This window comes from Pseudorasbora parva, chromosome 21 (assembly GCF_024679245.1).
Source record: "Pseudorasbora parva isolate DD20220531a chromosome 21, ASM2467924v1, whole genome shotgun sequence".
NCBI classification, from domain to species: Eukaryota; Metazoa; Chordata; class Actinopteri; order Cypriniformes; family Gobionidae; genus Pseudorasbora; species Pseudorasbora parva.
Window position 1 is genome coordinate 15510307 of NC_090192.1, and position 144179 is coordinate 15654485.

The 144179-nt window shown below is 39.7% G+C and overlaps 1 protein-coding gene and 2 long non-coding RNA genes across 4 annotated transcripts; 2 read left to right on the top strand and 1 right to left on the bottom strand.

Annotated features, from left to right (window-relative positions):
• The first annotated feature begins 529 nt into the window (after positions 1 to 529).
• LOC137055596 (large ribosomal subunit protein eL19-like) lies at positions 530 to 24351 on the top strand. The gene is made up of 6 exons (XM_067429433.1): positions 530 to 579; positions 4925 to 5031; positions 18439 to 18561; positions 18671 to 18791; positions 23895 to 24005; positions 24171 to 24351. The coding sequence occupies exons 1-6, from the start codon at positions 575 to 577 to the stop codon at positions 24292 to 24294; spliced, it is 591 nt and encodes a 196-aa protein (XP_067285534.1). The 5' UTR covers positions 530 to 574; the 3' UTR covers positions 24295 to 24351.
• Positions 24352 to 52234: 27883 nt separating this feature from the next.
• Positions 52235 to 61282, bottom strand: LOC137055785 (uncharacterized). Of its 2 annotated transcripts, XR_010900070.1 has the most exons (4): positions 60915 to 61282; positions 60468 to 60510; positions 53635 to 53742; positions 52235 to 52798 (listed from the first exon to the last, which is right to left on the bottom strand). It is a non-coding gene; the product is annotated as an uncharacterized lncRNA (long non-coding RNA). The 2 variants fall into 2 exon arrangements; XR_010900071.1 differs by lacking the exon at positions 60468 to 60510 and having other exon boundaries at positions 60915 to 61280.
• A 9857-nt stretch (positions 61283 to 71139) lies between these two features.
• Positions 71140 to 83210, top strand: LOC137055599 (uncharacterized). Its single transcript, XR_010900031.1, has 4 exons — positions 71140 to 71218; positions 82488 to 82533; positions 82795 to 82887; positions 83121 to 83210. It is a non-coding gene; the product is annotated as an uncharacterized lncRNA (long non-coding RNA).
• Positions 83211 to 144179: the final 60969 nt, after the last annotated feature.

Genomic DNA, 144179 nt, shown 5'->3' on the forward strand with positions numbered 1-144179 from the left:
TGTAGGGGGATAGAAAATACGTTTTTTACAAATCAATACTACCTAGGAATGTCCCCATAAGTCACAAAAACAAACGTGTGTGTGACTTCGTTTACATCTGTTGTAAAGACGATCAAAATTAGACTAGCTGACAGACTGCCATGAACGTGAGATGTATAACCAATCGGAGGAGAGCCCTTCTAGCCAATCATAGACGAAAAAGGCGGTACCTTCCCCTACCATCCTGGGAAAAAAATATCGCCCTCCTAACACATGTGACGTGACGCAAAACGAGTTTACGTCACGACGTAGCCTGCTGTACTTTTTTGGGACGTACCATTGTAAGTGAAAAGGGGGTCTGATATTCCCTCTAACGTCTACCTTAATTAATAACAGTTTATACTTGCGCAATAATATGCTGATTTAATGTGAAGTCATGTATATTAATACACAATTTATTATGCCATTGCACAAAAATGCATCTTTAATGAATTATAAACGCTGATGATTTGGGTGAAAAACCCTTCCTTTATAATGGTATACTATAGCGCTCACTGACTGCTACATCGCTCCTTTCTCTCAGCGATCCGCCGCAATGAGGTAAGTTTTCTAGGCCTACTGAAGCAGACATAACCAAAGCCCCCCAAAATATGTTATTCGCTGATGGTTTGACAAAATGTTGAAGCGAATGCGTTTTATCATGGCCTTCTTCCCAAGTTATTGTGTTCTAGCTTTGTAATGAGCTTTAAAACCTCCAGGCCGCATTTCGCTTAGTGTTCCACGTTGTCTCGTTCTCGGACCAAATTATCAGACTAAAATCACATTTATCAACACAACTGGCCCTTTAAACTAAATAAATTCTAAAGAAATGTTTTGACTTTTCCTAAAGTAGTAGAATTTGGTTCTGCTATAAGGAGCAAAAAATTAATATTTACAAAGGAAAGTTATTTACTGAAGTGGAAGGTTTGCAGAACATTTCAGCAACTTTCTCAGAATGTTTGCCTCTTTAACTACAATTTTTGTCAAACCTCTTTACTTCAATATAATTTAACGTGTTTTTATGTCAATAGTCATCCAGCACTTCCACCTTACAGTGCAAGCGGTAAGGTGGACGTCAATAATACACTACATACTACAGTCTTGTTTTAAGTTTTTATTAATTAATAAAAAAAAAATGTAATGTAAGCACATCAAGCGTAATATGGAGGAATACATAAGACTGAATTTGAAAATTTCTTTTTAAACTTCTGTTAAAATACAGAATCACTACCCCAATACGTTTTATCACCAGATAACAATAACAAACAATCTGGGTGTTTAGAATATAAAATTTCAATATACTAAATAATAATAATTTGACTTAAAAAAGGATAAACTTTCATTAATTTCTTACCACTGAATTGTGCAGTTTAGTGGGGCATGCTTCTCTTGTTTAGTAAAACTTCTGTTAACATCATGTTCTTCAATTAGACTTGTCAAATCTCTGAAATCATATTTACTTTTGTATTTATATTAATTACAAGTAATTATTCATTAAAACATTGATAAGCGAATGGTAATCAGTCAGCCAGTAAAATAAAACCGTTTTTTTATTTTCTTGTATAAATATATTGTTCCAGATTTTCAGTCCAAATGCATGCAAATCAGTAAAGATATATAGAAACAGACCCACACATTTATGATTCCTTTATGCTTTTCACACAACACCTAACCCTGGTTCAAATTAATAGCTATAAAATTGGCTTTATCTTATCATTGTAACACATTTAGACTGCGGCAGTAAAAATGTTCAGAGAAGAGATGTTATTGTGATTAGTTATCGACTGATATTGCTTTTTTTTTTTTTTTTACAGCCGATACCGATTATTTGTATGTTTATGTGTCGATAATATAGAACCGATATTTATGTGTGTTATTTCTGTTTTATACAATTATAGCAACAGCACTGAACTGAACAACTTAACTTTTTAAACACTGTAATTTTTGCAAGTTCACTCCCTTACTACAAAAGAAAAGACACATGTACATAAATAGTCTGAAAGTGCATTTAAAAAAATAACACAGTGCAGTCTTTTTAACATTAATGCCGTTGCATATTTTTATTTATAACATTAAAAACAGGCAAAATAAATTACAAAGTCTAATGTTTTCAAATGGAGAACATTAAATGAGAGTTGAGTATCTACTTTATAAATATAAGTATAAATAGTTCAGTTTTAAACTACAGTTTAAAAAGATTTATCTGTTGTTTAATAGACTAAAGAGTGAATATTCTCTGGAATATGCAAACTGTCAGAAAAATAAACAAAACCGTGAATACATCATCGCTATTAGAGAGCCCATCTCATCTGGCACGTTATCAGGAATATTAATGTTTTTGTCGGCCTAGATTTATGAAATGCCGATAACAGCGCTGTTTTCTATGCGTTTACACAGAGCGTCTCTCACATAGGCCTAATAATAGAGCTGTAATTATGTTGATGTTTATTATATAAATGTTATATAGCAGACGTTAATATAATTTAAGGAGTTTTAAATGAGTGGGTCTTGTTTAAAATTACATATGGTGACTAGCTTATGCTGGAGCAACAACCGGTGAGTGAACGGCTAAACGCGACTTCATGAGATGAGCATAAACAGAGAGAGAGAAATAAATGCGCCGCTTAAATTTCCAATATTCTCTTACTCGCGGCTGTTTTATTTATTTCATATAAAGTTACATCTTTATCGTGACATGACGGATTACCTGACTCCGTGAGTTTGTCTCTATTTTAAGCACCAAGTTTTAACTACATAGGAGCATCTCATTTGTGCAGTACTGGCTGTCATGTTAAATAAAGTTTATTAATTAAGGTATGTAAGTTATTTTACGTTTAAACACCGTTGTTGACTCCTTTCCACTCAGACTCAGTTCTTTAAAGGTCCACTGAAATCAAAAGTATAGAGCAGGAAGTACAGTTGCGATATCAAAAGCCCGCCCACACTCTCGCAGATGCAGAACAATTAATTATGTTGGTGTGAAATAAACAGTTATGGAAATGTAGAAATTAAAGCTAAAGCTTTAGTTTAATGCTGGCTACTATGCTCATCCATAGTATCATATATTTAGATCATAACCACAGTTAAAACCATGCATTTAGCACTTTATTACTATGGTAAAATGCAACTATATGGTTTCTATGGTATTTGTATGAAAAACACCTCCAGAGCTGCCCTGAGTCACTTCATGTGCATTGAAATATGCAATTGATTGAAATATATTAAGCTACTGTTGTACAGTAGGTTCATCTACGTCTCAATGTGCTACTACTACTAATAATTGTTTTTAGGTGTGCATAGAGTAGTGTTGTCACGATACCAAAATTATGACTTCGATACGATATCAGACTAAAATATCGATATATCGATATTAAATCGATACCACAGTAAAAAAATATATAAATAAATAAGATGCTTAATATGACAACAGAACTTGTTATTCATTGTTATTTTTTACTAAAAATTCATGTGGCCAGCATGTTCCTTAGGGTTGGGCATCATTTTGATTTGAACAATAATTGATCAATTACTATTAAAATTATCTCACAAATTTTTGCCATCTCAATGTATTTTTTACAATAGGGCAATTGTGTTGCAGTAGCTTACACACAGCACAAGAAAGCTTGATTTCGAATGGTAAATTCAATTTAAAAAGACGAGTAAACAGTAATAAAATAACAAATAAACAGATTACAAACAATAGCACAAATAAATGCAATAGAATAGAAGATACAAATTAAAAAGACTGCTTTATTTTTTCAGGTAGGTCTAACATTCAGATAAGAAACTGAATTTAAAAAATGCATAGTAATTACATTTAAAACAACATTGGATAATGTTCTTTGTAAAAAATTCAATAGCGTACAGATGAAACTATTAAAGTTACACAAGTTGATCAGTCAAGAGCAGTGTGAACGTTTGTCTTTTTGTAGTTTGAATAGCAAATGACTGCGGTCCCTTTAAGACTAACAGACGCATGGATCCACACTGTTCCTGTTACTCGTTCTTCCTGAACTGTTTGCGACTGTGTTTACGTTAATACTCTTCCAGATGTGCACTGATAATTCTTTGAGTGTATTTGACCAATAATATGCTGGAAAAGGAAGCAAATGTTTGCACTTGTATCATGTCAGAGGCGGCTTTATTACGGTAGGCTATGTGTGTGTGCGCTTCAGATGTGGAGCACGAAATCTGCGGGGATTAGTAGAATTAATTTATGTGCAATCCCGCGCGAAATTCAGACCGATCACACACTAACACGCTGTCATGAGGAAAAAGTCCAGCAGAACGCGCGTTCGCCGTGCTCAGAGGTTAACCGGGCTGAGTGAGAATATGCCGGTGTGTGTCAACTCGCTGACGGTCAGAGAGGAGAGCGCACCTGATATCGATACTGTAAAAACTGAGAATCGTATCGTTTCAGATATTCCAGTATCGATATATATCGAAATATCGATATTTCTGATGACAACACTAGCATAGAGAGTTGCTTATTTTTATAGGAAACAATGTTTACTTAAGTTATGTTTACAAGCTTTGCTGTAGTGCAGAGAACCGTAAAATTTTAATGGTATTGGTACTGTACTGACTACTGGAATTTTCATTGGAGTTTCGTTCCACTTTTGGTGCAAAAACATTACCGAACATTTATCAAACTCTTGATATTATTTTATCAAGGAGAAATTGTCACAATAATTATCATTATCATTTCATCACCCAGCCCTAATTGCATACATTATTGTTGACATTAATTTCCATAAATGGACTTAAAGTGTTGCTTTATAAAAAGTTATGTTGTGATTCCTCTTTGAGATGTTTAGATTTGTCACATGCACTTTTCGTGTTCATTTAGCTCTAAATAAAACATGAATGAACATGAGTTTGAATTGTTTTGTGTTTAATCTTTCAGCATGCTCAGACTGCAGAAGCGCTTGGCATCAAGTGTCTTGCGCTGTGGCAAGAAGAAGGTCTGGCTGGACCCTAATGAAACCAATGAGATTGCAAATGCCAATTCCCGTAAGATTTTTTTAAAAACATTTTTATTTGTTTATGTCACAAATGCATCAATAAACATTTACCATTGCTGTCTTATAATAACCCAAACTTGCCCTTTTTTATGGGGAACACAAAATATCTTAAAGGGGTGGGTGAAATGCTGTTTCATGCATACTGAGCTTTTTACACTGTTAAAGACTTGGATTCCCATCCTAAACATAGACAAATTTTCAAAAACTAATGTTGGACGTTTGATGGAGTATTTCTGTGTCAAAAATACTGTGTACAAATGGTTTTTGGAGAGTTTTTTTCGAGTATGGGTCGGCTTGACATTAATAGAGCGGAAGGTCCTTGTATGGGCCTACGGGCTCTTCTGGTAGGGTGCGTGCACGCGTGTGACTAGAGCGAGAGAGGAAATGCACGCCCATAAACACTCCGCGCTCCACTTTATTCCTATGGGTGACATCAAGCGACTTCAACGCTTCAGCACAGCATTCCGGTAAGGCAGCGCTGCATTTGAACCGATATGAACGCAGAAATGACAGGAAGCTTCACAACATCGCTTCAGTTGCGTCGCGAAGTGGATCTCCGCTGTCAGAACCAAATCATACCAGAGAAGTGTGTTTTTGACGGAGCAGTCCCAGCGATAAAGGTTCGGTCCTGCTTTGGAAGCAGCCAGTGAGTAAAACTGCTTCAAATGTCTGCTGTTGGCTATCGTCGCATGAGTAAACATCAGTGTACGACACGATCGCGTGCTTCGTCATTCAAATGTGCTAACGGACTCCATTGTTCTATGTATAACGTTACACTAGTCTGACGTGCAAAACCGTTTTGCTTGCTACTGCTAAGGTTTAGTCGCATACAATAGTCCATTAACCGAATCATGTTCTCATAAACTGCGAGTAAAGACACAAAAATGTTGACAGGCCACTAAATACAGTAGAGACCAACGTCCTGCTGTTGCTGTTTCTCCTGTTTAATTTATTTCAGCCTCTGAATGATTCTGGATCATATATCTATTAGCGGAGCTCGATGGCCATAGGTTTCTCCACGCTTGAGGACGTCACCGCTTTGCACGCTCTTCATTCTTTAGCTCCGCCCACAAGATACGCCTCCAGGCGCTCGTTTTTTTCCGGAAAGACTCGGTACAGCCCATATTTCTTTTATAAATATAATAAAACTAAAGACGTTTCGGAGATATGAAAGATGCAATACTACTCTATAGGTACACAAGATTGACATGAGATTGACTGAAACCGAGTGTTTCACGCCCCCCTTTAATTATCATTTGTGTCATTTGTGAAGTTTGTATGTGGTGTGCTGATGTGTGTAAAAGTGTTTTTAAATGTATTTAATTGTTTTAGTTTGTAAAGATATTTTTACTCCAGTGATCATGTCTTATGCTGATGCATTAATTAAAATGATGTAATCATTTTAATTCATGAGCCCTTTAAAAATAATTACCTGTAAAAGATTTTGAAACCTAATGTATTGGGATGTCCCGAGCCTATTTCAAGGATAGGTCAAATAAGGGTAATACTGTCTTGTTAGGGATGGGACTATGAAAATTTCATATCATACTTATAGTGACCCAAATTATCACGATTATCAATAGGATCACGTTTTTGTTAAAATGAGAGGGAAGTGTTGAAAAAGAACTGATGAACACTGAAAACATTTCAAGTTTTATATTTTAAAATCAACAAACAAAAAATAAAACAAGCAGCTCTGTGCACTTTTGTTTTTAAACCAGATTCTATTCTGTGGCATTTTCTTGACTGTCGTCAATAGCAACACCTTATAACCACAAACATTCATGTTTTAATGCAGACATGCACTCTTGTTTCATTCAAATGCAACTTGCGTCTTTGTTTTTGATTGTATTGAAATCAGAAGAGTGTACTATTAATACTACTATAATTATTACTATAACTTATTGTGATCATCTGGTCTGGACGATTGTTTTGTATGCTGTACAAAACAGATTTATAAACGGCTAAGATTTAAAACATTAATCTCAATTCAATATGTCCCTATAATTGTGGTAAAGAGAATTTGTGTAGTTGTGCAGTAGGGGTATGCCATATCATACAGTCCACGATAATACCGGTATACATTTTTACATGATAAAAAGTGTGTCATTTCGCAATATCAATGATATAGTGACGCAAGGACGTATGGCACATTTACTTTCCCTAGTGCGCACAACAACAAATGTCTATGCACGAAGAGCAGCATGTCAGCCTTCAATAAAGATTTAGTACCTAAAAAGGCTAGCCTGGATGCCAGCCGAACTCAGCCACAACATTTGAGGACGGGCAGTTCGGTCTGGACTCGATCCATAGAGGAGTGATTATGCCCGAACAGAAACTGTTCGGACCAATGAAATAATCAGGGCGGGCTTTAGACAATGATGGACAGATGATAAACAGTAATGTAACTAGGGATGGGTACCGAAACCTGGTATTAAACGGGCCTCGGGGGTGAATTTTGAAAGACCGTTGTATATAAGCTCGGACGTTATCGGTTCTGCTGTCTGTACTTTTGAAAATACATGTGACGTGAGAGAGATGGAGAGCGCGGCGCAAACGACAGCCGAGGACAGAACTAAACATTCAAACATAGCCTGGTTACACTTTAGATCTGTGATAGTCTGATTTTATTTTAGATTTTGGCTTCCAAAAGTTATAATAATAATATTTATGTCTAGCGCAAGATTCCATTTGCAGCAATGCTGTCATTTCTCCCTAAAACTCAAACATAATGACAGAATCAGCACGATCAGTGATTGTTGTAAAATACAGTCTAGCTACTGTTGTTAATTTTGGGACACGTTTAATAATAAAAAGAGCGATTGTAAGCAAGAGATTGTTCCCAAATTTGCGCCCGGTCCAAAACAGCCCGCAACGAGACGAGCAAATTACTCTTTCGGTTTCACATTCGCGTCTACACTATCAAATAAACTCAAACATCTATGTCAATGACGTTTACAGTTTGTGTCTAAAATGGATGTAGTTATTATGGATATAGTTGGGAGAAAATGTAGTGCATCTGCCTATTCGCCTATAGATCTGCTCATCTGTCTTAAAGGGTCATGAAACCCCCCTGCTGCAGCTGTGTTTTTTCACACCTTCGATTTGAAAAGGCTTGTTAAAAGGGGAGTGGTCGACTGAAAAGGTGGGATGGTATTGTGTGGAAAGAGGGAATGGTTTGCATAAATAGGGGAGTGTCAGTAGGTGCATTAAGATTAGAGATATAGCAGCAGTTACAGCGGTTCTGAGACATGTTCTTGGTTCACGTTGGCATAGTTTACCACAGTGAGATTAAATGAGGGATGAATACAGCGAATGAGAGAGCTATGAGTGGCGTGCAGCAGAGATCGCAAATCATTCAGCTCTTCAAACCAGCATAATTCAGTGAGAAATGAAAATAAATGTTTTTAAAACCTAACCATAGGCCTGTATTTTAAATGCTATAAAATAAAGGTGTTAGAATAAAATTGTTATAATATAAAAAATGAAAGAAAAATATATTAAAGTGATGTAAAAATGTGCGTTAAACTCACAGCTCGTGCAGTGATGGAGCGCAGTATTCTGAACAGAAACGCATGAGCTACTCGCGTCAACACTGCACTTTGCTTAATTAAATATTTTCGTTTCAAATCGTTTCATTTAAAAGTGGACATGAAGCTTTTCTATACGCATATTTCTCATGTCTGTGAGGCAAGTAGCCTGCTGCGTTTCAGTTTATTTATGAGACGCGCTCCAGTTCATAAGCAAAAAGCAAAAAAATGGATGTTAAGCCATTGTCCTCCATTTTATACCTGGAAAATTGTGGCGCGCGCGCAGGGGAGTGGGTGGGATCAGTGTGGAGTAGATGATATTATCGGATATGGCGATATTTTTGAAGGCGATTAACGCCCCCCAAAAATTAACATATCGCCCAGCCCTAGTCTATTTATCACATAATAGTCGCTTCAACCCACGGACTTGGCAACGCAGTGCGGTTGAGCTCTGGTGACATTTGATAACTAACGTAATGTGCCGCTTCGTTGCTCTGATTGGTTGTAGGTCTATCCAATTGATGTCTTTCCTGGTTTGGTTGAAACACGCCCCATAATCACAGCCCAATGGAGCAGTATCAGACTCGTATTCTGACTATAATTGAGTATGACCACGTCAGGCTATAAAAAGGCGCTACTTGGTTACAAGAGGTCAGCTCTCTTGACAACTGACAAAATATTGACAACTTGCGGCTGTTTGCAGTGCAATATTTGACCGGAAGGGTAACATTGACAGTTATTTTTGTCAGTTACGGCTCATTAGATCTAGCATTCTGCCTCCTTTGAATCAGACACCAAGATAAAGTAATATGTTTATTCAAAATAATGGATTATAGCATTTATTTTAATTAATTATAGGAAGAGAGAGCTTAGTACATGCGTGACTGGGCCTGTTCAGCATCTCTTTACAATGAAGATGTGCGTTTATTATTAAAAAATTGTGGTGTAACCCCATCATTGCTGTGAAATATAAAGTAGAAATATAGAAATTTTATTGCTAAAAGTTGTGGGGCGGCATTGATAAGTTCAATGCACCTGAATGCAGCGCGCTCTCTGCATGCTCGCTCTCCGCTTCATAATGAAAACAAAACATTAAATGTCCTGTTCTTCGCGTGTTTTCGAAGCTTTGATTATGTTTACAGTTTGCAATATAACATGAGTTCATGTTTCCCATGTGAAAAAAAAGTATTTTTTACACAATTTACGTATCTGTACAGCGCTGTTTTCTCTGTCCTAAAAACGGCCTGATGATTTCCTTGTTCTATGAAGTCCTCCTTCAGAAACGCGTAACGAGTTCTGATTGGGCCAGCGCTTCCCGTGTTGTGATTGGGCAGCAGCTTGGCGCACTTTGCCCGGAAAGGTTCCACCTCTTACCATAACGGGGAGATGCAAGCGCTGAATGCGCGCTCTTCTCCACGTGAGAGAGCAACAAGACCACGCCCCCTATTTTGCGTGTACTTGTGGGCGGAGGGTTAGTCAACTAACCGTTCTAGTGACGTCATTCATGCAAGGAAGTGCAGGGGTGTAGTCCAAACCGGCCGTTCGCTGTAGGCTTTGAAAGAGAACTTCTGTTTAATAAAATATCTCGCTTGGCATTGAACTTTGAGCTTTATAATTTTACAGGTATTATTTATGCTCCAACAGCAACATTTCACACTAACTAAAGTTTGAAAGATAGAATCGCGAAGAAAGGGACCTTTTAATATAGAACAATGATTTATCTGACTTGGAACATCCTGTGCATTAAATTATTTTATTGAACATCTTCCAGCCACTCAGAATCAAATATTTAGACAGACCGTGGCATAAATTGCTTTAATTATTGTTAGACTAAAATGTTATGTTATAGTTTTACTTAAGATTTCCAGTAAAACATGAATAGCTTGTACCAAGGTTAGTTTGCTTCAATTTGACTGATGCTGTGTGTGACTATAAGGCCGGGGACACACTTCAAGTGTGCCGTGAGCGTCTCGGCTGCGTGGCGTGTTTTTATTTCTCCCATATTAACAGGTTGGAGCTTGCACACTGCCTGCGTGACACGCGCGGCTCGAGCCATGCATGCTTGAAATAGACCGGAAACTGCGTGCATGCTTAAAATAGAAGAGACGCCTATTTTTATATATCACGATTATTCTTTCAAAAACTGATAATGTAGTTATGGCCATTTTACATGTTCTTTACCAAACTACACTTCACCCAAAAGGCCTGTAGGTGGCACACCGACTTCATTTAACCAACTATGAGAACTTTGTTAGATGGTAAATCAATACAAAACCCATGGTTTTGATGAATGCTTTGTAAAGATTTTTAAAGCAACACAATTCGGTTGAAAATGAGACAAACCACAGAACCACATTTTTCTTAAAAAATAAAAATAAAAACACATTTAAAAAAAATGTCTGGCTCTAGACATTCTAAAAAACTTTGAACGTGAAAAATGCTTAATTTGGCTTAATGCACTGACAGTGATATTAACCTGATAACCGTCACGAGGACGGTGACGCACTGAAACTCTCTTTGCTTAAATTAGATCAAAATTACTATCAGATGTAAGTAATTACCTTGACAAACTATACATCATTAAAAAGATCTAAGACTAAAGTTTAATTTTGTTACCTCTGTTTTATTCTCAAAGTCTTATAATGACCGTAATGTGTTAATATGTGCCAGGAGTTATGAATATGATCTTGGGCGTCGCTACCTTTTGATTGTAATATGCGCGTCATTTGCTCCCATTCATAAAAAACTCCTCTCTGGTCGTCATGAAGACACTCGACAAAACAACTTCCCTCAGGGTTTTTACTTCAAATGTGTGCAGATGTGGAGAAATATTGATAGATTCTCACATGTTTGAGTCAAATTTCTATACAGAGAAGTATTATTTATTCAATCTTTATCCAAAATCCGCGGATGTGTGATTATGAGCGCAGTAGACTGTGTTATGCTGTGTTTTCAATTCATTCTGGCAGCCGGAGGGCGCTGGAAAGCTGTACTACTGAAAATTCACTCCCCTATGCATAGATGAAGAACAGACACACCATGTGACATTCAGGAAGTATCTGACATTACCAAAACAACTTCCTGAGTTCTTTAGATCGCTATTTTATGCAGATAGACACGTTTTAAGACAATAAACACACAATCGCGGCAATATATGGTTGGTCTGTGTTCTTTATGCCATGTTGGGTGGTTTCATAATAGATGATATTTATAATGCAATGCTATTCCACATAGCTTTTAGCATTGTATATTTTCTGTCAGATTTTTTGACCCGAAGCTACATGAGATCACATATTGTTATATAAAACACTCGACTTATAAATTATAAAGTGATATGAAGCAAGTTTTGAATAAAACATGATTTTAATCGTATAAATTGTTGTTTTGCTGGTGTGCTAAGCTAACATGCTAGCTTGCCCTAGATGCACCTGCCACTGAGTAAATACTTTATTTTTATGAACATTTTCTAAATGTAAAACTACTGAAATGCTTATTTGGACGAAATGCATTCAATAGAGTCTCAGTGAGGGTAAAGTGAGAGGTTTGATTTAGAAATGAGGTTTGAATAGAACAGTTTGAATAGAGAATCGTTAGTAATTATAATGCAAACAAAAGAATAATAATTGGAGCCATAACCAGTCCGCAGAAGTGTGAATGTGTGCCTGGGAGACAAACTGAATGGGGCAGTTTGCACCTCTAAACAATAGAGGCAAAATAGAGAATGAAAGCTGAGAAGACATGGCAATAAACATCAGTTGATATTTTAGAGATATCTCAAAATAAAATCACATGAAACGATCTTGTAAAACGTTTAATAAAATTCAGAGTTTTAGACTGATCATCTTCAGATCTGAAATATAACATGGTCAGACTTGTGGCTTTAGCTGTAGTGCATTTCTAGATTTCTCCAAGGCCCACTTCAATTTTATTTTCATAAAGATATTTCATACAAATAAATTTCTAATAACTTTACAAAACTTTGAAGCTTATTATAGCTTTTTTTTATTATAAAAAATATTATCATTTTGACTTTACAGTAAACTGCCAGGTGTCTGCTTTCAAATGAGACCATAATTATGCTTTTAGTGCAAAGGATTCACAAACTGTATTTGTTTTAGTCTGAGTATACATTTCTTAGGATTTTTTCAAAATTTAGAAATCAGCTTAACAGGTTAACCCCTTGCCTGTCACCCCCTCCATTTGGCAAATTGAGCATTTAGACAAACTCATAGTAAAAAGACAGCTGCTCACAAATGATTCTGAATATACGCATAACCAGAAAGCCAACACTTGAGTTTACAGCTGAATTACTCAGACCGTTATTAATATAGAGATATATAGGCTAAAACATAAAAAATGTAAATATTTAAAATATTTTTCTTCATGTATAAATGTAGTTATGTGAATGTAGTATAACGACTTATAACTACAACTAAAGGGAAGCCACAAGTGTGGTCATCCTTTATTTAAAATCTGAAGCTATTATGTCCAAAACTTAGCCTGACAAGCCAGACCCACATCAAGATGTTTGGTCTGGAAACTCACCATAGACAGTGCTCAATCCGAGGGGCGGGTTAAACGGTTGTCTTTCAAACTCCCTCTGCACGCGATAGGATACAGTACACAAACCAACCAGAGCAACGAAGGTGAAGCAGAGCTTGTTGATAGATTAAACATTCGCTGTATCCGGTCGGCAAAACTCCGAACACATCTTCCCTTTTTAAGAATGACTTCAGTACCGTTCTTTTCTCAGAGAAAAGCTTAACTCCAAGTCTTCCAGAGTCACAGTCAAAGCTGATTCGAAAGACCTCCGTTCGACTGTTTCTCTGTTTACTAGAAGCACGCAAACGCAACTCGGCCATTGTCATTATGGCCCCGCCCACCGACTCTATACACGATGTGATTGGCCCGGCAAGAGTTAGGGGAATACAGCTCAGAAGGGTATTGAGAGTTGCTAGACGACACTCGCGGGCAGATTTAATTTGCTGCCGCTAGGGTGCGTCTAGATTTCTAGGCTATCCAAAACTATGAATTTTATGAAACATTTTCTAAGACCATGTTTAGATTTTTTTTTAAAGATGCTTTTATCAAATAAGTTTGTTGGCATTTTGCAGTCTTTTGTCTAATGTCTGGCAAGGGGAACAGCTCAATTGAAGGGTGACTCACCCTAATGTCGTTCCACACCCGTAAGACCTCCGTTCATCTTCAGAACACAGTTTGAGATATATTTGTTTTATACTTGTTTTATATTTTAGTCCCAGAGCAAATGCAGTCTATGCACACTGTACTGTCCATGTCCAGAAAGCCAATAAAAACCTCATCAAAGTAGTCCATATTAGGGCTGGGCGATAATCGCCTTCAAAAATATCGCGAAATCCGATATCATCTACTCCGCACTGATTCCGCCCACTCCCCTGCATGCGGCACAAAATTTTCCAGGCATAAAATGGAGGACAATGGCTTAATATCCAAGAAAAGATGTACATCAGTAATTTAGCAGTATTATGGATTTAAACCAAATGCAAATGTGAACCAGCGGATCCAACAGAGGCTATCTGCAGGCTGTGCAAAAAAAAAAAGAAAGAAAGAAAGTAAAGGTTAAAGATGCGCAGACCACTAATCTCCGCAGCCATATCCACGTACACTACCCAGCAGTAGCGGCCTCATTTGAGCCCCGCTCTGCAGCCTTCTCAAAGACGATGGAGCAGCAATGACACCTTAAATGTCAATTAGAGCTTAGATCGTGCTCAAAAAAATCAAGCCCGACCCTACCCGAGCCTGTGCATGTTGTGTCCGAGCCTTCTCCAGCCCGGCCTGACACAATTATTTGAAATCAATTGGGATAGGCAGATATCGTTATCACGCTTAAAATAGGATTAATCGTGCAGCCCTAATAGATTTACGCTTTGAATTAAATATTCTCTTCTCAGCGACAGGAGCACGTTGGAAAAGAATGGACAATGTCCTTTATTTTGTTTGCACTAATAAATGATACTGCCTTCCAGCTGCAATAACCAATAAAACTTTGTTTCATATATTTGTTTCTATATTGTCATAAAGATCATTATCACAAATATTCTTGAAATATCGTGGGATAATTTGGAGGCTATATTGCCCACCCCTAGTAATATGTTTTCAATGAATACACATTATCCCTTAAATGTCACCCTTAATAGTCGTGTTTGAACTAGGGATGTCAAATAAAAAATGTGAATCTCATATTTGTTGAATTTACAAAAAAATCTACATATTTATGGTAAGGTGAGCTATATCTATATTTTTGTTAAGGTGAGCGAGCCATGATGATGCAACTGACACGGTTTGTTTATCCACTACAGTGCAGTGCGGCTGTGTTTTTAATTTGAAAAAGTGGAAAAAAGAGTGAGGAGTCGGAGAGAAAATGGGCAACCTGTTTGACGGCATAAACAGTCAGACACAGAGCAGTGCAGAAGAAGGCAACAAGGTTATTATAGTTTTGCATGTTTAATTTTTATTTTATTATAGTTTTGAATATTGCTACAAATTTGAGTTTATTTTAATTAACTTTTATAAATGGTTTTGCTAGTTTTAGTTTAGTTTTAGTTAAGTTCTTTGCAACGCATTCTTTGTGAACTGTCATTTAGGACTAGCGATGTGTTCACTGCCCGCATCGTGTCACAGGACAACGGTTAATCACCTCAACTCACGCGCAGTAGCGCCATATAAAGACAGGTGAATTATGGGGTTACGATTCTGCTACAATTCTGTGCGTGCAAGATATTTTGATCACGCAAAAGGGCATTTCGAACGCACATGAACTGAGTTTTGCGGAGGAATGTTTGCCTAGCAAATAAGGTATTTTGAGTGAACAAAATAAATTTTGCATTTAAAATAAGTTTATTTGGATGTGTGCCGACATTCTCTTTCGCATGTGCAACATCTCGGTTGCTTGTGCTCTGATACCCGCTCTAGACTGCTCGAGCTCGCTTGCTCAACACAAAACTCAGTTACAATATGACAAAATTCCAGCCAATCAGAGATGAGATTGTTAAATACTGATTGGCTGGCTTAACAACCAATCACAAGACTCCCTGCATTACTACCTACAGCAGACAAGTAAATATACATATATACAAAATCTAATTTAACATTGTTATAAAAAGTCTTTGACATTCATTTTCAAGTTCAAATGTCTACCATTTGATGACTGCACATACGTCTTATTTATATATCTTATTTTTACTAAATTAAAGGACAACTTTGGTGAAAAATTAACCTAGGGGTAATTAACACATGGTTACTGAGTAGTTCGTTCTCTGGGATAAGTTTTCATGAAAATCGATGTAAAGACTTTTATCACTGGGAGAAGAAAAGAGTGATATATAGTTACTATATACTGTGTAGCTATCTGATATAAAGACACCCAAGTTAGTCAAAGTATAATTGAAAGGATTGTTATTGTTGCTTCCATAGACATCAGTGTGCATTTTTTTGCTTGTCCATATGTGCATTTAAATCTGGAACCTAAAATAAACATGATGTGGATGAAAACATGGAATAGTTGTGATATGTGAAGAACAATAAGTGCTGTCTCTGGCTCGGCACCAGTAAAAGCACATTTGAATTTAAGTTGCACTGAAATGAGGCCCTGAAATCTGCGTTCTGATTCGATACAATTACATACGTTTCGGAAGCCAAACCTACTAATAACAGTTGTTAATGCAAGATGGGCTTGGTCTGAGTATTGTGATTTACACATGCAAACCGAACCATTGAGAACTTTTTAAGTGTACAAACAGTTTAATAAGAAGATACTTTATAAAGACAGTCCATTACACGTATACGGACAGCAGCCATCTTGGAAAATAGTCTCTCAACGAGTCGAGCCACGAACACTGTGCTAAGTGATGAACTGTGACTTGGAATCTCAAATGGTCTGTTGTTTTCAGAAGAAAGCACTGAACACAACAGAGAAAATAAATAAATAAAAATAAATTGTCCATGCAATTAGATTTCACAAACTAAATTCCTATCGACCAGCTCACTTAGCCCAGCGTTTCTGGCTCGACTCATTCGAGGAACCGAGTGTGTCAACTTGGGTGTCTTTATATCAGATAGCTATATCACTCTATTCTTCTCCCAGTTCACCATCCACTTACTTTCATGCATTTCATGAGACGTGGATGAAGTTACGTGATGAAAATCCAAATGATGAGTCTAAAACTGAATTTTATTAAATGTTTTACAAGATCGTTTCATGCGATTTTTATTTTGAGATTTCTCTAAAATATCAACTGATGTTTATTGCCATGTCTTCTGAGCTTTCATTCAGTGTATTGCCTCTATTGTGTAGAGGTGCAAATTGCCCCATTCAGTTTGTCTCCCCGGCACACATTCACACTTCTGTGGACTGGTTATGGCTCTAATTATTGTTCTTTTGTCTGCATTATAATTACTAAAGATTCTCTATTGAAACTGTTCTTTTCAAATCTCATTTCTAAATCAAACCTCTCACTTTACCTTCCCTGACTCTATCAAATGCATTTCATCCAAATAAGCATTTCAGTAGTCTTACATTTAGAAAATGTTCATAAAAATAAAGTATTTGCTCAGTGGCAGGTGCATCTAGGGCAAGCTAGCATGTTAGCTTAGCACACCAGCAAAACAACAATTTATAAGATTAATGTTTTATTGATGTTTTATTCAAAACTTACTTCACATCACATTATACTTTATAAGTCGGGTGTTTTATATAACAATCTGTGATCTCCTGTAGCTTCGGGTCAAACACTCTGACAGAAAATACACAATGCTAAAAGCTATGTGCAATAGCATTGCATTATAAATATAATCTATTATGAAACCACCCAACATGGCATAAAGAACACAGACCAACCATATATTGTCACATTTGTGTGCTTATGGTCTTCAAACGTGTCTATCTGCATGCTATAGCGATCTGACGATTTCTGGAAGCTGTTTTGTTTATGTCAAATACTTCCTGAATGTCACATAGTGTGTCTTCTTCATGTGTTCCATATTAGGACTGAATTTTCAGTAGTACAGCTTGTCAGCACCCTCCGGCTGCCAGAATGAATTGAAAACACAGCACATCACAGTCTACTGCGCTCATAATGACCTTCTTCATTTATCTGCAGCCTGACAACTGAATAAACCATGTATTAATATAATTTCAATATGTATGTATAGATAACCCTTTCATCATAATCTGTGCAAAAAATGTATGAACTATTCAAAAATTTACTTTAAAAATGTTCCTGTCATTTCTGAGCTTTCACGTTGTCATTAAGATGGCAGTACCAAGAAATAAATGTGTGTGGCCACATGACCAAATTGCCCAACAATGTTAAACCTGCCCAGAACTCATATAGACATCTTAAATGTATATTATAAATTAAGATTTGCTTCATAATAGAAGTTGCTTTTTAATACCACACTAAAATATGTGACGAAAATTTGCGGTCACAGTTGTGACTGGTGGGATTAAATGTGTTAATAAGAATCAAAGCTATTTGAATTCTTATAGTGAAGACTATGCTGTTTTTATTTAATTGTTAATTCTCACTTTTACATTTTTACAGCACAGTGCTGGTAAGAAATTGTTACCGAACGGTCAATTTAGCAACAGTCAGTAATTTACATAAAAAAAAATAAGAAATTAGATGTATAATAATATTATTATTATTATTATTATTATTATTATTATTAATCACAAATGTTATTATTCCAGAGTTCATTAAAGGCAAGGTCTTTAGCATCCAAAACAAGCCTGATGATGGCAGATAGGTTGATCTCTTAGCTTGCTCAGTACATTAGCAGAGGAATCAATGTGCATTATTTAACCGTCTTAATTCTTTTTTTTTTAGGCCAACAAATTCGTAAGTTGGTAAAGGATGGTCTGATCATTAAGAAGCCTGTAACTGTTCACTCTCGTGCCCGATGCCGTAAGAACACCCTGGCACGTCGTAAGGGCCGGCACATGGGTATCGGTACGTTTGAATGTTATTGTTTCTATGTATTTTTTTCTTTGTTTTAAAATAAAACCAGTGAGATGTCATTTTCAGTTGTTGATTGCCTTGTTTCAATCTTAAATCTCAGGTAAGAGGAAGGGTACAGCTAATGCCCGTATGCCAGAGAAGCTTTGCTGGATGCGTCGCATGAGAATTCTACGGCGTCTCTTGCGTCGTTACAGGGAGTCCAAGAAGATTGACAGGCACATGTAAGTCATGTATTTGCTGTCTTTATGGTTTACTCGTAATTAGGGATGCACCAATACCAGTATCAGTATTGGCTCCGATACCAATACCACACAAGCATGTACAGTACTTGTGACAAAGAAACGCAGACAATAGCACAAACAGAGAACAGAATGGGTGTATCAGAAAAGAATATCTATGAAATGTTAAACACCTTAAATATTTACTCCTATGCAGGATTCCCGCTGGGTCTTGAAAAGCATTAAAAGTGCCCTAGAATGATTTGAAACTAGACTACTAGACTAGACATGGGAAACATTATTGGATAATTCTTATAACTGACATTTCTCTGGGCCAATCGGAATCTAAGCTCACTTGTGTCAGATTCTTGAAGCACACGGCGTCAACTGAGCTCGCCATTGAATGAGACGCCTGGCTACCATGTGAGTCTGACGGATGGAAGGAAGCAAGCTTAGTGTTCAATTCAAGCATGGCCGTAGATTACGGGGGGGGGACCCTGCCCATTTAATAAAGTGTATTTTCATCCACCAGACTTTAACTGGGTCTCCCCGATCCTAGTTGACCCGCTCCAAGCGGGATCCATCCTGGCGTTCCCTGCTCGAGGACGGGCAAGTTAACGGGGATGCTGAAGACAGCTTTCTCTACCTCAGTTAATGCGCGCTTCTTGAGATCACGGGCAAGTGTATTTATACATAGAAACCAATGTGAATACAACAAGATTTAAAATCAGAGTTCAGAGACAAGCATTCAAGCATGGCCGTAGATTACGGGGGGGACCCCGCCCATTTAATAAAGTGTATTTTCATCCACCAGACTTTAACTGGGTCTCCCCGATCCTAGTTGACCCGCTCCAAGCGGGATTCGAACTGGCGTTCCCTGCTCGAGGACGGCGTTCCCTGCTCGCCGTTCCCTGCTCGATTTTTTAAAAGCACAAAAAATAATCTATGCATGACCTGTCATTTTATTCGTATCTAAATATGAGGAGGGCGCTCTCACAGAAAGTCCAAAAGCGGATTTGTAGAAACTTTGTCACGCTGGAGCTGCAGCTGAAGGAAAACAATCGTTATGAGCTGAAACGTGACGACGACAATTAGACGATTGCGACAATATATGCTTTATCTATGTTTTTTAAGCCATCTCAATGTAGGCTATTTATTGACAATAAAGTGGGCCTATATCATATGAATAATGCAGTTCTAACTGACAGCTTATTAAATGTTTGTCTTCTGCTCACCAAAGCTGCATTTATTTAATCAAAAAATACAGTTAAAAAAGTAATGTTGTGAAATACCATTACACATGAAAACATCCTTTTTCTATGTTAATATAGTTACGTGCGATTTATTCCTGTGATCAAAGCTGAATTTATCATCATTAATCCAGTCTTCAGTGTCACATGATCCTTCACTAATCATTCTCATATGAGAATTTTATAATCAAGAAACAATTTTGATTATTATTTGTGTTGAAAACAGTTGTGCTGCCTGAAAAATGTTGTGGAAACCATGATACATTTTATTTTTCAGGATTCTTTGATGAGAGTTCAATGGACAGCATTTATTAAATAAATTATCTTTTAAATATCACTTGTGATCAATTTAATGTCTGATCAACAAAAGTATTAATTTCTCTCTTTTTTAATTTTACCACAAAGGTTTGAATGTTATGGTGGTTTCCGCAAAATGAAGCAGAACCATGAGCAGCAAAACTATTTTCAACACTGTAATAATCATAAATGTTTGTTGAGCATCAAATCCTAATATGAGAATGATTAGTGACACTGAAGACTAGAGAAATGATGATAAAACCAGCTTTGATCACAGAAATAAATGACACACATATATATATATATATATATATATATATATATATATATATATATATATATATATATATATATATATACATATATACATATATATATATATATATATATATATATATATATATATATATATATATATATATATATATATATATATATATATATATACATATACATATATATATATATATGGTCACGTATATCCCCCCCCAATAAATCCCATTATATCGCGATAGGAAACTAATAAAAACACTCAATGGTGGTCTAAAGGGAAATATAGATTGAAGGTGTAATTTTAATGTTTTAATTTGTTTTGTAGCTTGATGCTAACTGAAGCTCTAAAGCACCTGTTGCAACAAGAGCTTTGTCTATTTATGTTACAATAATTCACATAATGTGCTTTTATTTTTTATTTATTTTTATATGTTTGGTCTGGAAACTCACCATAGACAGGGCTCATTCCGAGGGGCGGGATAAACGGTTGTCTTTCAAACTCCCTCTGCACGGCGCTACAACCAACCAGAGCAACAAAGGTGAAGCAGAGCTAGTTAAACTTTCGCCGTATCCGGTCGGCAAAACTCAGAACACATCTCCCCTTCTTAAGAATGACTTCAGTGCCGTTGTTTATTTTCTCAGAGAAAAGCTTAACTCCAAGTCTTCCAGAGAAGCTTCCAGAGAAGTCAAAGCTGCTTCGAAAGACCGCCGTTCGCCAGTTTCTGTGTTTACTAGTCGCACGCAAGCGCAACTCGGCCGTCATTATGTTAAGCCCCGCCCACTAACTCTATACACGATGTGATTGGCCCGACCAGAGTTTGGCGTTTACAGCTCAGAAGCATATTGAGAGTTGCTAGACGACACTCGTTGACAGATTAGATTTGCTGCCGCTAGGGTGTGTCTAGATTTCTAGGCTAAGTTTTAGACATAACAGCCTCAGATTTTAAATAAAGCATGACCACACTTGTGCCTTCAATTTAGTTGTAGTCATGATAAACGGCTGAAACGGCTAATCAATGCCTATAAATGCATTTATTAGCATCAACTGTTTTAGGTGTTTGATTGGGGTTGGAGCTAAACTCTGCAGGGCAGTGGCCCTTCCAGGACCAAGATTGGGGACCCCTGTTATAAGTCGTTATGTAACATTCACATAATAATTTTTATACATAATGGAAAATATTTAAAATATTACATTTTTTAATTGTTTTGTTTTAGCCTGTATATCGCTATATTTATAACTGTCTGAGTAATCCTGAGTATTCAGCTGTAAACTCAAGTGTTGGCTTTCTAAATATGTATTGGTTATGTGTATATTCAGAATACCGTACGAGCAGCTGTCTTTATACTATGAGTATGTCTAAAGGCTCCATTTGCCAAATTGGGAGATGACAGGTAAGGGATTAAGGTCAAAAATTGTCCAGATACAGTTTTACAGGTTTTATTTACAACCCTAGAAATTGTCCCTTGGATGTAATGCTCTGTTTTTGCCTTATTTGAAAGGGTCGTGAATATTAATGTAGAGTTCTGCTCTGATTGGCTAACACATCTATACCATCTGTCATGGCAATGATTTTATAATAATAGCTGCTTAACTTTGAATCACGAACTGAACGTTTGTACAGTAACGTTACAATTTGACAGTAGAGTACTGATTTAAAAGTCGATTTATTTAACCAAACAAAGAATGTAGAAGCCACTCAAAATAGTCAATGTCATGTTTACTACTCACCTGCTGCAAAATAATCATACTTCAGTTCTCAAAATGTTATATTTATTTAACAAATTGACTAGAAGCCTTGTCAAATATCGTTTCAACTTAGATGGTGAAGGTGACGTTAGCTACAAGGATCGAGTGAGCGACCTGTAAGCAACTAAACAGTAGTAGTAAACGTAGTTAATAGGGGTGTGCGAAATATATCGTCTGCGACAATCTCGTAATTGTCGTTTTGGCGATGTGCAAACTGACATTATCGAGTATTTCCCTCACACACACAAACCCAGCGTCTGTGTGTGTGCGCGTACACTACGTGATGTAGTCTTGAAGATTAGTCCATGTGCACTCTTTCACTGCATGTATTTTTAATAAATATCACAGGAGGAATCCAGATATCAGTATGATGATAAATGTGATATTGATTTTATAAAAGTTTACTAAACAAGAATTTAATAAGTGACATACATTTTAGACACACTATTGCCCATTTTTACTCTATTTCGCCAACAAGAACAAAGTCACAGCACTGAAATCGAGTCTTTGAGCAACACATGCAGTGTTTTCTTTACTGAATGAATCAGCTTTTTGAACAAATCATTTGAATCATCAGTTGTTTTAACCAGTCGTTAAAATTATTTGGGTCAAATTAGTCATTAGGTCGCGAATTGGACATTAGCAGACCCAAAAACATTAGTCGGACATTAGTGTGCAAATCACATCTGTTAGAACATCGTAGAAGATTTGTCAACACAGAAAATACTTCATAACTGTATATACTTTTTCAACCGTTTTTTGAAAATATGGCTTATGCCAGCTGATCAGAGAAGAGTCAACATTTTTTGAGCGCCATTCACACCCAGCGGTAATTCAAGGAAAAAATTGTCCGAATGCGCCACGTGCAACATGGATTCGGACTTCCGACCTTTTGGTTTTGATTAATATATGAAATATGAGAGAGCTAAGACTGCTTATTTTGAAGACAGATAGAGTGCGTGCGGGGGAGGAGCTCACTGCTCGTTCTCTCTGTCACTTAGGTAACATGCACCCTGTCACAAGCGCAGCAGTAATCTATTCTGAATCACTCAAAATCACAATAACTCATCAAATAAGGCTTTGGTGGGACAAAAATTTGTTTTGGCGACCGCCAAAAAATATTCATTGCAGGAACAACCCTGATGTGCAGCAACAACACAAAAAAATTCAGGCTACATAAAATATATCAAACAGCAATGCACACGAATAACCATTATTGGGACTGTCATATGCATAACATTATATTGAGAACACACAAAAAAAAATGTTGGGAATTATCTGGGTTTAGTTGCTGTGTTTCAATGTGTTGTAGCAGGAAGAGCGCATCCACATTTCTACATTTTGACCAGCACACTCAAGTTCACTTGTGTGTTTGCTTCATTTTGTGCAGATATAAGTTGTAATATTAAGTTTATATAGTATAAATATCTGGAAAATACCTGTATTGTATTGGCACATATTAAAAAGTATCAAAGTTGTATTGATGCATACATCAGCTGACATCAACCCTTCTGTTTTCTTCATATTTGTCTTGATCAGGTACCACAGCCTGTACCTCAGAGCTAAGGGAAATGTGTTCAAGAACAAGCGCATCCTCATGGAGCATATCCACAAGCTGAAGGCTGATAAGGCTCGCAAGAAGCTGCTGTCGTAAGTAAAATTGCCCTGGCAGCAAATAAAACAATATCAGGTTGTTTTTTTGGGGGGTCCTTCTCACTGCTCTAAAACTAAGTCAATAGTATTTGAATACTTTAATAATTGAAAATTAAATAATTCAGTTAAGTGAAGATGGGCTATATTTTTGCTCTCTTCTAGTGACCAGGCGGAGGCTCGTCGCTCTAGGACAAGGGAAGCCCGTAAGCGCCGTGAAGAGCGCCTGCAGGCCAAGAAAGAGGAGATCATCAAGACTCTGTCAAAAGAGGAGGAGACCAAAAAATGAGCATTCATCTTATGTCAAACCCTGCTTAAGTTGTAATAAACAGCCACAAAACTCAAACCTGACTCTCTATGTGCTATTTATGGATCAAAGCAGTTAAGGTTACATGCATATCATTGCACGAGTAAAAAGAACGTGTATCATTACATGCTAAATGTTTGTGGAAAACATTATTTGGAATGAATAAGCAAAAATAGTCAATCAGATTTTAGCTGTTAATAAAAATGGCTGACCATTTTAAAATTGTAGAGATGAGGAAGTGAATCATGCCACAAGGTGGTGCTATAATAAACCTAATCAACCATCTTTCTTGCCTCCTCTGGAAATGTTAGGCCCAGCACAATTGTCAGGAGTACTAGATCTGGCCATGCTAATCCTCTCACTACTACAGTGTGTTATCAAAAGGTAAACAAAGTAAATCTGGTAAGAGCAAGAAGCTAGAGATGACGTGATGTTAAAAATGAGCAGCATAGTTTGTTACTTAGTGCGCAGTCAGGCTTTGTCTGGCCAGCACAAAGTCGACAAGGGTTATTATACCAAAGCAAAAGCACTTCATGGTTACATTTGTTTTTGTTAGCCTTCAATATGAACATTGTTTGTAGGACAATATTGGTCAGGATAAGAAATTCCTTTTTTTTTTTAAATTAAACATAGATTTTTCAAATGGAAAAAAATGTGAAAATACTGAGATTATACTGTAAATTGTCATTCAGCCTAAAAATACAAAGAAATTATTTTTGTGGACATTACGTCAAGCATGCTTTAAATGCTGATTTTATCCCCCATGTTTTAATGTACATTATCGTTGTTAAATGGTTATTTAACAATTAACCTACTTTCAGTCTTGCATTACTATTTGTTTGTTTGCTGTTTACTTGATGCTAATTTAAATTTATTGTCTATTACCACCCATTACTACTTAGACCAATGGCAAAAATAAGCTCAGAATTCCAAAATATGTTGCAGAGCATTGCTGTAGTGTGACTATTGCAATGGATCAAAACTAGTTGGCATTAATTTGATAATTGAAAGGGTTTAATAGCACTATTTGGTTGAGCCTGTTACACTCAAATCGGTTACAAATTACACGTATAAGATGATAAAACATACAGTTAATTGAGCCCAGCATGTTTGTAGAATATTACCTGAAAGATGCCATTGCAGTGTCTGGCTAATGGCATTTAAAGCTGGGGACAAAACTAGCGGCTACGAAACCTAAATGTGTTTTCACTTCTTGTCATCTCAGAAAGCTGCGCTTGAACCTGAACACACCAAAAGGACTGCTGGTGACTAAACTAGCATGTGGTGTTACTGTGTACAAGGAAATAACTGTATATCAATTGGAACCAATAGTCTATTTTCATCATTCAAAAAGGAAACCGAAACTAGGACTGCAAATGTACAAATCATAAATTAAAGCAGTGCTTCCTTACCATTTTGAATCAATTATGCAAATTAAAATGATCAGTTTCTTCATTCCACTTGGCTCATGTTATAAATATTCATGCATTGGAATGGCCTATATGTACTATCTTGACTTCTTTGCTTGCTTCAATGACTCGTTTGCTAAGCTGAAATGCCAATTAGAGTTCTCTCTCACCGACAATTCAATATGCTGTATTGACCGAAAAGACACAGCTTCCAACTAGAGCCATCCGTGCAGAACACAGAAAAAACCACGCCAAACGACACTAAAAATTGCCCCGACGTTGACCACCAATAACCGCTCGTCAGCTTGGTGTGTCCCAGGGCTTTTTATTTTTTATTTTATTTTTTTAAATCCTTTCCTTGACCATGTGACTGAAACCAAATGTGAGAAATTGAAACTGACTAATTAGCTTTCCCCACGTACTGAAAGTGTGACAGTTAGCAGACCCCATCTTGGCCTGCAGTCCTTGATCACTATCAGCACCTCTTGTTCTTTATGAATTACAAATTTCCCCTTTGGTGAGAACAGGAAAGCTAATACCTTTGTTTATTTTGAAATCCTAGCCTACAAATGCACTGTTAGCCAGACCCATAAAGAACAAAGTTGGCACAATCAATTTAAATGCTTTCTGCTACATGTAGATGTCATCATCAGACTTCTGGTCCAAACGTGTTGCAGTAGCAGATGGTCAGTCTTCAGTTTTTGTTATTCTTTGAGCTCTGCATGAGAGGGCTTTATCGATTGGGGTTGCTCCGAGGCTACTGGATATGCAAAACATTATTCAATACTTAACACTTCCATAAAAACAGGCAATGAAGATGAAAGTAAATGCTTGTCCCTCTTTTGAAGCAGGACACAGGATTTTCACTTGGGCGCAGATATCATTGATATGGTTGACTTAAAAGGATTAATTCATTAATCAGATTAATTTTAGAGGATCAGTATGGTCAGATTAAATCAATGTACAATCAATGGCCATGGCTTTTTCTGGAAATGTTAAAATAAACTGCATTATAGCAAAAACAGCTGGTCCGGACAATATAAGTAGTCATGTCCTTATTTCTTGTGCAGAGAGGCTGGGCCCTATATTTTTTGTTATATTTTCCAGTTGTCCCTTAATCTTCAGAGAGAGCTGGACATATGGAATCAGTCTAAAATTATTCCAGTGGACAAACAAAGACATCTTAAAGTGTTAAATGATTTTAGGCCAGTTGCTTTGACCTCTAGTAATGAAGTGTTTTGACATGAATGAAAAAAGAGATCACATCAACAGGTAATCTTCTTGACCCCTTACAGTTTGCATACAGGGCTAGGTGAGGGGTATAATATGCTACTGCTACTCTGCTTAACCTGATATTTAAAAAATAAGGTAGTAAAACATGCCAAAAAATAAAAAATCATGGATTTTTCCTTTGCTTTTAATACAATTCAACCCCATATTTTAGTTGACAAACCTAACTTTTGACCTTGATTGTAATAGAGTTGGCTGGATTCTGGATTTCTTAATGGATAGAACACAGAGAATAAGAGTGAATTGGGTGTTTGTTTGAGATGATGTCATCATCCACAGGGTCTCCTAAGGGGTGGTCTCTCTCCACTTTACAGTCTTAATACCAACTGTAATGAAACCTGGTTTGTTTATGGTTCGTTATTTGTGGTCTTTATTATTATTAAGGGTTTAAAGTAACATGCACCCATTTAATCGGGGCTTCGCAATTAACTGAAGTTGAATCGCAAATTGGCTCAGTATTGAGATCTTTGAAGTGAATTAAATATGCTAATATGCTTTGAGTAGTTCTTGAAAGTACAGCACCGACATCAGTGCATTGATGTCTCATTAAAAGTATGCAATTTTGCCACACTTGGCAACCTGAGACAAATATCACAATCCTGAAAATTCTTTTGACCATAGGCTAACATATCTTTGAAATTTAGTTTGATGTTCTCACCGATAGCTGTGATAAAATTTTAACCTGAGATAAATTCACTAAATGTGAATGGGTTGATGTAAAGCGGACAAGTTCTTGTGTGCGTCTAATTATCATACACCCTGACATTAATGCAGCAGAGATCCCACAGTGTGACAAAAGGATCATTTTGCACATCTGAAAAGCAACAAATCACAATGAACATGAGCCGCACTGTGTGTGTCTGCTTTAGTGAAGAGAAAAAGCTCACTGAGAGAGAGCCCTTATCATTTGGGGTATGGGCCAGGAATCAATAAGCATGTTCAGAATGTCAAATTGTCAACGCGATTTGCTCTCCGCAAAGTGTTTTGACTTCCCTGCTATTGTGTTAGTCTCTAAAGACTGTTCGATTTTGCAGTGTTGAGCAGAGCCAATCACAGATATGTATGTAGAGTGCTTGAATAATGACCAATTGGAGAAATTTAGACAACACAGAATATATGCAGATTGTGTGTTTCGTCGCTTGTTCACTGCTAATTATGCCTGCTAGGGAACACATTCGACCAATGAAGAGTAGAACATAGAATTGATTCATGGTGCAGTGTAGTCAGATTAGACAATAACGGTTTACGCTAGAGTAGGATTTTGGCTGAAATTAAGCATTTGACAGTTTCATGCATTTAAAAAAGGGAGCTTACTCTCACTTACTGTATTCATAAAAGATTTGAATAATTATGTTCCTGTGTTGCGATTTAGTTGCTATAAATAGGCGGCCACATATATGGAAAACAACACCTAACCCTAACCAAAAAATTTCTAACAAAATGTTTTTCAGCTGGTTTTTTTTTTAGTATTAGGTGTCCTTAATAACATAATAAAAATGTACCAAAGTTTGGCCACTAGAAAGGTGTAATTTTCAAGATGGCATCCAAGATGGGCAGGGAGGCCTTAAAATATCCTAACTCCTTCATTATTTGACCTAGCCAAGTAATCTTGGTGCCTAACCCCATGTTTTCTGGGTCTATGAATCCACTGGACTTATCTGAATTGCACTGACATAATTACATACTTATGGAATACATGTTTTTGTGAGATTACTGTAAGGTTTTATCTTTGTTTGGGGTGAACTATAGATGTAAACATTTAGCCTATGTCATGTAACTCCTACTCCAGTACGTGTTTTTGGACACATACCCTTTTTTGTGCTAAAACACAGACTTGGCATTCAATATAAAAGCTATTGCACCCAAAAGTAACTTAAATTTGAGTTGTATAACTTTGATCATAAACAACTCTGAATTAGCCCGAACAGAGGCCTGTGTGTGAACCCTCTAAAATGGTCACTCATTTCAATTTGAATAAGGTAATTGTAACCCAGGTTACCAAAAATACATGATGAAATTTAATAAATGAGTCAGGACATTTTTTCTTTTCAAATAAGAATTTATTTTCATGAGTATTAGGACATCCAATCGAATTATTTCGTGTTTGTAAGAACCGACCAATGAGGATCGAGGATATTCTCTAACGCATTTTTTGTTTTCCGGATTTCGCACGCGGTTGGAGCTCGTGCTCTCTCTCTCTCTCATCGGCTGATCAGAAGTGCAGACGTGAATCGAGTCTCTCCAAAGAGATGTAACGCATTTGAAAAATCAAAGACAAATATGTGATTTTAATTGAAGTTATACATGTCCAGAGACTATTTAGACTGTGAAGAAGTGAAGTTATGTGAGAAAAAAAAAGAGATTTGAGATTTCAAATACGTGACGCAGCTACTGAGAAGAAGCCTCGTAACGCATAGTGCGTTGAAAAAAAGACGTTTTATGAGGAAACTGAGAGTTCATTTATTTCTGAGAGCTAGATGAGCAGAAAAAGTCAAGTTGTAAGAAATCTACAGACCTAAAAGAGATTGAGTGTTCAAGTTCATCGTGTTTTGGTGAGTTAAAATTTTCATACTAGTGAAATGTAAAGAAAATGTGAACGATGTATTGTAGTGTCCTTTCATTTTGATCCGTGTGATATAAGACCACATGTGGTGAACGAATGTTGCACGTTCATATGTAAATATGCGATCGCCATTTTGGTGCTGTGTTGGACCGTGGTAATGGATGTGAGATCTGTGTAACGGGAAAAAAATGATTTTCTAAATGACTAATGATTTTGTGACCTTGTATTCAAGATCAGGTTTTTTTTCCCTCTCTTTTCTGTTTTCTTGTCTATTCTTCTGGATTTGAGCGAATTTTAATCCTGTCGAGTGCACTGCTGAGTTGCTGACACATGATCGATGTTTAACGGAGTGGAGTTTCTGGATTCCTGGATTTCGTTCTAACTCCCGTGTTCACGGAGGGAGTGGGGACTGGCGAGCCACACGGACCTAACAGCGAGCGTGATTTTTGTGACACTGAACTTGTCATTGCCGATTTGGACGGTAGGATTGACCTAACAGCACTTGCATCTGATTCAAATTGCTCTTCCAAAAGGATTCAATCGCAGAGGATAGACTGAGAAAAGCAAAAAATCGTCGTTCATTTCACATTCACAAAGTTGTGAATCAATTGAGATACTGAGCAATTGAACAACATTTTGAAAACAGGTTTAAATTTCAGTGAAGGGAATTAAATGTGATTTTATAGTTTTTTGTTTGTTTTTTTTGCTTGATCAATGTAACTTCTTTTATTTATTTATTTTTCTTACTTACTTTCATTTCTCTGGTGTTTTATTAATTTGAAGCCAGAAAGACACGTTTCAAAAGGGATTTAAATTTCACATATTATTTTTCTGATTTTTTTTCAATATTTCAATTTACATTCCTAAAGTGAAATCCTCAATAATTAGGTTCAATTGATTAATTCAGAAAAAAGAAAAACTGAAAGAGACTAGTGAAACCTAGAAGGAAAAAAGAATTTGAAGTTACTTTTATTGGTTTATGGAACTTAGTATTTATTTATTTTTATTTTGGTGATTACACTTACCTTTTGAGTTCTTTGAGCTCCATTAAGTCTTGAATCATGTAAAGGAAATAAGAGAGAACAGAGTTTAGGATCACACAGAATTCATTTGAGGTCTTAAAGAAATTGTTTTAATTTTATTTATTTGGGAAATATACCTTGTATTTTATTTCACTTACTTTGTTTTGTTACACTTTTATTTTTTTTTATTTTTTCCATGTCATACATACCAATTGTCACATTTAAAACCTGAAACGTGGAAAGCAATACAACGAGTTAAACCTTACCTGTTTGATGAGTGGTTCATTATTGTTGTGACATTCTTATTCTCTGCAGACGAATCTAGCCTTCTGATTAAACTGGTCCATACGCAGACTTTGTGTCTGTACTAGATTGAGTGAAGTGTTACATTATACATATGTAATGCATCATCTATTGATGTTTTGAGTATAAAGGTGGAATTATATTAAACCCAACCAAACTAAATTCACAATTTTCAGCAATTCAGAAGATGCTGGAAGAGAATACTAACTTTTGATATTGCATGCCTCATTGAAATGTTGTTTCAGCACAGTGTATACCATTTTGCGCAAACAAAATTAATCCGTGACTACTTTAAAGGGGTCATGAACTGAGAAATCAAATTTTCCTTGAGCATTTGACATTTTAGAGATCATTATACTATAAGAATATCCAGTAATTTTCAGAACTGAAAACTTCCTTGTTAGTCCAATAAAAGCTTTTATTGATGCCAGGCCCAGCAGACGACAGGTTTTTCAATTACGTCAAAGGGAGGCAAGCACTGCCTCTCAGAATAATTGAGAGAACAATACCAGGAAAGGTACATTTCACTGAACGGGAAGGCCTTCATGACAGTGACAATGAGAGAGAAGACATCACAAATTATACAATCTTATTTCAGAGAACAAAAAAAGGATGAGGAATCCCAGAAACAAGCAATCATTCAAACAGCTGCACGATTGATCCAAAGTGATATCAAGTCCAAGCCCATCCATTATGGAACAGTATCTGAGCACAAAGTCCCTTGAGCTTGACTCTGCCCTTTTGTTTGTTCCTGAGACTCTCTGTACACTTTTGAATGGTATTTTTGTGGGTAAGGAGACAAGCCGAAAGGTTGCAGGAATTGGACAGGCAATTGTCCAGGGAGCACGACCATGTGCTGTTGTAGCTCCATTACAACTTGGCCTTGAAGTGCAGGCACGTCATATGGATCGATCACAATTCCTGACGGATACCCTTCATGGAATGGGATTTGCTTCATCAGGAAATGTTGCGTTTAAAAAAGAATGTAGCAGATTCAGTTGCTCCAGATATGTTACCGGATGACATAGATGTCCTGGACATTGCACTTCTTTTTGCTGGGGACAATGTTGACCACAGAATCCTTACTATTGATCAGAGGTCTTCAACCCTGCTCCTGGGGACCCACTGTCCTGCAAAGTTTATTTGTCTCTGCCTGTGTATTTTCAACAAGTGATCCTGAACAGCTTGATTAGCTTTACCTGTCTTTGATTAGGGTTGGAGCTAAACTCTGCAGAACAGTGGGTCCCCAGAAGCAGGGTTGAAGACCTCTGCTATTTATGGTAAGGGGACCTTCCACTGAATAGGAATCACAGTAGCAATCAATCCAGGGTGAAAAAAGGACCGTGACAAACGGGTTTCTGCTCCCACATCAAGCTAAGAATGTCATAGAGGACCATGGGACAAGGAAATTGCAGTGTTGTTTGGCAAAAGGAGTACCAATTAACTTGCCTCTTTGTGCTACAACCTTTTTAGCAATAAAATAGTTACCACTAAATAATTTGTTACCCTAGAATGTCTGCCTCCATTTGAGTCTTAAACCAAATACCACTGCCAAAGAGTTTACTTCAAGATCATGGTATGGATTGGAAAGGAAGGTGACATGAACACAGTGGATTGGGGATGGAAAATGGTGGACAACCAGTTCCTGCCAGGTGTAACCAGGAAGACTGCTGCTCCAGAAAGCCTCCTACAGATAAATTAATGAGGCATTAATATAGCGCTTTCATATGTACTACTGCACACCCAAAGCACTTTACACTCATGTCAGGGGTCTCTCCTCAACCACCACCAGTGGGCAGCTCCACTTGGATGATGTGACGGAAGCCACAGTACAACAGCGCCAGTGCACTCACCGGATGGGTTTTTTCAGGAGTCCATGATTGGTAAGGGCCAATGGAGGACATTTGGCCTGGACACCAGGGTTACTTATCTTTACGAGAAGTGTCATGGGAGATTTAATGACCACAGAGAGTCAGGACCTTAGTTTAACATCTCATCCAAAGGACGATGCTTGTTACAGTACAGTGTCTCCATCACTATACTGGGGTGTTAGGACCCACACAGACCACAGGGTGAGCACCCCCTGCTGGCCTCACCTCTACCAGCAGCTACCTAGTTTTTCCCAGTTGGTCTCCCATCCAGGTACTGACCAGGCTCAACCCTGCTTAGCTTCAGTGGGAAACCAGTCTTGGGCTACAGTGTGATATGGGTGCTAGCAAATGATCCACTGTAATTGCACAACTGTCTGCTGAACACAACGGTGCAGTTGGAGGGCATATGGACTACCATGTATGAACCACAGAAACCATCAATACTAACATCAAAAACCCCAGTGTTAAATTAACATTCCTCTGAGTTTGAGTCCACACCCAGGAGTGTTAAAAGTAACACTGGAACAGTGTTAAAGGGTCATGAAACCCCAAAACACTTTTTTTTTAGATGTAGAAAGATATGTATAGGCTGCACATCATTGAAAACACTAAGGGTACTCATTAATGGTATTCATATGTGAAAATAGTTATTTTTGCATTTTTCAGAGCGATTTCTGTCTTCCGGTTTGAAAAGCTTAGCTCACAAATGCTGACGTCGGCGCGGCCTTTTCGGCCCAAGTATGGGCTGCTGGGCACATGCTGACGTCGACCGCTCCGAGCGATTCTCGATATATATTCATGACATGAAGCTCATTCAGTCCAATCCCTGCGCTGTAGTATGCATACAAGATAATTTAGTTAATATACATGAGACAGTCACTTCTGTCAGGCTCGTCTTCCATCATTATTGTAGAGACATGGTGGGGAAGTTTTGGAAGCAGCATGCGGAAAAATGACGGAGGAAAGCTAGGCGTTGGGCTGATACGAAGTAATGTAAAGGGCGCCGAGCGAGCTGTAACCGGCGCCGTCTGTGGAAGCCTTTGCTACAAAGGCTCGGTAAAGTAAAATTCACCTGAGGAATCCCACGCCGAACCTGCAAGTGTTGACTATCTAATTTATGTCAGGAGTGCAAAATAACCGATCTGTAGGCCAATGAACAAAAGCCACGTCCTCTCCGTTTTATTTGTGGTCACAGCCATGCACTAAACCGCATGTGTTCGGGCTCTTAGTGAAACAGTGTGCTGCATATTTGGACAAATATAGATTTAGCTGCCGAGTGATAGACAGCGCGGATCGTCACGGCAACCCAGCGCGTGTCGCTCTGCTTCAGATGCGCGGTCGAGACTATGAAACCTCAAACCCCTTCGCTTTTACCCCGATCAAGAATTACACATCTCTGTCACATCGCATGTTGGGTGGTTCACGTTCTCTTATCACGTCGGCGCGTTGTTCATCTTGCCAAACAGCGTGCATATTTGGACAAATATAGTTTTATCACGTTTGCAAAATATTTCGTCAAGCAGAATAACATTTATTTTAATTTCTCACTGAATTATGCTGGTTTGAAGAGCTGAATGATTAGCGATCTCTGCTGCACACCACTCATAGCTCTCTCATTCGCTGTACTCATCGCTCATTTAATCTCACTGTGGTAAACAATGCCAACGGGAACCAGGAACATGTCTCAGAACCGCTGTAACTGCTGCTGTTGGGATCTCTAATCTTAATGCACCTACTGACACTCCCCTATTTATGCAAACCATTCCCTCTTTTCACACAATACCCATCCCACCTTTTCACAGTCGACCACTCCCCTTTTAAGAAGCCTTTTCAAATCGAAGGTGTGAAAAAACACAGCTGCAGCAGGGGGGTTTCATGACCCTTTAAAGTTAGAGATAAGTGATTAATTGAGAAATTATTGGCCATTGGTGATGAACACCTGCTGTTAACAAGCAGAATCACCGAAGGTAAGAGTCACCTTTTTAGGTCGGTGTTCAGTGTTTGCTTTAGTTTCTGTGAGAAACCAAGAGAAAATCCAAACCAGGTGTTTTTTGTTTTGTTGTGACAAATATAATCAAAGATTCGGCTAAGAATAGTCCCTGTTAACTACATGATGATAATGCCACTATCAAAATATTTATCTCTCTGCTTGCTTTGCCAACAACAAGTTTGTTTTTCTAAACACAGTTGAAGCATTCAGGAAAAAAATAATGTTTTGAAAGTAAAAATCAAAAGCTCAACTACAGCAAACACTATTTACCATAATTTGTGAATCTACTTGTTAACAGCAGGTGTCCATCACTAATTGTCAATCACCACTCAATCATTTAATTATCTCATTTACTTTAACACTGCTTCATATTTATTTTAACACACTTGAGTGTGGAGTTTGCTGTGTAGGCAAAATGATATGAGAGAGGATAAATATGCAATTACTTAATGGGAATTGAACTTATTTTTTACATAAATATGCTTGTAACCAATTGCCTTAATATATAATTGTACTTGTAATCACTTATCTATCAACCATATCAAACCATATTTGCAGCTGACTAAAAGGATGCAATCATTATGAAGGTAGTTGATTGAGTACAAAATAAAATTAGTGCTGCTATCAAATAATCTAACCTTGTTTTTAATGCAAACCTTGGCAACACAGTGCAGTTGAGCTCTGTTGAGATTTGACAACTAGAGTAATGCGTCACTTTGTTGCTCTGATAGGTTGTAGCTCTATCCAATTGAGGGCTTTCCTGGTTCGGTTGAAACACGCCCCATAATCACAGCCCAGTGGAGCAGAATCAGACTCATATTCTGAATAGAATTGAGTATGACCAGGTCAGGCTAGCTCAAGCGCTTATACTTCAAGTAATAATTTTCATGCAAACATGGGGTTAGTATGATTTTTTATTTACTACTGCTAATTGATCCTGTTTTCATTAGTTTCTATAGCTTTCATGAATTTGTCTGTGGCCTAACGTGGTCTCTGTACATATCATTGCCTTCATCTCAATTTTGCCTCTTTCTCCATGTGGCCTACTGCTGCTTTGCCTGTGTGGCTTTGTCTCTGTAAAAGGAAATATCTCTAAGCACATCATCCCTAATCATTCTGCACATTTCATACTCTCCAACGGGTCTCCCATATTAAGAGGGTGGTTTAAAACTCACCTAATGACAGACCTACAGAACTGCAGTATCCCATCAGTATACCAGACATTCTTCAGGGTACAGCAACTGAACGCAGGATTTTATGATGGTCAACATGGTCTTCTTCAGCACTCTAATACTAAAGGATGCTCAAACATTCAGGTAATACTAAGATCACCAGTGTTTTAACAAGCATCAGGTACATTTACAGTTTATCAATTAACTCATTTTAATTAAATCTTATACATTAAGTATTCTACCTTCACTTCCATGATCAAATATCTTAATGTTTGGCCTAAGACTTATAACCACTCTCCCCTATTTATTTTACCCAACAGAGCACCTCAAAGGCCAGGTTTCAGACCCACCTGTTGTCTGTCCTTAAAAGCTGCAGTCTATCCTCATCCTTTTATACCGGACATTCCTTTAGGATTGAGGCAGCTGCTACAGCTGCGAACGTGGAATCCCTACGCCAACAGTCAAGTTACTGGGGAGATGGTCATCTTCAGCATTCGAGACCTATATAAGAACAAATACCAAAAACATCTTCGATGCCCAGCAGGCTTTTTCTAGCAACAATTAAGGTAACCCTATGCAACTACTGGTGGTGGTGTCACGTTCTAATTCAGCTCTGAAGCGGAAAACAGAGACTTCATGGTGCTGTAGGATTTTGGGCTTCTCGTGAGCTTCCTATTGTTGTGTGGGCAGATCTCAAACGTTTTGCATTTGGTTGTGTGTTTGTGTTTGTTCTAATAAAGCTCTTTCTTTGAATAAACTGCACGTCCCTGGCATATTTTCCTTTCCTCAATAATTGAATGTCCTTGATGGTTATAATAGCGTAGTCCATAGGATAACAATGACATGAATATAAAACATAATAGCATATTACATGAATATATACAATTAAAAATTAATATGCAAATCATAATTTTATATATATATAATGTGTAAAATTATTATAATTTGGGGGTTTAAATTTATTAATTTATTACCCAGGTTGACCAATAGTAACAGATCTGCCAACCAATCACGAGTGATATTTCTTGTTTCAATGTAGTAGTTTCAACCAATACTGAGTGAGGAAATTCAAGCCATTCCGGCAAGGTGCCGCCCAGAGCTGCTATTCATATGCTAATTAGAGCCATTAGCGCCGGCGCCAGCATGCCTCCGCAAGCTCCACATACGTCATGGTTCGTTTCCGTCAATATGTGGCACAGACGAACGCGACGTTCACAGGCTGTAAACTGAAGTTAATTGTCGAAAATCAGGGAGATTTCCGGCCGTTTACGGGGACGAAAATCCCACTTTTCATGCAGTGAGAATGACTGTACATGTCTTTGGCAACAGTCCTTCGCCAGCAGTCGCTATATACGCTCTAAGACGAGCGGCAGAGCTTGGTGAATCGGAGTGCGGAACGGACGCCAAGGATTTTGTACTCTGCAATTTCTAAGTTGATGATGGCTTCATATCTGTCCCTACTGAAAGAGAAGCTGTTGATCTCTTCAGGCGCACACAGACAATATTGGTGAGGTCAAGTCTGTATCTGCATAAAGTAGCCTCCAACAGTGCTTCAGTTATGGAAGATTTTCCATCTAGTGAGAGAGCCAAAGATCTCAAAGACTTAGATTTTGATAAAGATCCGATACCCCTCCAACGCAGCCTTGGCATAAGTTGGAACCTCAAAGCGGACTGCTTTACATTCAGAATTTCTCAGGATCCCAAACCTTTCACTAGAAGAGGTATCCTTTCAACGGTCAATAGTTTGTATGATCCTCTCGGGTTTGTCTGCCCAATCACCATGCAAGGCAAAGCTCTAGTAAGAGAACTTTCAGCCATGCAACAGGATTGGGACACCATTCTTCCATTAGAAAAAGGATACCAATGGAAAGCATGGACTTCATCTCTGGCCGAGCTTGATCAACTGCAAATACCCAGAGCTTACGTTCCAACCTCAGTATTTGGGGCTCAGCACAGAGCGCTGTGCGTTTTCTCAGACGCCTCTACTTTAGCTATTGCTGCAGTAGCATACTTACGAGTAATAGACTCAAATGGGAAGCCTCATTGAGGGTTTATAATGGGAAGATCCAAATTGGCCCCTTTCCCTGCTCACACTGTTCCATGACTCGAGCTATGTGCAGCAGTGCTTGCTGTTGAGTTGATGGAGCTCGTAAAGGAAGAACTTGACACAGAGCTTCACAACATCCATTTCTACACTGACAGTCGTATAGTGCCCGGTTACATTCACAATGTGATACGAAGATTCTCCATGTATGTGGCTAATAGGGTTGCACGCATAAGAAAAGACACGGAACCTAGCCAATGGCATTTCGTCTGTTCTGAACAGAACCCAGCAGATCATGCTACTAGGTTTGTGGCAGTAGCCCACTTACCCCTTACCAACAGGTTCTCAGGTCCAGGGTTTCTTAAGGAAAGTGGTCCTATAGCATGTAGTGTAGATTCGTCGTATAGACTAGTCAGAGCAGAAGAGGATGTTGAAATTGACCCTCAGGTGAACACACAAATGACTAACATTACAGAGCAGTCACTTGGCTCGAGCAGATTTGAACGTTTCTCAAGCTGGAGATCTTTAAGTGAGGGCTGTCACTACCCATACTCACATTGCAAGATCGTTCTCGCAATCTCTATCTAACAATCTATGCAGAAAGTGGCATCAATGTGCTGAAACCTCAGATGTGGAGATTTCACAACTATAATCAAAACTGTACAGCGGGAAGTGTACAGAGAGAAATTTGAGAGTCTAACCAAGCATAGTAAAGTCTCGCAGCGTAGCACACTCCAAAGACTTGACCCTTTTGTGGACGATATTGGGCTGTTAAGAGTAGGGGGTCGCATTCACTGTGCTGATGTATCAGAACCAGAGAAGCATCCCTTGATAATCCCACCTAACCATTACGTGGTTGATCTCTTAATTCAGTATTACCACGATCAAGTGGCTCCTCAATGCCGTCATTTTACAGAGGGTGCAATACACAGTGCTGGTTTGTGGATCGTCAATGGCAAAAGACTAATCTCAAGTGTTATCCACAAATATGTGTTATGCAAGAAGCTAAGGGGTAGAATGGAGAGTCAAAAGATGTCTGCCTTGCCTTTGGACAGAGTTTCTATGGATCCACCTTTTACACACACAGGTCTTGATGTATTTGGTCCATTCACTGTGGTGACATGCAAGACAAGAGGAAACAGTACTGAGAACAAGCGTTGGACTGTCATATTCAGTTGCCTGAGTACCAGGGCAGTTCACATGGAGGTCATGGAGTCTCTATCAGCATCCAGTTTCATTTGCGCTTTGCGACGCTTCTTGGCTGTCAGAGGACCCGTTAAGCATTTTCGTTCAGACAGAGGGACGAATTTTGTCGGAGCAGTTAAAGAACTCCAAATTGACAGTTCCGATTCATCCCCAACCGAGTTGAAATGTTTCTTAAAGAATCAACGATGACATCACTCAGCCTCCCGACCTGCTCCAAATTCACCCAAAATAGTCTCAATCGTTTGTGCTCCGTTTGTGCTGGTTTGTGCCGGTAAAAGTTTCGTTTGTGCTGCCTCCGTTTTTTAAATATTAAAAAAATATTAAGGTTGTCATTCTGAGGTCACTCAGCCCCCCAACCTGCTCCAAGTTGACCGCAAATAGTCTCAATCGTTTGTGCTCCGTTTGTGCTGGTAATATTTTCGTATGTGCTGCTTCCGTTTTTAAAATATCATACATTTAATTATAGACGATGACGTCACTCAGTCCCCTCACAAGCTCCAAATTCCCCCCAAATAGTCTCAATCATTTGTGATGGTTTGTGCTGGTAATATTTTCGTTTGTGCTGCTTCCGTTTTTAAATTATAAGATTTTGAATTAAGCTCCAAATTCACCCAAAATAATCTTGTTTGTTTGGGCTTCGTTTGTGCTGGTTTGTGCCATTAAACATTTTGTTTGTGCTGCTTCAATTTTTAAAATATTGAAATAGCTAATATTTATTGGTCATTCTGAGTAGAGCCCTGCATTTATGCCCGAGCCCGACGTGCCCCAACTTTTTTATGCCCACAGGGTCTTACCTAAAACTTCCAGGCTTCTCCTTCGTTTGATATTTATTGTATTAATTATAAGGAACAATGAGATGTGCTGCGCTGGTGGAAACAACATGAGACCCTGATAGCTTACGCGACTGTCAAGACATGACTCGCACAGGGTTATAGAGTTGCATCAGCAGCAGCGCACGTTTCTTCAGCAGCTACTAGAGTTAGGCTATGGCATTTTTACAACTGGTTCCTTCATTCGTTTTCTCTGACCAGGCATCTATCTGATTGCGAAATGACCAGGACCAAATGCCTTCTGAGATTCGTAGCATATTTAATTCCGATCACTCAAACAAACCAATTCAGAAGGTGGCATGAAAGCATTTCAGACGAAACCGGACAAATTTAAATGTATCTGGTTGTTTAAACCACAGGTGTAAATTTTACTCCTGGCAAACGGTTAAAAAATAAACGTGTGAGAGCGTGTTATGTTGTAGTCAGATAGATATCATGGTGCTATTGCAACACACATCGCAAATGAGTAAAACATGCCAACGCATATGGCCGTAAATTAAACTTAAAATAAGTCTTAGCTGCTTAAAAACACAATCATCTTCAATAAAAATGAATGAGATTAAATGATCTTACCATTGCTTAGGTCGCTCTCTCTCATATTGCGGTCTTTGAATGTGAAATGAGCTGCTGAATAAAATGCATGAATCTTTTCCTTTCGTTGATGTGAACTCCTCCAAAATTCCTTTTACTGTGGTGGTAGCCTAATATTATAGTCTGCTAAATTAACTAACATTGTGATGCTTGAAGTGTTCTATGGATTTTATCGGCAAGACAAGTCAAGAGTTGATTTGAGAGGCTAAATTGATTAAACATGCGTTTAACTCACTATCGGCCGCTGTCCGCTTGGTCGTCAAATTAACAATTAATTTAACAAAAATTTAATTTTTTAAATTTAATTTAACCTTTAATTTAACAAACAAAAAAATGCTCTAAACATTTTTCTAAATTAACTAAATAAAGAAATGAAACGAAATATAACAACTTTGACATTAAAAACAAAACTGAACTATTTTAATGGCTGCAACAATGTAAAAAAGAAAAACGGGCTCAAGTCAAATTTCAATAAGCTGTCGGACACGGGCCGGGCTATAGGTCTAGATTTGAGGCCCGTGCAGGGCTCTAATTCTAGGTCACTCAGCCGGTATTTTATTTATTTATTTATTTATTTATTTTGTGCTGCTTCCGTTTTTTAAAATAGCCTACATTATAGGCCTACACAGAATTATAGAGGATGACAAGCTTTCTTATTAGAAGAATCAGAAATCATAGGCTATAATATTTTAAGTCTTTAAGATAGGCTAGATCTTTTGGTTATAAAATAAATAAAAATTAATAAAATTTTCCTCAGTGTTGTTTTAGATCACAAAGCTAAAAGGAGCGTTCCAGGGCCACCCACACATTCGAAACAAATAATAGGCTGGCTAGGCCTAAAAGCATATTTAAAAATAAAAAATAAAACCCAACAACAATCCATTTCTCATTTGTCTTGTTTTGTTTTTTTGTTTTTTTAAGCAGAAAACCATAGAATTGTTTTAAATTATTTTTTAATTTATTTATGTTTTTTTTTTTGTGGTTTTGTTTAATTAATTGAATGAATGAGAATTGAGATGCTGCACAACTTTCCATTTCTAACACGCGCTTGCCACTAAAAAGGAGGAAAACAGAGTTTGTTCAAACAGAGAGTAGGCCTAGGCGTTATTTTAAATAACATATCCACTGCTCTTACTATTTCTGCTAAATGTTTAGGCTAGCCCATATGCTCTTAATCCTATGTGATTCCGCTGGTGAATTCATCGTCTGTAATTCAATAAATAAATAATTAAAAAATGGAAGCAGCACAAAAGGAAATTTTACCGGCTGAGTGACCTCAGAATAACCATCAAATGGCCTATTATTTTAATATTTTAAAAACAGAAGCAGCACAAATAAAATGTTTTATGGCACAAACGAAGCACAAACAAACAAGATTATTTTGAATGAATTTGGAGCTTAATTCAAAATCTAATATTTTAAAAACGGAAGCAGCACAAACGAAAATATTACCAGCACAAACCAGCACTAACGGAGCACAAACGATTGAGACTATTTTGGGTGAATTTGGAGCAGGTCGGGGGGCTGAGTGACGTCATCGTCTAAAATTCAAAGTCTAATATTTTAAAAATGGAAGCAGCACAAAAGAAAATATTTCCATTTGCCATAGCTTGATGGGGTCTGTATCGTTTTTAATCGTACTTTTAAACTTCGGGTTTCGTCTAGTAACCCGAGAACAAAAAGAACTACAAAATCCGACTGCTTTACGGCATTACGTCACTTCCACCAACACCCACACTTCCTTAAATTCGGACGTCCGAGACCAACTTTGTTCGTCGGATAATATAGTCATGTCCGAAGCAGCACAGACAAATAAGACAGAAAAGGTTTTGCTGGAGGAAAGCAATAAGAGGAAACGAAAAAGTGATCGGATTAAAGGCAGGACGAGGATCAACATTGGTCCAGCGTTTGCTCGTTGGCGTGAGCTGAAGGAGGCGTGCCCGACCGATGCTGTCCTGCTTGTTATGGTGATTACCTACCACTCAAACATTGAATTGAAGTATCATATAGATTCTGTAAAACGGTAACCAATAGACTACTATAATGACGCTGGCTTGAAAACGTGAGCATCGCCATTATTTGGCGTTTGAAAAAAATAAAACCCATGAAATTATATTCATATGATATGCTGAAACATATGCCACTGACTGTACCTGGGATGAAGACATTTCACACGCGCCGCCAGAAGAACACCTGCATGTGAACTCCTCAGTGTTCAGGGTAACTGTTAGTGCTGCACCAACCCGCGGGCCGCTTTTATGAAGTTATTTGGCCCGCCCCGCACCACTGTATATATTTTTACAACCCGCCCCGCACCCGTGACCATTAAATAGACATACAGGGTCCGCGGGTTATGAGACGACCGGCGCATCACTAGTTCAGGGCTATCAGGGTTGTCATGTCAACAAATGCACGCGCGATGGCATCCCCTGTTGTAGGATGACAGAGCTTACGACAGTAGTTGAGGACATTATTTTTTCCCAACTGTAGGGGGACCCAGAGAGCAAAAGTTGCCAAGTGCTGCTTTAATTCACAAACACTCTTAATTAAATGAAACTTTTAAAAGTCCACAGCTCCATTTTTCCACAGGAAAAAATAACCAAGGGGTAATTAACACATGCTTACCGAGTAGATCGTTCTCTGGGATGCGTTTCCATTAAAATGTAAAGAGTTTTATCTCTAAAAACAGATTAGCTTATAACGCTTTTACATGGGGCACAGAGAAAGTGTTGGAGCTATTTTCTTGTTTTGTAATTAAGCTAATCATTAAATTACTTTGTTTTACTTTAACTGATTTGCATGATTATTTTATTGATGTAGATACAGAATGTTAATGTTATTATTTTCATTAATTTGAGCCCTTTTTGGGGACTTTTATTTTGAAAGTACTGAGCACTTGTTTGTATTTATATACTGGTGATTACACTTAGGACGAGCAGGCACTGGGAAAGGTTGTTGGTTTTTTACCAGGGAAAGAGAGGCTGCAGACATCCTTTGTTTGTATGCTTGCTCAAATGGAAATAAACCACATGAACAATATGATAGCCTGGACATTTATTTATTGATTTATTGTATCCTGTGTAAGATACGATCTTTAGGTGCCTCAGTGGCCGTTTGATTTCTTGTTTGATTTAAGTTAAGGACAAATTGCCACAACATGTTGATGAACTACGTGGAAAGAGGATTGAGGAGTATGTTGTTGAAAACACAATGCCTGAACAGTGAAATGTACGTCATTTATTCATAGGAAAGCTAAGTAATTGATGCAACTTAATGCATCAAATTGTGTTTAAATTGAGCTGGACTTCAATAGGAATTTGAGAAAAAAACATATCGCAGCAATCTGGCACATCAAGAGCTAAGAGTGACGTTGCGTCCACGCACTCTGTGAAAAGAGGTTTCAAGTTCACAGAAAAAGGATTGGCATTTTTTGCAAAAACGTGTTAAGAAAAGAGGTCTTTGAAATGCAAGCAGGCTAAGAGGTACATGGAACAAATTCATGCCTTGACGGAGTCCACCAACAATGTGAACTTGGTGCAATCTCAGTTGGGAAAATATATTAAGTGTTATGAGGAAGCTAATGACACGCATGAATCCTTCTTGAATTTGAAAATGCCTGAGAGTGAAGTTCAAAGACAAAATTAGTATTTTCATACAAAAATGACCATGTTCCGTGGTTTCACTGAGGAAGTAGAGAGCTGGTTGTCTAAGGCTACCCATCCATACGAACAATCAGTGGATACTGAGGCCAAACATCCTCATAAACAAAGTGTAACTTCTGATAGGATTAGACCTGAAGATAGTGCATCTAACATCTCATTGGTGAAGGAGAATAATTCCAGATTACACTCTCAAGTATCAAGAGCATCCTCAACTTCATCTGCAAGGATAAAAGCAGAAGTTGATAAAGCAGCTCTTATGTAATGCATGACTGCATTAAAAAGAAAACACTTGTTAGAAGCCAAAGAAGAGGAATCAAGGAAGGAAAAGGATCAGTTTTCTCTGGAAACTGACCTGGCTGCAGCCAATGCTAAACTCTGTGTGGGAAATTAATTCAAAATGTGGCTCAAAAGGATCTGACGGAATGAACTCCTATATTGAAAGGATCAAGCAAAGTAAAGGCTGCCTGAATCCGCACGCTGGACATTTATTTCCAGAACAAATTGACATGAAGAATATTCACAGTGAATTTCAGTCTGAGTCACAGGCTCAGATTGTCAGGCCTAAAAAGGTGGACATTAAACAATCAGACACCAGACTTGTAACAGGTAATATACAAACCCAAAGAACACAAATGGTTCATGATGCTCAACAAATAGGACGTCTGTCCTATCTTAACTCAGCATGCAATGATAACCTTCAGAATGATATTGTGAACATTATGCAACGACAGAACAATAGTACCACACTGTTGGTTCAGCAAAATTTTGCATCTGCTCTGCCAATGAGAAGTATTCCTGTGTTTGATGGTGACCCTCTTCAGTTTCTAACCTTTATTAGAGCTTTTGAAAACTGTAGAAGAAAAGACTGATATTTCAAAGGATTGCTTTAATTTTTTGGAACAGTACACCAGGGGTCAGACAGGAGACCTGATGAAAAGTTGTCAGAACTTGCCTCCTCAGCAGGGATACCAAAGAGCTAAATCCCTTCTTGCAGAACACTTTGGCAATGAGCACAAAGTTGCCTCTGCCTATATGGACAAAATTCTTACATGGCCTCTCATTAAGCCAGAGGATGTGAATGCATTGCAATCATTTTCTCTGTTTCTTAGAGGTTGTTCCACTCTAACAGCAAGTCATGTATATGAAGGAGTTGGACATGCCATCCAACCTCAGAAGCCTAGTAAGGAAATTTCCTTATAAACTAAAAGAAAAATGGCAAAATGTTGCATGTGATTTGCAGGAGTAAAGTGGAACCAGGGCTGTATTTACTGACCTTTGACCTTTGTTGAAAAACAAGTAAGAATTATCTCTGACCCTCTGTTTGGTAATATACAAGATTGTCAACCTACCAGCTATACCAAAGCCTCCAATGCTGGCCATGCAAAGCAAATAAGAACTGGAAGCACTTTTGCAACCAATGTCAGTTCAATAAAGGAAGGAGATAAGGTCTACAGTGATGATAAGATCCTAGTCCTCATTTGCCCAAATTAATCTTAAATGTCTACTTTGCCAAGAGAAACAATCACGTTTTGGATAGATGTTCACGGTAAAGTTAAAGATGCACCGGGACAAGATACATTTCATAAAGGAAAATGGAATTTGTTTTGGTTGATTAAAGATTGGTCACATGAGCAAAGACTGTAGGAGTCGTTTGGATTGTAGTGTGTGTCACCAGAAGCACCCATCAGTCCTTCACATTAAAACAAAGGGTACATCAGTCAAAGAAGCACAGGAATCTGTGAGCCTTCCACTAAAAGTGTATAGGGGCTGGTGAAGAGGATGATGCCGTCTTCTCAATTTATGTAGTTCAGGTTAAAAGCCAGATGAGTAATACAGTTGTGCAGACCTACGCGTTTCTGGATCCTGGGAGTTCAGGTACTTTATGCACTGTTGTTGGCAAGGAGACTAGGTGTAAGAGGAAAGCCAGCAAGCATTTTATTAAGGACAATGGGTCAGAAGAAGATTGTGAGTACTAATGTTTTGACTTGCTTGGAAGTGTCTGGCATGGATACTAATGATTTTATCAAGTTGCATAATGTTTTAACTCAAAAGATTATGCCAGTGTCAAAGTCGAACATTCCACGACAAGAGGATGTGGCTAAATGGTCTTACTTGGGGAACATAAAGCTTCATGATGTGGATTGAAATGTTGATTTGCTCATTGGAACTTATGCAGCAAAAGTGATGGAACCATGGGAGGTGATCAACAGCAAAAGGTGAATGCATAAAGTACCTGAACTACCAGGATCCAGAAACGCGTAGGTCTGCACAACTGTATTACTCATCTGGCTTTTAAGTTCGAACAAAAGTTGGCTGGATAATTAATGGACCACTCTGAGGTGGAAGTGGAAAAGGAGTAAGGACTGGCTGCTCTGTTGTTACAACCAATCGTATTTTGGTTAAATATATGGAGGAAACACTGACCTCTCCAGTGCCAGCTGTTCTGACCGTCCGAATGGATAGAATGCTTTAGAAAGAGTTACAGTTGGTGCTGGAGAGGTCAGTGTTTTGGGCAGTGTGAGGGACCGAACAGTCAAAGAGAGGCAAATCATAAAAAATAGTTTCCAAAAGAATATTTAATCAATCCAAGCTGTTACACAAAGATTCAAAACAAAAGAAACTAAAGTCAAAATAATCAAATCAAATATTTCGGCCTATAAAGGAGGTCAACAGAACAAAACTAAAGTCAAATAACTTAATATGCTTAAAACCAACCTGAACTGACCTACAAAGAGAACATTTGGGCCACATTTATACCAGTGGACTAATCCATATTAAACACACAGGGGGGAGGGGAGACAAACCACAAACTTAAATCTAAATACAATCCAAATTCACAGGCCAGGCCAATAATCAAAATAAACCTAAACTCTTCTTACATCAATATAGAACCAAAGGAAAGAAACAAGACATTAACTTAATAAACCTAATATCAAACATCCCATTCCCCCCCACAGTCTATCTGTTGATTGGTAGTGGCAAGCGGAACCAAAACGGCAGACGAAGCAGCAGGCCTTTGCCTGCACGGACAGCGTACCGGAAGTCCCTGCTCACCACCAGCAGCGCCGACTCACCGCAGCTCAATGGTAACTTAAACTAAAAAAAATCAATATTAATGCGTGTACAACCCCCAAATGATGTACTACAACCACAAATAAATATCTAACTGAAACATTAAGTGTCAGTGTTTTATTATCGAGCTGAAAATTATAAATACTGAATCATTAAGTGAAAGAACAGAAATACTACCCTATAAACTAACTAAGCAGTGCAAGTGTGAGGGTGAGTGCGACACATTACCGCTCATTGATGTGTGGCTGCATCGTGGGCCATCACAGGCAGATAGCACAACTGTATTAACTGTATAACTGTATATGCTCAAGTATATCGCCGATTAAACTAGATGTTTCAATACCTTTGTTGCAAACAGGGTTGCGGTTATTAGAGAAATCACAGAAGTTGACCAGTGAAAATATGTGGGCTCTGGTTTCTCCAGCTTAAAAGAGTTCTTTTGCTCCTGAGCCAAAGAGTTCAAATCTACTGTAAGTGACAGAGACACAGGAGTCAAAGGGATTGTTGAACATAAACTTCAGAGCTTTAAAGTGTCATGAAACCCTAAACCATTTTTTTTTTTTAGATTTTAACAGAAGTATGTGTGTTGAACATCATGGAAGACAATGTTCTCATCTGTTAGTTTTGAATGTGGGAGACAACTAGTTCATTTTAAGCCTTTTTGCTCTATTTTCAACTTTCCTGGTTTAAAGTCATCTTTATGTCAACATCATAGGCTGTGATGTTTTCTTGTACTACAGTACGGCAATCGCTGTCTCATAATTATTCATGAGACTGCGTGTCTTTATCCTATAAGAAGGCGCGTTGCTTAATTTATGACAGCACGTGTTTAACAGGCATTTTCCTCTGACTGATGCAGCGGCGCTTCTAACAGTGAGATCGCATACTGTAAGATGCATTGATGGATCAAAAACGAGTGTTTTTTCTACTTTGTATGAGTATCTGCGTTGCCTGCGTTCTCTTCAATAGATCCTGAGTCTTCACACAAACGCGATTTGTCCGTGCTGTGAGTCTAACCACTCTTTACAACTATTTAACCAACCAAACGGCACATATAACTCCACAAAATAAAACTCCACAAGATAATCAGAAGTTGTCAAAGTTATACAACAGCGTGTTTACATATGTTTTCAAACCAGAGAACAAATTGCGAATGGCTGTGCATTAAATTGTGCATTGAATTATAGTTGTCACAGGATATATACTTGTGTAATGGTGAGCTTACAATTCCTTGTGTTGCATGTACCTTAATGGTCATTTGCAGCATGCATTCGTGGGAAGCTTTGATGCTTTTAATGAGAGCGAAATAAAACAGTTTGAATCAGAAAAGGCCATTGCTGTGCTGTCACCTGTCAGTCTCCCCTCACCCCCCTCCACCCCGCTATTAAACCACGCCCACTTTTATAGCATTTTTTAAAACTGTGGTGAGAACTGACTGCTGCTGAAACAGGGGGGTTCATGACCCTTTAAAGTCACTCTTGGAAGGACATCTTTAACTCCAGAAAGTTATGATTAAGCAGAAAAGGCAATACTTTGCTCAAAATCTTAAGTTTAAGAGTGAATTTCCATCCTGAAAAAAGGTTTGATTAATGTCCCTAAGGACAGTTCATTTTAAAGTTGGATCCTATATTGGAAGGCGACATTCTCAGAGTCGGGGGTCGCTTACACAAGTCTGCACTACCATCAGAGATTAAACATCCTGTTATCCTTTCCAAAGATTTGCATGTTTTCCAACTGATTTTGCATCACCTCCATCAACAGCTAGGACATGCAGGTAGAAACCACATGTTGAATAAGCTCTGACAGAAATATTAGATAATTAATGGCAACTCTGCTGCAAGAAGAATAATTGCAAAATGTACAACATGTAGACGTTACAGAGAAAAGCTTGGAAAGCAGAAGATGGCAGACTTACCTGAAGAGAGCGTTATGCCAGATAAGGCTCCCTTTACAGATGTGGGAGTTGTTATATTATTTTGGCCCCATAGAAGTTAAAAGAGGAAGAAGCACTCTAAAAAGGTATGGAGTGCTTTTCACTTGTTTGACCAGTCGGGCAATACACCTGGAAGTGGCATACTCTTTGGATACGGATTCCTGTATGAATGCTTTGCGGAGATTAATTTGTAGAAGAGGTACGGTGTTCAGCCTAAGGTCAGACAATGGCACGAATTTCATTGGAGCATAAAAAGAGATAAATCAAAGTCTTGCTGCTTTGAATAATGCAAAGATCCAAGGTGCTTTGATTCAAGATGGGATTAAGTGGAGCTTTAATACACCTACAGCTTCACATTAAGAAGCATACTCACCTCGTTTCTTGGGCAGCAGGTTTTGGGTGATAAAGGCCTGCAGACCTGTTTTGTGAGGTAGAGGCAACAATACTAAACAACAGACCCATTACTAAGGTCTCTAATGACCCTAATAACCTTGAGGCCCTCACACCAAATCATATTCTTTCTGCTAAAAGGAAAGCCCATCGTTCCACCAGGACTCTTTGCACCGAGTGACATGTATATCAGGAGAAGATGGAAACAAGTACATTGCCAAACTTTTCTGGAAAAGATGGAAGTTTGAATACTTACTTCTAATACAGGAAAGACAAAAATGGGCTGTACCAAGAAGTTTCTCTCCTGGGGATAACGTCATCATTGCTGTAGCCACTAGTGATGTCCGGTTCGCGAACAAATCATTCTTTTTAACCGGATCTTTTTAGTGAACCGGTCGAACCAGTTCACCATATCGGACTGAATCGTTCTAAACGGTTCGCGTCTCAAATCAGCGCTGATCCCACAAGTTACTATAGTTACTAACTTTCTGACATGAGTGACAGTCCCTCCGACTAGAAATAAACTAATATCTTGAATAGGGATGCACCGAATCCAGATTTTTGAGGTTCGGCCGAATACCGAATCCACTGGTTAAGATTCTGCCGAATCCGAAACCGAAAACCGAATCCAACTCCCATCCTCAGTCCATTATCACAGTAAACACATTAATGACATAAACAACGTCCACAGCAGTGTATTTTTAATTTAATTTTAATTTTAAAAAAAGGCACCACTGTAATACGGTTCGTAGATGGGAAGGAAAGAGGCGGGAACCGGCGAACGTTCAAACACTTTTTAATTCAAAATAAATAAACAAAACGAAAGTAAAACCGCGGGCAGCCCCTCACGGACGACTGCCCGCAAACACACAAAATAAATCGTGGGCAGCCCCTCACGGACGACTGCCCACAAACTCATAATAACACGTAAAACAAAACTCAACATAAACTCCAGGCCTGGTCCTCTCTCATCTTCCGCAACCCTTGCTCCTCCTTTTATGCTCCCGTCACATGGCCGCGAGACGAGACCGGTGTGCCATGCAGCTGGCACTCGTCAACACTAATCACCGGCCCGCTCTCGCGGTCCCTCGCCCCGCTGCCTGTCACACCACAACCATTATGCCAGGATGACTGTGCCGTATTGCTGTCTGTAGATTCCTTCATGCACAAAAAAACGGATCACCGCTTCTTTTACGTCCTTACGTAATGACGTCATTTCTATCATACCGGTGGATGAAAATACATTCAAACACATTCATATAAAGTATTTGTAATCAAAACTTAGTATAGTAATAATTATTATTGTAATCATCATCGTCTTGGATATGTTTTTTAATTAATGTTTTGCAAAAGCACTCAATACAGCCACTGTCGTGCAAACACTGATGTTATTAAATAAACTTACATTGACATAACATAAACTTACACAAATCCTTGGTTCACCTGTGCTCATATATTATCAGCATCCGTTTTCCAAGAGAAACAGCAGCCGTCCCACTCCAAGAGAAACAGTTCTGTTCAAGACGACGCTATCACGCATGCAGTATCTCAGCTCACCGGTTCTCACAGCAAAACGTCTCAGTTCAGTGAACTGTTGGAGTTATACCATATACTCCAAGATATTGGTTTATTGCTAGTCTGAGGGACTGTCACTCATGGCAGAAAGTGAGTAACTAACTTTATAGTAACTTGTAAGATCAGCGCTGATTTGAACCGCGAACCGTTTAGAACGATTCAGTCTGATTTGGAGAAGGGGTTCAGCGAAAAATCGGCAGCTGGCAGCAGGAAGTTGCTGCCAATGGCAGCTGACAGTACCTGCCACTAAAACCGGACGTCGGCTGCCGTTTACTACCAGAAGTAGGCGGTACCTGTCGCTTTTAGCCACCGGAAGCAAGGCAAATATAGAACGAGTGATTTAATGAATAACAGCCTTATCATAATTGTGATATTAAATGATTAAATCTTACTAAAGTAGATAGGCTAGCTGACTTTTTATAAACAAAATATATGTATATCATATATGTATATATGTTGAATTTGGTAGGTTGTTAGAAAAAAAACAAAGTGTGATGAGTTTCAAACACATCCCACAAATTGATTCATGATGTAATTCAGAAACACTGAGCTGGTCACAAAATGTTAACTATGTTTTATTGAGAGTGAATTTAAGAGTGGAACTATAAAGACAGAATAAATAAAGAATCACTTCTCCAGCAACTGGCACACGTCACTTCAGAAACCTGGTTGTGAGTGTTTTTCAGATCTAATCACTTTTATTGTCACATTAGCAACAGCACATGCACTGTGGTAAGCGAAAGTCTGAGAGCAGTGCAGAATACAATTGGACATACTTAACAGGTAACAATACACATTATACACAATAAATAATGTACATATTATACACACAATGCATAATAAGATGAATGAATGAATGAATGAGGCACATAGTGGTTTCATATGAACTGATGTACACCCAAAGTGCTTTACAACCATGTCAGGGGTCTCTCCTCAACCACCACTAGTGTTCAGCATCCAATTATACACATTATACAGTTACAGAGGTACAGCATAGCATAGAGTGGGGTTGTAAGGCACATCAGTTTGGGTTGTTTAGCAGCCTGATAGCCTAAAAGAAACCATTCCTCAGTCAGCTTGTGTGGGACTGGTGCTGCAGAGAGAGCAGTCCGTGGCTCGGGTGGCAGGAGTCACTGATGATCCTCTGGGCTTTATACACCGTCTGGACGGAGGGAAGCTCAACTCCTACAATGTGGTTTGAAGGTCACCTGCAGTGCAGTTTATCTACCAAGTGTTCTTGATGCGCTCCACAGTGCAGATGCAGAATGGTCTAAGGATGCTGGGGTTCATTCCAAACTTCCTCAGGCACCTGAGGTATAAGAGAGGTGCTGATGTGCTTATGTGTGCGGCTGTGCGCAAACCATGTGAGATCTTTAGTTATGTGAACTTAAAGCTGTTGACCTGCTCCCTACAGGCGTAAAAGGTGACGGGGTGTGTTCTCTGTCCTTTCCCTTGAAATCCACCACCAGCTGATTATGTTGTTGATGTTGAGTTAGAGATGGTTCTCCTGGCACCAGTGTGTTTCTTGAAGCATCTCTCTCCATTTTCCTCTTCCAGTGTAGCCTAGAGGATTCATAAGAAAACTGTGTCACGAGATTCATATGACCTTATTAACAGTAGTATACATACATGCACATCCATGTGAATACTATTCTTATTGCATTTTGCAATCAAATACCTATTAAACCGTTATCGCCAGATAAGCCGTGTTTAAAGGCTGCATCCTCCGGCGGTCGCATCTGAAGCCTGCATACGTCATAAGGCCGTCTCATTTAAAATAAAAGTGAGTAGGACACTCCAAATGCGACCTTCGAACGAGTCCTTCTTTCACAGGAATTTGGAGTGTGCATGAGCTCTATCCTTCACAGCTGGAATAACCCACAATTCTTTGCGTCGCCGTTAACAACCGTCATTTTTTTTTTTTTTTATGAAAAGACGGCACCTCGCCAGATATACATGCAAGTGTTGATGTGGTGTTTAAATGCAATTAGTTCAAGCTTGTTTTTGTTTTTTAAGCTCGATTACCTCAAACAGATAGTTGTGGTAAACAGGATTACAACTGTTTAGTGCTTGTTTAAACGTTTAGAACAGTACATTGCTGACAAGATAGGAAACATTTCATAGTCATTTCAAGTTATAAATAATTTTTCATTCATATAACTGGCGTGAGAGCGCAAAGAGGCTGAACGTGTTGACATAGCAGCGTGATACTTCCTGCCTGTGTGTCCTACGAAGGACATCTCAATTCTGATTGAGGACACTCCGTATACTGCATCCTACACAGGACGGAGCCTTCGAAATTAAACGAAATGAGACACAGCTACTGTCTACAGGTCTCTGATTCTTTTTGGTCGACAAATGTAGCCTCGGAAATGAGACAGCTCCTGATAAAAACTCACCTGCCTGTACTTGCTATCCCTGAAGACGCTGGTTCAGGTGTAGTTGATCAGGGTTGGAGCTGAACTCTGCAGGACTGTGACCGAAACTGCACATCTCTGCTCCAAGGCCTGAAATGGAGAGGTCATATAAGGGAGTGTTACGTCCCTCAGCTCTGGTGTTTGTTGCTACACGTGTTTGAGTGAGTTCATGCAGTGTGTGTCTCTTGATTGCAGATGAGCCACACCTGAGCGGAGCCTGTAGTGGCGCTATAAAAGATTTCCTGGAGCATTTCAGGGGGCGCACACAGATCCTTGAGAGTCTCTACAACCGTGCTCACCTGCTGGCTTTGGTTGCCGTTCAGCCGTCCACCCAGCATAAAACGTTCCGTACTGATTGTTGTTTTTCTTTGTTTGTTTTTTTGTTAAACTACCTTTAAGGACCATTTTGTTAAATAAAATACCCCTACATTATTTTTGACACGAGCTGGTTTGTGTGCGTCTCTCCTTCATGTTAAGGGTGGTGTCCGACCGCCCGTAACATATTGGAGGCTCGTCCGGGATATAGTTGATATAATCGGACTTTAGTGTTAAATTGCGGAACTTCTGAAAGCTGCAACATTTTGGGTGAGTATTCTGGTGGGCAATTATGTTTGTCTGTTCATTTGTTTAGTCGAGGTTTATTTTATTTTTGGTGGATATCTCAGGAGGGGGCACTCGGATGTCTCGAGCTGAGTAAGCCACTGAAGATACGAAGGTATTTAGGATTTTTTTTTGGTTTTGTGTGTAGGTAGTAAGAGTAGTGGGACAACATTTTGCCTATCAGAATACCTTTTGTTTAGTTGTATAGCCTGTGATATACTGTGGCATATTGCCTAATTTAGTGAGCGCCCGTCTTCGGATTATACGACGGTATTGAATACAATTTGTGGGTGGACATTAAAGTTTGTGGTCGTTTGTAGCCTATATTGTGCTTTTTGTTTGACCACTTTAGATATTCGCTACCTTGTACTGTAGCTTTGTAGCAGTTAAACTGCTTTGGTAAGTGTTCTCTTATTTTATATATATATATCTATATATAATTTTTTTTTCTCCTTGACTTTGGGGCGCTCTTAAGCGTCCTTTTGCGGTTTAATTTGGTACTTTAATTCGGTATGCGTTTTAACCATCGTTTCGTGTTAAAATGGCAACAGAGGAAGCTTTTATTAAAGAACCCTCTAATGAGTTACTTTTTAAATTGTCGAAAGAGCAGTTGCTGAATTTGGCAGTAACTTATAAAGTTGAGCTCACTTCTGCTGAAAAGCGCACCAAAGACTCAATTAAAGCCGTCTTACAAGCTGCTTTGGTTAGTCAGGGCATTTTGCCTATTGAGAAACAATCTCCCGTGTCTACAGAGGCATTAGAGCTGCAGATTCGATTGAGAGAGTTAAATATCAAAGAGAAGCAAATTGAGTTAGAGCGGGAGCGTATGCAAGCACATGCCCGTGAGACTGAACTTGAAAACCGACTGGCTTTAAGGAAGTTAGAAATCGAGGCCCAGAGGGAAGGCGTTGTTCCTTCTGACCCTAATTCCTTTGACGTCACTCGCCACATTCGACTTGTGCCACCTTTTGTGGAAAGAGAGGTGGAAAAATATTTTCCACACTTTGAGCGTGTCGCAACCAATTTAAATTGGCCAAAAACTGCATGGGCATTCCTCCTGCAATGCGTTTTAGTGGGAAGAGCGCAGGAGGTTTACTCGTCGCTAACAGTAGAGCAGAGCGGTGACTACGATGTGGTGAAAGCGTCAGTTCTGAGATGCTATCAGCTGATCCCTGAAGCATATCGACAGAAGTTTAGGAACTTAAAGAAAACTGAGCGGCAAACTTTTGTTGAATTCGGTCGAGATAAAGCTGCTCTATTTGATCGCTGGTGTTCATCACAGCAGGTTGATAGTCAGGAGAAATTGCGTGAGCTAATTCTCTTAGAGGAATTTAAGAACTGTCTTCCGACCGCTGTGGCAACCTATTTAGCTGAGCAGAGGGCCGAATCTATTTCTGAAGCTGCTATACTTGCGGACGAATATGTTTTAACGCATAACATTGCCAAAGAACGTTTTCGCTTAAGAGTTAATCCCTCCACGACCTCTGATGTAGACGTGAAAAAGAATGCAGTAAAACAAGAAGACAGACACTGTTTTTATTGTAAAAAACCTGGGCATGTTGTGGCAGACTGCTTAATATTGAAGAAAAAACAGTCCTCGAAACCAATGGGTCTTGTTAGTTCTTCGACGAAAATGTCGCCTGTCCTTCATGCAGAGATAAAGTCAGAGAAAACCGAGTCCATGTACGAGCCCTTTCTGACGAATGGGACCGTATCTGTGCTTGGTGAAGATGCCGTGGCTGTGCGCATCTTGCGCGATACGGGCGCTGCACAGTCTTTCCTCCTCCGTGGCTTGTTTCCCTTGTCTGAAAAGACTGCAACCGGTAGCAGTGTCCTTGTTCGAGGAATCGAGATGGGTTTTCTCAATGTTCCCTTACATAAGGTACATCTTGAGTCAGACTTAGTGTCTGGTAATGTAGTTGTTGGCGTTCAAGACTCTTTACCAATCCCTGGTGTGACGTTTCTCCTTGGTAATGACCTAGCCGGTGGAAATGTGTGGAGCCGTGGCGACGTTCCACCTGAGGTTGTTTCTGTGCCGCTCACCCAAGAGTGCCCTGATGAGTGCGCACAAAAATTCCCTGAGGTATTTCCTACTAGTGTTGTCACTAGGTCGCAGACTCAGAGGTTGAGGGATGCAGTACCTCCCAATAACGTGGACCTGAGCGACAGTTTCATTGCTCATCCTACAGAATGTGAGAGGCTCTTTGAACCTCCTTTCACTCAATGCCACAGTAGTCCTAGGCCTGTAGTGAATGAGGAAAAAGAAAAACACTTAGATCTCTCATTGTCATTAGAGAAACTTATTGCTGCTCAACAAAAAGACCCCACTCTTGTTTCATGTTTTAATGCTGTTCAATCTGTTTCAGACCGTGCAAGCGAGAGTCCGACCTACTTCATCAGAGATGGCCTACTTATGCGAAGGTGGAGACCTCAGAGAAGTAATGAGTGGAATGACATTGACCAAATTGTTTTGCCATCTGAAAGCAGACGAGTCATTTTGAGTGTTGCACATGATGGCGTTTCTGGTCATTTAGGTGTGACTAAAACATTCAACCGTATTCTCCGTCACTTTTTCTGGCCTGGGCTGAAGCGTGATGTGCGCTGGTTTTGTAAAACGTGCCATGTCTGCCAGGTTAGTGGGAAACCAAACCAGACAATTCCATCTGCACCTTTGTACCCCATACCTGCCATGGGTGAGCCTTTTGAAAAGGTAATCATTGACTGCGTTGGTCCTCTTCCACGGTCCAAAAGTGGCTATCAGTATCTGTTAACCATTATGTGTACTGCTACTCGCTTCCCAGAGGCGGTGCCTCTGAGGAAGATCACTGCTAAAATTGTGTGCAGGGCTTTGTTAAAGTTCTTTTCTTTTGTTGGGTTACCAAGAATTGTTCAAAGTGACCAAGGAACAAACTTTACGTCGCGGGTCTTTTCTCAAGTCCTTAAGTCGCTACAAGTTAAGCACCGCATTTCAAGTGCATTTCATCCGGAAAGTCAAGGCGCTCTTGAACGTTACCATCAGACGCTAAAATCTATGCTGCGTGCATATTGTTTGGAGGTGGGTGCAGACTGGGAAGATGCGATTCCTTGGATGCTTATGGCCTCTAGAGAAGTCGTGCAAGAGTCAATCGGTTTCAGCCCTGCAGAGCTAGTGTTTGCCCACAACGTTCGTACGCCATTGAGCGTTATTAAAGATCAGTGGCTGAGCAAACCTACTTCTCGTAGCGCATTACAGTTTATATGTCACGTTCGTAGCAGACTTCACAGAGCGCGTGAACTTGCGAGAGCGAACTTGGAAAAGACCCAGTTTAACATGAAAACGTGGTATGATCGTAAAGCTAAAGCCCGTTCGTTTAAACCAGGAGACCAAGTATTGGTTCTCTTTCCTGTGCCCGGCTCGGTATTCCAGGCACGATTCAGAGGGCCATATACTGTGGAAAAGAAAATATCTGATCTGGATTATGTAATTTTAACCCCAGATAAGCGTCGGCATTCTCGTGTCTGTCATGTAAACATGCTCAAGCCATATCATAAGCGTGAATGTGTTCAAAATGACTTGAGTAATCTTAACTTACCCAGTCCTGTTGAGTCGCCCGTGTTGCTCTCTTCACTGGTAGAGGATGATGACGCTGTGACTCCTCCGTCGCGGTGCGTGATTGAAGGTCGACTCAATAACTCTGCTATGCTATCGGTCATTGCAAAACATTTGCCTCATTTAACTTCCGCTCAAACAGCTGACATATTGTCTGTGATAGATGACTTCCCTGAGTTATTCGGCGACGTTCCAACCGTAACTACAGTCCTGGAACATGATATAGATGTGGGTGATAAGGGACCGATTAAACAGCACCCATATAGGGTAAATCCAGAGAAACGCGCTATCCTGCAACGGGAGGTTGAGTACATGTTAGAGAATAATATTGCTGAGCCTAGCTTTAGCCCTTGGAGCTCCCCGTGCCTGTTAGTTGGCAAACCTGATGGCACTCACAGGTTTTGTACGGACTACAGGCGTGTTAATGCCATCACTCTGCCAGACTGTTATCCGTTACCGCGGATGGATGACTGTGTGGACCGTGTTGGCTCTGCCACATTTGTAACTAAGGTCGACCTCCTAAAGGGTTACTGGCAAGTGCCCCTTACACCTAGGGCTAAACAGATATCAGCTTTTGTGACCCCAGATGCATTTATGAATTATAAAGTTCTGGCTTTCGGAATGCGAAACGCTCCAGCCTCGTTCCAGCGTTTAGTGAACATTGTTTTAACTGGAATGTCAAACTGCGAGGCGTATTTGGATGACATAGTCCTATATAGTACACACTGGTCCGAACACATCACACAACTTCGAGAGCTTTTTCGTAGGCTGTCTAATGCCAATCTCACAATTAACCTTGCAAAATGTGAGTTTGGAAAAGCCACTGTCACTTACTTGGGGCGAATAGTTGGCAGAGGACATGTTTTGCCAGTAATGGCTAAAGTAGCCGCTATTCAAGAGTTTCCAGTGCCTTGTGATCGCCGTGCGTTACGCCGATTCTTAGGAATGGTAGGCTACTATCGGAGTTTTTGTAAGAACTTTTCGACTGTGGTTTGTCCCCTCACTAATCTTCTGAGCCCCAAAACTAAATTTGACTGGACTGAGTCCTGTAGTAGAGCGTTTGAAAATGTCAAAGCACTCTTGTTGACTGCTCCCGTGCTCGCTGCGCCGGACTTCAACAAACCGTTTCAGCTTGCTGTAGACGCCAGCAATGTAGGGGCCGGTGCTGTACTTTTACAATCGGGTGCAGACAACATAAACCATCCAGTGAGTTTCTTCTCCAGGAAGTTTAATTCTGCCCAGAGAAATTACTCCACTATTGAACAAGAGACTTTGGCCTTAGTCCTAGCCATTCAGCACTTTGAAGTGTATTTAGGCTCTACAGTACATCCAGTTAAGGTCTATACTGATCATGACCCACTCAAATTCCTCAGTCGCATGTACAATTCAAATCGTAGGTTAATGCGTTGGAGTCTATTGCTTCAACCGTTTAACCTCCAGATTGTGCATGTCCGGGGGATAGACAATGTTATTGCCGACGCGTTGTCTAGGGTGGATGCTTAATGTTAAGATGTAGATAGAGTTTTGCTGTTTGTAAAAATAAAAATTAAAAAGTTTTGTAAAGCTTTGCATTTGCCCTTTGTAATTGGAAAGTCCTAAAATGTTCTGGCCTGTGTGGCCTAAAACTAGCTTGTAATTAATTTAAAAAAAATAAATAGATAGTTTGGCGTAATTAGTTATCTTCATAAGCAGGTACTTCTACCATCGGTGGTAATGTTTTTTTTGTATTTGGAACTCTATTGTCTGGGTTGGTTCAAACAGTGAGCTGAACACAGAAAAAAAGAGTTTACAGTGTATGGCGACAGGTCACCATTTTGGGGTGAGGGTGTTACGTCCCTCAGCTCTGGTGTTTGTTGCTACACGTGTTTGAGTGAGTTCATGCAGTGTGTGTCTCTTGATTGCAGATGAGCCACACCTGAGCGGAGCCTGTAGTGGCGCTATAAAAGATTTCCTGGAGCATTTCAGGGGGCGCACACAGATCCTTGAGAGTCTCTACAACCGTGCTCACCTGCTGGCTTTGGTTGCCGTTCAGCCGTCCACCCAGCATAAAACGTTCCGTACTGATTGTTGTTTTTCTTTGTTTGTTTTTTTGTTAAACTACCTTTAAGGACCATTTTGTTAAATAAAATACCCCTACATTATTTTTGACACGAGCTGGTTTGTGTGCGTCTCTCCTTCATGTTAAGGGTGGTGTCCGACCGCCCGTAACAGGGAGACATTCAAAATGTTTACCTGTTGGTTTGCCTCCAGGAACAGAGTTGGGAAACACTGGTCTAACCAGCAAATGTGTGCTTTCACAAGAATGAGTTCCCACCAGATTTTGTAATGCAAACATACAAGACCCAAGTTTACAAAAGCAGGATCACAGCACCTCAATGAGCACATCAAGTAGCATTTCTCTGGCAACAATGAGGCATACAAAACTAACAAAAATGAATGACATTGTCATTAAACACTATTATTTTCTAAACATCACTACTTACAGTTACTTTCCTTAATACAGAATGCACATCCTATGGGTGCAGTTAGTACTTAAGAAAAACATTTATTCTGTATTTTATTCAGAAAGATACTGTATACGGGGGAAACACTTGAAATTAGCCCGTCACACTGAATGTGCTGTTACCTTGTCTGTTGTTTCATCTGCATCAAATATGCCCTGTGTCTTCCTAGAAAATATTATTTGGTTATTACTAATATTCCAAAATTGAAGTCAAAAATATCTTGAACTCACATAATCTATTCCTTTACTTCTTTATTACAGACACCAGCAGATTCACTGGTAGGAGTCATGCTGAAGCACAGTAGATACATTCAAAATGACATTTAAAACGTCCCAAAATACTTTTGATAAATAATTACAAAATGTATTATGCTTAGTAAAGTCAAACCCCCAGTCCAGCGCAATATTCAGTGTAGTAGTGTTTTTTCCCCCACATTCTTATAACAATTATGAATATAAATCAAACTAAAGATTTGAAAACACCTAAATAAGGAATATCCCATTGTTTTACAAATGATTAAACATGTCCATCATTAATGTTGTGTTAGAAAAGCCTGCTCTTTTACTTACATTTCTTACCATAAACATACATATTCCACAGTCTCCAGTGTTGACTCTTCTGTTTTGACAAGTTAATGTTTGAAAGACAATACTGCGGCCGGTGATGCTAATTAAATGTAAAATACAAGACGCAGCTCTTTAAACAATTAACTCAGGTATGTCGTTCTCTGATTTTAAAGTTAACTAACCTAACGATTTTTCGCGAATGCCAGGTGTTATTTATTTATGATGCCTATCAATTTACTCATTCGAGCTCTGCCGACATCATCGCTGTTTACATTACACGCTGCAGTCACCGGTCATCATCTGATTGGTTGTTGTCACTCTATGGGGGCTAGTGATTGGAGATCGAGAAGTGGCAGGTGCCGCCTACTTTGGCAGGTTGCCTGGCTGCCAACGACTGTCTTCCGGCTGCCATCGGCAGGTACTTCCTGCTGCCAGCTGTCGATTTTTTTTCTGAACCCCTGCTGCTGATTTGGTGAACTGGTTCGACCGGATGACTAAAAAGATCCGGTTAAAAAGAACGATTCGTTCGTGAACCGGACATCCAGCGGCTATTGTTTAGGGTTCTTGCCACCACGAGACAAATCGGCATTGCAAATTGAACATGTAGCTCGACTTGAATTGCCTTCTTGTGACTGAAAGTACTGCCAAATAACACATTTTCTGTTCACAAGTTCCATTTTCACTCTCTCACAGCCTACTGCATTCGAACGGTCCACCTAGTAAACACGTTGCCATAATCAACCGCGGCATCATGTTCGACCAGTATTGCGTAGTGCAAGCGGGTTCGGTTTGGTGAAAAAAAATTCTAAGGTTCGGCAGAAACCGAACCCAGTCAAAAAGCCCAATATTCGGCCGAATCCGAACCCGAATCCTTAATTCGGTGCATCCCTAATCTTGAATTATATGGTGTAACTTCTACAGTTCACTCAACTGAGACACGTTTTGTTGAGAACTGATGAGAGCTGATACTGAGCATGCGCGTGTAACCGAACGTGCTGCAGCTCTCGGATCCTCGGATCAGCAGTACAGAATCAAAAACCGTTTCTTTCGGACATGTTCGATACTGAGAACCGATGAGCCGATGAGGTGCGCATTCGTGTTATTTGTTCAGAGGAATGAAATGCAGGTTAAGTGTATAAAACGAATCACGTTTGGAAACTTCATCACATAAAGCTGTCTTATCACTGTATTATTTTAAAGTTTGGAAACACAATGGATTGTAAAACAGTCAAACTAAACATTTATTTGTTTTATCAATAATGCACAATATTTTCAGGAACAGCTTTTTTCTTATTTCATTTAAATAGATGAATTAAAGTCGATGCACATTTTAAAATGTAATCAAAACAGTAGGTTCGATATCAGACATATTCAGCTTGCAGCAGTTCGCAGCTCAGCACACACACTGATACAGCGGTTCTCGACTCGAGTCAGGACTGGGTTGCAGTGGTTATCGGATCTCCAGTACAGAATCGAGAACCGTTTCTATCGGACACATTCGATACTGATACTGATACTGAGCATGCGTGATAGCGTCATCTTAAACCGAACTGTTTCTTGAACCGAGTTGTTTCGGACAGCTGTTTCTCTCGGTCAACTAATGCTGATAATATGAGCACGGGTGAAACGAGGATATGTGTAAGTTTATGTTATGTCAATGTAAGTTTATTTAATCTCTGTAAAACATCAGTGTTTGCACAACAGTGGCTGTATTGAGTGCTTTTGCAAAACATGAATGAAAAAATGTATCCAAGATGTTGATGACAATAATAATTATTACTATACTAAGTTTTGATTACAAATACTTTATATAAATGTGTTTGAATGTATTTTCATCCAGCGGTATGATAAAAATTACGTCATTATGTAAGGACGTAAAAGAACCGATGATCCGTTTTTTTTAACCGGTTCATTGAAACGAACTATCCAAAAGATCTGCTTCTAGAGGACACAGTGTAGCATCATGGACATATATTCTTTCTTTTCTTTCTTTCTTCTCTTCTTCTTCTGTTTCATTTATTTTCTAGATAGCCACGGGAAGAAGATAATACGAATTTATGTATTATAGTTAGAGCCTACACTGTCAGAAAAAAAGGTACAGTGCTGTAACTGATGCGGTACCCTAAGGTACAAAACCGAAAAGGTACTAATACACACTCTTAAAGTACTGATATGTACCTTTGAAGTTACTAATATGTACCATTTAGGGGTGAGTAAGGTACAAAGTACCTTTACAATGTACCTTTATATTTTTGTACCTCAGGGTACCACCCCAGTGACAGTACTGTAGCTTTTTTTTCTGAGAGTGTAGCTAATAGCTCCGTTACAGGAAGAAAAGTAATTGTGGGTTTACACATTTCACAATTAGGGGCTTGAATGTTGGAGCTATTTTCTTGTTTTGTAATTAAGTTAATAATTAAATTACTTTATTTTGTTTTACTTTAACTTTGATTATTTTATTGATGTAGATAAAGAACGTTAATGTTATTGTTTTCATTAATTTGAGCCATTTTTGGGGACTTTTATTTTGATAGTACTGAGCACCTGTTTGTATGTATATACTGGTGATTACACTTAGGACGAGTAGGGGCCCGTTTCAATAAGGAAGTTCAAACACCTCTGAGTTTAAACTTGAACTCTGAGTTTACCTACCTGTTGTGTATTGATGTGACGTTATCAACGTCATCACGTATGGAGGTGAAGACTAAAGGAGGACAAAAGTTAAAGCTGGGATCCGAAATAACTAGTAAAGTTATAACATTGGCGACGAGGATGTTGCAACAAGAACTCACTCGTTAGTTAAATCCAAAAGTCAGTTAGAGGACCGTCACTCAGAGTAACTTCAGTTTATTGAAAAGTTTAGCTGAGATAGGAGGCATGCGTTAATGGTGGACGGGACTGTTCCCAATTTCACCTGCTACAGTGATCCAGCCACATTGGGCCCACGGTGGACAAGATGGCTAAATGCATTTGAACTTTTTGCAGACGGAAAGGGTTTGTGCCTCAGGTAAACACGGTGTTTGCAAGACAGACGTTTTATCAGCTAAAGGAGAAAACGAGACAGACCGTGCAGCAATTTGCCACATGTTTAAGGCAAGCAGCAAAAGATTGTGATTTTAGAGCTGATAAAGACAATCAAATAAGGGATTCTGTTTTGAGTCGGCGCAACTCCGAATATGTGCGTAGAAAATTGCTGGAGCAAGGAACAGATTTGACACTTGCTCAAACACTAGAAATCCTAGCGCATTGCGAACGTGTTGAACAGCAGATGGCGGTATTGCACATTTCTCCAGAGGCTGAAGTAAAAGAGACAGTGAGTGTTGTATCCAGAAAAGGAGTGAGAGATCAGAAAAAAACTAATTCAATATAGCAAAGGAAGTGCAGATTTAAACAAAACGTGCTACAGATGAGGCCAGATGGGTCATTTTGCAAAAGATTATAAATGTCCCTCACGTGGAAAATCATACAGAAAGTGCAATGGAAGAGATAATTTTGCAAAAATGTGTAAAACAAAGGAAAGCTTAAAACAGACAGTAAAAAGAGTTGAATCAGATGAGAGAAATCAAGGATTTGCATTTGTCATAAGAGAAGAGAGCAACATGGACAAAATAACATTCTAAGTTGGAGTTGTCAGAAGGCTACCCATGTTAGTTGACTCAGGAGCAACGAGCAACAGAGTGGATGAAGGAACGTGGGAAATGCTGAAAGAAAAAAAGATCAAATGCAGTTCTGCAGTCAAGCAGATCTCAGCAAATGACGTGGAATTAGTGAGACTGAGAACGGCCATTCAAATGGGTTGTTTCGATGACTGTCCTGCATACGGCCATATTGGTATATTGGACATACAGGTATGTGATATAGGTCAAATAATACCCAGAGGAACAATAATTGTTTTGCCACAGTTGCTGCGAGGAAGAGCATTACAGTTGGCTCATGAGGGTCATCTTGGTGTTGTTGGAACAAAGTAACACCTGAGAACAAAGGTTTGGTGGCCCGGAATGGACAAGGCTGCAGAAAGATTTGTGAGGACGTGTCACGGCTGCCAGCTGGTAGAAACCAGATGTTCCTGAGCCACTGTCGCCCACAGTAATGCCTGAAGGGCCATGGCAAAACTTAGCCACAGACTTGCTTGGCCCTTTACCTGATGGACATTCGATTCTGGTTGCGGTTGCTACTACAGCAGGTACTACAAATATGCAATCCCCAAGTCCACAACGGCAGAACAAGTGATTGACAGATTGGAAGACGTTTTCAGTCGGCACGGACTTCCCTTAACCCTCAGGTCAGATTGTGGACCACAATTCAAGTCCAGTCAGTTTCTGACATTTTGTCAGTAGATTGGAATCCACCAAAGCAAAACGACTCCAAAGTGGTCGCAAGCAAATGGATAAGTGGAAAGACAAAATGCATCACTGATGAAACGAGTTTGGATTGCCCAAGCTGAGGGCCAGGATTGGAAAAGAGAGCTGCGCAAATATGTGACTGTATACAGATCCATACAACATGCCACAATGGGCAAAAGCCCAGCAGAACTTCTCTTTCAGAGGAAGATGAGAGGAAAGTTACCAGACATCCCAACCCCACACAGTGATCTTGAAGCTCGATACAAAGACGCAGAGCAGAAAGGATATTTACAAAATATTCCAAGATATTTACAGACTAAAGACGAGGTGCCAAAACATCAGACATAGAGGTTGGAGATCAAGTGCTTGTGAAGCAGGATAAAACAGACAAATTCACAACAACATTTCACAGCACATCTCACAAGGTCATACACAGAGAAGGTAAAGTACCGCGTTTAAATAGTTTCAAATCTCGCGCACATGATATGAGCGCACAGAACAGTATCCGCGCTCGGAAAACAATACTCGTGAGGGAGAATTTATGCACCGCAAGTGCACAGAACAGTATTTGCGTGCAAAAATGCGTTCTCACGAGAACGGCGGTGAGTAGAGCTCGCTCGACCCTCTCTCTCTATGCTTTCTCAACTGCTCAACCTGCTCGCTCGTCAAGTTGACTTTAGAGGCGGGGATTCAAATATCAGATGTCTCCGCTCATGTGATTGGTCAACACTGACCATGACATTTGTTTGACTGGCTTCATCACTTACATGTATCATACCTTGTTTCCACCGGTTTCCACACTATTAATCAGTGTTGTTTATAGTATAGTGAATATACTATAAACAACACTGTTCTCACCTGAATAGGCTATTTAGTTTGATAAAGCGATCTTACGAACCTGTGAGGGCCTGAGTGGTGGCCACAAAAGAGTGGTAACACACACACACACAACCTCACAAACACACACAATACAAACCACATTTATTCATTTAAGATTAATCTTTTGCAATCATTTACTTCAGTATAAAAATAATCACACAAGACAGACAATAGTCATTAATCTTTTTATTAAGTTTGCATTTGTTTATATTTTACAACACATTGACATACATAGTTACTGATTTGTAGTGCACACAAATTAGTTACGTTGTATTTGTTATTTATATTTATTTCTATTTTGAGTTTAAGTTTACCCGTGGTGTGGTGACTTCCAAACGTGGTCCGCTCCAGCAGCATCCTGGCGCAACAGAAATTAGTAGTGATGTTACTTCTGACACCGATGCTCCGAAGCTTGCTTCAAACTCGAACGGTCCTTGCAATGAACCACTGCTTCGGAGCTTGTATCATTACGTCACTAGTCACGTGAAAATGCCTTCTGAAGCAAACACACTGCTTCACTCCTGTAGTGAACCACCTGACTGCTTTGACAGCCCAGTCATTGTTGACAAGTTTGAAACCTGCCGGCTGTATTTCTTATGCGCTTTCACACATGATAGGCTACTGACATGCTAAAAAAAATAAGTAAATAAAATAAATAAATAAAAAACACGATAGAAACCATTACTGAAATTCTATTGCATTTAATGGTTTTCATGGGAATTTTATTGGTTGTAATATGTGTTGGGTTCTATTGGTGGTGGCATCACATCCTAATGGAATATGTCCCACACACGAAAAAAAAAACCTGTAGTGGTTTAAATGGTAAAAGCCAACGGTTCCTATTGTTCCTATTTTAATAGAAATTATTAGCATTTCTGTGATGGTTTCCAACTTTTTAAAGCTGCTCTGGTCTTCTGTCCTTGTCTAAAGAAATAATTACACACACACATTATCCTTAATGTTTTACTATCAAGGTGAACACATGAAATTCATCAGTATCTGTAAAATGCACCTACATAAATGAGTTTCACAGCACTAACACTGTATCAGCTTTGATCCCCTCCGTAAACACGTAACAAACGGGGCGTGAACATAAGATTTATGTAGTTGTATATTTATGATATTTGATTGAATGTTGCTTTCCTTAATCTTGATTTAACATTTCTTTCTTTGAGTTCAATTTTGATTCATTTGATGTTTAATGTTAAATGTAAAGTTTATTGGTTTTCCTCTTAATTTGTAATGGGCCCATCCTTTCCTTAATAAGCAGTTTCGTTGTTCAGTTGAGTGGGGTTGTTTTAGTTTGTTTCTTTCTCATCTGTATGGTTTGTCTTTTCTTTTTGTTTGTTGGTTTGTTTTGTTATATGGAAATTATGAGTTTGTAAAGTTATTCTTTTGGGGGTTAAAATAAAGACCCGCTTTCTCATCCAATGCTGGTGCTCCTTGTGCTTGGCTTGGTTGGTCCCTTACATATGGTGGCAGTGGTGGGATGGCTGATAACCTGTCTTTTCCTGTGATTCTGGGTCGAGATATACCAGTGCTGCTGGAGTTGTTGCACCCAATGCGACCATGTCACATGGTGACAACCAGAGCAAAGGCAAATCATTCAAAGGAGATTGAACACACATTAAGTACCTTACCTTTCTTCGAAGCAGAGATTGAGGCCGGGGTGCCGAAGAGGAAAAAGTCTAGAAGTGAAAAGAGACGAGAGGGTAAAGTATGCTTGTCATACGGTGTCTGAAAATATGACCTCTAACTTACCTGTGAACTTGCAGATGCCCACCAATATTAGGCAGAGACAGCAGGAAGATTCCAGTCTCTCGGAGTGCTTTGCTAAAGCTGCAGAGGTGAAAGAGAAGCCTCAAGATGACAATACAGCCAGATATGTGATTACGAATGGTCTACTCTATTGAGAAATTGGGGCCCAGAAACAACTGGTGGTTCCGCAGTGTGTTCGGGAGATGGTGTCACATCTGAGTCACTCAATTCCTTGGGCTGGCCACCTAGGGAAAACCAAGACCACTGCAAGAATCAAAAAGTATTTTTTCTGGCCCGGTTTGAAAGTAGATGTGGCCCAATTTTGTAAAAGCTGTCCTGTTTGTCAAAAGGTTTCCCTGCAGTGTCCATTAAAAGCACCGCTACAACCGCTTCCTATTATTGGTACTCCATTTGAGAGGCTTGGAATGGACGTCGTTGGTCCTGTGGAGAGGAGTCGCTCTGGGAACTGCTTCATGCTGGTGATAACAGACTATGCCACCAGATACCCAGAGGTATTTCCATTACGATCTGTGAAAGCGAAACCTGTAGCTACTTCCTTGATTCAGTTATTCTCCAGGGTTGGGTTTCCTGCAGAAATTCTTACTGACCAGGGCACTAACTTCATGTCTACCTTGTTGAAACAGGTCTACCAGCTCTTAGGAATTAAGAGTCTCCGTACTACTCCCTACCATCCTCAAACGGATGGCCTGACTGAGCGATTCAACCAGACTTTGAAGCAGATGTTAAGAGAGTTGGTAGCTGAGACGGGTCGAGACTGGGATCAGTGGTTGCCCTATCTCCTGTTTGCATATCGGGAGGTCCCTCAGGCTTCCACAGGTTTCTCACCTTTCGAGCTATTGTATGGCCGTGATGTCAGGGGCCCATTGGGTCTGCTCCGGGAGATCTGGGAAGGAAGTCCTGAGAGGAAAGAGCCTACAAGTGTTGTCTCCTATGTTTTAGAAATGAGGGAGCGGTTGCAGAAGATGACCACATTGGCTCAGAATCATTTGGCAGAAGCCAGGGAACAGCAGAAGAACTGGTATGATCCTCGGGCTCGAGAGAGAAATCTAGAGGTTGGGAAAAAGGTACTTGTCATGTTGCCCAGTCGGGAGAGTAAACTGCTAGCTAAATGGGAGGGTCCTTATGAAATCAAGAAACGCCTGGGTCCTACAACCTATGAAGTCTGTATGCCTGGTCAAGATCATTCAAGTCGAGTCTTGCATGTTAACCTATTGAAGGAGTGGGTACCCCATCCTGAAAAGGCACAAGCACTGATGATACGCTGCGTTGAAGAGGACGAATCGGATGAGCAGTATCTGCCACAGCCAGTTCCGGGAAACATTGGGCTTGACCATCTAACAGAGTCCCAGCGGTCACAGGTACAAGCTCTTTTTACATCAAAAGTATTTTCCGAATATCCTGGATTTACCAACTTGATTGAGCATGATGTAATCTTGAAACCAGATGCTGTTGTGAAAAGACAGAGCTATAGGATACCTGAGCGATTCCAGGTGATTTTGCAGGAAGAGGTAGACCTTATGCTCCGTTTGGGCATTATTGAGCCTTCAAATAGTGAGTGGTGTCATCCCATAGTCCTTGTGCCAAAGAAAGATGTGACTATTAGGTTCTGCATTGATTTTCGATACCTGAACTCAGTATCTCAATTTGACTCCTATCCAACTCCTCGCATAAGTGACTTAATTGATCGGTTGGGCCAATCCAAATACCTGACAACAATGGACCTATCTAAAGGGTACTGGCAAATTCTGTTGACTCGGTCCTCACGACCCTTGACTGCATTCAGAACTCCAAGAGGGCTATTCCATTTTAAGGTGTTACCGTTTGGCCTGCATGGGGCCGTGGCAACTTTTCAGAGGTTAATAGACCAAGTATTACGTGGTTTACCCTTTGCTGCTGCCTATCTTGACGATATTGTTGTTTACAGTAATACCTGGCAGGAACATGTCCAGCATCTTCAGGAAGTCTTGCAGCGTCTTCAGAAGGCTGGCCTCACCATCAACCCCAGAAAGTGTGCTGTGGCAAAACAAGAGACTGACTACCTGGGTTATGTCATTTGCACGTTGTCCAAATAAACTGCAGTGGACGGAGGAGAGACTGAGTGCCTTCAAGGACATCCAGGGAGCTTTGACAGCTGACAGTGTGCTTCACAATCCTGACTTCAGTAGACCTTTCATTGTACAGACTGATGCCTCTGAGAGGGGACTAGGAGCTTTCCTATTGCAAGGACCATCAGAGAACAGAAGACCAGTTGCTTACATCAGCCGTAAACTGTTTCCAAAAGAGGTACGCTATTCAACAGTAGAAAAGGAGTGTCTAGCCATAAAGTGGACCTTGGATTCCTTGCGATTATCTACTGGGCCGTGAGTTTACTTTGGAGACTGACAATAAAGCATTGCAGTGGTTGGAGAGGATGAAGGATTCTAATGGATGAATTACGAGATGGTATCTTGCCATGCAGCCATTCCGATTCAAGATTCAACACGTGCCTGGTAAAGTCAATGTTACTGCTGACTATCTATCTCGCTCTACGGGCGAGATTCTTGAAGAGGGGGGAAATGTGAGGGCCTGAGTGGTGGCCACAAAAGAGTGGTAACACACACACACACACACACACAACCTCACAAACACACACAATACAAACCACATTTATTCATTTAAGATTAATCTTTTGCAATCATTTACTTCAGTATAAAAATAATCACACAAGACAGACAATAGTCATTAATCTTTTTATTAAGTTTGCATTTGTTTATATTTTACAACACATTGACATACATAGTTACTGATTTGTAGTGCACACAAATTAGTTACGTTGTATTTGTTATTTATATTTATTTCTATTTTGAGTTTAAGTTTACCCGTGGTGTGGTGACTTCCAAACATGGTCCGCTCCAGCAGCATCCTGGTGCAACAGAAATTAGAGGTCTGGTTGAAACAGAATTTAAGCCATTTGGTTCTGCCCGGATCTACCATTTGCCGAGGTTGCCCGGGGGAGAAAGCAAAGTTGATTTCTTTATGTATTGATTTATGTAGTTGTATATTTATGATATTTGATTGAATGTTGCTTTCCTTAATCTTGATTTAACATTTCTTTCTTTGAGTTCAATTTTGATTCATTTGATGTTTAATGTTAAATGTAAAGTTTATTGGTTTTCCTCTTAATTTGTAATGGGCCCATCCTTTCCTTTATAAGCAGTTTCTTTGTTCAGTTGAGTGGGGTGGTGCTGCTTGAAGTGAACGTCTTCGCATATCGGACTTGGAGAGTCGGTGGATTGCAATCAAACTGTACCGTGAGTGGAGCAATGGGTAATAGTTCAGATGGTGATGATGATTGGCCTTTAGATATGGAGGTTAGCCAAACTAAAAAGGCAAGGAAAAAATCATGGTCTGAAGCGAGTAGTGGAGACGAAAGCACTACAAGACAAATAAACAAAAAGATTAGAGCCAAACCTACTGGGGGCAGTAGATATGATGATGACAAGCAGGATGAGTGGAAAATTATTATTACTCTCAGTAATGATAAAGGCCATTTTCACCCAGTTCAGGTAACTAAAGCAATTGAGAAGGAAATAGGGAAAATCAAATATGCTAAATTAATGAGTAACAGAAGAATCCTAATTTCAACATTAAGTAAGAAGCAACAGGAGATGGTTCTGAAAATGAGTAGTCTTGGTGGTGGAAAGATTAAAGTGCATGTACCAGGGATGGCAGCAAAGTTAAGAGGAGTGATTTCAAATGTACCACTAGAAATGTCCATAGAGGATGTGAAGAAAGAAATACAAGGTGGGAAAGTAATAGAGGCAAAAAGACTTCAAACTAATAAAAGTGGTGTTAAACTTGACAGTCTGTCTATACTGCTTGTTTTTGAAAAGACAATGCCTTCTGAAGTCCAAATGGGCTGGATCAATTACAAAGTGAGGGAATACATCCCACAACCGTTAAGATGTTTCAAATGTCAGAGAATGGGCCATACAGCACAACAGTGTAAATGGAAACAAAGATGTGCAAAATGCGGAGGAGAACATGACTATGGCAAATGTAAAAACGATGCTAAGTTAAAATGTTGTAATTGTGGAGGTGAACATAGCGCTGCATATGCTGGATGTGCAGTCCAGAAACAAGCTAAAGAAGTACAGAGATACAAATTTGTGAATAAGGTGACATATGCAGAAGCATTAAAGAGTATTGGTAATTATGAAATCAAGCAAAACAACAGACCAATAGAATATCAAGAAAATCTGAGTGACAATGAGAGGCGTGCAGTACCCAAGAGTTCAGGTATATGGAGATCCCAGTCAGGAAGGCCAGCACCTCCACAGCAGCCATGCAATCATAAATGTAAAGTTGAGGAGAACACCTTGATTGTAGAAAAAAAGAGCTTTATAGCTTTTATATGTAAAGTTGTTAATGTTGCTACGCGACAAGAAAGAAAAAGCGATAGAATCAAGACAGTAGTGGAAGCTGCAGAGGAGTTTCTAGGCATAAAAGATCTAAAAGCTGAAAATATACATAGTATGTTGACTGCTAAAAATGATGGGGGGTCTCAAAGTGTTATTTGATCTTGTAATGGTATTCCATCTCTTGCAATGGAATGCTAGAAGTCTGATTGCAAATGGACAAGAATTAAAAAAGTTTGTTGAAGATTTTGAAATTAATCCAGATATTGTTTGCATTCAAGAAACATGGCTTCGCCCTCACCTAGACTTTATTTTACCTGGGTATGAGTCTGTCAGGTTTGATAGAAGTGGAAATCAAGGTGGAGGTTGTGCAACATTTGTAAGGGATGGGATATCATTTAAAAGAATAATAACTCCTGTAGAAATAGAATGTGTGGTGATTGAAGTATACAAATCAGATGGGAATTTGATAGTAATCAATTTTTATAACCCTTGTAAATTATTAAGCCTAGACATCTTAAACAACATAATTAGGAGACAAGGAACAAAGAAAGAAATATGGTGCGGAGACTTCAATGCACATAGTAGTCTTTGGGGAAGTAGATATACTGATAATAATGGAGAAGTAGTGGAAGAATTAATGGATGCTAGACAGCTAGTTTGTCTAAATAATGGAAATGGTACAAGAATTGATATACGTTCCAACAAATTATCTTGTATTGATCTTACCTTAGTTTCTAATAATCTGGTAAATTCTTGTGAGTGGAAAATTATAGACAGTACAAGTATTGGTAGTGACCACTTTCCAATAATATGTTCTATAAATGTTGAAATGGATATCCAAGAAAGACCTAGACATAAAAAGTGGGACTTTGAAAAAGCTAATTGGCAAAGATTTAAAGAAATATGTTGTGAATCAGCAGAATTAATCTCAATGGAGGGTGATGTTGAGGAATGTATATCAGAAGTTTCACATTTAATATTAAATTCCACTCAAGACAGTTGGGGGGAAAAGGAAAAGGGTTCCATGGTGGAATGATAAATGTACAGAAGCCATAAAAGTACGAAATAGTGCTCTGAGAACATTAAGGAATAATTTGAACCAAGAAAACCTAACTGATTATCAGAGGAAAAAGGCTCACGCTCGAAGAATAATTAAGGAAAGTAAACGGAACGCATGGAGGAGTTACTGTTCTACTATAGGGATGGAAGTTAAAATAGGAGAAATATGGTCAATGCTGAAGAAAATGAGTGGAAATAAAGGGTATGTTAAAATACCAGTATTAGAGAATGACGGAATAATAGCAATAACAGATAAAGAAAAGGCAGATATGTTAGGGAAGAAGTTTGCCAGTGTGCATAGTGGAGACCATTTAGATGATATCCACAGACAAAATAAAGAAAAAATTCTAAGTGAAAATAGGAATGTGTTTATTAAAAAAGATAATGAGGAGAATTCCATGGATATAGAAATTAATATGAATGAACTAGTAATAGTACTAAATGGTGCCAGAAATACAGCTACAGGAGAAGATCAATTGAGTTATATCATGTTCCAGAAATTACCTGAAAAAATATTAGAAATAATATTATATGTATTCAATAAGATATGGGAAGAAGGTAAAATGCCAAAAAGTTGGAAGAGTGCACTAATACTGCCTTTTAAAAAACCTGGAAAGGATGCAAATAATGCTGGTAATTACAGACCCATTGCCCTAACATCCCACCTGTGCAAGTGGATGGAGAAGATACTAGTTAGAAGATTAAATTATTTCCTTGAACGTGAAGGATTATTTGCATCATACCAAAGTGGCTTCAGAAAAGGACGTTCTACGATGGATGCGGTTATAAAAGTAAGCAATGAGATAGAGAAAACATTTAAAATGAAACAAATAATGAATATTATATTCTTTGATATTGAAAAAGCGTATGACTCCATGTGGAAAGAAGGATTATTAATTAAATTCAATAGGAATTAAAGGTAAGTTTTATAACTGGGTTTTAGAGTTTCTATCAGAAAGAAGATTTAGAGTTAAAGTGGGATCAGAAATGTCTGAGGATTTTGAAATAACCAATGGAATTCCACAAGGAAGTGTTATAAGTCCAGTTTTATTTAATATTATGATTAATGATATTTTTATGAATCTGGACAGAAGGATTGGATCAGCTTTGTATGCAGATGATGGTGCCATCTGGGCAAGAGGACGAGATCCCATAGGTGTGAGATGTAAAATCGAGGAAGCAATAAAGAAAGTAGAACAATGGTCATACAATTGGGGCTTTAAGCTTTCTCCAAGTAAATCCTGTCATATGTTATTTACCAGGAAGAAAGGGATAGACAAACAAAACTTGAAATTATATGGACACAATTTGGAAACCGTAGATCAATTTAAATATCTAGGTTTATGGTTAGATCAAAAGGGTACATGGAAAGTACATATAGAAAAGATAGAAACAAAATGTAAAAAAGTTATAAATTTAATGAGAGCATTAGTTGGGAAAGACTGGGGAGCAGATAAACAATCACTGATGTATATTTATAGGGCTTTAATGAGGTCAACAATAGATTACGGATGCTTTGTATATGGAGCAGCAGCTAAATCACATTTAATAAAAATAGACAGAGTTTTAAATAAAGCTTTGAGGCTTTGTACTGGTGCAATGAGATCAACACCAACTAACGCAATCCAGGTAGAGTTAGGAGAAGTGCCCTCTGACTTAAGAAGAGATAAACTCATGCTTACATATTGGTGTCGCCTACGTGGATGCGGTAAGGAAAATCCTTCCAATAGTGTTATTCAAGAATGCTGGGAATATAATTCTTTTCAAGGTAATGGCTTTGGATGGGTAATTAAGGCTAAATCAGAGGAATATATATTAGAGAATACTTGGTTTAACTCACCTACACCTATAAGTAATATCCCTATATGGCTGTTTCCAAAAACTGAGGTAGATTTAAATATAATGAAACTAAAGGAAAAATGGGAAGAGAGTGAGAAAGGACACTTGACAAGTCAATACATAAGAAGTGTATATTACAGTTACCTAGACATCTATACAGATGGGTCCAAAGATGAAAAAGATAGGGTAGGCATAGGAATATACATTCCGACATGGGATTTAAGTATTGGGAAAAAATTACCTGATCAGCTATCAGTTTACACGGCAGAGATGATGGCAATTATTGTAGGGTTGCAGTGGGTGGAGGAAGTAAAACCAGACAGAGTGGTATGTTGTGTTGACTCTGTAGCTGCCCTTTACAGTATTCAAAATATGAAATCTAATAGAGAAGATTTAATGTTAGAAATCCATCAAAGTTTATTTAGACTAAGAAAGCTTCGGATAGATGTGAGATTCTGCTGGGTACCTGCTCATGCTAATATAAAAGGGAATGAGAGGGCAGATAAAATAGCAAAAAAATCAACTAGGACGAGCGATATTATAAATATCCCCTTTGGTAAAGGAGAAGCTAAGGCAATGATTAAAAAAGAAATGATGAAGAAATGGCAATATAGGTGGAATACTGATAATAATGGAAGGAAATATTATAGTATACAGAAATCTGTCAATGCACAGGGTGTAATCAGAAGAAACAGAAGGGAGGAGGTAGTTTTAACCAGAATGAGGTTTGACCACACGGGGTTAAATAAAACAATGTTTATGTTAGGTAAAAATCAATCAAATGAATGCTTGGAATGTAAAATTACAGAATGTGTGGAACACATAATGTTGCATTGTAGGAAATATGTAGAACAAAGGAATAGTCTAAAGCAAAAAATAAGGCAGGCAGGAAGAACATGGAACCTTGAAGGTATACTGGGAACGACAGGAGAAGGTATAGAGGACACACAGAAAGCAGTTGTGGAATACCTGAAAAATATAGGGGTATATTATAGAATATGATGTATTTTTTTTTTTTTTTTTTTTTTTTTTTTTTTTAATGCCATGATGTAAGGTAGTTTCATTGGCCCTCATTTATCAAAAGTGCGTACACCAAATTTCCAGCGTACACCTTGCGTATACCCAAACCCACGGTGACTTTGAGATTTATCAATATGGACGTTGGCGTACGGCACGCTCAAATCCTACGCCAGCTCAGGAGGTGGTGTACGCACGTTTGAGTTAGTGGGAAAATGCGCAGAAAAACAATTCCTAACACCACAAAACGCACTGACAAGATATGTTATATGACCCACTGTTAAAAACCACAACAACAACATTTAGTGTTTATTTTTGTGTAACATGAACGTCAATGTTTAATTTGTGTGACTTTACCAAAGTGTTTGATCTGTAGGCATATGTATTCCTCCAGTCGCGAGCCTGTGCGCTTTATCTGACGTTTCAGGCCCGCGCCTGGCCCAGCAGCTGCGCACGGACTGGGACTAAAATAATTCAGACTGACAAAATAATAAAAATGGCCTTCTTCTTTTAAATAATAATAAAATCAATAAAAACGGCATTTTCTTCTAAATAACAAGCGTCATTAAGAATAATAATCATAATAATAATAAGAAGAATCTTACAAATTGTCATGTAATTATTAATGTGAATGAATCTTACTCCACATCACATCATCATCACTATTGTACACCCCAATACATGTGCCGTGATACGAAATTAAATGCTAATTGTTTCAAAACGTGCTGTAAAATAATGCATTGTGATGGTAATTTATCATCCAAACAGCTATTTAAACTGCTGGAGTGCGCTTCTCAACCCCCACACTAACAGTAGCTACTCGTAATTTGGGTCCATATTTTGTTTTTGTAAGCGCCTTTAATCCCACTCTTTAAACTCCCAAATAAAACAATTTTTTCCACTTCCCTGGTGATGGTCTCGATGGGCGCATCTCAATCATCTCAATAGTTCAGTAGTCAGAGCACTGATCAGGGAGTCAGCCCGTTGACTCATGTCCTAATCAGTGCCCTGACTAAGTGGACTAAAGAGATGATTGAGCACGCCCGATCTCCACGTCGGAGAAGTTTCGTTTCTTTGCCGTCTTCTGTTTGTCCATGACGTAAAATGAGGGCGTGCGGGAGGCAGAAACTTGAATATATAGGGGCGTGTTATTCTAATGACGATCGTTTTCAGCCGCGGGATTTATCAAGGGCAAGTATTGCGTACACCTGAATTGCAGAGGTGCGCACAGTTTCATAAATCAGGCGGTGAGAGGAGTGTAAGCATAATCTTACGCCAACATATACACCCGTTTCTACGCAAGATTGATAAATGAGGGCCATTGAATCCATGCTTCATACTCTGGTACAGTAGGTGGCGGTATGCACCTAATAAGATATGGTTGCAATCCGCCATTAAATCAAAAGAAGAAGAAGAAGAAGAAGAAGAAGTTGAGTGGGGTTGTTTTAGTTTGTTTCTTTCTCATCTGTATGGTTTGTCTTTTCTTTTTGTTTGTTGTTTTGTTATATGGAAATTATGAGTTTGTAAAGATATTCTTTTGGGGTTAAAATAAAGACCCGCTTTCTCGCCCAATGCTGGTGTTCCTTGTGCTTGGCTTGCTTGGTCCCTCACAGAACCCTTAAAACACGGGTTCTTAAAGTGTCCGCATAAATGTTTTAAAGTCCTATGAAATCGGCAATGCTGATAAAGCGGACACAATCCTAGAAACTTGTCATTAAAACAATTTACTGTTTGTCATGACAATTTCTGTGTGTAAAAGAATAGGGCTGCACGCCTAATCAAATCGTGTATTTGTGAATAGTAATTTTTAATATATATTTAATGTCACGTGCTTCTTAAATTATTCAAAAATCATTCTATTTTATCTCTGAATATTTCCACAAAATATAGCTCTGCAGTTACTGTGTATAGCATTAATAATAAGGAGAACCATTATTAATAACTGATCACTAATAATTGAGATAACTGATAATAATGAGAACCATTAATAATAACTGATCACCAATAATAATTGAGCAGCAAATCCTCATATGAGAATGATTAGTGAAGGATCATGTGACACTGAAGACTGGAGAATGATAAATGTAGCTTTGATCACAGGAATAAATTACGTTTTACAATGAATTACAATAGAAAAGTTATTTTAAGTTGTAATACTATAGAACAATATAATTTTTTTTTAATGCATTTAATACTATTTTAACTATATTTTGTTTTGTCAACAGCTGAGATATTACCTTATAGAAAGGCTTTTGCATAAATTACAATTGGGCTCAAGCACAACACAACTAAATTTGGATTACCTGGAGTTTTGTTGTGGTCAGGAGCTGTATCTTCTGCAGGCCCTGTCCAATCATGTAGAAGTACCGCTTGCTATCACCCAGGCTTTGCAAGAGCTTTTTGAACTTGCAAAGTGACAACTGAAACTGCCAGCTCCTTCTGTCACAGTGGAAGCTGCAGGCACCACAGGACACCCCAAAATATTGATTGAAGAACAGTGCTTGAAAGAAATGTCCCATACTCAACTTCCTGTGCCTTGCATAGCTATGATGGGTGTTTCAAGAAGCACAGTCTTTAGACGAATGAAAGAGTATGATCTCTTTGTTAGAAGCATGTACAGTACAATCAATGATAATGAAATGACAGTTTGGTTGCTTCCATCAAGAATGATTTACCAAACGCAGGCTACAGGATGGTGAGAGGGAGACTGGAGTCAATGGGCCACACTGTGGCGGATCTAGAAAATTTTACATTGGGGGGCAAAGGGGTGGCAAGAGGTCTTGGCAGGGTGGCAGGTGTAGACGGTACATGGAAATCCCTATATGTGAATTGCTTTAACAAAACAAACACAAAACCACTTTTAAACTACAGTACTTATTGTTTAATCATGCCCTTACACACTACAAAGGTTTTTAATTCACAACAGTAATAAGCCCAGCGTTCAAACAAAACAAAACGGTATAAAAAGCAAAATGAAAATATAAAAAAGTACAAGAATTCTGGGAATTGAAGGTCTACTCTCTTCCTCTCTGTCATCTTCCTCCTCCTGAACACTCTCTACCTCTGTCCCTCTCTCTGAATCTGGAGCCTCCTCTTCATCTCTCACTGATTCTTCTTTTTCCTCGTCTCCTTCACTTGTTTCCTTGTCTCCTTCACTATTTCCTCTTCTCTGTCACACCTTTGTTTCCCTCACCTTCTTCCTCCTGTGTACTTCTTTGGATTTTTTTTTTTTTTAGCAAAAAAGCTAGTAATATCCCCACTTTTAGCCTTCCTTTTCATGGTTAGGCTCCAGCTACTTTCTGCAACTACTCTTGCCTGCAAAAGTCAATATGTGAAAACCTCTATTATCCTGGTATTACATTACACTGTAGGGCCATGTAGCTAATAAGTAGCCTATTTAACAAATATAAAAACAGAAAGATTTATCACATGCACACTATTGTATTTATTTCCCCAGTTCTAAACTGGTTTCATTGCTGTGATATCTGAGAAGAATTGGATTTAATAGGACTGCTTAGCTAAATCAAATGTAAAAAATAATAATAATAATAACTGCATCACAATAAGTGCATTGTGATTGTCACTAACATTTTAGTAACAACTGAATTTTATTAGGTTTAGTGACAACATGTTACAGTGTTTACATGGTACAATTTCTGGTAAGCAGCTTTGTTATTTCAATTAAATTATATGATTGTGATTTGATTTAATATTGACTCATTTGGATAAATATTAGGCACACAAAATGTACCTAATCTCAAGAAAAAACAACTCACCTAATGCTGTAAACATACAGAGAGCCCTATCAGCTGGCAGTGTTATTTAAGGTAAAAAATAACTCAAATAAAAAAAAAATATTTTTATTATAACTTTATTTAATGATATAAATACAAATATAATAAATATGTAAAATGGTACACTACACATATTTAGCAAAATACTCTCTAGCTCTTATGATCATTTAATGGCTTTCCTGAGGTAAATGTTATGTGACAATTGTTCTCCAGTTGTTTTATTGAGCTTTGTTAGATTGATTGGTCGATATTATATATGAGGAATATACATTTAGGTAAGTTGTAGTCTACTGTTTCTTTCAACATTGTTCATTCGTGTTTACTAGCTAGTAAGTTAGAAATGATCGGCTGTGTAGTGCAGCTAGGGATCTGTCACGTAACATTTACAAGCGCCAAAACGGCATTTATTGTTTGAATTTCGTAATAAAAGTGACAGAATCTGAGAGCTGAGATTTTTTTTAAATATCAAAATTCAAAAGTAAGTTAACCTGCTCTGTCTATTCGGTCTCCTGCGCTGATTTTGGCTAAGGTAGACTCGCTGTTTTTGCTGATGCTGAATCGTCTTAAGCACACAATACATTCATTACAAATTTAATTTTAAGTTAAACGTTTGTTTAAACTACACCTGGGGAAACTTACTTCACCTTCAGGGGCTCTGGGGCAGCTCAGTCTCTCCAGTGGGTTTGTTGCAGACTTGCTGTGTGTGTGTGTGTGTGTGTGAGCCAGACTGAGCGAACGCCGCTCTGCACGTTTGAATCAGGGACGTATTTGAGGGGCGGGGCCGCGGGGGAGGGGTATTTTATGTATTTTAATGTTAATACATTTAAAATTAAAAATTAAATGGTTTACCTTTGGTAAATGCATAGGACATACTGGCAGTTTGGTTTGTTTTTACAAGTAGGACTACAGTTTTTGGAACATCAAAGTTAGGGGGGCAGCTGGGGGGGCAAGGCTCCCCTGTAGATCCCATGCATAAGGTTGATTCCTCAAGGCTGTCAGGGCTGTGTTGTACGCAGAGTGTACTCCATACCAGGGCCCTTGTCTCTGGTACATGTACACAAATCACAAGTCAATCAGGTTTGTGATAATTTAGTGGCTTAAGCCCCGTTTCCACCAAAATTACCCGAAACAATTTGTACCAGGAACTTTTTTACGGGAACTTTTCTCCCCTCCAGACCTGCAGCTGTCTGCGTTTCGACCGCGATAAGTTCCAAGAAGATTAGGCAAATTAGTCCGGTGATGTAGGACTGCTGCACGCGACTGCTCCTCCAAATCAGTGAAGGACAGTAATCATTTTTGTGTGTACCGATTGAAAGGTTTAGTGGACTATTTACATGAGACGTTATCTAAACCTATCTGGTGTTTACATGACTTTCAATCGCAATCATTTTGTCATATGCAGTTTGTCTGCCGCATCAAAAATGTCAACGCTGTTTTCTTCACCAGCTGGAATGTGTTACTGTAGCCATAGCAACTTTTAACAGCCACCAGGACTAATACAGTATTATTTATAGCTATTTATTTGTTGTAAAGTGTAATAATCATCTCAGAAAAAAAAATCTTCTGTCAGGCGCAGTTAAAGTAAAAACTGCCTGGGGCAATATACACGTGTCATTACTCCAACATTATCTTCATAACTTACGAAATAAAAAGTTTACCCCTCAGAAAAATTAACTTTCCTCTCTTGTCAACATGAGCGCGGCACGCGCTGTCACATCATGTAAGGACGCACACTTATAGTAATCGGTCAGGTCGTTTACATGGTGAAAAAAAATTAATAACGAGTATGGAAGAGATTCAAGCTGTGCTGCTTTTGCTGGTTATGTATAGGTTTACTAGGTAATTAACAACGACAGAAAAGACCACGAATATGCAGATTCAGCAGCATATTCAGAAAGCTTGTAAAGCTAGATTTAAAATGACAATGTATATTATTATCAGCTATTACGGACATTGCACGTGAGATGGCTGAGACAAACGCGGCGCGCGCCATCAGACAGAGAGCAAGACTGATATTTACTGAACGAGACCGAACCTCGCAAAAGACTTTTAAAAATGCCCGTTGAAATAAAATGCCGCGTGAGCTAAACCAATCAGCATGTTCAGCGCCCAAGTCCCGCCCTCGAAAGTTCCTGAACTTTAAAAAAGTACTACCTCGCGAGCAGGGCCGTTTGGAGGGGGAAATATTTACCCGGAACTTCATTTAGACCCTGGTTCCTGTGGTCTAAACACACGAAGTACCACCCAAAGTTCCTGGTTCCTGGGTAAAGTTCCTGTGGTGGAAACGGGGCTTTACTTTGATTGGTCAGGGAGTGCATTTGAAAAGTAGCCAATTAAGACATTTTTATAAATGCCAAAAGTAATACTTTCGATAAAAAGGGTATCGCTTTGTAATGTCCTTAAATGCATATACACATTGATTTAATTTTATATAAAATACTTTTTATATTTACTTTTACTTCCTAGATACAACAATGTGATATTTGGAGGAGTGGATGGTTTCTCCAGAAAGGTAACTGACTGCTGCTGTACACCTATGCCTTTGGTAAAACAAAAAAACAATGTAGTATGTAAACAGATCAACAGTAGATGCTCAAATAATTTTTTGTCTTACTGTTCCTTGATTTAATATTTAATTTTGTTGTATAATAGTGTTTTTACTTCAGTGCCACCCAAGTAATTTGCTGAACATACTCATGCTTCCTCAGAATTATCCCTGTCAGACTTAACTTCAATGCCTTTTAATTTCTTTACATTTTGCTTAATGTTGTAGATATTGTACTTGAATGCAGCCACAAATAACCGTGCTTCAACGGCATGCCATGCCACTTTTTCATGGAGGCAGTTCAACAGCATGGACACCTAGGTAGTGTATTTGAGATTGTTACAAAACGGCCCTCTTTGTAAGTGGATAGACTAGGAACATTTTAAAATGTTCTTTATCACCTTGCCTTAAAAAAAAAAAAAAGATTTGATTTCCTCAATTCAAAATTTTATCAATAAATAATTATTCTGGTAAAAACTATTTTTCATCATCCTTGCTTGTTGAAGTGTTATTTAAAAGTTAAAGTCCATTATTAAAAACTATTATGATTCCAGGGTAAGAGCTGATCAAGGCGTTCAGAACGTGGACATTGCCAGGTTTATGTTTACTGTCCGTGGCAATAATCGGGGAAGCTTCATCTCTGGAAAAAGCGTGCACAACCAAAGGTACAATTCGTAGTTTTGTTGTTTGAGTAACAACACAAAATACACAGCAAAAATAAATAAATAAAATGATTTAAACCCACAATACATTTTGATCCAGAAACATCACCATAAACAATTTTTTTTTTACATATAGATGGTGCTATTTTTTTCCCATTAGAAGGTGTGACATTACAACACACAATTATATCACTTCAACCCTTCAAACTTATCGTTTCAACCCTTCATAGGATAGAACATTTATGGAGAGATGTGTGGATCTCAGTCTCATCAAAGTACTACAACCTTCTACACTTTCTTGAAGAGAATGAGCTTCTGGCTTTTTCAATTACCACACCAAAACTAAGGGCTGAAAAGAAGTGATTTCTTCATATGACATTCCTTTAATTGTCTACTTAAACGTGCAGTATGCAACTTTTGGCCACTAGGGGTCACTCATTCAAAATAATAACAACTGACGTACTTTGATGACGTCGGGAAAGTGCGTGGGCTCATGGGAGTTGTTGTCATTATTGCCACTGTCAACCAGCGAATCTGGCATCTCCAGCAGAAAACATGTTCACTGACAAGGTAATTGATTGTTATATTACATCTCTATTATTGTTAAGTTTAGTTACGGCTTTTCACTTTATGTAATGTCAATCTAATGAAATAGCAGCAAGCTACCGTTACTTAACAAACTTATCAGTAACGTTAGATAATGTGCGAGACAGAATGTTGTGCGGGCGGTCGCTATGTCAACATACCTATAAGTTGGTAGGCTATGTTGACATATTAACCACGCATCATAATTTGAGTCACTCAAATTATAGATATATTGACATGGCATCCGTGATTGTCGAACATTCTGTATATCAACTGTTCAATAAGGAAATAAATTTCAATTTAGTTTATCATTACCAACATAAAACATAGTAAATGAGAGAACCAGCACCAGCAATACTTTGTTTATTGGAACACGCGCTGTCGCTCCCCACGTTCATCAATCATTCTAATAAACATTTATTTTGGAACTCAGAGATATATGAATAAGTAGATCATTATTAAATCAATATTATATGTAGCTAGTATTAACATATGATAAAAGTGACGGTCACCTTATATTAATTGACCAAGATAGTGGCATATTACCTTATGAAGCTAACGTTACTTTCTCCAGCTACATATAAAACCAATAATAGCTAGTCCATCTGCGTTTTACACATGACATCATCGTGTCACCAAATATACGGATAGAAATATACTTTTGAATCAGTTTTAAAAAGTCTCAGTTTCAGTCTCCAAAAACACAGAATCCGCCTGTTTGAAAAGCCGATACATATACATACATGTATACGTATTCAGCTAAACGCGTCTCAATGTGGTCAAGATCGCTATGCAATATGCAAACATACAGCATGTTATGATTATATGATTATTATGTTAGCTGAATGGTTACTTAAATGATCTGTTTATTAAAACGCAAGCGAGATCAGCATCTCTCTGCAGTCCGAGCTTGTCACGAAGATTTCGCCATCTTTCAAAGGCTTCTCCAAGGTTTACACGTCTCTTGCTTCTTCTACTGTCCCAAAATCTTCTCGGGTCATTTTTTTCACCCCTTACGTTTGCGCTTTGTTGAGCTGGCAGAACGTACAGGCAAAGAGTAGTCATGATCCATTATCATACAGACTTTTTTATACGGGTGTTCCCCTTATACTGTCTGTCAGTGTTCCTCTTTGAGTTTGGCGGTTCCGCCCATAGATATCTATGGTTCCGCCGAGTTCCGCAGGAAGCAAGACGCAAACGTGGATATGACGTGAAAGACTGGCGACATAACGGAAATAAAGACACGGTCCGTGTCTTCGAATTAAAATATTAATTTCTCTGAATTTAGAAGTTAATTGGAACTGTCGGGATAATGTAAACACACAACTTTAAAAATATATATAACATAGATATAGTGATCTTTTATATTTTTAATGCTGAAACATTACATATTGTGCCTTTAAATATTAATAATTATTAATATCCATAAGTAGGTCATATTTGCCACAATTAGCTCATAAACACAAGCAGCTTTTTCGTTCCAACTGTACCCATGTCGGGTACAGTTGAAACAGTACCCGAGTACAGTTGAGACACCCATCCGTAATGCAGTAAAACTGCCTAACCAATTCATTGTAAAATACCTTTAAAAATGAGAATTCAACAGTTTTTATTTCCATTCAGTATTTTATTTGATTATTTGTTTAGTTAAAAGTAGTTAATTAGTAAAACATTGAACAGTATTTAACAATAGTATTCAACAATATTTAATTTCAGTTTAGCATTTAATAGCAGGCTAACAGTTTGTTTGAGTGACAGTAAAACACATTGAACAATTGCAAACAATCAAATGCAAACAATAACATATTAAACATAATAACAATAAACATAATAAATAAAAGATAATAAAGATAGCCCAATAAACCAAAACCAAAACAAAGGTTCTTTCAGTCACCTAGGCTATGCAATCACTCATGGTCACCTGTCACTTACAGTGGTGGCAAATGTAATGTTGGTTGTCATCAATGCATTCAACATGCGACCACATGCCACAGATGGAGCAAGATATCCAATGCTCCCCTGGCCGGGATTTGGAAAACCATTCCCCACAGACAAGACATTGAGTGTCCTCTGTGTTTTGCTTTTTTTGCTTTTTCCCACCCTCTTTTTGCTGCAATACAATTTTTCTTTTGACTGCTTGGGCACACTTTTTTTTCCCTCTTCAAGGAGATTCTTTATGGGTGTGTCAGTGAGTATGTCACTGGCCCTTGTCCTCCACCGTTGGCCACTGGCCTTTCGGGGACCAGCTTTGGGGAATGGCCTTACAGTCTCAGGCAAGAATTCTGGAACTTGCTCTTGCTGAACATCAAACAGACATACATGTATGAATATTTTATTTTCTAAATTTGTTTGGCATAAACTAGAAGTTAAATAAATTCATTTATCTTACTTCAGTGGTGATTTCCTCCTCTTGTAAAGAAAGAGAAACTAAAGTGAGAGTAAATTCCTCAAAACCCTCTGAGTTAAGGGTCACTATTGGCATAGGAATATCCAGGGAGGGGACATGATACTGTGTAGCAGTGGATGGCCCAGGGAGAGATGGAGGTGCAGAAGTGGATGGCCCAGGGAGAGATGGAGGTGCAGCAGTGGATGGCCCAGGAAGAGATGGAGGTGCAGCAGTGGATGGCCCAGGGAGAGATGGAACCGGAGGGGGTCTGTCAGTCACTGATGCTGGGAGAAAGTTGACTTCACTGAAGATGTTCTTGTTGTATGGCCAGATCCCAGTGCACTGAAATCCTTTCTTGACATTCTGAGGTGATGCTGCCAGGAGCAAGATTTTTTCGACCATCTCTGGTAGGTCATAGATGGTGATTGTTGTTCCAGGATGCCTCCGGTGCCACTTGTCCATCTCACTGTTTAGGTGTTTCTTTAGTGGCCCATAAACAGTTCTATCCAGTGGTTGCAGTTGGTGGGTGCAGTGTGGAGGGAAAGACAATAGAACCACGCCATTTGCTCGACAGAAATTGACAGCTGCAATTGATACGTGAGAGGAGTGGTTGTCCAACAGGAGCAAAACTTTGTTGTCTTCTGTTGCCCTGGTATACTGAACAAAATGCTGGAGGAAGACAACAAAGTCTTGCTCCTGCATCCAGCCACTACCATTGGCTGTGCCAATTGAGCCCTCTGGACCACCTCTGATGAAATGTGGGAGATACTTGGGGGGGGGGGGAGAATGTTACCCAGGGCATTTCCTGCCAAGGCCATGGTAACAAGGACCCCCCTCTCTGCAGATGTTACACTCCCAACTCTTCTCTCTCCCTTAGTTGCAACAATTCGTGCAGGATTCTGGACTGTTGTTAGGCCGGTTTCATCCATATTCTAAATGTCTTTGGCTGTGAATCCATCACTCTACAGAACTGTGGCTAGCTTATCGAAGAATGTTGCCACATTTGTGGGATTGAAACTGGTGGCCCTGCTTAAACTTGTGGCCTGAGGCCTCCTAATGGAAAGGTGTTGGTGCCTTCTCATGAAATTTGAGAACCAGCTCTCACTTGCCATGCCATTTTTAGCCCACATTGCTGGAAAGGACAACCCATAAAAACTGGCTAATTCAAAAGCCAATTTGTGTATCTGAAATAATAAAAATAAATGAAAAATCAGTTGCACTAGTATAATTAAAGTAGTTTCATTTTATGATTTAATAATTTCATATTTGACCTAGAAGTTTAAGACAGTAATAGTTTATTTAACAGTGCATTTAAATGCATAATTTCTCTTTGTGTCTTTGTATGTGTATGTTATGTGTCTTGCTGGCTCATTTCAGTATTAACATTGTGCTTAACCTGAACTTTTCCTATTGATGGTTTAACTTTTACTCTCCAGTGTATTCCTACCTCTTTTGGGGGGAGCCCAAAGTATAAAGCTGCTGCTTTCCTCACGTAAGAAACTAGTTTGATTTCTTGATCAGCAGTAAAAACTGCATTGCAGCCCTTAAACCCTACTGAGGGCATCAAACTTGAGCCCTGCTCAATAAGATGTCTTCTTTTCTTCACATATCGGGCCAGGGAAGCAACAGGAATGCTTAACTCCTGTGCTGCACTCCTAATTGACCTCCCTTCCTCGACACTTTTTGAGGCCCTCTCTAAAAGATCTGCAGCAACTCCCCTATCCGTACTCCTAACTCTGAAGCGGGGCATCTTGCAACAGGCATAGCACACACATAAACAAAACTCTACAGATATATTTTGTCTTGTTTCTAGTCCAAAAATCTAGCAGTTCTTAAATCAAGAAATATTTACTAGACAAGTACAAATTGTCTTGTTTATGGAAAAAAATAATTAAGATAATTGGCAGATTATTTTGCTTATTTTAAGCAAAAACTAATAAAATAAATAAATAACAAAAAAATCCCAAATCAAGACAATGATTTTTACTTTTTACTTCTTACTTTAATTATTAATATTATTTTTATCTTTTTATGTTTGGACTTGAAACAAGACAAAAATAATAAGAAAAGCATTTTTTTGCAGTGTATCAACTGTACCCATTTACTGCCTTGCATATCTTACATCATGCCCTTATATTCTTATGTCCTTCATGTCAGAAAATATGTCAATTAGGACTACACAGTTCAAATATCACAAACATCAAAATCTGTTTTAATTTGCTTTGTACATTGTCTAAATATGACTATTATGAATGCGATCTTACATCGTGCAACTAAACTGCATGTGCCGCAAAAGGATTCTAGTGCGGTTACAATTGATACGCTGCGTCTCAACTGTACCCCGCTGACCACCGCGCGCAGTTCTCCTGATTTTACGATGGCCTTGCATGACACACAGTCATGCAATATGCCAGTTTTCAGAGCACAGATTAAGATTTACGAAAATGTAAGTTAACTTTAACAGTCATGTAAGGATGAGAAGCTATTCAATGTGGAAGGGATGTGGTGAAATGAAAATCTTACCTTAGAAAAAAAAACTTTCACAGATATCTTCGGACTGGAGAAGCGCACGGACTTCAAATTTCCCACGATCAAAGAGGATGCTAATACGCATGTGCGAAGCAAATATGACAGATCAGACTTGTTGCGCATGCAAGTTATATGAGGTGTCTCAAATGTACCCCTGTACCAACTGCATAGGCGCCGATACTGTGGGTGCTCCGGGGCTCGAGCACCCACGGAAAATATCGAGCACCCACGGAAAATATCGAGCACCCACGTGTGCCAGACTGCCAGTCAGGGACGGATTGGCAATCTGTGCGTTCTGGAAAAGTCCAGAACGGCCGTCCAACCGAGGGCCATCGGCCAAAAAACCCCAAAAAGTATAATAACTGTCGCGATAGTCAATGATAATAAAATAATGAGCTCGATAATTTTTCCGGCCACGATAATTTCCATTTGCATGCTTGTTTGTTTTCGATGTTTCTCTCGCTGACGGAGCGCGCGCCTCGTCCGTTTGGGGAGATGTTTAAACTCGACGCGCAGACTGGGTGTGTGCCGTGATGAGACGTCAGGCTCGGCCAGATTCGTCTGGATCTCGTGCTTCTTCGGTTGCGGAGCCGCAGGCAAAGTTAAAAGATTTGACGGACACACCGCCAAGCGAAACGGGGTCTCGCGCACTCCGCGTTTTTGCAGCGTGCGTCCTCGCGCTCGTGCGGACGCGTATAACAGGACGCGAGTATAACAAGGCAAACCTACACTGATGTTGGCAGTTTGATAAATGCAAGTTAATTCTTCAGTTCAATGTTTGTGTGCTAAAAAGGGCAATAAGTTCCTGTAGAGATACGTATTCTCCTTTTTTGACAAATAAAGGCATGTCATCAATGTCTTCTCTCTAGCTGTATCAAAATCTCACCTAGCTTTCCTCAGAGATGGTCAAGTTTTGTGCATGATTACATGATATATTTGTCTGTATTTGTGAGAATTGGCGCTGTCTTGATTTGAAAGAGATGCTACTTTACGGCTTTATTATCAACTAAATAGGTGTGTGTGTTCGTGTCGGCCGCTGTCCATTTCCTAAGGTTCTGAAATGCAAAGAATGTTTGACCAATTTTTTTAGGTCTTTCTTTAAAGGCCGCGTGCGCCAATGAGCACCCACGGAGGAAAACATAAATCGGCGCCTATGACCAACTGTACTCGGTCTACCCTACAGATGACATTTCTGTGTGCATTACGCTATTCTTCCACGACTTAAAAGGGACTTGGAGACATTCACTGAAGGCTGGAATCACCATCCACTTCACACTGAGGGAAACTGGAGTCCGACACAGATCTGGGAGATTGCACAAATGCTTGACATCAATGTACATTCTGAGAACCTTGCGGTAAGTTTTTACTTTAAAGATGGGCGTTTCTACAGTAACAGTATCAATGCACAAATACTAAATGTTTCAGAAGTAAAGACCTATAAAGACTTTCTATCTGAAAATATTAATATGACCGTATCATTACCCAGATAGCAGACCGTATCATTACCCAGCGTTTAATCAATGTTAATGCATCAACTAAAATATCATTGAATCAATGTTGAGATTTAACATTGATTTTTCATCAGGTTTGCACCCTGAAATAATGTTATTTCAACGATGAAAAATAGATCAAGATGGGCTTAAAATCAATAGTTTTTCAACTAAAATTAAACCACTTATTTAAGTGAATCAATGTTGAATCAATGCTAATGCATCAATCAAAATATAATTTTATCAATATTGAAATATAACATTGATTTTTCATCAGGTTTGCACCGTGAAATAATGTTATTTCAACAATGAAAAATAGATCAATCTTGCTTTATGTACAGCAGGATTCTATGCCAGTTAATTTGTCTCTATTTTATTCATTTTAATCAGAGACCATGTGTGGCTGCAATCGATATGATTTTGCATCAAAAAGTCACTCAAAATAAACAACATCCTTCAGTTTACATGCAAATGTATTTATTTATGCCCCCACAGTTACAACAGGAAATCTCACATTGACTTAAAACAATTACATCTGAATTTATAACACAAATGAGAAGAGCCTGGAAAAACATGACAACTTGCATTTGCAAAATGGAAGTAAATACAAATGTAAACTTGCCAATAAATACAGAAATGACACAGTACTACTGAAAGAAAGAAGGTAGAAGAAAGAATGAAATACACCAAACTCAGGGGGTTCCACCATGAGCAATGCCCGAAGCCTTTCAGGTTGTAATGGAGCCAGTTCTGCACCGTCCCAGCAAAGATAAACTCTGATGCCTCTTTTTATCAGCATTCACGGCATCTAAAACAACAAGTAGTTAGTAAATATTTGGAAATGTGATTAATTATACATTACAAATATAGCCTACTACAAAATTAACTGAAACTTGAAATTTTATCAAAATCTTGATATCCCAGTTAAAACGGTAACATTAAATTCAGGACTATTAATGCATTTTAGTGTAGACTTTAAAGGACCTGCAGACACACAAATGAAAAAGCAAAGTGAATATATCCGGTGTTTTATCTAATAATATTATTGTATTTAATAGTAAATAAATAAAGTGTGAAAATGAAAAGTAAATGACCAAATAGCTAAATTAAGAAAATAAAAGAGGAGCTGTTTAGGCTACATGGTGGTTTGGAAGAGATTTTTTTCCCATTTACAGCTGGAGGCACAACTGTTCACCAAATTTCTGTAGTTTGATATAGCTGCCTATAGTACTTAAAGATCTCACTCTTTTCTTTTTTCTTGCTGCATTAAAGATTAAACTGTAACGATGTCATCGTGATCTGCTCTCGTGATGATATCTCACAGCTGAAGCAGAGCTATGAGCTGATTGTATTTCCCCTCACCATGCTAACAGGTCAATCAGTTCTAGCTCTGCTTCAGCTGTGAGATACTCTCACGAATGCCGAACACAATTACTGACAAGCCAGAAATTCATCTAACCTTCCGATCGCCTCTCGTTTATACACTGGACGAATATGGGATGATTCAAAATGATTAATCGGTGCGTGCAACGAGTAAGATACATTTGTGGATCCGCGCCGCGCATGCATTCATTGACTCGATCCTATGGTCTCAAAATCCAAATGAATCAAATAGGATCGACTCACAAGTCAATGAATGCATGTGCAGCACCGTTTCCACAAATGCACATTTTACTCGTTGCACGCACAGATGAATCATCTTAATACTAAAATTATCACATAAAATAGATGAACACCTCACAACAAATGCACAAAAAAAAAAACAAAAAAAAAACAACAAAAAAAAGTTGCACGAGTCAGAATTCGGACGCAATTCAGTGTATATGCCAATCTTAAAAAGATGAATACAAATATGATATGGTTTGGTGAAAAACAAACTGAAACTCAATGTATTAAAATTATCCTGGCCTTTGGTTGTTTACGAGGGCGTTCATGTGACTATTATTAACATCGCAGTTCACTCTGACTCGCTCAGGAGAAGCACACAAGTTGTAAAACATATAGATGAATAAAAACACTAAATTAAAATTGAGATGAATTTTATAAATATATTTTTGTAGGCCTACTTACCTCTAAAAAACACGGTCGTTGTCCGGTCTCTTTCGCGTTTGATGTCTGTTCGGTTCAGCTGCACTTGCTTTGATCTGATTGGTGGTTGTCTTGAAGGTGCATTACCGCCACCTACTGGATTGGATTGTGGCGCATTCGATAGGTAGGGACACATATTCTAAATTCTTTATTAACTCTGTATTCTTTAGATAAATAATGAAATGCATGTACATTCTACAAGATTTAAATAATAATAATAATAGCCTACAATTTTATTTATTTAAAACTGAGACTAAATTTATGGTAGAAGTTCTTTGTTTAAAAAATAAATACATAAAAATATTATAATAACATGAAACACAGAATGACAACCTTACATGCCAGGCGGCAGGAAAATAATATACCTTTTAAAAAGATTCATAGTTTTGAATAATGTGACAGATAGATTGACCGTAAGCCTCACCAGTGGAGAAATAAGCTGACCAAACATCAGCATTGATTCAATGTTTGTCTTTTCAACACTGAAAAGCATGGAATTATCAACATTGATCCAATATTATTTAGCATTGAAATTTCAACCTCAACCAAAATGATGATTCTGATGGAATTTCAACATTGATTCAATGTCATAATGCTATCTGGGATGCTACTCTATAGGTACTCAAGATTGACATGACACTGACTGAAACTGAGTGTTTCACCCCCCCTTTAAGAAAAAAAAATGAATACAAATATGATATGGTTTGGTGAAAAACAAACTGAAACTCAATGTATTAAGATTATCCTGGCCGTTGGTTGTGTAGGCTAATTTACGAAGGCGTTCGTGTGACTATTATTAACATTGCAGTTCACTCTGACTCGCTCAGGAGAAGCACACAAGTTGTAAAACATAAAGATGAATAAAAACACTAAATTAAAATTTAGATGAATTTTATAAGTATATTTTTGTAGGCCACTTAGCTCTAAAAAAACACGGTCTTTGTCCTGTGTCTCTTTTTCGCACTTGAAGTCTGTTCAGCTGCGCTTGCTTTGATCTGAGTGGTGGTTGTCTTGAAGGTGCATTACCGCCACCTACTGGATTGGATTGTGGCGCATTCGATAGGTAGGGACACATATTCTAAATTCTTTATTAACCCTGTATTAATAAAGAAGTTCTTTGTTTTTTTTAAATTATTTTTTTAACATTTTTTTATTATAATAACATGAAACACATGACAACATGACAACATTACATAACAGTAAGCAGAAAAATAATATACCTTTTAAAAAGATTCACCGTTTTTTACAGCTTTCTTATTGGAAGAGTCAGAAATCAAACACGCATACAATTTTAACTCTTCCAGAAAAAGGTTAAAGAAAGGCTTACAATTACAAAATTTACATTTATGTATTCTTTGTTAATCCACACACTCGTTGGTGTACTCATCATCGTATCCTTTGAGGATAATAAATATGCTCACATTCACACAAATGTACCCAATTGATTTGGACTTGCCTTAATATGTTGAATAATGTGACAGATAGATTGACCGTAAGCCTCAACAGTGGAGAATTAAGATGACCAAACATCAGCATTGATTTAATGTTTGTCTTTTCAACACTGAAAAGCATGGAATTATTAACATTTATCCAATATTATTTAGCAGTGAATTTTCAACATTGGTCCAGTATGGTTTTAGCATTGAATTTTCAACATTGATCCAATATTACTTAGCATTGAAATTTAAACCTCAACCAAAATGATGATTCTGATGGAATTTCAACATTGAATCAATGTCACAATGCTATCTGGGTATAGATGACCCTGCAAAACAAATTGAAATAATGTTACCATGTAAAATCTATGATTTTCGATACATTTACAGGACATACAAGAGCCAGACATTGACTGGGAGATTGCTGGTGACTGTGATGGCCTTGACACAGAGACAGGAATAATAGTGCCTGAATATGAGTGTCCTCTGGCTGAGGAGATGATGACTGAGCTTAACGCTGTGGTTGATCCAACTGACACAAACATTACAACTTAACAGCTGTACATTGCCTGCTATGAACATATAAAACGACTGCAGACACACTGTTAAACATGTCTTTTTGTTGCCTTGCTTAATTTTTTTGCACTGTTAATCCAAAACATAAAAAGTGTGCAAAAAATTCTGAATCCTTCAAAGTTTGATAAAATACTGTAAATACATTGAATCTACATTGTGTACTAAGTACTACTAAAAGCTAAAAGAATTGTTCAGGAATGCAAACAAATTTCAATTCATATTGTAATAAAATTTGGTAACACTTTAGATTATGGCCCAGAAAGTATTGCATAATTAAAGTGAATTTGCAGCATAAGTTTCAGTAATTATAATGTAACTATAACGTAAGTATATGGGACCAATATGTAATATTGGGGGAACAAAGAAAATTATCTGTGTAGTTACGGGGTAAGTATGAATGTGTGGGCTTTAATTTAAAGTGTCTCTTGTTCCCCTCTTGTTTAATGTAGTTACGGGGTAAGTATGGATGTGCAGGCTTTAATTTAAAGTGTCTCTTGTTCCCCTCTTATTTCATGTGGTTACGGGGTAAGTATGGATGTGCGGGCTTTAAATTAAAGTGGCTCTTGTTCCCCTCTTGTTTCATGTAGTTACTGTAGTGTTAAGGGATTTTATAGGACGCATGATGCGATGTTGCCCCCTTGAGGTGAGAATAGGGGAGTGGTAAAAGAGGCTCTGTAATAGTCATGCTTTGAGAGCACACGTCAGAAATCTCTCGCGTGCTTATTTGTTAAGTTACAACCACTTAACTCTACATGGTGTCAGAAGGCTTCAATTACTCACGCAGGGTAAACATGAGAGGTGGTTTTTCCAATTTAATCGGAGAGATCTTGTGAAAGTTTTAGTTAGTAAGTCGGAAGTTTAGCTTGCTGGCAATGCTAACGTGATTCTTAGTAAACGATCGCAGCGGACGAGAAGGAAAGAAAATGGAGCGATTCCAGATCCCCCCACCATCAAAGTTTGACTTCACCAAGCCAGAAGAGTGTACCAAGTGGATCCGAAGGTTTGAGAGATTTCGGATCGCATCGGGTCTAGAGCTACATCCGGATGAATACCAGGTGAACACTCTAATCTATACTATGGGGGACGAGGCGGAAGATATTGTGACCTCACTTCGTATGACAGAGGAGGAGGCAAGCGTGTACAACACTGTCAAAGAGAAGCTAGAGGGACATTTTGTGGTGAGGAGAAATGTTATTTTTGAGCGAGCCGAATTCAATCAGAGACAGCAGGAAAAAGGAGAGACTGTGGATAGTTTTATCACTGCACTCCATTGTTTGTCAGACATCTGCATGATGAAATGGTCCATGACAGACTTGTTGTAGGTTTGCACGATAAAAAGCTGTCGGAGCAACTGCAGCTGGACTCCGAGCTAACACTGGAGAGAGCGCACGTCAGAGCGAAAGCGTGAAAAAAACAGTAGGACCTGTTGAAGAAAAAACAGTAGGACCTTTAAGGCAGAGGCCACAGACGTGGACAGCATTCAAACAAAAAAAAAGTTTGACAAAGGGAAAGGAAGACAACAGAAAATGCAGGTTAGAACACACGATAAAAGCAGTTATCAGACACGATGCATGTGGTGTGGTAGAATCCCAGCACACAGCAAAAACCAGTGCACAGCTAGAGAAGTAGCATGTAACCAGTGTCAGAGAAAGGGTCACTATTCAAGAGCGTGCAGGTCAGGGGCTCTTAGCGAAGTTAACACAGCAGAGTCAGATGAGGAGGGAATAGCTTTCCTAGGCACAGTCGGTTCAGATGGTGAACCCTGGCTAATCAATCTTAAAGTGAATGAGCACACAGCTGTTTCAAAATAGATAATGGAGCAGACGTAACAGTGCTATCTGAAGATGTATTTCAGAAAGGGCAGTTTCCGAGCTAGAGAGAGCAAAGAAAGTGCTGCAGGGTCCAGGTTTGACACCCATCACGGTGAAGGGGAAGTTCACAGCTACCATAGGAACCGACAGTAAAAGCACCACACAGGAAGTGTATGTAGTCCCGGGTCTGAAGTTCAGCCTACTGGGTCGTCCAGCTATCCAGGCATCAGGGCTAGTGGCTAGAGTAGACACAGTGGCACTGTATTCAGTCGAGAGAGTCAAGGAACAATTCCCCACACTGTTTAAAGGGCTAGGCAAAATGGAGGGAGAATACAAGATAGAGCTTAAAGCAGATGCCAAACCATTCTCCATATCAACCCCACGACGGATTCCACTGCCTCTCATGTCTAAAGTAAAAAAAAGAACTCACGCGTATGGAAGAGATGGGGGTGATCTCAAGGGTTGAACAACCCACAGATTGGTGCGCCGGAATGGTCACTGTACCAAAGCCAGGGAAAGAGGAGGTGTGCATTTGCGTGGATCTGACCAAATTGAACGAGTCAGTCAAGAGGGAGAGACACATGCTCTCATCAGTCGAACACAATCTTGGGGCCCTATCTTGCACCCAGCGCAATTGACTTTGTACACCGACGCATGTGTCATTCCTATTTTGCACCCACGCAAAGCGTGCTTTTCCCTCCACAGAAGCACGTCACTAAACTAGTGAATGAACTTGCGCTCCCTGGGCGGTTCAGCGCAAAAAAGGAGGCGTGTTCCGGCGCAAACAATCCCTGGTGCTATTTTGCTGTTCCATTAAACAGTTGCGCCACTGACCAGAAAAAACCTAGTCTAAAGTCAGTGGCGTGTTGCGCGTTGATCATTATGCTATTTTAAGGGCGCATGCTTGACCATAATGTATAGCGTGCACAACACGCATACACTTTGCTCATGTAATCTACACAGATGCAACAGTTATTTTTGCAAATCATAAATTGTTACACTAAAAAAAATATTAACAAATAGGCATAAATCTAGCTTACAAATTATTCAGGCTAATTAAGGATCAGATCTGTTTGCCCAATAGTGGCAAGACATATATTTATATAAGGACATCTGACAAATTGGTTTTCCGTCAAGAACCAGGAAAAAAAAATCGACTGAAAAAACTGTTTAACCGACGCTATTTTGCGTGGGTTTCTCCCATCCCCATACAACACAACTTCTCTGTCTTTCACTCCCTTACAAAAGGAAAATATATTTACCAATATATTACTTGAAATATATTTTAATATATTGTAAATATATGGAATAATATATTGATGGTATTATAAAATATATAATATATTCATGTAATATATTGCAAAATATACAAATGATTGCCGCTTTCAATATATTGCAATATTGTAGCGTTAGACATCTCTGCAGCAGTCTATCGTGTATCACAGTCACCAAAATGATTAACTTATTCACGGGAGAAAAATCAGATAGACCACCATCATCTGTTGAACTCACAGCAGCGCACTGCTCTCTTTATTTTTTTCTTGTACGCATGCTCACAACATACACAGCGCACGAGGCACGCACGTTTTAATGACGTCAATGCGTAGACTATAACATGGCTTTGCCACTTATACTTATTCAAGTATGCTTAACACTCCCACTCAAAGACATGTTTATAGCATTCTATAGTAGCAAACAAAAAACTTCAAAAAATAAATAAAACATTTTGTATACTGGCAGTAATCTCAAAACTTCTTAAAAATAAAATAAAAACACATCTGCCAGTTCGCATTTTTCTCCAAACAAAAACCTTTTGAAGTTCTCAAATTTAACCTTGGTCATCGGCTTGGTAAGGACGTCAGCTACCATGTTAGCAGTAGGACAATATTCTATAGATATTTTCCCTTCTGTGTGTGCAGACCGTACAAAGTGATATTTTATATCAATGTGTTTACTTCTCTGTCTGCATACTGGGTTCTTAGACAAAGCTATCACCCCCTGGTTGTCCTCATATATCTTGACTGGCGCATGCTGGTTACTATCAATTCCTTTAAGTAGTTGTACAAGATACATACTCTCTTGAGTAGTGGCAGATAGTGCCATATACTCGGCTTCACATGTGGATAAAGCCACCGTTGGCTGTTTCTTACTCTTCCACGATATGACTGGACCATTTTCAGTTAAGCTGAAACAATATCAAGTTGTACTTCTCCTATCATTTTTATCTGCTGCCCAATCAGCATCACTGTATCCCTCAAGTTGTAGGCTTTTCTCACATTTTCGGAAGTGTAGTTCTTGATCTACAGTACCTTTTAAGTACCTCAGTAGGTGTTGGTTTTGGTTCCGCTAGGTGTTGTGAAAGTTTACTAACAACCCAGCTCAGGTCTGGTCGGGTACATGTCATAATGTATATCAAACTTCCTACTATCTCTCTATATCCTGTTGAGTCAATGACTTCACCCTCATTGTCAAAATTTAACTTTTGTTCACATGGGGTGGATCTTGGTTTACACTCAGACATTTCAAATTTTGCTAACATCTTCTTTATGTGTCTCTTTTGAGTCATTTTGATCTCTTCATCACTCTGTACGAAATCAATACCCAGGAAGTGTTTAAGTGGACCCATATCTTTCATCTTAAACCTTCTCTTCAAGATTTCTTTCACATCACTGAGTAAGGTGTTGTTACTCGCTGCTATGATTAAGTCATCTACCCATACTAACAAAATCACTTTCTCGTTCTCAAATTCTCTGCTGTAGACACAATGATCAGCATCATTTTGTACAAAACCATTCTCTGTAAGGTGATCATGCAGCAGGGGCGGAGCCAGACGATGTAAACATTCGGGGCTTAGCCCAAACCTAGGGGGGTCCGGGGGTGTACTCCCCCGGGGAGATTTTTTTCCATTTACATCAGCTAAATGCACTATTTTTCAGGCTGTTTGAGATAATAGAATGCCTAAAAATCTATATACTATCTGGGAAAATAAGTTAGTAAAAAAAACAAAAACAAAAAAAATTCACCCAGTAGAGCCTACAACCTGTTTGGTATTTAACTGTTCTCCAGCTGTAGTGAATCCAAAACACCAAACATGTTAAGGATGACTCATTTTAACCCCTGGCAAATAAAAAGGCAACTATTATCTGACTATGTTTAAGTTAGCCTGCATAGGTGAAATTGGAATTTGGTGTAAACATCATTACTAATCTTTAGAGTTCAGTTTGGTTTACTTTGTGCTTAGCTGACAGATTTGATACATCAGAATCCATGACCAATCAGATGTTGTTTTCGGCTGCAAACTTTCGCGGTTGGTTAGTTCTACAAAGGAAATGCCCATATTTGGATTAGACAGCGCTGTGTGTGAGACAGAGCTTTATAATGATACCAGACATGACATGTTTCTGTGAATGGAGACGGCACGGGAGCTCGCGTTAGAATAACTTTGGATGATTTCAGGTAGAAATCTAAAGGCGCACGGTGACAAAATATAATGAAATAACACCCTTAAATGTGAAATGTTGCCTTTTTTTATTGTGACATGAAAGCTTACATGTTAAGGGAGTAAACTGGCCCAAAATCTCAAAATTGACTTTGTTTTCACCTGTCGTGTCTCGCCTTAATAAGTAAAACCTAACGTTAATCTTCAACGTAACTCTAGCTAGCCAGCAGTACAGTCATTTAACTCAAGTGTTACAACAGCGGATTCACAAACCTGTAACACTTTCGTCTGACGCAGAATCTCTCTCTGGCCGGTGAGGTTTAGTGTTCCTTTTTAAAAAAAAATGTGTAGTGTCCATGTTAACTATAGTTCACTACGACGCCGGTGAAATACAAAAGCCCGCCAATCCCTGATGACAACGACGAAGAAGAAGATGTATATTCTTCTTCGTTAGTTTTTATTGGCAGTTGGCATTGGCAAACAAGCTGGGGATTTTGCAACAGTCTATGTGTGCGACGCATTGCCGACCGCCACACACAGGAGCTTTTGTTTCATTTTTTGCCGCTCCAGTCTGAAAGACTGAGAGGAAAAGAAACAAAATGAATTTTTTTTTTTTTTTTTTTTTTTTTTTTTAACTAAAAGATTCGGGGCTTTTGACAAAACATTCGGGGCTTAAGCCCCATTAGCCACCCCCCCGCTCCGCCCCTGTCATGCAGTAACATGTTCCAGTTACGTCCGGACTGTTTTAAGCCATATAATGACTTATTAAGTCGACACACTAAGTGTTCTCCTGTTTTGGATTTTATCTCAAAACCTTCCGGTTGCTCCATATACACCTCACAGTCCATCGGAGCATGGAGGTAAGCAGTCTTTACATCCATTTGATGTAGGGTAAGATCCTCCTTCACAGCCACTTGCATTAAAGCTCGGACAGAAGTCATGTTGGCTGTCGGTGAAAAAGTCTCTTTACAGTCAATTCCTTCTACTTGACCATACCCTCTTGCAACATATCTGGCTTTACAAGTCTCAGTTCCATCTGGGCTTTCTTTTACTGTGTATACCCAGCGACCACCCACTGCTTGTTTTCCTTTTGGCAGTGGTGTCAGAGTGAAAGTCTCATTCTCTGTCAAAGAGTTCATCTCCTCTTTCGTTGCATCAGTCCACATTTTTGCCTGTGTAGAGTCCCTAGCCTCTCTAAACGTTTTAGGTACATCGTAAGCCACTCTGTAGAAGTAATCTACATTTTCATCATTACTACACTCAGCTTTACATTGGTAATCATTAAGGTATTCTAGAGCTTTTCTCTGTCTTGTAGGATACCTTCTTCCTTCTTGTTCATGCTTAGTACTATCTGTCTGCATCGGACCCTCTTCAGTACTGGATTCTTTACTCTCTTTAGGTTGTTCCTGACCTTGCCTGACTATTTTCGGTAATGTATCTCCATAACTCTCTATTTTTTCCTCCATGTCACAATTTGTCTGAGTCTGGTTATCTGTACTACTTTTTGTGATGAATTTTACCAGCCTATGTTTTATAACCTTTCTTGTCTCAGGATAGTACACATTATACGCTGGACTATATTTGTCATATCCTACGAAAATCCCCTTTTCGCATCTAGAATCCAGCTTCTTCTTGTCCTGCTTATACACGTAGCATTCAGAACCAAAAATCCTCATGTTAGACAGATTAGGTGTTTTTCCTGTGAAAACACGGAAAGGTGTCTGCTCTAATCGCTTACTGTAACATCTGTTACGGATTTGAGCTGCTGTCTGTACAGCATATGTCCATAATTGCTTTGGGAGGTTACTCTCCAATAGCATGCATCGTGACATCTCAAATAAGGTTCTCCAACCTCTTTCGGCAGTTCCGGTCTGATGGGGTGAGTAGGGTGCACTGGTCTCGTGCCTTATCCCGTTACTCCTAATCAGAGACTGGAATTGCTGCCCGGTAAATTCTGTACCGTTATCAGACCTTATACACTTTATTTTTCCATATGGAGCTACGTCTGCTATGAATTTTTCTGTAGCTTTTGTCGTGTCGCTCTTTGCTTTAATAAAGTATGGAAAAATCATTCCAGTGTAATCATCGGTAAATGCTATTGCATACTTGTACCCGTCCTTATCTGCTGGTTCTATAGGGCCCCACAGGTCTGTGTGTACTAGCTCTAGTACGGTTGTAGCTTTAGCGTCTGCCTGTCTGTTTCTACTTTGTGTAAATTTGCCCTGTGTGCATATTTCACTGTTCTGATTGGACCTGTCATATTTCCCTCTTATCGTCATTCCTTCCCTCAACTACTTGTTCTAATTTTGCGACGTCATCAAAATTATAGTGACCAAGTATCCTATGCCACGTTTGAATGTCATAGCTACCATACGCTTCATCAACATTTTTATTTTCTACTGTGTTAAGGTAATAAAGCTTACCATACATGTCCATTTTAAATTTTGTACCGTCTTTGTGAATTAGCCAGTTATCGCCATCTTTGAAGTGCATCTCGGCTCCGTTAGCTGTAGCTGATTTCACTGAAAAGATGTTCTGTGGAAACGATGGGATGTATAGTGCTTGCTTTAGCCTCGTTTTCACTTGTCGTCCTTCTCTGTCCAGTAAGTAGACTTCGGCTTCTCCCCTCATCTTCGCCATTCCATTCACCTTGGTTCCATCGGCAAGCTCGATCATGTGATCCTCGGGCCTGAAGCTCTTGCCTACTGTTATGAACTTTGTGGCGTCGTTAATCATGTGTGATGTAGCTCCGCAGTCGACCATAAGACCCTTCTTATTTCCTCTTTGAATAGGACAGTCACTCATCTTGAAAAAACAAAAAGATGTAGACTCATCTGTCTCTTCATCTGCTTTCTTCACGTGATCATGGCCTCGTCCTCGGTCGCGTCCTTTTCCTCGCTGTGGCGTGTCCCATTTTCGATCATCTCTTCTCGCCTGGGATCCGTCTGGACATGTCCTGGCCATATGCCCCTTTTTACCACAGGTGTAACACTCAATATCAGTCAAAACCATTTTCTTTCCTCTCCCTCTACCACGTGATCTCGTTGTCCCGCTTGTCTTCATCACGTTGTCTTCTTCTACATTCACGTCACTTTTCCCGTATTTTTCAGTACTCTCGTAACTTCGTAGTTTTGTTTTAAACTTGCCGAACGTTACAGCATCATTAGTCTGGGTAATGTGCACAACAAACGGTTTGTACGTATCGGGCAGTCCCTTTACTACCATCGCTATCTGAAGTCCATCACTAATATGCTCGTTTGCTCTTCTCAATGACGTAAATATAGTCTCTGCTCGAATAATGTACTCAGTGACCATTTCATACAAACTCACAACGCGGGGTTTGTCTTTTCCGGCGTAATGCTCGCGAAGAATCTCCAGTGCTTTTCTTCCATCACGTCTTGCGTCCCTCATTATCAACGACAAACTTTTGTTGTCTAGGCATTGCACCAGCTCTGCATATGCCTCTCCGTTCTTTGCCTCATCATCTGCGAAAGCTTCTTCATCTCCTTCGTCTGTCTGCGGATCCTCTAAAATAACTTCTCTGAGGCCACGCAACTCCATGTGCGCGAGAAATCTCGTTTCCTAGAGCTCGTAATTTTTCTCATCACCGTCGAATAAAAGTCTGAACCACCTTTGGCCTGATTGACTGGGCCCATAACCTGTAGCGTTAGACATCTCTGCAGCAGTCTATCGCGTATCACAGTCACCAAAATGATTAACTTATTCACGGGAGAAAAATCAGATAGACCACCATCATCTGTTGAACTCACAGCAGTGCACTGCTCTCTTTATTTTTTTCTTGTACGCATGCTCACAACATACACAGCGCACGAGGCACGCACGTTTTAATGACGTCAATACGTAGACTATAACATGGCCAGTGTTGGGAGTAACGCATTACAAAAGTAATACATTACAGTAACTTATTACTTTTTGCTGTAACGCAGTAGTGTAAGGCATTACTAATCAATTTTCAGTAATATTTTACTCGGTACATTTGCAGTAACGCTTGCGTTACCCCCCCCCCCCCAATACAATAAAACAAAAAAGGAAAAGGAAAAAAAGGCGTGATACATTAACGCATGAAAAATGCAAGTTATTACCTATTCGTGGTCATTTAATAGCCACGTGTGGTGTCCAGGTTAGTAATTAAATACTAAATGACAGCTTCTGATATATTTTTGTATATCGATTTACTTCATTTTCCTTCAATTCAGTACTTCAATTCATCTCCCTCTTGCTGGTGTACATTTGTATATTGTGTGATATAGTCCAGTGAAGGCGTAAGTGTTTATTGCGGATTTTACAGAAGTGCCGAAGGCATGATTTCAGCCTCTGTGCTCTCGCTGGCCAGTGGAAAAGTGGCTAAAGAAGGTTTAAAGGCTCTGTCGTTTAAAAGAATAGCACAACGACAAGCGCGTCGAAGAACGGACGAGAGACAAGGCGCGCGCTGCTGAGCCAAAGGCCTAATGCTATAAACAACACTTGGGTTAAGATGACAGAATAAGACTACTGCACACCGTGACACCGTAGTTTAGATTTTTTATAGTAATAAAGTAATTTAGTTCAGTTAGAGAACAGGCCGTTCAAATAAAAACGAAAGGTGTCTAAGCATGAGCCGAACATCTAATCTTTAGCTGACAGATGATCGCGGAAGATTTGGTTTCAAAGTGAAATGTAAAAGCGCCTATTAAAGGGGGTTTGTCATTGTGTTGTGTATTTCATTAAGAATAATAGGCTAATTTTAAACCGAAACTAAAATCTGCTTGGCCGCACAGAGCGCGCATTTACTACTGAGCTGTCATTCATGGTGTGCGCGCACTGGCGCGTTTTCAGTTCATATGGACACTTAACTTTTATAGGAATTCATTGAAAGCACTCGCTTTGCATCCGCTCCCGTTAATGCCCGAGCGGCAGTGCGCATGTTCCTTTCGGTTAGATAGAATAGTGATTTAAAAGCCCAGATACCGGTGATGTCATCACACTTTGATTAACCGGTGGGAAAATGTCCCCACCGTCTCATCCCTACTGTACATTTGCGAGATGAATGCGTATTGCTTATTTTATCAGAGATAAGGACAAGAATGTATAGGCTAGTCAAATGAAAATGCAGTCAAATACAACCTTTGTCTAAAACCAAAATAACTATCTCGCAAATGTCGCAACAATAAGAAAAGAACAAATGCGCATATTGTCATAACTTAGAGTTTACACAGTTCTGTTGTGTCTATGAACAGAAGCTATTCCCAGATATTGCCAGATAATCACTTTACCTCAAAAATAATACTTATAACAGAGTTGGATCGTCATGATTTCTTGCATTGTCTTGAGCATTCACTTTTTTTGCCAATTCTCTATTGTTAGCCTGGATGGCCCATGTCATTATGCTTCATCATATCGCCTTCTACTGGATGTAAAATGCTCTCTGCCTACATTTTAGAATGTTAAGAGCTACTTCTGTAGTTATTTTGGTGAAAGTAACTCAAAAGTAATACAGGAGTAATGTAACGCATTACAATTCTGAGACAGTAATATTGTAATGTAATGAATTACTTTTAAATAGCAGTAATAAGTAATCTATAATATATTACAGTTTGGAAGTAACTTGCACAACACTGAACATGGCTTTGCCACTTATAATTATTCAAGTATGCTTAACAAATATATTGAAAAATATAAATATTAATTCCCATATAGCCTATGTGAATATATTGCCTAATGTATTGCATGAAATTTTCCAATATACTGCAATATATTTTTGTTTCATAAGGGCTGCTCTTACAAGAACATCAGGCTCCTCGGCTGTGAACCGCTCCTGGCGTGCGCCTGGTAAATACGCCATAATAATAGCAATCCATAATGGATCTTGCGCACCTGCTTTTAAAGGGAATGTTGGATGCCGCTCTGATTGGTTTATTCACGTTACGCCCAAACCACACCTATGAATAATGAATTTACTTCAGACCAACCCATTTTAGATTTGCGCCGGGCGCAAGAGCCATTTATCCCGCCGGGAAAATAGCAACAGCGCCGAGACCCGCCCACAAAGTTACTTGCGCTTCGCGCTTTGACACATGCGTTTCAGATCGTTAAAATAGGGCCCTTGGACAGCTAGAAGGCGCCAAAGTATTCTCAAAAAATTGACGCAAACTCAGGGTTTTTGCAAATTCCACTTGCCAAGGAGTCTGCTCTCCTCCCAACATTCCTCACTCCCTTTGGGAGGTTTTGCTTTAACCACCTCTGCTTCGGCATATCCTCAGCACCCGAACACTACCAGAAGAGGATGTCTCAGATACTGGAGGGACTCGATGGCGCCCTGCACTCTAAAAAGTCTAATTGTGATTTACTCAATTTTTTGGGTGAAACATTTTTACACTAAAAAAATTGAGTAAATTTCAAAGCTGTGAAATCAAGTAAATGTATTGTTTAAATTGAGTAAATGTATTTTAAAAATGAAGTAAATCTAAAAAACTCAATTATCTTATATGACAAATTAAATTGAGTAGATATAATCAAACATATTAAATACCACAACAGTAATTCTATGTAAAAAAAAAAATGAAAAAATTGAGTAGATATAATCAAAATTATTAAACACCACAACAGTAATTATATGTCAAAAAAAATGAAAAAATGGAGTAGATATAATCAAAATTATAAAACACCACAACAGTAATTATATGTCAAAAAAATGAAAAAATTGAGTAGATATAATCAAAATTATAAAACAACGCGACAGTAATTTTATGTCAAAGATTGTGAAAAAAAAATGTAGTATATATAATTTAAATATTAGATGAAATTTAACCAAACGAATGTGCTATATTTACTAAATGTAAAAGTGAATTTAAAGTAATATTGGACTGGCAATTATAAAAAAAATATTGCATTTACTTGTTTACACTGTATTTACCCTTTACTCCAGGAGAACTTTACAATGAATATAAAACCAAATTATAAAGAAAGCAACTGTACATATATTATTCGGATTAAACATTTATTTGTCAATTAAATATTAGACAAAAGCAGACATTAACCTATTAAACATTTCATTCATTTTAATATTCAAGTAGACTGCATGTAAAATAGCATTTCAATTAAACAAAGTCTAAAATTAACACATTAAACATTTCATTAATTTTAATATTCAAGTAGATTGCATGTAAACAAACGTCAGTTAAACATTAGACAAAGTCTGGAATTAATACATTAAACTTTTCATTAATTTTAATCTTTTAAGTAGATTGCATGTAAAATAGCCATATTAAAAACTACTAAGCCTTATTTGACTTACTTTCTTCCCAGTGCATAACACCCTTTTGCAGTCACACAACACTAAAGCAATAAAAAATAAATACAAAATTAACTGCAACACTTACATCAACATTAAATGGATAGTTCACCCAAAAATGAAAATGTTGTTATAATTTACTCACCCTAGAGTTGTTCCAAACCTGTGAGTTTCTTTCTTCTGTTGAACATAAAAGAAGATATTCTGAAGAATGTTGGTAACTACTGACTTCCATGGTAAGAAAATATATTATGGAAGTCAATATGGACCATCAACTGTCTGGTTACCAACATTCTTCAAAATATCTTCTTTTGTGTTTAACAGAAGAAAGAAACTCATACAGGTTTGGAACAATTTGAGAGTGGGTAAATGATGACAACATTTTCACTTTTGGGTGAACTATCCCTTTAAGACAATTAATCAAAAAACTTTCCAACAGGAAACATCTTGACCAGATCTATGATAGCAGGTCATTTTTTAGTCATTGAACTTTAATCGAAAGTCTTGCCCGATCCAGCTCAAGAAAAAGTTTTTGGAACACTTCAAAGGAATATTTATGTGGCTTTGGATATCTCAGATCCAAGGCGTACGTCACACCTAAAAGATAGCAGCAGGCTCTGCTAATACATCCAAGTTTGTTGAGGACAGTAATGCCCTAAACCACAACTCCTGCATCACTGACTGCCCCATCACTTTTCAAAATGAAGATTTTGCGAGCCTCCTCTGCCAACTCATCTTCAATATAGATGGGTTGATCAGCAGAAACCTGCAGACATATTGTAAAGATAACAGGTTAGAGCTAACAGTCTGAATGTACAAGACAATGACAAATACACAAAATAGTACCTGGGGGAAGTGTTCAAAGAGGACAGATTCATTTTCTCCAGACCAACTGAGACTTTCAATGCTATTTGCTTTTATTAAAGGGAAATTAAATTTATGTCATTAACACCTCACCCTAATGTCGTTCCACACCCGTAAGACCTCCGTTCATCTTCAGAACACAGATTAAGATATTTTATATTTAGTCTGAGAGCGTATGCAAGTGTATGCACACTATACTGTCCATGTCCAGAAAGGGAATAAAAACATCATCACAGTAGTCCATATGAGACATCAGTGGGCTAATTAGAATCTCTTGAAGCATAGAAAATACATTTTGGTCCAAAGATAAAAAAAAACGACGACTTTATACAGCATTGTCTTCTCTTCAGGGTTTGTGCTCAAACCTCAAATAAAGATTGGAACGGTTATGAATCACGTATTGATTCATGATTTGGATCGCCAATGTCACGTGATTTCAGCAGTTTGGCAGTTTGACACGCGATCCAAATCATGAATCAACACGCTGATTCATGACCATTTGGATCTTTATTTGAGGTTTGAAAACAAACGCGGACAATAAGCCAATGCTGAATAAAGTCGTAGTTTTTGTTATTTTTGGACCAAAATGTATTTTCGATGCTTCAAGAGATTCTAATTAACCCACTGATGTCCCATATGGACTACTGTGATGATGTTTTTATTCCCTTTCTGGACATGGACAGTATAGTGTGCATACACTTGCATACGCTCTCGGACTAAATATAAAATATCTTAAAGGGATACTTCCCCGGTTTTTCATATTAAACTATGTTATTCCCTTAACTAAAACGAGTTGATACATACCTCTCTCATCTGAGTGCGTGCACTTAATCTCTCTGACGCGCGGTGACGATCTGATAGCATTTAGCTTAGCACACTAAGCCCAGTTCAGTTAGAAGCGACCAAACACCTCCACGTTTCCCCTATTTAAATACAGTTACACGAATAGCTGAACGACCTAGTATGGTGACATAAAATAAAACGTGGCGCTTTTCTAAACGGATTAAAAAGGAGAACTATAATGTATGGCGGAATAGCACTTCGGAGAGTACTTCACCTCAGCGTAGTAAAAAGTCCCGGCTGAAGAATCCTTCCTCACGTCTCCCCCTCACTCTCTGATTTCTGTCAATAGGGGGGAGGGGGAGATGTGAGGGAAGATGTTTCAGGCAGGACTTTTTACTACGCTGAGTCGAAGTACTCTCAGATATATACATTTTTTTGTTTACTCGCAGACTGATGTACTATTTTATTTATATTAGTTCTGTCAAATCGATTAATCACGATTAACCGCATCCAAAATTAAAGTTTGTATTTACAAAAATGTGTACATACTTTTTGACAGGAAAATACAACAAATAATATGGTTTACATACTGTAAAGCATGTTGATTCTGCGTGGTATGCAAGACTCTCTCTTTGCGTGTGTGTGAGAAACACAGCTAACGCTCTCAGCAATGCAACGGCGAGTTGTGCACCTTCACACTAGAGTTTACGGTACGTCAAATACAGGTAATTTTTGCGCATCCAGTGATCTGAACTGAAATAGACCCATCACTTGACAGAGAACGAAACTCTGGTTCTCTGAGTGTTCAGTGAGTGAAAATATATCTATGCTAAACGGCTCGGGTTATGTGTATAACCCTTGTTCCCTGAGAGGGAACGAGCACTGCGTCGGAACGACGAATTGGGGATACTCCCTAACCATGAACGCGTCTGAAGTATGAATGAAACTAGTCCAATCCTTATTGGTCCTATGTCATGACGTAGATGTGACGGCATACCCAGAAGCTATAAAGGGGAGCCCGGCGCATTGTAGCGTCAATTATCGCGATGAAGCATAACGCTCTCAGGCGATACGCGGTGTGGCGACGAGACGCGAGACTGCGTCGGAACGACAAATTGGGGAACGAGTGCCCACTAGGCCACACCAAGGATACGCCTGCCCTATTGTGAGCTGGAGACCAGGCACAATCAGGACTGGAGTACCCTGCCACCGGGGGTCGCAGGGAGGTGTAGGCTGTAAAACCTTATGAATGTGTGCTGAGTAGCCCAGCCAGCCGCTTCACAGATGTCTTGCATAGGGACTCCGGACAGAAGGGCCACCGAAGAGGCCATGCCTCTAGTCGAGTGGGCTCTCAAGGCAATAGGTGAAGGCAGATTGCGCACCTGATATGCCAAGGCTATTGCCTGCACAATCCAATTACTAATAGTAGGGGTTGATGCAGGCAGCCCTTTCTTGGGTGAGCCAAAACACACTAACAGCTGGTCTGATTTCCTCCACTGAGCTGACCTTTCCAGATAAATCCTTAGGGCCCGAACTGGACACAAAAGGAACAATCTCCCTTCTTCCGCCGCCACGTGGGGCGGAGGATGAAATGCCTGAAGAACCAAAGACCTGACCGTACTGGACGGAACCTTCGGCACGTACCCTGGCCTAGGGTGCAGTACGGCCTTTACTCCTCCCGGGGCAAACTCCAAGCAGGTTGGCGTGATGGCCAAGGCTTGAAGATCTCCCACTGGAGATCCAAGGCTTGAAGATCTCCCTTGATGGCCAAGGCTTGAAGTTCTCCCACTCTCCTGAGAGAGGTAATAGCTAGGAGGAACGCCACTTTAAGCATGAGATTCTTAGGTTCTGCTGCCTCCAGTGGTTCGAAGGGGGCCTCAGCCAGGCCTTCGAGAACCACTGCCAGATCCCAGGTTGGAACTCTGGTAAGCACTACAGGTCTTAACCTCCACGAAGGAAACGTACAACCAAATGATGCCTACCCAAAGGCCCATCACCTAACGCAGCGTGGAAAGCTCCAATAGCTGCCACATACACCTTAAGCATGGACGGGGTAAGCCCTGCAGAGAAACGATCTTGGAGGAACTCCAATACTGAAGCCACTGGGCAGTTAACTGGGTCTACCTCACGTTCTCTACACCAAGTGACGAAGACATTCCACTTGAGGCTGTACAATCTCCTAGTAGACGGGGCCCTAGAGCTAAGCAAGGTCTCTATAACGTCTGCCGGCAAACCCTCCTCTCGGTACCTGGCCCCCTCAGGGGCCAGACCCAGAGGTTCCAAATTTCGGGGCGGGGGTGAAATATTGTGCCCCCTGCCTACGATAGGAGGTCCCTCCTCAGAGGGACCTGCCACGGGTGATCCGCCAGCAGCACTATTATGTCCGAGAACCATACTCGAGTTGGCCAACAAGGAGCTACCAGAAGGAGACTGACTCCCTGTTGCCGAACCCTCTCCAGGACCCCTGGGAGCAGAGCGACAGGGGGAAATGCATACAGACGCCGCCTCGGCCACGTCTGTACCATGGCGTCCAACCCCAGTGGGGCTGGGTGCGTGAGGGAGAACCACAGTGGACAGTGGGATGTCTCTCGAGACGCAAACAGATCCACTTCCACTGGGCCGAACCTCCTGACAATCGCCTCCACTACCTCTGGGTGGAGCCACCATTCCCCGGGCCTCAGCCCCTGCCTCGATAGTAGATCTGCCCCCTGATTCTGTATCCCCGGGATATACATTGCCCTGAGGGATAACAGTTTGTCTTGAGACCAGCGAAGAATGAGATGCGCCAGTTTGCATAGCGGGCGCGACCTCAACCCCCCCTGGTGGTTCAAATATGCCATGACTGCCGTATTGTCTGTACGGACTAGAACGTGGTACCCGCGAAGCTCCAGGAGGAAACTCCTGAGAGCCCTGTAAACCGCCATCATTTCCAGGCAGTTTATGTGCCAGGTCGAATGATGGTCCTCCCATGGACCCCTCGCAAAGCAGCCTTCCATGACCGCGCCCCAGCCAGTAAGGGAAGCATCTGTTGAAACGGTTTTCCGGCAACATGATGCTCCCAAGACTGGCCCTTGGGACAAAAACCAAGCTTTCTTCCATATACCTAGAGCCCGAAGGCATTTGCGCGTGACTCTGATCATACGGAATGGGTTCCCTCTGGGGGAAAACCCCTTGGTCTTCAGCCACCACTGTAGAGCTCTCATGTGTAGCAAGCCGAACGGAATAATGTTGGACGCTGCTGCTAGATCCCCTGACACTATCTGAAAGTGTTTCACAGATACTTTGGCCTAGCTTTATTCTTGAGACTATTGCCAGAACGGTCTTGATTCGTGCGGGGGAGAGTTGTGCCCGCCTCGAAACCGAATCCCATATTACCCCCAGAAAACTCGTTTTCTTAGCTGGCGCCAACACGCTCTTTTTCATGTTGAGCCTCAACCCCAAGCGTTGGATATGTGCTAGAATAACATCTCGATGTTGAACTGCCATCTCGAACGACTGGGCCAGTATAAGCCAGTCGTCGATGTAATTTAGTACCCGGATGCCCTGAAGTCTCAATGGAGCCAGAGCTGCATCCATACATTTGGTAAACGTGCGAGGGGAAAGAGCTAGACCGAAGGGAAGCACTCGATATTGGTACGCTTCGCCCCCCGAAAGCGAACCTCAGAAACTTCCTGTGGCATGGAAGGATGGAGACATGAACATAGGCGTCTTTTAAATCTATCGTGACGAACCAGTCCTCGGGCTGGATCTGACTCACGATTGTGGGAATGCTCAACATCTTGAACCTGAATCTCCTCAGAGACCGGTTCAGATACCTCAGATCTAAAATCGGCCGAAGCCCTCCATCCTTTTTTGGAACTATAAAGTACCGGCTGTAGAACCCGGCCTCCCTCTCCGACGGCTGACTCTATGGCCCCCTTTGCCAGCAAGGATTTTACATCTTGTTCCATTACCCGAACCCGCTCTGGCACCACTGCAGTCCATGTCACCCCATTGAACTTTGGCGGGGGGTGATCGAACTGCAGTCTGTACCCTATTTCTACAGTACGCAGGACCCATGTGGATATATTCGGAAGGCATTTCCATGCGCCGAGATAATCCACTAAGGGAATCAGCCTCTCGAGGCTGGTCTCGGGTGTTACTTGAGTCTCGCTTTTCGTCCCCTGAAGCGGATGCCCGGCAGGGGACGAAATACGATTTTCGATATTTGGACACTTGTCCCGCCCAGTCACAGGTCTAACGTGTCCGAGGGAAAACGATGTGGCCCGAAGCGTCTGTGATGGCGGGATTACCACATCGTTTTCCCCTCGAGAGCGTTGCGCGAGAGACAACCTCGGTTGTTCCCGCGCGAAGGGGACCGCTCTCAGAAGCCCTACCGCAGCTAGGACTTCTTCCCAGCAGCCTTCTTAGCGAGAAGGACGTTCCTTAGATCGCCCTTCTGCACGGAAGCCTGCTGGTGAGAGCGCTGCCTCTGTTGCCAGGCTCCCGGAGGAGGGGCTCTAGAGGCAACGCTCTCCTTTTGCACCTAGCGGTGCGAGGAGCTGGCTGACGGCTGAGGCCTTCACTGCGTTTGGCCGACGAGGGAGAAACTGTCGGAAGGCCGCTGACTGTTTTCTCGTCTCCTGAAACCTGTCGACGACCGAATTAACGGCGTCGCCGAACAGGCCAGAAAGCGAGATCGGGGAGTCCAGGAGAAACGATTTGTCTTTCTCCTTCATCCCCGACAGGTTTAGCCACAAATGCCTCTCCACCGTCACCATAGAGGCCATGGAGCGGCCGATGGCACGGGCCGTCTCCTTGGTGACGCGGAGAGACAGATCAGCGGCCTTCCTCAGTTCTAATATATCCTCCGGGGAGGGACCTTCTCCCTCGTCCAGCTCTTTCAGAAGGTCGGCCTGGTACGCCTGCAAGATAGAAAGCGTGTGCAGACGCTACCAGCCCGACCCGCCGCCATATATGCCCTGCCCACCAAAGCCGATGTGTCCCTGCATGGTTTGGTGGGCAGTACCGGGGCTTTTAGGGACGATGCCGATTCGGGTGACAGATAGCTCGCGAGAGCATCTTCCACCCGCGGCATCGTCCCGTAGCCGGCCTCGCGCGCACCCATAATATTGGCATAATCTAATACTGGGGGGTTGGAAATGCGCGTGTAGTATGGTCTGTTCCAGGACCTACACAACTCGTTGTGCAGGTCCGGAAAAAACGGCAAGCCCCGGCGAGGCGACTGAGCACGGCGCGAGAGAAACCGATCGTCCAGCCTGCTGGATGGCTGGACTTCCTGTCTCTCTTGTGGCCACTCGATTTGTAATTTGGCCACGGCACGAGTCAGCACCTCGATAAGCTCCTCTTGGGCGGGTGGGTGCGGTGGTGACATATATGCGGCCCCACCCTCCTTGATGTTGATATCTTCCGGATCCTCGGATCCGGAAAGAATCAACATCTGGTTCTCCACCCTGGGGGAAGAAGCCGCTTCGCGGGCTTCCGCGCGAGGTGGGAGAACCTCTGAACTATCAGAGGAAGATTGAGAAAGTGCCTCGGCAGTCTCAATCTCTGCTGATACGTCCAGCTGCGAGCCCCATGATCTGCGACGCCGCGCCGCCTCGGCGGACGCAGGCCCAGAACCACGGGGCTCGTGTGGTTGGCCGGCCTCATCAAAGACCGCCAACCGAGACCTTAGTACCCTGAGCGTCAGCAGCTCGCAGTGGCTGCAGGCGGCTCCCTCGAGAGCCGCCTGAGCATGCTGACCGCCCAGGCACTGAACACATAGAGAGTGCGTGTCCATTCCCGAGATGTAGCGGGGACACGGATGCACGCACCTCTTAAACTCTGTATTCGACATTTTGCACGAATACTAGGTCTCTTTACTGATATATAATATATATTCTTGGGACAGACAACAATAAATAGACAGACAATGTTCAAACACACACAGAGCATTATGCTGAAGAGCGATAACTGACGCTACAATGCGCCGGGCTCGCCTTTATAGCTTCCGGGTATGCCGTCACATCTACGTCATGACGTAGGACCAATAAGGATTGGACTAGTTTCATTCATACTTCAGATGAGTTCATGCTTAGGGAGTATCCCCAATTCGTCGTTCCGACGCAGTGCGAAGTTCCCTCGATATAGGGAACTTATTTTTAGCCTCTAACACACACTGGCGAGTAAAATTTAAGCATTTATTAGCCATTTGCTAATTATAAATATTTAGTTGCCCAAGGTGAATATTGACTTGCATATGCAAGTGATTTACTCGCATTGTAGAGGGTTGTAAACGTAAATTAAATTATTGAATTTGAATTAGCATTTTGCTCCAAACATGGCACATTGGGGATGGAAAATGTAAACTTAAATACAAAAATACATTGCCATTTTACATATTTCAATTTGAATATTGCTACCCATGAGCTTCCATATCTTTGCTCACTGCCTATGCATGTTTGAATATGGTCTCACAGTGATTACAGAATTTAAACTTCAAAACTTACACTGTGAAAATTACTAAAAACTTCTGAACTTGAACTAACCTCAAATTCCTTGATCAAGTCACATGCATCTTCTCCCAGATAGTCAATGAGACATCGAATGACAACTTCACGTTTCCGCTGAATGGATATTCCACTCTGTAAAACAAGGTCTTACAACAACTACTAAAACACATTACTTTGCACATTTAGGCAAAGATTTGCTGTACTTTCATTTTAATGTTTCAGTTAAATTAAAGTGACAGTTTCCCCCAAAATGAAAAAGTCATGCACCCTCATGTTTTTCCAAACCTGTATAGATTTTTTTATTTACTTGTAGAGGTCTGCACAGGACTGTTTTTTTCACCTAAAAACAAGTTCTATTCCACACCCACCATGTCCCAAAAAAAATTCCCGTTTAGAATGCTTTTCGACTGATCCCGCAAAATTGACATCTTGTTTACAGAATCTAATGTGAATCTCCTCTAAGAAAAAGGGATTGGGGATAAATATAAAATGCTGCTATACAAGAATTTTATTTATCTTACGATATGGTCAACAATGTAAAAATGCCACAGAGAAAAATAAGCTCGAATAAAAATGTCACTAAAAATTTGGATGTTTCAAATTTTCAGAACTGTTGCATTTTCTTTCATTAGTTTGATGTTGCAAGGTACCATTTACAATGAAGCTGATTTTTTTTTTAAAGCTTACATTTTTTGGGTTTTAGGCTGCAAGACAAAATAACTATTTCAAAAGGGACGATGATTTTCTATAGGCACTGTATAAGCCAAATGTATGAATAAATGAAACAGTTGGCTTGCTTGCCATTATGGAAAAAGGAATCTTGAGCGTGCATGGAAAAACAGATTGTCAATTACTGAAGAAAGTTTATCTAAAGTCCGACTATAAAGGCTGAAAGCAGACCTGCCAACATGTACGCATTTTTTGTACTCTGCACGCATTTGTAAGATTTGCTGCCCTCTACTACGCATTTTGTTGCACTTCGCCGGTTTCAGTGCAGTCTCTGACGTTGATTCTGTGCCACAGCGTGTAAGTGAAGTAAAAAGCTTTCGGCCAATCAGAGCGCTACATTTTAACCCTCCGCCCACCTGCCCCTCCTAGCCAAATGCTTTGCGCCCGCGTCGCGCACGTTTAAAGGAAGTGTATGTAAGATTGTGGCCAAAATTGGTACTGCAATCACTACCCCCCCCCCCCCCCCCTGACTCGAGGTTTACATATCAGGGCCATTTTATGATTAATTAAAATACATTTCTTACATACAGTTCTTTTAATTCAATCCGATCGAGTAGGGGTGTAACGATTCAGTCGTTTTCTCGATGCATCGATTACAAATCCTAAAGATGCATATGCATCGATCTTGAAACATGTATTTTGAATCGTGAATCGTACATTTTGGTCGATACTTTATTTAAAATGCTAAGAATCGGATGAATTGCAATTCAATAACGATTCAGTGCTTTAGAAACATTTGATTATATCTACTACATGCGTGAATTAATAGAGACGTTGTGCCGCGTCATCCGCGCCCTCACAGCTCTCCTTCACAAACAAGTGCAGCGCTCTTTACCGCCCTCACTGGATTGCGCTCGCAATTGTCCGTAGCTCAACAGAAATGGGTTATACCTGAGCATCTGAAGTAAAACCCTGCTTATTCAAGGATGCACATTTATTGCATGGACAGAGCAAACACATTTGTAAGTGTCTGAAATGCATACGCACAGTTGGCAGTGCGCGGCAAAAAGAGTTTTTTTGTCTTGTTTCCAGTCAAAATATATAAAAAATTCCATTAACATTTCCATTTTATGATGGATTACTCTTATCTGTGAGTGATTGCACCAACACCTCTTGTCATGCAGTAAAGCGCGCTGATACTTTAACTGATACTTTAACTTCCATGCAACGCTCAAACACACAGATATATATATATATAAAAAATAAAATAAAAAATATCACTCTCCCACAGCACCCTTCTTCACTTGGAACAATGACAGCAGTTTGGGGGAATAGAGGTCCAGCATTGACATGAACTTTGGCTCAAGATTCATTGTAGTGATCCTCTGAAACTCTGCACTGATCTTTAAATAAGATGAGGAGAGAAACAATAACCCTGTAAAAGCTAGTCATTTAATTACAGCAAAAACTGTAGTCCATATTGAGATAAACAGGATTGAAGACTGTTGCATAAGACTTTCAATTGGATTTAACACTGACAAAAAATGAGGGTTTTAATTGCTAAAATCATTGAAGTTACTTACTTGCGAGACATCAAACAAGGCAGGCCGTCTGTCCCAGATAGCATGGTGACATTGATTCAATGTTGAAATTCCATCAGAATCATCATTTTGGTTGAGGTTGAAATTTCAATGCTAAGTAATATTGGATCAATGTTGAAAATTCAATGCTAACACCATACTGGACCAATGTTGAAAATTCACTGCTAAATAATATTGGATCAATGTTGATAATTCCATGCTTTTCAGTGTTGAAAAGACAAACATTGAATCAATGCTGATGTTTGGTCATCTTAATTCGCCACCGGTGAGGCTTACGGTCAATCTATCTGTCACATTATTCAACATGTTAAGGCAAGTCCAAATCAATGGGGTACATTTGTGTGAATGTGAGCACATTTGTTATCCTTAAAGGATACGATGAGTACACCAACGAGTGTGTGGATTAACAAAGAATACATAAATGTAAATTTTGTAATTGTAAGCCTTTCTTTAAATTTTTCTGGAAGAGTTAAAATTGTATGCGTGTTTGATTTCTGACTCTTCCAATTAGAAAGCTGTAAAAACTATGTAAAAACTATGAATCTTTTTAAAAGGTATATTAATTTCCTGCTTACTGGCATGTAATATTGTCATTCTGTGTTTCATGTTATTATAATAAAAAATGTAAAAAACAAATAAAACAAAAAGAAAGAACTTCTACCATAAATTTAGTCTATCAGTTTTAAATAAATAAAAATGTAGCCTATTATTATTATTTAAATCATGTAGAATGTGCATGCATTTCATTATTTATCTAAAGAATACAGAGTTAATAAAGAGTTTAAAATATGTGCCCCTATCGAATGCGCCACAATCCAATCCAGCAGGTGGCGGTAATGCACCTTCAAGACATCCACCAATCAACCAAAGCAAGCGCAGCTGAACAGACTTCAATCGCGAAAAAGAGACACAGGACAACGACCATGTTTTTTAGAGGTAAGTGGCCTACAAAAATATAATTATAAAATGCATCTCGATTTTAATTTAGTGTTTTTATTCATCTTTATGTTTTACAACTTGTGTGCTTCTCCTGAGCTAGAGTGAACTGCAGTGTTAATAATAGTCACATGAACGCCCTCGTAAGTTACACAACCAACGGCCAGGATAATCTTAATACATTGAGTTTCAGTTTGTTTTTCACCAAACCATATCATTTGTATTCATTTTTTTCTTAAGATTGGCATATACACTGTGAATTGCGTCCGAATTCTGACTCGTGCAACTTTTTTTTTTTTTGTTGTGCGTCGTTTGTTGTGAGGTGTTCATCTATTTTATGTGATGATTTTAGTATTAAGATGATTAATCTGTGCGTGCAACGAGTAAAATGTGCATTTGTGGAAACGGTGCTGCACATGCATTCATTGACTTGTGAGTCGATCCTATTTGATTCATTTGGATTTTGAGACCATATAGGATCGACTCACAAGTCAATGAATGCGCGGCACAGATCCACAAACGTATCTTACTCGTTGCACACACAGATGAATCATTTAGAATCATCCTATATTCGTCCAGTGTATAAACGAGAGGCGATCGGAAGGTTAGATGAATTTCTGGCTTGTCAGTAATTGTGTTCGCCACTCGTGAGAGTATCTCACAGCTGAAGCAGAACTAGAACTGATTGACCTGTTAGCGCGGTGAGGGGAAATACAATCAGCTCATAGCTCTGCTTCAGCTGTGAGATATCGTCACCAGAGCAGATCACAATTACTTCATTACAGTTTAATCTTTAATGCAGCAAGAAAAAAGAAAAGAGTGAGATCTTTAAGTTCTGTAGGCAGCTATATCAAACTACAGAAATTTAGTAAACAGTTGTGCCTCCAGTTCGTATTGTAAATGGAAAAAAAATCTCTTCCAAACCACCATGTAGCCTATACAGCTCCGCTATTTGGTCATTCATTTACTTGTTTCATTTTCACACTTTATTTATTTATTATTAAATACAATAATTTTATTAGATAAAACACCGGATATAGTCACTTTGCTTTTTCATTCATTGTGTGTCTGCAGGTCCTTTAAAGTCTATACTAAAATGCATTAAATAGTCCTGAATTTAATGTTACCGTTTTAACTGGGATATCAAGATTTTGATAAAATTTCAAGTTTCACTTCATTTTGTAGTAGGCTATATTTGTAATTTATAATTAATCACATTTCCAAATATTTACTAACTTCTTGTTGTTTTAGATACTGTGAATGCTGATAAAAAGAGGCATCAGAGTTTATCTTTGCTGGGACGGTACAAAACTGTCTCCATTACAACCTGAAAGGCTTTAGGGCATTGCTCATGGTGGAACCCCCTGAGTTTGGAGTATTTTATTCTTTCTTCTACCTTCTTTCTTTCAGTAGTACTGTGTCATTTCCATATTTATTGGCAAGTTTACATTTGTATTTACTTCCATTTTGCAGATGCACGTTGTCGTGTTTTTCCAGGCTCTTCTCATATGTGTCATAAATTCAGATGTAATTGTTTTAAGTCAATGTGAGATTTCCTGTTGTAACTGTGGGGGCATAAATAAATACATTTGCATGTGTAAGGCTGGAAAAAGCTAGTAGATGCTGGAAATGTCTAATCGCTCTGAGAAAACAAAGGAAATTAGCATCTGAACTCTTTCATACAGTTAGCGTCTCTGTCCGAGACGACATCACACTGAGTGACACACATCTATGAATGACTCTAATTTACATGCCTTTCCTTTCACATGAAACTTCCCCCAAACTACTGCTCCCCCAAACTTGAGATCACCTGAAATGCACCAGAAATCTCTTTGTTACAATATCAATCCTCACGATACAGTATTATATGTGTTTGATATCATTTGAAATGTCTCAGTGCGACTGGTACAAATATCTCTACTCCACAGAAGTAAACTAGAACATCATAAACGTTTTAAGAGTTTAAAGATATCTTTCCTTGGTGTATGGTGGGTGTGGCTTTCAGCCATTTGGCCTTTGCATCAATACAAGTCTTGATCAATGCAAATTCCCATTGTGAACTTGTGTTTACATTTGAAAGAGTTTCTACATTTGTTTCTGGTTATTTAAGGAAATGTTGCAAAGAGCTCAGGGCTTGACACTTTAAACCGGTCAGCCCGTAATGTTGGATGTCTCAAGATAGCCAGCATTATGTAGTTTTCAGAAGTCAGGTATACATTTCATTCTTTACTTCAGAGTATTTGATGTTATATATGGATTACCTTTGAATTGACTATGTAATTGGCTTTATACATTTACCTGACTGTAAAATAAATTGTTACACTTTGATTGATTCTGACTTGCTCTGGAATTATTCAGGTTGGGTATAATTTCAACAAAGGGTTAAACGGAATAATTAAATGTGTACGTAAACTATTAAAAATGAATGACCAAATAACCAATTGGCATTCTAACCTAAATTCTAAATTATCATTAAATGGAGTCAGATAACGAGGAATTGGAATAAAATCCCCTTTGCCCCGCTGAAAAGACGAACGCGCAGCGACCTTCACCCGCCGATCGTTAGCCTCCATTGGGACGATTTGGGCGGCCTTACAAAATGGAGACCAGCCTCCGTGATGTTGCGACTCTCTTACGAGCAACGTCTTTTCAGCGAAGTATTCGATTTTAAAATCAACAAGAGGTTTGCACTTCTCTTTCTTCAGCTGTTCTGGTAAGTAAAATTCTTTTTGCCTTTTTAGAAATGTTTAGGGAAAAACAGACGCATCCCATATAGACACATTAAAAGAATGGGTCGGAATACCCAATGTTAGACCGGAACCGCAATCCGGTGGGGTTTAAGAATTTAGATACAATCACATACCAGGGACATGATAGCGACAGCGCAGTAGAGGAATTAAAACTCTTTGTCGGCGTAGACCTACAACAACTAAACCTAAATTGGAAAAACATCTTCCAAACTATTTCCTGAGACTCGATAAACATTTGTACATTAGAGCGTTTTTAAAATCAGCTAAATGCTTTCTCCATTGTTTTATTAGCTGCAGCAACGCATGATGAGAACGAGCAAACAATAGAATTAAAAATCTAAGTTTGTAAACAATTGGAAGGCATTTGTGATTTGATAAATACGCATGTTGATGCATTTGTTTATGAAAAACAAAGTTGGGAAAAACAGGCTGATGCATATGCAACATGTAAAAATGAAGAGAACTTTTTGTTTGATCAAAATTGGCTACAGCTATTATTGCTACACAGCTAAATTACTCGTGGCTACAAATGATTAAGAGGTGGTACGAATCAAATCTAAGATTGATACACAGAATGATAGTGATGTTGTTACTGTATTTTTGTTAAGAAACCTCATGATGTTTCTGAGTGGCTCAGCGAGCCCACAGGGCGTACCACGCCCACTCGGAGAACAAAGATTTAGGTGTTACTTATTTGGCTAAATGCTCCCATTGAACATAGAGAGAAAGTCTATCACATTTTGTAAATTCAGTTAAAATTGCCACTGTGCTGCCAAGCAGATTAGTCTATAAATAGACTAAATCAAGCAAATAGGCATTTGTAATCTAAAAAGAGATACAACGAATGTGCTTGCATCAGTCTTGAACCAGTCTTTCATATTCAAATGTATTGGCATGAAAATAAAATCCGAAACCTCACTCAAAACAGAATTCGAGCAGGAATTTGACTGCACTCAGCATGTGCTGCTAGTTCATTGGATGTTAACAGCAACAGAGTCGCTCATTGGCCTTAAGCCTGACTGTTGTCGTGCAATCAATATACATGCCAGCCAGTTGTGACTGCAGGGCCGAATCAAAATCATTATCTTTAAGACACTTTGATAAATATGTTGTTGCGTTCGATTTAATTTTGATTTACTCTGAAATTATTGATTTTAGTGCATTAGGATGTATTGTTACCGCAAATCTGTCAGGTTAGTAACGGACTGGAGTTCAGTTTTTGGGTGGAGCTTTGAGGCACGCCGACTGAGATTTTAGAGTTCCGCCTAACGCTTGGTATTAGTTCATTTTCATTAGTGCATTTTCAAATTTGTAATTGTACTAAACACGTGCGCATTGAACACACGATAGTTGTTTGTGTTTGTGGGGATCTACACAGACAGGCACACAACACAGCTGCATCACATTCACCAAATACCTGGGATCACATGATGTTTTTGGGAGGTCACATGACTAATCAGGAAGTGATAAGTGTTTGCTGGCTGCAAGTCAGACTCTTTTGTGTTGATGCTAGGCACGGTTGTGTGAGTTGGGCTCCCTTTTCATGCAGGTATAATTTGTAATGGTAGAGCTTGTTTAATCACTGCCATTTCATTTTAATACTTATTTATTTAATTTTTTATTAGTGTGATTCTAGAAGCACCTGTCTACTCTCTTCACGGAGGACACAGGCTTCTGAATGAAGGATTAACATTTGTGATCACCCCCAGTGTGACCCGAGCTGCTAGGCTGCACTGGTAAATGCCTCAATATGTATATTTTCCATTGAATGTTTTATACCTGTTTTGGGACATGTTTTAATGCTTTTTTTCTGTCTGTAGCAACGGAACATTCACCTTTTTTTGTGCTGTATCAATGTGCTGTTGGGACAGTTGAGCATACTGAGAAGTAGGCCTATATTTTCTAGTTATGTTTGAGTTGGCTATGCTATGTTGTTTAATGAGGTTGGCAACTAACATGCTTGGTTTCTATTGAAAAGGGGACCAGGCCAGCCACTGTTTGTTTTCTTTATTGTACCTTGTTGTTGTTGTTGTTTTTGTTTGATTGTATGTTTGGTTATTCGTGATTTTACCCTTGGGCCCATCACTCATCTGTCACCTTCATAGTACTATTGTGTATCTTTTCTTTTTGATTAATTGTGGTCAATGATGCGGGTGGTTCTCCTCCTTAACTATGTTTTCTGCGTAGGATATTCCTGTACAAGGCCGGATCATTACTGATGCTTTGCCCCTTCCTGTCGGGGGACCACACTGGGAGAGACACTGTATTGGTGTGTACTTGTAGCTACAGCACGGTGTGATATTTTGTAGTGGCTTCTAAGGATATTACTTGTGTAGTGCTTGCTGTGTTGCATGTTTCGACTGGTGTGGGGTTGCTGTCTCCTGTTTCTGTCTCTCCAGGGGTCTCCGGAGCAGGGGTTTTGCATTGGCTGATCTGACCTTCTTAGACCGAGGAAAACTTCACCAGTCATTTATTGCAGTATTTTAAAGATCCATTCTTAACAACCTGTTGCATCTGTTTTTTACCCAAGTGTAATAAATTTTGATACTTTTTCATATATGCCTCATGTTGACTGTCCCTGTGTGGGGAAAAACTGAGTTAGCCACACTTTATTCACTGAAAGATTTGTGGATTCCTCCTGCCCATCATCAGGGGGTGGCGTAGTCAGACTAAAAAGACGGTACTGCTTGGCAGGTACCACATTTTGGCGCAGTCGGCAGGGTTTAAAAAAAAAGAAAGAAAAAAAAGAAATTGAGGCATTGACTTTTATTTTGTTTATATGGTTTTTGTCTGTGTATTTTTTTTTTTGATTGTTAAAATAGAAACAGTGGCTGGCTCTGGACAACAGAGGACTACAATTGGACGCCCAAGACAAACCACGATGGGAAACAGAGGCCAGTGACTACTACTTCTCAACTGAAGTGTTTTTGTTTTTCTTTGGCATTGTTCTATGTTCTCTTCTGTGACAGTGAGGCTGTTAAACTGATAAAATGAGTGAGGTGGAGGAACATGTACCTGAGGAACTCTTAACTCTTCGGGAGGAAGTGCAAAGGCTACGAGTGGCTAATGAACAACTTCAGAGAGGAAGAGGTGCCAGTGCAAGTACCTCTGTTAATGATACTACTGCTGGGGGGATAACCCCTAGTGGTGATTTGGGCTCACCAAATTTTCCTAGTCAACAACCTAGACCTGAACGTTTTGTTTATATTCAGAGAGAAAGGAAGTGTCCCCACTTCTCTGGCTCAAAATCTAAATCCGAAATATTGATTTATGATTGGATAGAAAATATTGAATCATGCGTGAGGGATAGAAATATGAGCGCTAGAGAGAAGGCCCTCTTCCTTTATGACCATTTGGAAGGAGAAGCAAAAGCTGAAATTAGATTTCGCCCTTTGGCTGAGCGGGAGAATCCGGACACAATCCTAAAAATCTTGAAAGAGGTTTATGGTTCCTCCTCCTCCTTTGTCAGCCTGCAAAGACAATTTTTTGACAGAAAACAGAAAGAAGGGGAGACTTTGAAAGATTTTTCTCACTCTCTGTGGGCTTTAATTGAAGAAATCAAACGTGCTTACCCTAATAGGTTGATAGACCCAGATATATTGGTTAGAGATCAGTTTATGGAGCATGTACGTGATGTTTCATTAAGACGGGAGCTAAAGAGCATTGTGCGACAAAATCCGGCAGTGGCTTTTATAGCACTGCGGTATGAAGCAATTAGATGGATGGAGGAGGGTGAGCGCCCCTCCGTACAAACTCGAGCCGGGCTTTACCATGGTGGGGTGGATCTAAATGTTGAAGGGGCTTGTCATGCAGTCGGGCTGGGGAAAGGATCAGAAGTTTCTGCTCTGCAGGAACAATTAAATCAACAGCAGTTACAAATTAATAAAATCCTTCAGAGTCTGTCTAAGATAGAATCTCTTTTAAACCAGTCTACTTCTCGCCCCCATAACCCCAATTACCAGTTTACCCCCGAAGGTCAACCCATCTGTCTCCGGTGTCATAAGCCTGGGCACGTCCTCCGTCAATGTCGACAGGGACAGAGACCGCGAACAGCCAGTCTACCTAGTGTCCACCCGGAGGAAAATCCTGCAGTTACAGGACAGTCAGGTATGCATCATATTGATCCTAGCACGCTGATGGACAATTCTGCTCCCTCTAATCAGGTCTTGCCCCCATCAAATGAGTCAGTCTCACTTGTAGGTAAATGCCCTGTCGTGGAGGTAAAGATGGGAGGTGTTAAAGTAAAGTGTTTACTGGACACTGGATCTATGGTAACGACAATTACAGAGTCTCTTTTTAAGGAAGTCTTTCAGCAGTGGGGTGCACCTAGGCTCAAATCATGTGGGTGGTTGGTTTTAAAAGCTGCGAATGGCTTAGACATCCCCTATGTTGGATATTTAGAGCTGGACATCCAGGTACTGGGTAGAACCCTTCCAGGGCGGGGGGTTTTGGTGGTGCAGGATGCCCCTTGTACATTACAACAACAATCTGTTCCTGGGCTGTTAGGAATGAATGTCATTGCTCAGTGTTATAGGGAGTTATTTGTGCAACAGGGTGAGGGTTTATTTGATTCTCTATGTGCTGTTCAAGCAGAGGCCTGCTGGGAATCTGCTCTCCGCTACTGTCGCCACCAAGATGTGTGCCAGTTAACTCATGAGGGTCGGGTGCGGGTCCTAGAAAAGGGTGGGGAGTACATACCAGCTGGGTCACTTAAGTTTATAAAGGTCACCTGCCCAAAAGTCCCCCATACACCACCTGCCACAATGCTGTTGGAACCTGGAGGCTCAGATCTCGCCCCAGGCTTGCTTTTGTCCCCGTCATTACTTAGTGTTACCAATGGTGTGACATATGTTCCAGTGGTTAATGTCGGAGCCACTGGTGCTACAGTTCACTCAAAGCAGGTGCTGGGGATGTTACACTCAGTGGTTGACATTCAGGCAGAGCAGCTGAGGTTTGAGGGGGAAAATGGTGAGGTTGCTGTAGTTAATGCACATACTGCTGAGGGGCCACCTGCCTCCATCTCAGAAGTCCTTGCCACTTTACACTGGCCAGAGCTTTCACCTGGAGAGGAGAGCCAAGCAAAACAGCTGTTAGAAAGGTATAGTGATGTTTTTGCTAAATGATGGAGATCTGGGTTGCACTGAGGAAATTGTACATGAGATACCTCTTTTAGATGAAGCACCAGTCCGACAAAGATATAGGCGAATACCCCGTACACAGTGGCAGGCTGTGAAAGACCATATTAAACAGCTTATGGATAGCAAAGTGATCAGGGAGAGTAGCAGCCCTTACGCCTCACCTATTGTCCTGGTGCAAAAGAAAACTGGAGAGCTACGGATGTGTGTTGATTACCGCCAACTTAACGCCAAGACAAGAAAGGATGCCTACCCTTTACCTCGTATTGAGGAGTCTTTGGATGCCTTGTCAGGTGCTCAGTGGTTTTCAACTCTGGACTTGGCTAGTGGCTATAATCAAGTAGCTGTTGCTGAGAGAGATAAGCCAAAGACTGCATTCTGTACCCCATTTGGCCTTTTTGAATTTGAAAGGATGCCATTTGGGCTATGCAATGCTCCCGGAACTTTTCAGAGGCTCATGGAGCGAATATTTGGTGATCAGAGTTTTCATTCAGTTCTTTTATATCTGGATGATGTCATCATTTTTTCTTCTTCTGTGGCCCAGCACTTGCAGAGATTGGAGATGGTCCTCAGCTGGCTCCAACAGAAAGGACTTAAGGCAAAGCTGAGTAAGTGCCACTTTTTCAGGAGGGAGGTGCAGTACTTGGGACATCGTGTGTCCAAAGAAGGTGTCGCCACTGATCCAGAAAAGGTATCTGCTGTGAGTAATTGGAGGAGACCTTGTGATGTGACTGAAGTCCGATCATTCCTTGGATTTTGCAGCTATTATCGCCGTTTCGTCAAGGGGTTTGCGCAGTTAGCAGCTCCACTTCACCAACTAGTGGCGGATGTGATTAAAGCTGCAAAGATAAGTAGAACCAGGCCAGCTGCAGTCTTACCCAGTATGTGGACTGAACAATGTGAGAGAAGTTTCAATGAGTTGAAGAGGATGTTGACAAGTGCTCCCATTTTAGCATTTGCGGATTTCACCAAGCCTTTTGTCTTAGAGATAGATGCTAGTCATCAAGGACTAGGTGCAGTCCTGTCCCAGGAGAAGGAGGGAAAGTTGAGACCAGTGACATATGCTAGTCGCTCATTGCGTGGTTCGGAGCGCAACATGGAGAATTACAGCTCCATGAAGCTGGAGTTTTTAGCATTAAAATGGGCAGTCTCAGAAAAATTCAGAGAGTATTTACTTGGCAGTAAATGTGCCGTTTATACTGATAATAACCCTTTGAGCCACTTTCAGACCCTGAAGCTGGGGGCCACTGAACAAAGATGGGTTGCCCAGTTGGCAGCCTTTGACTTCACTGTACACTATCGACCAGGTAAAAATAATGCCAATGCTGACTCTCTCTCGCGTCAATATAGCACTCAAGAAGAGACCGCAGTCCTGGAGACTGACCAGCTGAGAGTTGAATCTTTTCAGCCGCACATTCCTGACAGAGTTGAGGGAGCCATGTCTTATCAAATTGGAGTCCTTCCAAGTCGATCCAATGCTGAACTAGCAGTGCTGCAAGGGGCGGACCCCGTTTTGAAAGACTTTCTATCTTTTTGGAGATTAGGAAGGCCTCCCAGCAAGGAACAGCGGGCTAAACTTACCAAGGGTGTACAGCATCTCCTCCGCCAGTGGGATCATATCCTGGAGAAGGACGGACTGCTGTACCGGAAGACAATTGCCCCTTATGGAGAGCCATACACCCAGTTACTCCTGCCCCAGTGCCTCCAACAGGAGCTTCTTTAGGGTCTCCATGACCAACATGGACATCAGGGAGTACGGCGGACTACTGACCTGGTGATGCAGCGGTGTTACTGGCCAGGGATGGGAGCGGAAATTGAGAAGTACTGTCAGAACTGCCAACGCTGTGTGCTGTCTAAAGCCGTCCAGCCCAGAGTAAAGACTTACCAGGGGGTCCTGCTAGCCAGTCAGCCATTGGAGGTACTTGCTATAGACTTCACCCTGCTTGAGTCTGCAACAGATGGCAGGGAAAATGTCCTGATCATGACAGATGTTTTCTCAAAGTACACACAGGCAATCCCAACTAAAGACCAAAGTGCCAGTACAGTGGCGAAGGTCCTAGTGGACTGTTGGTTCAATCGCTTTGGAGTGCCTCAACGGATACATTCCGACCAAGGGAGAAACTTTGAGAGCGCACTCATCGCGCAGTTGTGTCAGCTATATGGGATTGAAAAGTCTAGAACAACAGCATACCATCCCCAAGGGAATGGCCAATGCGAGAGGTTTAACCGGACCCTTCATGACCTCCTCAGATCACTCACCACGGAAAAGAAAAGGGCGTGGCCAAAGTACATTTCCCAGTTGGTGTGGGCATACAACACCTCTACCCACCGCTCTACTGGTCATTCCCCTTATTCATTGATGTTTGGCGTTGCACCTCGACTCCCTATGGATTTCCTCTTGGGGGCTACTGACATCGAGGAAACAAGCTGTTGGGATGAATGGGTTTTACAGCATCAGGAACGGCTTCAGGTAACTCGTGAACTGGCCCGCAAGAACATGGAAGAGGCAGCAGAGTACCGGCAGCGAAACCATAATCAACAGGTGTGGGATAAGGGTTTTACAGAGGGTCAACTGGTCTATTTAAAAGATCGCCGTTGCCAAGGTCGCCGAAAGATTCAGGATGTCTGGTCACCAGCACTGTACAAAGTTGTCAGGGCACCGACTGACCCTGGTGGGCCCTACACAGTAACATTGGCTGATGGAACTGGTAATGTCCGGCAAGTTCACAGAACAGAGATCAGAGCATCACAGCTAGAGACTATACCATCAGTACCAAAGGTCCCTCAGCCATTTATAAGATCTACTTGCCCAGAGGGTAACTTGACATACAGTGACGAGGATGTCCTTACCTGGATAGAAGATGTAAGACCTATTACAACTACTGCTGTTACTTCAGATCCGTCACCAGTGGGTCCTCACAAAGTGTCAGAAGCACCAGTTGGAGAGGATGAGGATTGGAACGAGGGCGATGGTGTTGATGACGAGGAGGGGAACCCCCAAGTCCAAGGCGAGTCACCAGTTCTTAGACGCACCAGTCGTGCAACAGCTGGAAGACACCAGAATCCTTATAATCTGCCAAGGTCTACAGTATCCAGTGCCAATGTGGGGATGGTAGGGGCTGCTGCATTCCTTGGGGTTGAGATTTGATCGTCGGGGGCGACGGCACCTTTTGGGAGGAGTGAGTGTGGGGATCTACACAGACAGGCACACAACACAGCTGCATCACATTCACCAAATACCTGGGATCACATGATGTTTTTGGGAGGTCACATGACTAATCAGGAAGTGATAAGTGTTTGCTGACTGCAAGTCAGACTCTTTTGTGTTGATGCTAGGCACGGTTGTGTGAGTTGGGCTCCCTTTTCATGCAGGTATAATTTGTAATGGTAGAGCTTGTTTAATCACTGCCATTTCATTTTAATACTTATTTATTTAATTTTTTATTAGTGTGATTCTAGAAGCACCTGTCTACTCTCTTCACGGAGGACACAGGCTTCTGAATGAAGGATTAACATTTGTGATCACCCCCAGTGTGACCCGAGCTGCTAGGCTGCACTGGTAAATGCCTCAATATGTATATTTTCCATTGAATGTTTTATACCTGTTTTGGGACATGTTTTAATGCTTTTTTTTCTGTCTGTAGCAACGGAACATTCACCTTTTTTTGTGCTGTATCAATGTGCTGTTGGGACAGTTGAGCATACTGAGAAGTAGGCCTATATTTTCTAGTTATGTTTGAGTTGGCTATGCTATGTTGTTTAATGAGGTTGGCAACTAACATGCTTGGTTTCTATTGAAAAGGGGACCAGGCCAGCCACTGTTTGTTTTCTTTATTGTACCTTGTTGTTGTTGTTGTTTTTGTTTGATTGTATGTTTGGTTATTCGTGATTTTACCCTTGGGCCCATCACTCATCTGTCACCTTCATAGTACTATTGTGTATCTTTTCTTTTTGATTAATTGTGGTCAATGATGCGGGTGGTTCTCCTCCTTAACTATGTTTTCTGCGTAGGATATTCCTGTACAAGGCCGGATCATTACTGATGCTTTGCCCCTTCCTGTCGGGGGACCACACTGGGAGAGACACTGTATTGGTGTGTACTTGTAGCTACAGCACGGTGTGATATTTTGTAGTGGCTTCTAAGGATATTACTTGTATAGTGCTTGCTATACAAGATATTACACAAGTATAGATATTACTTGTGTAGTGCTTGCTGTGTTGCATGTTTCGACTGGTGTGGGGTTGCTGTCTCCTGTTTCTGTCTCTCCAGGGGTCTCCGGAGCAGGGGTTTTGCATTGGCTGATCTGACCTTCTTAGACCGTGGAAAACTTCACCAGTCATTTATTGCAGTATTTTAAAGATCCATTCTTAACAACCTGTTGCATCTGTTTTTTACCCAAGTGTAATACATTTTGATACTTTTTCATATATGCCTCATGTTGACTGTCCCTGTGTGGGGAAAAACTGAGTTAGCCACACTTTATTCACTGAAAGATTTGTGGATTCCTCCTGCCCATCATCAGGGGGTGGCGTAGTCAGACTAAAAAGACGGTACTGCTTGGCAGGTACCACAGTGTTAATAAAAACACCTAGGCTATTTAAGTTTATTCTTTAAAACACAAGATTGCTTTACTGTAAGTGTATGAAACACTTAGGATAAAGGTTGTAGATGCTATATGCATTCTAGACCATGTATCTTGAGAAAAACTGAATAAATGTGTTTCTTTGTTGAATGTGTTTGTCTCCCAGGTGGAGCATAGGATTGCCATGTGGCTACAGTGTTATTCAATTGCATTAACCATGAAAATGCTATAACGTATGTTGTGTTAATAACTCAGTGGATCATGTACATCCATGACACCACAAGACTAAGCTCAGGTTAGTAACACGGACTAAAACACAGTTTTTCGGTGGAGCATAAAAGCACACCAGGCTGATGTTTTAGAGCTCCGACTAACACATTGGCGTTCAGATACGTAGACTTGGACTGCGGGTTGAAAGACTAAAGACGTCTTCCGTTTAGAACAATAACAAATTGTTAGACCAATCTAAATAGGGCAACCCTAATTCCTGATTGTTGTAATATTGCTCTAAATTACGTAGACGTGGAAAACCACGGCATGATTATAGAAAGTCACCATTAGAGATAGTAAGTTGGTCACTTGAATCTGTGGTGATGGTCATGGGCCTCTGATTGAATGATCCAATTTGCATTAATTACGAGAATTCAAACCCAAGGGGACTGAACAAAAATATCTTGGAATGATCAACGTGTAGCACGGGCGTCCAAGATATCAGTCGTATGGCCTCTACTGACGACCAAGACTGACGAGTTTGTGAATACTCATGTTATCGGAATCTTGGTTTACTGACTATAACGCAATGTAAAAGTTTTAACCTCTGTCTACTTGACCAAGACTGATAAGTTTGTGATTATGGGCCTGCATACTGGAAAGTGCGAAGACCCTGTGACTCTAAGAACCTAATGAATGATTTCAATAAAGTAAAGAGTTAAGCAGAATAATCAGACGTTTATTCATATTTGTAAAGTATTAGAAATAATTAAAACGTTTACATTATTGAGTCAGATGAAATATTGAGGTAATGCAAAAAGAAATGTATTGGATTTTAATCTTGTGTTGCATTGGGTTAATTCCCAGTGCCAAAAGGGAGGGGTTGTGCTGTTATCTTTTACCTTTACAAGAACACAGCTATATGTGTGGCACTGATAATCGCAAACCAATTCACCCTTCACCACAGAAGTACCTCAATTTTTTTTTTACAGGTCACAGAGACCTCAAATAATCAAATGTGTGCGACACCGTAAAACAAAATTCAAAGCAGACAACACAAAAAACAGGTGAATCAATTTCTGCCCACAGATCTGACTGTAAAGAGAGCAACTGGAAATAAAGCCATGGGAACCAACCCATCGGAATTCATGACAGTATGAGCGATAAAAGCTCTGAATAATCCAGAAAAATTCTCCAGCAGAACTGGGGTTTCTAATGCTCACAGCAGACTGTGAAGGCTCGACTGTAAGAACAGTTTTAAGGTGTCACACACTGTACTAAAACAACAGCAAAAATTCAGACCTGGCTGATGAAACTGTTTCATGTGACAGCCAGGATGAAAATTGCATCAGGCATAACGGTGCCATTCAAATAAGTCCACACTTGACTGTGAAGCTGTTGATAATGTCAGAACAACCTGAAATGAGGGAGATGGGTGCTAAAACACTTGATGGGGTCATTCACACTTCACAAAATGTATACATGACCTCCCAGTGTAGCACTGGAACTAAATTTTGCAACACAGATTGTTATTGATAAGATTCCACCCATCTCCACACAGAACACAGAACACACACCTCCTTCACTACACCCTCATATCACCTGAAACAGATCAAATCTATCCAGGTTGTACACTACACATCAAAGATGGCATAGAGTCCAAAAGTGTTACTTCACTAAAGATCTATTGTCCATCTTTTCACACCAACAGATCCAAATAGCTTCAAACACACAGGACAGTAGAGTTGGTCACATGATGACAATCTAACGAAGACACACACACACAGACACACACACACACTCACTCTCTCACAGTCTCTCAAAGTCTCTCTCTCTCACACACACACACACACACACACACACACACACACACTGTGACAAGGAATACACAATCTCCATTGTTGTATGACTAAACATATTTAGATCTGCCTTAATTGCATTGGAAGATTCCTGAACACACACAGTGGTTATTATATATATATATATATATATATATATATATGTATATCTTCATAATTGTGATTGAATATTGAATATTATTGATGATGTTATTATTATATGCATATCATCTATTTAAATATATAAACTGCACTGACTTTTTGCTGCATTTCCTTAGGTAATTCAGACCAAGAATACTTAAATTCCGCTATCAATTTATCACATTGATAGTGAAGAATTAGGTGATTAAATACCACCCCACCAATTATGACCTTGAAAAACACTTGAGAGAAGGTGTACCAATCGCACTGCTGACATGAACCCACATTGTTTTTTCTTTTATGTTTTCTTGCATTATATGTTCTTATGCATTTCTCTACGGCTCAAGTTCATCAGTGTTCAGTCGTTAAGTGGACATTAAGATGCTTTCAGGTGTCAACTACGGAGAAGCCTTCCACCTATTGAAGTCTGCCCAGTGAACCACACCATTGGAGGTGTGAGGATTACACAAGGAGAGTCAGATTATCGGGAAGGGACTACAGAAGCAGAAGCTTCCCCATGAAGAAGTGACACGTTAACTGAACATTCACCAAGGTCCGAGACTGACTCTATGAATATGCTGTGCTGGACTACAGGTAGAACACCTGAACACATTCACCCACCAGCTTAAACTCAAGCTACACACACCTGGTGAGACGGTGTCCTGCAGGTGAACAAAGAGCCTTCCGACGGTCTCTACAGCTGCTAACATTACAAAGACAATTTCTACATCTCAAGGATTACAAACCAACATCTAACTATGATCCCATAGGACCACCAGAGTTTGACCCAACGGGATCAAGAGGTGGAATCTGTAAGGCTGGAAAAAGCTAGTAGATGCTGGAAATGTCTAATCGCTCTAAGAAAACAAAGGAAATTAGCATCTGAACTCTTTCATACAGTTAGCGTCTCTGTCCGAGACGACATCACACTGAGTGAACCATCTATGAATGACTCTAATTTACATGCCTTTCCTTTCACATGAAACTTCCCCCAAACTACTGCTCCCCCAAACTTGAGATCACCTGAAATGCACCAGAAATCTCTTTGTTACAATATCAATCCTCACGATACAGTATTATATGTGTTTGATATCATTTGAAATGTCTCAGTGCGACTGGTACAAATATCTCTACTCCACAGAAGTAAACTAGAACATCATAAACGTTTTAAGAGTTTAAATATATCTTTCCTTGGTGTATGGTGGGTGTGGCTTTCAGCCATTTGGCCTTTGCATCAATACAAGTCTTGATCAATGCAAATTCCCATTGTGAACTTGTGTTTACATTTGAAAGAGTTTCTACATTTGTTTCTGGTTATTTAAGGAAATGTTGCAAAGAGCTCAGGGCTTGACACTTTAAACCGGTCAGCCCGTAATGTTGGATGTCTCAAGATAGCCAGCATTATGTAGTTTTCAGAAGTCAGGTATACATTTCATTCTTTACTTCAGAGTATTTGATGTTATATATGGATTACCTTTGAATTGACTATGTAATTGGCTTTATACATTTACCTGACTGTAAAATAAATTGTTATACTTTGATTGATTCTGACTTGCTCTGGAATTATTCAGGTTGGGTATAATTTCAACAAAGGGTTAAACGGAATAATTAAATGTGTACGTAAACTATTAAAAATGAATGACCAAATAACCAATTGGCATTCTAACCTAAATTCTAAATTATCATTAAATGGAGTCAGATAACGAGGAATTGGAATAAAATCCCCTTTGCCCCGCTGAAAAGACGAACGCGCAGCGACCTTCACCCGCCGATCGTTAGCCTCCATTGGGACGATTTGGGCGGCCTTACACATGTAAACTGAAGGATGTTGTTTACTTTGAGTGACTTTTTGATGCAAAATCATATCGACTGCAGCCACACATGGTCTCTGATTAAAATGAATAAAATAAAGAGACAAATTAACTGGCATAGAATCCTGCTGTACATAAAGCAAGATTGATCTATTTTTCATTGTTGAAATAACATTATTTCACGGTGCAAACCTGATGAAAAATCAATGATATATTTCAATATTGATTCAATGATATTTTGATTGATGCCTTAACATTGATTCAACATTGATTCACTTAAATAAGTGGATTAATTTTAGTTGGAAAACTATTGATTTTAAGCCCATCTTGATCTATTTTTCATCGTTGAAATAACATTATTTCAGGGTGCAAACCTGATGAAATATCAACATTCTCAACATTGACATCTCAACATTGATTCAATGATATTTTAGTTGATGCATTAACATTGATTCAACGCTGATTCACTGTTTGTCTGCTATCTGGCCTTTATGTCTTTGATGCTCATCTGCAGGTTGATGACATCATGTCTTTTATGTGCAAAAGTTCCGCTCATCAAGTCCTTGATAGCTGTGCTGTCTCTCTTCTTTGATTCATCAATTAGTTGGTTTCGGTCCACCTCTTGCTGCTCCTTAGTGCCTCCAGCGGGATAGCGTGGAAGAAACACCACTTCTCCTTTCCGAGGTTTCTTTATATTCTTTGCAGGTGTTCTGTCATCAGGGTGCTTGTTCTTAAGTGAATTGCAGGTAACCTCATGAAATCCAAGACTTCTGAGCTTCAATCTGTAATTTCCCATTTTGTACTTAAGACTATACATCCATCCAGTCCAACCAGTATGACTGCCTGGTTCTGCCAAACACAGGTGGGTTTTGACTAAAGCCTCTGCCACCTCACTGATCTGACGTCCTGTGGGGTAGGCTGTGTAGCTATACATGTAGTCTGCCAGTTTTTCCAAAATCTCAGACCTGACCTGAGTAGTAGTTAGCAAAGTACCATCTTTGACAAATTTTTCATTGGCATTCTTCAGTACTGATTCTGCTGCCACAGAGAAACATGGAATGATGATTTCATCTGGCCATGATGTTCTGGTATCACTTTCAAGAAGGGCTAGTATAACCCCATCTTGTGAAGACACTGATATGCCATCTGTCTGGATATCTGGCCTTGTGTCAGTAGCAGAGCTTGCACCAGTCTCATTTTCAGTCTGAGCAGTGAATGTAAGGACTATTGATGGAATGACCACAACTTTGATTGTCCCCTTGTTTTTAATCTGGTCAGTAGAGAGGAGTGTAAAATAATCACCAAAGTCCTCATCCAAGTATTGAAGGGTAAAATCCTCAACTAGTCCAAATGTCTCCTTCAAAGTTTCATTTAACTTCTCTACAGTGCTGGGTATTCCTGAGGGCAGTGTACGCTTCTCACTCCGGTGCTCTAAAACAACCTTCAAGGCTACCAAATCCATCTGGACAAAAACAGAAAAATCATGAAGGCAGTTGTTGAACTTAAAAGAGCCTTTAAATAGTCTTTTCTAATAGTCTCTTCTCATAGTCTTTTCACCTAACAATCGCAAACACTGTGACGTTTTAATGTCACCATGCGTTTACCACCCACAAAATATCCTGCCAAGGGATATGAGTCCCCAAGTTCACAATGTTGTAGTAGGGTCAATTTCCCAGAGTAGTCCAACATAAATGCCCTAAAATGTTCATCATACCAGCTGTTAAGTAACTTCACAATGAAACTGAGACTGTGGTCTACAAAAACAATCTGCGAAATCTCAACAAAATCAGGAAGTCCACCAGTTGACCCATAAGGCAATACCATCTCAGCAGCATATTTAGTTCCATGGTGTATTACTGATGGTATGCCATCATCATTTGGTGCTTTGAGGCAAGTGACATCAACACATTTCTGAAGCTGTTTGTGTATCTAACAATTCGCTTAAAGAAGCTATGTTTAGCCTCAAAGGACATAGTCCAGAGGCTAACCAAAGGTCCAAATCCTCGTAACAAGTCCAGATAATGCTCCAGAAAATGGTGCTTTGGAATCAGTTTTTGCTCTGGAAAAACTTCTAACAGTCTGTGACGATGTTCTGATATCAGTGTGTCCAGGTAGCAAATAGTTTCCTCTGTATGAACAGGAGATACTACAAGTTCAGTAATGTCTTTTAAATTCATGAGGACTTGCCATGCTGGATCATTCAGTGGTATCTTTGCACCCAATATGAATGACAATAGTCTTAATAATGTCCAGTTCTCATGTGCGTTCCCGCCAATCCTTTTGCGAGTGACAAAATTAGTTGGGATTGGTTGGGGTTGCTCAGTTTTATCAGACCATCTGTATGGAAAATTTATTATGGCCTTGTTAAGTTCTGTCAAGGTGAAATACTTCTTGTGGATAAACAGATTAAGACATAATGCCAATTCCAATGGAATTATGCCTTCAAAAAGGTCGTGAAGAAGATCCGGTGGGTACCCAGTCACAAAATGGAAGTAATTTAAAGTCTCAGTTATGGGACAACATTTCTTCACGCCACAACAGTGCACAAGCGCAGGATCTCTCTTAACAGTCTAAACATGTAAATCATAGTTCTCTTTTGTTCTTGGCAGAAAAGCTCCTGAACGCACTTCCTTCTGCTGAAAGTCAGAATGGTCCCCAATACAAAACCTACAGATATAATGCCCAGTAAAGCTTTCTACAAGTCCACTTAAAGAATGAGCACCAAGATTGTCTGCTGTAACACAAACAACAGTATTTCTGATATTCCTACCAATTTGAGGCAAAAAAATACCTTCCTTCTCCAATGTTGTGAGATCTTTCAAAAAAGGCTCTAAAACACTTTCATAGCCAAATTTTTTCACATCATTGGCTTTACAAAGAAGAGCCAAATAAATTGATGTTAGCTGTGATCTCAGTTCAGATGGTACATCGGCAAGAACCCAGTACACTGCAGTGACTATGTGTTTTTTCCGCGAAGTTCCAAGAGGATTGCAGATTTCAAAATCGTCAACATAGAGGATAAGTGAAATGCTAAAATCTTCTTTAGCATAAAATTCATTTAGCTTGAAATATTTACCATCATGGAAGGACGCCAAATGTGAAGTGTTTGAATGTTTAGTTAGTATACAGTTTAGAAGGTCTTCATTGTTTAACAAGTGCTGTAGGGTTTGAAGAACAGGCACATACTGAAAACGGCAATGCTCCTCTGGATCCAAAATATACTCCACTGGCTCAATCACATTAAAGTTCTCTTTAAGTTCTCTTTACTTGTCTCTCTTAAATTTTGAACAGAAGGGACCATTAGGACAAAATGCAATACTTAAAGGATTAGAGTGGCACAGTTTGTCTACTAATTCACTGACAATATCTTGATCAATAGCACAGTCATTCTTTGTAAAGATATCATCAACTAACTTTGGAATATACTGAGTAGATGACGTGCAAATGAACTGAAGCTGTTCCACTAGGTCATCAATGCATTTTCCAGAGACGTTATAGATGCTCTCCAGTTTCAACAAGAGAGAACCAATATTTTTCACAATTTTGCTTGAAGTATCCCTTTCACAGTCCAGCTCTTCTGTGTTATCTATGTCCACATGACTGTGTGATACTGGAGAGTGAATTTCACTGTTAGTAAAAGCTGGCTGTTGTGCAATCACATCAGTCTTCAAATCTTTCCATGAACAGGATTTGTGAGTTCTGCTTCTATGTGTTGCATAAGTTCCATATCTGTTTGTCTTAAAATCACATCCTTTAAAAACGCATTGTACAGTTTCGTGACTCTTCAAATGGGAATTGATGTGTTTAAAGTAGTCTTTTGTGTTCAAATAAAATGAGTCACAAATTTTACATTTGAAAGATTGAACAACTTCACACTCTTCAGTTTCTTGTGAATTGTGACATCGAAACAAGTGTGTACGAAGGCCACCCCATGTCTTAAAGGAGCATGGACAGTTTAAATGAAGACAGGGTACTGAATATCCACGGCCAAAGGTACCATGATTCAGTTGGTAATGCTTGAGAATTGCACCTTTAGATGGAGCCACAAAAGTGCATCCAACATCTCCATCCCATAAGCCGTCTAAAAAATGGATGAAAAACAGTGTTACCCTAGAGTGATCTGTTGTGCTCTTCTTGTTGTAAAGTTCCGGCCGATCACCTTCCATATTCAAAACTGCATTATGTAAAGCTTATGAGTGAGAGTATTATATCTAAAAATAAAACTGAATTTAGGCTAATAGTTTGGGCTGTGTTGTTAACCTTTAATATTATAATGTGTAAGTAACGGCTCCCTATATTATTTACAGCCTTATCTTTAAAGGGTTAGTTCACCCAAAAATGTCACTGCCCTAACGGGCGCTGTCTATGGCGCTGATGCCCACGTGCACACACACCCGCACGCACGCACACACACAGTCACGCAGTGGTGTGTGTGTGCGCGTGCATCAGCGCCATAGACAATAAAAGATCAGCGCCCGTCATTCAGAGACGCAAAACATGCAGGAGTTCAGTAATATTTAAATTGTATTTTAGTCTGCCGTGTCACTATATGAAGACACGAACGCATAAACCGTCACTTCATGAGATTTTACCGTTTCATTTGAGAAAACTGTCATATCATGAACACAGACACTCGAAAGGTTTTCACGGCAACCCATCAAAATAAAAGTTCGGTTTAACGGGAAGATATTAGAAATATATTAGGCTACTGTTGTAGATTTAGCTACGTCTCTATATAACGATAATATGTCTCTACTAATAATAATAATTATGCCTAGATTGTTTCTTTTACTTGATCTTTTTATAAACAATGTTTACTTTTAAACAGCATACAGCCATAAGTTTAAATGTTTATGTTGTGGAAATTGCAGTAAATTACAAGAGACAACTTCTCACGTTGAGCACACGTACGTGTGTCGTTTATTTTATGAAGAAGAAAAATCTAAACCAAAATGGTGCTGAGAAGTCCCACGTCAGCACACCATGGTCACCGCGCGTCAGAGAGAATTAAGTGCACGCACTCAGATGAGAAAGGTATGTATCAACTCGTTTTAGTTAAGGGAATAACATAGTTTAATATGAAAAACCGGTGAAGTATCCCTTTTACAACAAAGGTGAATTATGTGTGTCACATTTACTAGCATGTATTATTTAATTATAATTATTATCATCATAAATGATAAACTAATTGAATGTAATTATATATATTTTTTATTTTTATGGTATTGGTACAGACTACTGGAATTTTGGTATCATGACATCCCTAATTACTACATATATTATGCTGACGGTTCGTACTAATCATTACAGGAACGCGTGCAAAGAGTAACGGTTGAGCTCAGTGTTTTGACTGAATAATAGTTTATTTCTCTCAAAACATTATAGTATGCCTCCTGGACACTTTCCATGTATGGCGGGCGTCTCACTGTATCATTGCGTATTTTATATAATTTTTGTAATGTTTTACCATGGTTGCTATCCACTGCCATAATAGGAAGGAGCGCGTGCAGAACTATTTTTAACATTCCTGCTTCTGAGGTTCTAAAGAGATAGAAGGACATAGGGCATTGAATCAACAGCAGGGTGAGTAAAAGATGGCTTTAATTTCATTTTAGGGTGAACTATCCCTTTAAGACCTGCACGGATCTAATTACCTCATCTCTATACGTTTACTAAAGACTGTGTTTACCTGAATACTCCAGACCGTGCATTTTTACATATTTTTGACCATTCAAACCCAAACAATAATCCTTGAAAGAACTGAATCGTGATCACATGTTGTCTGAAAGGTCAGATTCCGGCAGCGCGAGCATGTCCAGCGCTGCACTTTTTCTCATGCTTTCTTTTTCATGCGCTGCGGCTGCACGTATATTTTTAACTTTTCTACTTCCAATGTTTAGTTAATGATGGAAGCATAGCTCACACACACATCCTGACACCTGCTGTCACACATCGACGCAAATTAAGAAATACACCTTATATTAGCACTGTCCTCCCTAAAGTACCGGTACTAATACAATTCCATATTGTACTGTTTGTAATAGCAGGGTATCGCGATGCTTTTCAAGTACCGGTATATCGTGCAACACTAAGTCATATAATTAGCATTGGCTTGTACATATAACCTAGATATTTGGGGTTTTCAATAAATACTCTAGTCAAATTAAGCAGACATTTTGAGATCCTTGTTTCAATATTTACACAATCCTCCTGGAACAATATAATCAATAGTAAAGGAAATTTACCTCCACCTTTTTTATCTGTTTGGTGCAGGTGCTGTAAAACAGATATTGAATAAATTTAATATAACAATACTTAACATTAATAAAAAAAAGTAAGTGGTGGTCTGGAAAAAAAATGTCAGCCAATAATAAACCTATATTATGAGATGACTAGCTATTTCACAATAGCTGCAACTTAATCTGCTCCCTAGATTCCTAGGTCTTGAATCAGAATATCATGCACATGAATTTGGTTACGAGTCTAGCGATACATGTTTTATGCTGAAATAAAATTGAGCAATGATTTGAATAAAGGCTGTTCTTTTTAACTTTCTATTTATCAAAGAAAAAAGTATCAACGGTTATTAAATATTAAGCAGCATAATCATTTCCAACTATTCTAATAAGTCAGCATGCTGCGTGATCAGAGCACCGGAATGATTTTACCATCGAGCAGGCCTTAAAATGGCTGAGTAATAACGTTACTGAACTTGAGCTGATTGAGACGCAACCAATATTTTACCGCCGCCCTTTTAAGTGTTTTCGCATGACACAGTTTGGATTTCAGAGCCAAAACTTGAGGTTACACGTAGTAATGACGAGAATGTTCATAAATTGTGTGTTCTCTAATGACGAGTCAAGGGGGTCGCTGAGCTTCGCGTCCGGTGTGCGACCCCCTTCACTGACGCTGAGGGGAACAGATCCTCCTGTCAACACTTAAGAAGACGGGGATCTCAGGAACTGCTCTCCAGTGGTTCAGCTCTTACCTCTCTGGTAGGTCCTACAGGGTGTCATGGAGAGGTGAAGTGTCTAAGTCACATCATCTAGCTACTGGGGTGCCCCAGGGCTCAGTGCTTGGACCACTTCTCTTCACCATCTACATGTCATCATTAGGTTCTGTCATTCAGAAACACGGCTTCTCCTATCACTGCTATGCTGATGACACTCAACTCTACTTACTAGTCAGTGTTCGTATCACTGCCTGTCTGACAGACATTTCTGACTGGATGAAGGAGCATCACTTTCAACTCAATCTTGCAAAGACAGAATTACTTGTTTTCTCAACCAACCCAGCACTTCATTAAAATTTCTCCATTCAGCTTGGTTCATCGACCATAACTCCATCCAGGACAGCCAGGAACCTTGGAGTTGTGATTGATGACCAGTTAAACTTCACATTACTGCAACAGCCCTGCAGATTTGCTTTATACAACATTAGAAAGATTAGACCCTTCCTATCAGAACAGGCGGCACAACTCCTGGTTCAAGCTCTTGTTCTCTCCAGACTGGACTATTGTAATGCTCTTCTGGCTGGGCTTCCAGTATGCACTATCAAACCCTTGCAGCTGATCCAGAATGTAGCGGCGAGAGTGATCTTTAATGAGCCGAAGAGAGCGCATGTTACGCCTCTCTTCATCAGACTGCACTGGTTGCCAATGGCTGCTCGCATCAAATTCAAGGCACTAGTTCTCGCCTACAAAACAACCACTGGCTCTGCACCAATATACCTAAACTCACTTGTTCAGACTTACACACCCTCCAGAAGCTTGCATTCTGTGAGTGAGCGGCGCCTCGCCTCGTAGATGGCTCGTAGATGGCTATTGCTGCGTGTTTAGCTAGAATGCCTTACAAACCGGTTGGTGGATATTGTAGATGGCTATTGTAGATGGCTATTAAAAAAAAAAAAAAAAAAAAAAAAAATTTGTGTACTGTGCTAATTAATTGAGACTTCTTACAGCTCTTACAGGTTGTTGGCCTTGTTTGTTTCGTTGCTTCTATTGCTCTCCCCTTTTTTGTAAGTCGCTTTGGATAAAAGCGTCTGCTAAATGATTAAATGTAAATGTCATCATTTGGACTGGGATCCGTCCTACGCCAGAGACAAGAGGATGGTCACCTCAAGCCAGTTGCGTATAATTCCAGAGCACTCACAGACACGGAGAAAAGATACACACAGATTGAGAAAGAGGAGGCTTTGGCAGTCACATGGGCATGCAAGCGTTTCTCAGACTTCCTGGTGGACATCACATTCCACATGGAAACGGACCACAAGCCTCTGGTTCCGTTCCTAGGGTCCAAGAGCTTGGATGAGCTTCCGACAGCTTCTCCATCTCCCATGTGGCCGGCAAGAAGTTGGCCACGGCAGATGTGCTAACAAGGGCGCCATTGAGAGACAGAGGGCAGCTAGAGCAGGAAGAGGATGTCAACCTGTATGTAAACATGATCATGTCAACCCTCCCAGCTACAGAAAAGAGGCTAGAAGAAATAAGGGAGCACCAAGAACGTGATGGAATACTGAGCCAAGTGAAAAGGTACTGTACTGAGGGCTGGCCAAAACGATCCACAATAGACAGAGCTTACCTGCTATACGCACATGTCGAGGAAGAGCTATCAGTGGAGGACAGCTTATTACTGAAAGGATGTAGGCTAGTCATTCCCAAGCTGCTGCAGACAGACATCCTTCAAAATCTACACTCAGGACACCAAGGTATAGCAAAGTGTCGGGAAAGAGCAAAAAAATCGGTCTGGTGGCCGGGACTGTGCACACAGCTTCAGAAAGTGGTCGAGAGCTGTGACACATATGCAAAAGAAAGAATCAACCCCCAAAAGCCACTGCTGCCTATTTCCTGATAGACCATGGGCAAAGGCGGGTGCTGACTTGTTTCAGTGGAATGATAACCAGTATCTATTGGTGACAGACTACTTTTCCTGTTTCATTGAAGTAGCTAAACTCACATCAACAACCTCATTAGCAGTAGTGGAACATTGCAAGTCTATCTTCGCCAGGCATGGCATACCGTCCGAGGTCATATAATGGACAGATAATGGACCCCAGTTCTCCTCTGAATGCTTCACTCAGTTCACAATACAGTGGGGGTTCACACACAAAACATCCAGCCCCAAATATGCTCAGAGCAATGGAGAGGCAGAGTGAGCTGTGCGGACAGTTAAAGGCCTCCTCCAGAAAGAAAAAGACCCCTATCTGGCACTCATGGCTTACAGATCCACACCACTCGCCAACGAGTACAGTCCAGCACAGCTGTCAATGGGCCGGCAGCTCAGAACAACAGTTCCTGTACCTCTGTCATCTCTCAACCCGGGCTGGACTGACATAACCAAACTCAAAGAGGAGGAACAGAAGAAGAGACAGGGATTGAGCTGGAACTTCAACAAAAGACACAGAGCTCAACATCTCACAAGACTGACACCAGGCGACCATGTCTGGGTAAAGGACACAAAGGAGAAGGGGACGGTGATAAGACAGGCGGAAGCACCAAGGTCATACA

What these genes read in the sequence shown, in the direction of transcription:
- LOC137055596 (XM_067429433.1), top strand. An exon ending in GGGCCGGCACATGGGTATCG is followed by an intron (nt 18,562 to 18,670) that starts GTACGTTTGAAT and finishes CTTAAATCTCAG; the next exon opens with GTAAGAGGAAGGGTACAGCT. An exon ending in AAGAAGATTGACAGGCACAT is followed by an intron (nt 18,792 to 23,894) that starts GTAAGTCATGTA and finishes TGTCTTGATCAG; the next exon opens with GTACCACAGCCTGTACCTCA.